Here is a 144,179-nt window from a genome sequence, read left to right as displayed (position 1 = left end):
TATTGAAATGCGCAGCAAAGCGCGCCGGGCCCGCTAGTATATGTATAAAATGTTATATAAAGGTAGTAAACATGGCGTGTAAAACTTACTTGTTGTTTCCTACTTTGAAGGATAAATGTATCTGAAAGCTTCTGACAAATAAACACGTGTTGATCACTGCTGTACTTGTGTCTATTAACTCAAATACCAAACAAATGATTTTACCTGGTAAAAAATTAATTTTTAAAATAGGGTATTGTTTAATTAACACCTTAAAATAAGAATAAGGAGAAATCTTATGATGTGAGCTGTTTCGGCTCCATTTCGCCTGCTCAGCTTAGGAGTTATTGTAGAAATATCAGATTTCAGCTACAATACACTTCTACCTCAGGATGGATGGAGATGGTAAGAAAATACCATTGCCTAAATGAGTACTCCGTTTTGCTAAACGTTCTGTTGGATGAATTTCTCGTAACATTTTCCAAGTTCGATAACCTTAAAGTTTATAGCAGTAATTCCCTTTGATAGAATGTATTTGTATTCGATGTTATTTCTAATCGATAGTTCGGTTCTCTGATTCGATTGTCGTGGTGGTCGCTTATTATACTGCAGCCCACTTCCTCTGCTGATAGACGCGATCTGTTATGTACTGATTATGTACAGCCGTGTAAGTGTATTTTATCCACAAAGTAAGAGCCAATTTGCATCTTAGAACCACTTAATATTTCAGAGTACTATATCGCCTTAAAAATTGGTACGTTTGGTAGATTTGGCAAGATAAAAATATCCAAGGTTTTTCAAAATCTTATTGTTTAGATTGGCCACTCAAATCATCATACACGCAAATAGTGTAATAAAGTCTGAAAACGGGTTTTTTAACAACACATTTAATCTTGTTATTCTGCGCGGACGCTAATTTATCTTTTAATAACCCGTCTGATGGTTGGTTTTAAGTTTGTAAAGCTAAAAATAACATCATCTGAGAAAAATATCGCTTGATATTTTTAACCCCTTCAATAACTTCTCATTTCAATGCCACCCAAAACCATCGATCAATTTCTGCTTTAATGAGAATTAACTCTGACGACGTCACACACACAAAACAGGTTTTTATGTATAAAATAACGCTAAATTACTCCTGACTCTCGGACTTAAGTTATGTTGAAACCATTGCAATCTATCGCAGTAAAAGAAATACACAACTTCCAAATAATTGGATATTTCTGTATTCCGTAATAGCTTTTCCCTATAGGAAGAACTCATCCTTCAATGAAACATATGCAAACTTTTCTAAGAAAATTACTGCTTGATTTTATCTTAGTAATTAAATTTTGATTCTAAAGATAAAGCGAAATAATTTAGATGCTAAAGATATGTGTACAAGTGTTAGATACTCGTATTTACACCTAGTAAATTAGTTGAAATAGTTGTCCAGTATTATTTCTTACTGCCACTAATTTTTAATTTTTATTCATCAAATTGCATTTTCTGGACCAATTACAACTAACTTTAGTAAATAAATTAATTACTATGGAAATGGAATGAAGAAATTATACTGTAGGCATGAGCAATTATTTTACTTTTTACATCCATTTAAAAATGACAGCCTTCACAAAATTGTAATCTAAATAAATTTAAAAATGACGAAAACTAATCAAACTCTGATAGGAATGCAAAAAGTAAAAAACAGAGGCCTGCACGCGTGGGCGTTCCTGTGAGTAATTTACATATCCCAGCTACTGTCCTCAAAGCTTGTCACCATTTAAAAAATCACAAATCACAAAATGTAACATATTCAAGTTTTAATCTTTTAAATTCTACGTAAGGGTATTTTCAAGAATACAATTGTGTTTTACTGTTTGAGTAAGATAATTTAGTTTTACTTAAAAAGCTGTTTATACGATTTTCATATTTTTTAAGTGGACAATTACTCGAAAATTTGTTTCTGCTTTGAGGTCGTTTGTGAATTCATTTCACACTTATTTTCAAATTAAGAAATTAAAATGACATAATATATTATTTATACTATTTTTTAAATGGGATTTTAAAATAAACACTTCTTATAATATTGGAAAAAAGTACCCACATATGCAATTCTGTGCGAGGGTACAGACTACCTTTAACCAACCTCAACCTATAAGAATGTAAAAAGTCGGATCTTTAGGTAGTTTTATAAGCCGTATTTTCTTTCTAATTTGTGTCATTTTTTTAGTTTCACCAGGACAAATTCAAGATAAATTGATTTTGACGAAAAAACCTACACCTGACACAAGATGCTGCAAATCGCATACAAAACACATCGAAACTGCTTGTAGCAAAATATCTATATTTGCTTAATAATAATCTAATTTAATGTTGTTGGTACGAGTGAAGTTATGTAATGTTATCAATTTGTGACTATTCGTTTGATTTTTTCTTCTTGTGTTTAAATGTTTCATTCCTATAGTGAACGTATATATTAAAATAATTTATCAGTATATCCCTTTTCAATCGTTATAAAAATACACTGATGAAACATTGATGATATCAGTGGTTTCCAAGGTACCTCGCTTATTATGCAAAAGTAGGGATAAAATACCAACTTTTTACGCTGTCAAATTCTCTAAAAACTTCTTCGAATCGTAGTTTTATGACTTTCCCAACAGCACTCGAGCTTCCGGCATGTTATGAAAAGAGCGGAAACGGATCTGCCATAAATTAAAAACTTCCGGACAGATGGCTAATCTTTCTTTTATTTAAAATTAATTCTAAGACGGTTTGCACAAAAGTGTGACCTCTCTCTTGCAATCAAACGTTTCTTCTCAAAGGGGCGTAATATATACAGTAATGAAAATGTAATTACAATTTAAATAAAACGTTGTATTGATGTAGGTTATACGGTATCGTGTATTGTAATACACTCTTGATAATAATGTTAACATTTATGCTTTTTCAATAGGCTTATGCAATGTATCCATCTGAACAGTTCCACCATTGATATCTAAAAACGGCTAAATTTATGGCGTAGTTTTTAGTGTTCTTTAAAAATGTGAATTTTTAAATTTCAATTATTTGCTGCCATTATTAAACAAGGTGGCCAGTTATTTTCTTTTTAAACTACACGTCTAAGAGATACTCTCTGTTGCAGTTTTATTGACTGGTTTCGACACGTTTAAAAGCACCATAGTAAAAATAATTTAAATCGTAAACCACTATAAAGGTAATGACATTATGAAAGAAAATTGTTATCCAAAGTAATTACAACCTTAGTGTAAATAATAAATCGAATATATTAATATAACATGGAATACTAAGGAGATCATAGCCTACAAACGTGCTAGGCTGTTAGATGTTTATTTTTATGCTGTTGTTGGCGATTTCTAATTTACCAAGGGGGTTTTACTGATTTTGGGCACGATACTAATTACTTACTTCATAATTAATAGCGTAATTCTCTTTATATTAGTTTACGTGTGAAATTATTTAAAACATAGTCCCTTTAACATGTAGAAACCTTTAAAAAAAAAAAACTTTAAAAAACTATAAGAAAATATATCATATGGTGTTCAAAAAGACATTTTGGAAAATAGCGGGCATAATGTTATAATTCAATATTTATGTTTTTAATTAACACTAAAAATTGGTAAAGTCCTTCATTTAAATATTCCAGTAAATTTTGTCGTTTTTGAGTGGCCGATGGTGGAAGTTAATAATAACCCAATACATTCAATATACCAAGACTTATCGAACTGTGCCTACCTCAGTCCTGAATCGCGGTTAAGCCAATTAACCACTTTCTTGGCTCTGCCTCCTAAGCCCAAACGCGGAAGGTCTTAGAAGAAAGTTCTTTATTAGCTTTGTCTTCTTAAAGGTGAGTCTGAGAACATTCATATGTTGTTGTGCAAGTCAAGCAACAATATATTTCTCTCGGAAAAACACACTCGCAGTTCACCTGTGATTGATCCACTTCAACCATGTCTCACTCTCTCTGCCTTCTCTCTCCCTCTCTCTCTCACTCACAGAGGGACTTACCCTCTCTCGTTTGCGTCTTTGAGTTGTTACAGAAACTCTTTATCTCTCTTCTCTCAACGCAGTATCCTCTTTTTATCCGTTTCCTGCCAGTTTTATTGTCAGAGAGACGCTTGTCACTAACGAAATTACTTTTCTTCCCTTTTCTTTTTCAATTGTGATCTTAGTGAATTAAATCTTCCGGCATCGTCCGGCCGACCTCTGCCTCGTACGCGGACTTCAAATTTATACAATGGAAGCGAAAAATGTCTTACAGGAATTATACAAATCTAAAGGATCAGTACTCTTTAGACATAATAGGTAGTTGTGATCACCTATAATATTCCTGTTCCTCAGAAACTAGTAGATACAACTCATCAATGTCCTTTCTACTTGAAAAATCAGACCATTTTACATTTATATTGGTTTTTAAATAGACATTTTGCCAGTTCGTAGGTATAATATAATATTTTTATATATTTCTTTAAATTACATTTTTATATTGGTTTTTTAGTTTTTGGATAATTATTTGATCTAAGATATATCTATACAGACAAAAAATTTAGTAGTTATCTTAATTCATTATTTTAAAAAGGAACTTTTATTTGAAAATCACACTTTTTGAAAACGGTAAAAAGAGAAAAACTAAATTTTATGTAAATAAATTTATTACAGCTTTAAATCATGTAATGCTTTTCCATAAAGTGATCAAATCCATCTTCCAACGTTCGTTTTATAAGTATTTTGAGCTTCCTTGCCCTTTTCTCCAGCTCATTTTGCACTATGCCAAAGAATATGTACTTCTTGTTTCTATATTGGCTGCTTCCAGAAATCTATTTACGGACGTGATATTGTAAAAAAATATAATCCAACCAAATATGGGTTATATGATCTTCACTGATAGTTAAAATTAGTACCGTTTTAGAAAATTAAAATTTATCACTTTCGTCACTCATATAATATTGTTTCGTCACTCATATACATTATGGTTTGCTATTCTCGACACAGCTGTAAACCTTAGGTGCAAGTCCTTTATTTGACGTAAAACTAGGTATGTTATCAAATTCCTTGACTTTTGTGAGATCATTACAATGTATTGTGCAGTCAATGGTTTACTATTCTCGACACAGCTATAAACCTTAGGTGCATGTCTTTTGTTTGACGTAAAACTTGGTATGTTATCAAATTCCTTGACTTTTGTGAGATCATTACAATATATTGTGCAGTCAATGGTTTACTATTCTCGATACAGCTATAAACCTTAGGTGCATGTCTTTTGTTTGACGTAAAACTTGGTATGTTATCAAATTCCTTAAGTTTTGTGAGATCATTACAATGTATTGTGCAGTCAATGGTTTGCTATTCTCGACACAGCTATAAACATCAGGTGCATGTCTTTTGTTTGACGTAAAACTTGGGCTGTTATCAAATTCCTTGACTTTTGTGAGATCATTAAAATATAATTGTGCAGTCAATGGTTTACTATTCTCGATACAGCTATAAACCTTAGGTGCATGTCTTTTGTTTGACGTAAAACTTGGTATGTTATCAAATTCCTTAACTTTTGTGAGATCATTACAATATATTGTGCAGTCGATGGTTTGCTATTCTCGACACAGCTATAAACCTTAAGTGCATGTCTATTGTTTGACGTAAAACTTGGTATGATATCAAATTCCTTGACTTTTGTGAGATCATTACAATGTATTGTGCAGTCAATGGTTTGCTATTCTCGACACAGCTATAAACCTTAAGTGCATGTCTATTGTTTGACGTAAAACTTGGTATGATATCAAATTCCTTGACTTTTGTGAGATCATTACAATGTATTGTGCAGTCGATGGTTTGCTAATCTCGGCACAGCTATAAACCTTAAGTGCATGTCCTTTTGTTTGACGTAAAACTTGGTATGTTATCAAATTTCTTGACTTTTGTGAGATCATTACAATGTATTGTGCAGTCAATGGTTTACTATTCTCGATACAGCTATAAACCTTAGGTGCATGTCTTTTGTTTGACGTAAAACTTGGTATGTTATCAAATTCCTTAACTTTTGTGAGATCATTACAATGTATTGTGCAGTCAATGGTTTGCTATTCTCGACACAGCTATAAACCTCAGGTGCATGTCTTTTGTTTGACGTAAAACTTGGGCTGTTATCAAATTCCTTAACTTTTGTGAGATCATTACAATGTATTGTGCAGTCAATGGTTTGCTATTCTCTACACAGCTACAAACCTCAGGTGCATGTCTTTTGTTTGATGTAAAACTTGGGCTGTTATCAAATTCCTTAACTTTTGTGAGATCATTACAATGTATTGTGCAGTCGATGGTTTGCTATTCTCGACACAGCTATAAACCTTAGGTGCAAGTCTTTTGTTTGACGTAAAACTTGGTATGTTATCAAATTTCTTGACTTTTGTGAGATCATTACAATGTATTGTGCAGTCAATGGTTTACTATTCTCGATACAGCTATAAACCTTAGGTGCATGTCTTTTGTTTGACGTAAAACTTGGTATGTTATCAAATTCCTTGACTTTTGTGAGATCATTACAATGTATTGTGCAGTCAATGGTTTGCTATTCTCGACACAGCTACAAACCTCAGGTGCATGTCTTTTGTTTGATGTAAAACTTGGGCTGTTATCAAATTCCTTAACTTTTGTGAGATCATTACAATGTATTTTGCAGTCGATGGTTTGCTAATCTCGACACAGCTATAAACCTTAGGTGCATGTCTTTTGTTTGACGTAAAACTTGGTATGTTATCAAATTCCTTGACTTTTGTGAGATCATTACAATATATTGTGCAGTCAATGGTTTACTATTCTCGATACAGCTATAAACCTTAGGTGCATGTCTTTTGTTTGACGTAAAACTTGGTATGTTATCAAATTCCTTAAGTTTTGTGAGATCATTACAATATATTGTGCAGTCAATGGTTTACTATTCTCGATACAGCTATAAACCTTAGGTGCATGTCTTTTGTTTGACGTAAAACTTGGTATGTTATCAAATTCCTTAACTTTTGTGAGATCATTACAATATATTGTGCAGTCGATGGTTTGCTATTCTCGACACAGCTATAAACCTTAAGTGCATGTATATTGTTTGACGTAAAACTTGGTATGATATCAAATTCCTTGACTTTTGTGAGATCATTACAATGTATTGTGCAGTCAATGGTTTGCTATTCTCGACACAGCTATAAACCTTACGTGCATGTCTATTGTTTGACGTAAAACATGGTATGATATCAAATTCCTTGACTTTTGTGAGATCATTACAATGTATTGTGCAGTCGATGGTTTGCTAATCTCGGCACAGCTATAAACCTTAGGTGCATGTCTTTTGTTTGACGTAAAACTTGGTATGATATCAAATTCCTTGACTTTTGTGAGATCATTACAATGTATTGTGCAGTCAATGGTTTGCTATTCTCGACACAGCTATAAACCTTAGGTGCAAGTCCTTTTGTTTGACGTAAAACTTGGTATGTTATCAAATTTCTTGACTTTTGTGAGATCATTACAATGTATTGTGCAGTCAATGGTTTACTATTCTCGATACAGCTATAAACCTTAGGTGCATGTCTTTTGTTTGACGTAAAACTTGGTATGTTATCATATTCCTTAACTTTTGTGAGATCATTACAATGTATTGTGCAGTCAATGGTTTGCTATTCTCGACACAGCTATAAACCTCAGGTGCATGTCTTTTGTTTGACGTAAAAACTTGGGCTGTTATCAAATTCCTTAACTTTTGTGAGATCATTACAATGTATTGTGCAGTCAATGGTTTGCTATTCTCGACACAGCTACAAACCTCAGGTGCATGTCTTTTGTTTGACGTAAAACTTGGGCTGTTTATCAAATTCCTTAACTTTTGTGAGATCATTACAATGTATTGTGCAGTCGATGGTTTGCTATTCTCGACACAGCTATAAACCTTAGGTGCAAGTCTTTTGTTTGACGTAAAACTTGGTATGTTATCAAATATTCCTTGACTTTTGTGAGATCATTACAATGTATTGTGCAGTCAATGGTTTACTATTCTCGATACAGCTATAAACCTTAGGTGCATGTCTTTTGTTTGACGTAAAACCTTGGTATGTTTATCAAATTCCTTGACTTTTGTGAGATCATTACAATGTATTGTGCAGTCGATGGTTTGCTATTCTCGACACAGCTATAAACCTTAGGTGCAAGTCTTTTGTTTGACGTAAAACTTGGTATGTTATCAAATTTCTTGACTTTTGTGAGATCATTACAATGTATTGTGCAGTCAATGGTTTACTATTCTCGATACAGCTATAAACCTTAGGTGCATGTCTTTTGTTTGACGTAAAACTTGGTATGTTATCAAATTCCTTGACTTTTGTGAGATCATTACAATGTATTGTGCAGTCAATGGTTTACTAATTCTCGATACAGCTATAAACCTTAGGGTGCATGTCTTTTGTTTGACGTAAAACTTGGTATGTTATCAAATTCCTTAACTTTTGTGAGATCATTACAATGTATTGTGCAGTCAATGGTTTGCTATTCTCGACACAGCTACAAACTTCAGGTGCATGTCTTTTGTTTGATGTAAAACTTGGGCTGTTATCAAATTCCTTAACTTTTGTGAGATCATTACAATGTATTGTGCAGTCGAATGGTTTGCTATTCTCGACACAGCTATAAAACCTTAGGTGCAAGTCTTTTGTTTGACGTAAAACTTGGTATGTTATCAAATTTCTTTGACTTTTTGTGAGATCATTACAATGTATTGTGCAGTCGATGGTTTGCTATTCTCGACACAGCTATAAACCTATCAGGTACATGCTTGATTTTTTGTCGTATAAACTTGTTCTGTTCTAAAATTTCTTAATTTTGCGAGTTTCATCGACATGTATTGATTTGTGCATGCTTCTCAACCGTATGTATTACATCTTTTATAACTGAAAAGGAAAATAGATTCCATTCATCGAAACGGAGTGTTCTATTCTTGTAACACAAAACTATTTGCAAATGTCCAAGATCTTGTTGTCCTTTCTAATTAAACCATTGTCAATATTAATTTTAAACATAGAAATGAAATTGTATTGCGTTTAAACACATTTCCGTCAGTGTGTATTGAGTTTTCGTGGTTGTTTAACTTTCTCTCTGCCCTATGACAATATTGCAGGAACAGAACGCTCCATGTGTGTGTGAGATGGTTGTGTATTTTTAATTTCCAACAAGCGTAAACCTCTGCTGGGTTTTTTTCCCCCGTGAACCCGCTGAAAGCCAAGCCACCCTCACAGTGTTATTGTTTGCCGCCATGCTGGATTTCCGCTACCCTTCTAAAAGCCTTCCTTGTGTCACTCATTGTTTAGAAATTTGTCCAACAGAGAAATGGAAATGAAAAAGAGCAAGTGACGTGATGGGGGAGGACAGAGGAACAATCCCCCTTTGTTCTCCTCATTACCTTGTGTTCCCCAAGCGAACAGTACTTCTCACCTTCATTACATTACCTTACTGTTTCATGTGTAATCTCGATATTTTCAGATGGATTGTTGTCTTCTGTGTAGAAGAAAGCCCAAGATAAGATTTTGTGGAATTCCTCGTTAAATCTGAGAATGTGATAACTGGTTTGGGATAAGCTCTATGAAAAATTTAAATACGGCCGACAGTAGTATCATACAAGATTGATCACAGTTTCAAAATTTGAAGTTTTTTCCCTTGATGATGAGCAGCGTATAGTTTTGTTTACATTTTGATGATGCTCAGTTTCCAAATAGCTCACAAAAATATATAGAATTTGTTACGTTATATTTAAGCCCATTTTTCTGTTTAGCCATATTCATTTCCATGGTCAACTGACCTCTGCGATGATGAGGAAACGATATAACGTGCTATAGTCATAGCCAGGATTTGAACCTCCACCTCTAACTCAGATTCAAAGTCCATGCCTTAGACCCAACGGCCACCATGACGAATAGTTTTTCACACGTTTCTAATATTATTTCGCTTACAAGTAAATGATAGTTTTATGAGTATGCATTACAGTTAGTACATAGTTTATTTTCACGTGTTTTATAATAATTACAAGCTAACCACGAGTTGAATAACAGGCTTCTTTGAGGTTGTATCAAAAGTTTTAAACTTATAGCCCATTTCTTTATTTAGATGTGCTTCGGACATATAGACAGGCGGACATACAATCGTGCACAAAAATTGTGCATCCCCTAGCAGATAAAACAGAAATTGTATCAGCCAAGTAATTTTCTGGCTGATAGGCTATATGTGTTACTATATCACATATTACGGTGTCATATAATTGTAACTCAGTTTGTCAGGTAGGGACCTGAATCACCATCGAACCCCATGATGGTCATCTGGAATTTGAAGCTTCATCAAACATGTTAAGGGGAGCACTTCGCCCTATCTTCGTAATGTTAACATAGGTACACTTATCTCAAGAACTACTTGAGGTATCTTCATAATTCTTTTTTTCATTTAAAGAGGGCTTCTAGGGGAACACGTGGAACCAAAAAAAAAATTTTTTTTGGCATATACCCTAAAAGTTATATATTTTTTGTTTTAACGCTTGTCAAAAACCTATATAAATATGTGTATATGTATGTATATAAATATTGAACTCAGTGGAAATGTTGATGTTTTTAGTGGTTCCACATATGTAAAACAGTGCTACAAACATACAAAAAAAATTTCATATTCCTACCATTTGTAGTTTTTGAGAAAAATGTACTTTTGTATTGAAAACCGCAACTTTCGGAAAAACACAAAAAACGGAAAAAATACTGCTTTATTACCTTTTTTTTCAGTACATTCCAGGTGCATAGGCTGGCTGATCTCCTTCCTGCTCCTCATATTCTATCCTCCAGACTTCTTTTTTAGTAAGTTTTTTTCTTCTGTCTAATTTTTTTCTCTATATCTTCTTGAGCTTTCTCTGCCTTCCAAATTCGCCGCCGGTCAAGCTTTTATCATTGCTGTAATAAAATGCTGCCCTGGTGACACTCCTATTTCTTGAAATACTTTTGCATTTGCCAATGTAGCCATCATTAAAAGCTGTAACAGCTTCATATATGCCAAATTTCAAAGTTTTAATCTCCACAAATGTTCTTTTAGGTATGTAGGTCCAAATGACATTGTTGAGGGACTCATTGGGATTTTGAGTTTTTCCCTTAGTACATTTGCCCAGTAGAGTTGGATTGGCTAGATCTTGAAAAATAGGTTTAATAAATGTCATTAGGTTTTCAGGCAAGTGAAAATGGCTGCCATGATCATAGTTTTCATTGGATTTTACGGTCTTTGCGGTACTTACACCAGGTTTCTTCATCATCTGGACATAGTCCATGTTGAGGCCTTTCATTAGAAGACATCACATGGAAAAACTCTGCCCAAATGGCTTTTTTCATGTCTTCAACAGAGTTTGTGTTGCGTCTAATTGCCAATCCGTAGTATTTTTGGAGCTGAATAATGGCAGAATCTGTTAGCTTGTTCTTGCCGCCAAGTCGTGAGCCGTCAGGGAGTGTTTTTTTAGTCTTAGCTTTTTAGATTTTTTAATCTCGATCCCATACCGTTTCTGGACATGGCCTATGCATTCTATCTTTGTTATGGCAGTATCACCATAGGGCTTGGAGCTTCGCATACACTGGAGTACGCCTTGCTGTCTCCATCACCAAGGTATTCAAGGTAACGAGCCTCATACAATGCCTGCGAGCGCTGAAAAATTGCGACTGCTCCAGCAACTTCCATGGCTCCACTAGAACCTTCAAAGTTTGCGATACAGCCATCACCATGCGTGTTTGTTTAGTCTATTAAGTGCATCTGCAATATTTAGATAAAATCTCGATGTCTAGGACCTTACCGGTTGATAAAGATGTCACTGATACCACTCCATTTAGTGAAAGGTGACCCCGCTTCTGCCATGAGCCATCAGCAGCTATAGCGAGGTCTCTGCAACCATCATTATCCGATACAGCTTCTTGCACAGCACTTTGCATTGACTTCTTACAACACTAACTCAGCAATTGAACCCAAGTAATGCTCATGTTCATGATATACTCAAAGGCGGAGGTGTAAGATTCATAAAAGCGCAAATTTTCCTCCGCAGCCACTCTACATTTGCCTATGTTACGCATAGCATAAACCAAACGAAAGATTTAGGTCATAAAATGTGTTAGGCCTAATCAGACTTTGCTATCAATTCTGATTAGTGTTAGGCCTGACTAATTCAGAGTTTGTCACAGTAATAGTGTTTTCACAATCAGAACAGCTGACTATAATTTTTGATGCTAGGCCTACAATGTGTTTTACTTTGTAAACAAGTTGGCCATGGCAATTTTTACAACACTGAAACGTTACTAAGAGCCTCATTCAACAATCCTATATTAACTATACAGTTTTCAGACTCATCATTTTCATTCAATTGGTACTGTTTCAAAAAAGGACTGACCCTTCTTAGAAGATGCACTTTGAGGTCTTGGGCCTACTCTCCACAAATTTGGAGTATTGGTTACCATAATCGATTGTTAACCTTGATCCTGAGAAACTAGGCCTAGGACTAGTTTGGAGGGTTATGTATTGATTTCCTTTGAAAACGCGTTTTTTCTTGACAATGCAGGCTCTTGAAACGTGGCATTATAAAAATTCACTACACTTATAACAAAAAAATACATCAGAAACTCTCAGCCACTAAAACCTCACAAAAACTACCCATAATCCATTTACCCGTAATTTTCAACTCTTCTAAAACTAGAAATGTTCAGTAAACCAAAACATGTATGCTACCTAGGTTATAAGCAATGGTTAGTAAAACAGTGATGTTTTGTTGGTTATGTGTAAGTTTGTTGACATAACAAACCTGTCCACTGCCAACCAAATTCATGAACATAGAGCTTGGCAACGAAGTAAGTACTAAATAACAGCACCATTCAAAGTGTGACTGCCTACAGGCCCGAAACTGCCTGGCAGGCCCTATTTAGGAAAAAAAATATTTATCCGAGGACACTTCTAGGTCATTCCATAAAAAAATTTAATACCACCATTTGGTTTATCGGGAAATTTCCATAACATAATAAAAAAAAAAAGTACAAAACCAACAATTCTTATCTCTATTTTTGTAATTTTTTTGAGAATTTTTTTTACGAAAGTGCTTCCCCTTGAAGTGCTGTTAGAGTAACATTTTGATCTTTCGAAATAAAAAAAAAATTTGTGTAAGAATATAGAAATGAAAACGTTACCAGTCCTTGGAATGATAAATACTTACTTTCGCCAACGCTCAACCAAAGGAGCACCAGGCTTTACCTGTTCTATTCCTTAGCAAGGTTCAAATTCGAGTGACATAAAATTTTGTAACAAGGATGCTCCGTCTGTGAATCCTGTGGCCACTACCAAATATGATATTCACGACTGGGGGGTGGGGGGGGGGGGGGGTGGGGGGGGGGGGGGGTGGGGGGGGGGGGGGGTGGGGGGGGGGGGGGGTGGGGGGGGGGGGGGGTGGGGGGGGGGGGGTAACCAACCAAACTACAATCTAGGTTCAAATAAACAAATTGTCCAAAGTGTTACGTGACACGCATAAGTCAGAAATTACAACAAACAGTGTGTTAACACCATGCACACCATCTAAAACATGCTTTTAATAAAATGAATACTAATTATAACTGATTTAAATATAATTTCAATAAACATTGAATCACAAAAAGTACTTGCTCCGCCGGGAGTCCACCCGGATCTCTCACTTGCCAGGTGAATGTGTGCTACCATTACACCACAGTGCGCTTACTTTTTCCGACTCAATTATTTTGTATTTGGCCATATCTGTCACATATGCGTTTTAAATAAGCAAACTAACATATGATCGGAAGACCAAATACCTGTCAAACAACTTTTATTTACATTAAATTGTATAAATGGCAATAGCCTTATTTAATTTCAATTAACATTGAATCACTAAAAGTACTTGCTCCGCCGGGAGTCGAACCCGGATCTCTCACTTGCCGGGTGAATGTGCTACCATTACACCACAGTGCGCTTACTTTTTATGATTCAATTAACATAGCTGTTTAATTTTAGTTATTTGATTATCTGTTTTTACTTCATGGTTGTCATTTTATTTAGAAGCCAACTCTAACATGTCTTTCTGGAAAGGATTTGACAGGCAGCTGATTTGACAGGCAGTTGATTTGACAGGCAGTTGATTTGACAGGCAGTTGATCTGAGGGTAGTTAAGAGAAAACCTATGAGTATTCTCGTATTCTGTTTGCTCTCAATAACCAACTGCTGACACAACTAAGAACTTGCCGTATGAAATGGCAAATGTTTAATCACAGCAGAAACAAGATGGCTTCAAATCAGGGAATAGTTGTGTTCCTTTTTTATTGGTTCATTCTAAATGAACTTCTTAAATCCATTCTTTCACTTTGCATTAATTTATCTGATCTATATTCTAAATAGAGATGGTAAATCAAATTAGAAATAGAAAGAATCATATGATTCTTTACGTTTCCGATATAGATTGTTTTTTCAGTTTAAAAAACCAAAATGGCTTTATTTCAAATGATGTTTGACTGAATGATTGGTCTATTAATTTAGAATATAAAACTTCCATTTATTTCCATTCAAGGAATGAAGGTCCTAATTTATTATGGTAGTTTTATCCCAAAATTTAATACCATCATTTACAGACCAACAATGATCAGCAATTCTTTACTTTTCTATTAGTCCTTCTCTCATGTGTTCTTTTATTCTAATAACTAATGGTATTTTTACTTTACTTTACTTTTTATTTTTATCTCACCTATGTATTCACTGTTACAACTACATTTTATACTGTAAATGTTTTTGGAATCCTGTGTGCCTTTTTTTTTTTCCTTATAAGACTTTATTTATAAAAGTGTTGTTTATAATAATCATAATAATAATAAATTCGTTTATTTGTCGTAAAACATGTTACATGCATTGACAAAGTCTAATTCAGCTACAGACTAAATAGCATTGTCTCTAAATAATATTTAATAAGTATAATACATAAATATTATATATATAACAATATAAGACATTAATTGTCTAGTTGAGAATTATACTAATTATATCATGAGTTTATCTTAAAACAATCATTAAAAGTCTACTTTGTTAATAGAAAAAAAACCATCAATATTATATAAAGGGTTTTTTAACAGCCATTCATAAAGTTTATTTTTATAAATTATTGCAATATGACTATTCAAAGATTTACTCAGTCGACAATATTCAATTAAAATGTTATTTCTGTTTCTTGTGTTATAATTATGAATTTGTGTATGGTTTATTAAGTCCTTTTTATTTAAAATGTAAACAGATAAGTCAAAGAAAATAAATGAACTATTGTAAGAATTCCTTAGTTAATGAAAACAGGTTTACAATGATCAAGGTACTCAGCTTTACCAAAAATTCTAACAGCTTTCTTTTGAAGCACCAGTAATTCCTGAACTCTAGCACTATTTCCCCACAGTATTAATCCATATCTGTAATTGACTGAAAGTGGCCAAAATATGCAGTCCGAACATAATTTTCACTTATGCAGCAAGATAGACGTCTCAATAAAAAAATAATTCTAGATAATTTAGTAGACAGAAAATCAATGTGAGGTCCCCATGAAAGATTATTATCAATATGAATTCCTAAAATTTTAATTACACTACTTGATTCAAGATTAAAACTATTTTCAGGAATTGATTTTTTAAAGTTAACAAAATGTTCTGAGTTTTAGTTTCATTCATTAAAAAACCGTATTCTTTAAACCAGTTTTACTTTCAAGTGTTTCTAATTTTGAATAGTGAAACTACTCTTTCAATAATCCCAGTGGGAATTTTTTTGGAATCTTGCGTGCCAATTTTTGAATTGTGAACCTAAACTTCTAATTTCCTCTAATAATCCCAGTAATTCTTTTGTTTTATTTTCACTTTTTAAAGTTTTTTCTAAGAGTTTTTATTCTTTTGAGTGCATGGAGGCTGGTATTTAATTTTCCACAAAGGTTGTCTACATGTGATGTCCAAGTGAGTTTACTGTCAATTATAACTTCGGAATACTTTGCTTTACTTTCTAGTTCAATGTCTGGTAGCCCTGGCAAGTCAGTGGTTTCTGTTTCCAAAATTTAATTGTTGAGTTTTTTTCTCATTAAGTACAAGAAAATTGTTTTGACAATACTGGTTAGCCATGATGTATGTAACAAAGAATGAAATTTCTAATATTTCTAATTTTCTGTTCATCAGAAAATAGGATTGCAGTGTTATCCTCAAGCAAAATTGCTTTCTCATATTCCTGAAGATATCTTGGTAGGTCATTGGTCAGCAAGATGAAAAGGATTGGTCCTAATACTAAGCTGAGCCTTGGGTTACTCCTTTATTGATGTATGGTATACCTTGACCTTGCTATTTGGATAGTGTTTTTTGGTGTTTGTTAATTTCAACTATTGTGTTCTTCCTGCCAGATAGTTTGAAAACGAATTTGAAGCTTTGCCTTTTAATCCCATGCTCTTCATTTTGTTTAACAGTAGAGAGTAGTCTAAAGTTTCAAACGCCTCACTGAAGTCTAAGAGAAACCCAGTGACAGGTACTCTTTCCTCCATCTTATTGATAATGTACTCAACAAGGCTAGTCAGGGCTGTCATTATTTACCTTCCCTTTAGGAAACCATGTTGTTGACTACTGAGAATGTTGTTATTAATAAGATGACTCATTTAATCTGTCAAGCATTGCCTTTTCAATTACTTTGGATATTGTAGATGAAAGGGATACGGGTCTATAGTTTTTTACTGAGTTTCTGAGTCCTTTTTTAAATTTTGCCAATTATTTTGGATGATTTTCAGGGTTTATGGGAAAATACCTTCCTTAAAGGATAGGTGATGATGTGTAAGAGCTGAACATCATAATTATATTTAAACTGTATTTGCCTTACCTAATTTCAGTGTTATCAAACGATATCTTCAATTTTTATTCAGACTTCACGTTTAGGAGTATTCAATATTTTAATATTTTACACTGATACATGAGGATATTTTGTAATCAGGTTTAAATTTTATAGATTATATACTCTCATAGTAAAACTCTTAGTGATACTAACAAAAATGTAGGCAAGAAAAACTCTTCTGGGGTCAAGATCACCTGTGTCATCAGCATCAAAACTTTGGGGGGGACGAATGAGGGGATCCGGGGGCACTTCCCCAAAACATATGGGGGTCCTTTCCCAGAAAATTTTGGAAAAATTGTGATCTTGAAATAACGTTTGAACACTAATTAAAACCCAAAATCTTACATTTCTATAAGCAGGTTTTTCACTGAAACAATTTGTTTTGGATCTGAAAACATGTCTAAACGTACAATTGATAACTTGTACTGTATACTTTTCTCTCTTTACAGTACATTATAACCACCCAAATTGACCCCTTGCATAAAGAAGGTATACTGGAGGTGTATGCAGTGTGGGTGGACTGCAGAGCTCTGAGCGGCGACAAGCACTGTGCTTGCTGGCAGTGACCGATCGGGCGGGCATCCGCGCCTTCTCTGTTATTTATGCACTTAAAAAAAAATAATACAATTTCTGTTAAATTTCTTATAAATCTAGGGGGAAGACAAAACTTATTTTTCATATATTGGGGGGATGCGTCCCCCATATCTCCAATGGCAGCGACGCCCGTGGACAAGATGACTGATATTTTCCAGTAGTGAACAGAAAGTACGGCAAGTGCAGTCAACCACTCATTCCCCATTTTGTTGTTTAAAAAGTTCTTGACCCATTTCAATGTTGAGAACGCTCTTTCAGCAGTACATGTTAAGAATACTGAAAATTTTGGGGGCCGGCCCCTTGAATCCCCTTGCTGGCTACATCCCTGTATAATACTTAAGTGGTTCAGAACACATTATAAATTTTTTTTATTTTTCTGTGTTACCATATTAAAAAGTCTGGCTATAATTTTATTTAAATTGCTTTAACTCAGATCTCCCGTTAATCCAAACAGATGTTGTGTGATCAAGTAAAATTAATAATTTTGAAGATTGTTTTGTGAAATATTAGTAAAATTTTTCTGTTATCGTACCAATTTTTGTTCACTAATGACAAGAAACTGAGGAACCCTCACACTGCTTCATGAGTGATAGATATACAGGAGGGTAATCATGAATCATGGGGAGTTGGGACCACATCCTTCTTAGATCTCGTTGTATGGCCATCATGAGGAGAGATATTGGGGTATCATCTCTGCTATAACGCCTTAAAAAAAGGAGGTTTTTTCTGTTGCAATATTGTTCTTTTAATTTTTAAATATTCTTATCATAAGACAGGTTCTTCTTACAACTGTGCATTAACATGTATGATCCAGTGTAATTGTGCACCTGATGAGACAATGAGAACACTTTTTCATCTGGATTACTCTAGATGGATGCTGGTTAAACCAGAGATAACTCTTTGGTAATCTAGTTGTCCGTGGTGTGGAAACAATCTAAAGAGTTTGTTTTGAACTTCTTCGTCATTGACTTTTTTGTATCTCTTCAGACTCAGCTTTACCTCAAAATTCCAGGAGTAAAGTCTGTGACAGTGTAGGTTAAATGGTGTTAAACTCAACATTCAAACTGAAGATGGTTCATCCAAGGTCTAACTGCATTCATGTCTTCTTAGGTTCTCCCAAAGAATAATAGACGATTTTTATAAATTTAAAAATAATCCCCTCTCACCTAATATAATGATAAGGGGGAGGACATCTAAAAAATGTTATAAAATATTATCTATTGTAATACCACAAACTATAGGTCATGAGACAAAACCCTGTATGACACTAAGAAAAATAATTTATAAGTTTTGTATCAGAAAAGAGTACTACTTCATTAGAGATAACAATTAAGTAATTAATAATAAGGTAAGGTAATTTCAGTTGGAATCTATATACTGGATAAAGTCAACTGGAATTTTTTTATTTTACCATTGTCTTGTTTTATCAAAATCATACAAGTGAATTGCCACAAGATGGTCACAAGTTACCGTTAAAACTTTTTAACCAAGCCAACAATTTTAAGGGTTAGTAAAATGTTTGTGAGGGAGAATTTAGAAATTTATCAAATGATTCTTGAATAATGTTAATGTATATCCTCGAGAAAACTTGAAAATTCCAAACCATTAACTAATCAGGGTGGGCATTATGGGACACCAAGTAGACATTCATATACAAGGTCTATTAAAAAATATCGCAACTTTTTTTGAAAATTATTTATTTATTCATCAATCACAACTTTGTGCTCTTCAAAGTAATCCCCATTAGATAAGAATACACTTGTGCCAACGTTTCTTTCAATCCTTGAAGCACTTCAAAAAGTCGTTTTTTGTGATCTCATTCAGCCCCTTCTTCGATGCCGTCTTTATTTCGTCAATCGTAGCATAGCGTCGTCCTTTCATGGGCCTCTTCAGTTTCAGGACAAGAAAAGTCACATTAGCAATGGTAATGCACTGCTGTTTTTGGTCGAAATTGAGCTGTTTTGGTAGGAATTTCGTAGTGACCTCTCTCATGAACAAATCATTGGTAAAATCTAATGGCATGAGCCAAACGATATGTTGAAGTCCTCAGAAAATTCTGTAATGATGATTCAACGATTGAATAATACCATTTTCTTCACTTCATCAATGTTTTCATCTGTTCTTGACATGGTCAGGCGTCCAGCAACGCTGTTCTTTGTTCATAATATTCTCCAGCTTTTCTGAAGAAACATAATGTACCTACCGAGAGAATGTTGCTTTTGAGAGAGAGAGAGAGAAAATTTCCTTTAATCAAAAACATAAATTGAGCTACTCCTTAAATGTAAACATCAACTGTGCACAAAAAGCGTCCCCACCCCCACATCAATATCTATAAAAATCTAAAACTAAGAAGCCTAATACTAAAACCAATATTTAAAACTTTGGTCCAAGCAAGCTTCTCCATAAGCCCACAATATACATTCGGACTGCAACCATGAACTTAATTTCATTTTTAAAAAACAAAATTTTATACAGATTTTTAATCCAATTTTTTTCAATTAGAGCACAAATTGAAGACAAGCCATGACACAATTGCAAACAAAATCAGCAGTCAACAATTAACTGTGAACATTCAAAATGGCCGAACTGGTTGGCATATTAATGTTCAGACCACATGTTTACTAACATAATGCCACAAAAAAATTAAAATAACAAATAGTTAATGTAACCCACGCACAATTAAAAAGTTCGCAATAATTTTTTGAACTGACCTCGTAGGTCCTTGCAGATGTTCCGGTTATGTCGTTGGTGGAAGGAACTCCCTTAGCTCATCCTTTCCACCTCTTTTGCTCCTAGCCCATTGATCAGGTGCTCTAAACTGCACCCTGAAATTCTCAGCAAAAAACTAATGATTTGAATCGTCTCTCACTGGAAGCAGTAATTCAACATGTTTGCACCAGTATATTCCCTATAGCGCAATATCACAATAGCGTGCATCACAATAGTTACACTCTGTCCCTGGATAGTCCCACCAACAGAGGGATCACAGATCTTATCCCGACTCTCACAACTCAAATTGTTAACGCATACATATTACATATATAAATCACATAAATCTAATAAAACTTAATGTAATATTCACTTCCAGTTGAAAAGTGTTATTTTTCATGTTTAGTTACTTTATTTTTTCATGCTGAAACCACTTTAATAGATTTTCATACAGGACTATTATCAATAGATTTATAGTAAACTTAATTAATAACTTATTATAATAATACGTAATCCATAAACCTGACAATATTTAGGTAAAGGAAATAGTCATAAAAGTAAAAATAATTGGATTTAATTCACATTAAAAAATATTAACTGAATGGATATTTTATTAATTACTTTTATCACATTTTACACTGAAATTAAGATATTATGAAACTATAATGAATAACCTTACCAAAATAATCGTCATCAACTATTAATACCTAATGAAATGCAATCATTAACTAATGCAACTTGAATACAAGTAATCTACATTTAAAATGTAAAATTTGTAGAATATCAACCAAGTTATTAAGAGATATTTCTAATTTACATATATTTACATAATCCCAAAAACAGAATACAATACTTAAACTTCAGAAGGTTCTTCATCCCAGAATAGTAGTCTGCCCGTCCTAACTAACCCATTGGTATTAGTTACTCTGTTCACCCACCTTCAGGCCATTGGTCTCTTCCTACCTAGATGTTAAAAAAATTGGAACCCAGCACTGAGGAAAGATGAATAGTTCCTTTTAAAGGTTGACTACTCCTGCCCAGTAGCGTAGCTAGAACTTGGCCTGGGGGGGAGGAGTAGGGTGGTACTGTTTGAACAGTACATCATGCTGGGAATGAATCTGAACAAATCTAAAATTAAATAAATTAGTAGATAGGTCTAATTCAAAGAAAATAAAATGTAAACTGGCCTTGGTTTCACAATGTTTGTTATTGACGATTGAAGATTTGAAAAGATAACAGGAATTCGGACATTTTCCCTCGGTACATGGGTACATAAAAGTATAACAAACGTTTCGAGGATTGGAATCTTTCCCTCTTCGTCAGGCCAGGGGTTTTTTTAATACGTACAAAAAAATAAAGAACAGAAAAGGAGTGATTTTTGCCTTTTCAATATTTCTTGAGCTCAACGACATTCTCAGGACTTGTATCCTGTGGAGTGACAATGCCTGGACTTGCACTAAGCAGTTTTTTTGGGTTTTGGTTGAACCCTTTTCTTTCCTTTCTTTTCTGTTCTTTATCTATTATGTTTCTTCTGTAATTATGAGGCCATCAGTTTACAAAGTTGTTTCTAGTGGGATGTTTGTAATTTTTTTTCTTTTCATGTATACCAAATTAATTTGAGAATATAGTGCTATCGGAATTTGTATTTAACTCTTTGTATGACATTCCAGAGCCAGCTGTATTGGTGGCCAATCTTCATTTTAATTTGCATAGTCCACAATATTAATCCTCAAACACCTAATTACGTTATTTACTTCTAATCACATCACAGAATTATGGGAAATTGAATTAATAAACATCCAAACATTTGCACTTTTCAATATTTTTATTAGGTTATTCAGAAAAGTATCTCAAACTTCTTACGTGTACTTCAATGTTTGAATATTAAAAGATTACAAACTTTAATAAACAAAATTACGTAGTTTTGGATGCATACTAATCAAATCTTTAATATGATAACTGCGTTAACTCTGGAAAACCAAAATTATGGCTGGTAAAGTTGTTTTTTTATGGTTTATAACACTGTTTATATGGGGTAAAACACAAGGTTTTCTCATTACAGCTAGGTCTTAAGACGCACCATAATTAAAAGGCCCATAAGAACAAACTTCAAGGCATTTTATGATCATATTTTTAGTTAAAGAATTTTGGGAGATCTGTCAATACGCATCTAACAGATTTTTACTGTAAAAAATATATATTTATAGGTTTATTCAGTAAAAAAATTATCAAACCCTTTTGTAACTTTATCAATTAAATAATTCAAAAAGCATACTATAATTTTACCAAATAAACTAAAAAGCATTTGGCATGCATATTCATTTGCATCCTTTAAAACATTAGACATCTTCCCAAAACGCTATGGTCAAAAATAAGAACATAAAAGGGCATCGAGAAAACATAATAACAAATAAGAGCAAGATGTTAAAGATTGTTCCCTAATGAAGAAAAACTCAATTTTTTTTTCTACAGCTAGCTCTAAATGAGAATCACATGCCAGTTTTATGAAACCATGAATTAGACAGACTGGTGTGTGCTGCACATTGCATTTCTTATAATTTAATCATTTGTATAACAATACTAACACTGAAAATTATTTACATTGGTGGGGGGGGGGGGGGGTGGGGGGGGGGGGGGGTGGGGGGGGGGGGGGGTGGGGGGGGGGGGGGGTGGGGGGGGGGGGGGGTGGGGGGGGGGGGGGGTAGCTAGATTCAGCAATTTTTGTGGTGTCAGTCAACATCTTTGGCTATCTGCACCACTCAGGTACAATACCATCATTCATAATATTTTCTCCATAAACACGGCACATTCTCCGATAGTTTTTCTGCTTTACTATTTCCTTCTGCTTACAGGAAAAGAATAACACTTTTAATTTACACTTGGTGGAAGAATCAATACAGGTGGGCGTGTTTATGCAACTACAGCTCACCGTAAACTAGTTACTTAAACACATAATAAAATGGACCAAATGTTGTAGTGGGAAGTATGTACGATCGACTATAGAATGAATCATCCATTATTCAAAATTACAAGAAAAAGTCAATATGAAAATATCTAAACTTTTATATTCTTATTTAACACATACATTTGTCAGTAGCAGAGTATTTGACAATGGGCCTACAACATGTCTCATCCTTCAGCTTTTCTCACCTACTTCTCATCAAAATTAGGGTATAATTCTGGAACAGTAGCAAAGCTAATGATAATTGTAAAAACTTCTCTCTTTCCTCTTATGCCACTACTTCAACAGTCTTATCAGCTCCCCCTCATAGAAATAGATCAATCTTAGTTTGATCAACCTTATTCTGATTCTTTTATCAGACTGTTTGAAACTTAGATTAAGGAAAATTTCAATGGAAAACTACTGACCATCATCATTGTCACACAAGATACTGTCACACAGATAGTAAATGGTTTCTCGTCATAAATCACGTGTCAATTATTGATATTCCTAATTGGCCTTAACCAAATTGGTTACACCCGCTATTAAAAGTTAGTTCAATGTCGTCATCTTGGAATTCAAAATTACAAAAAACTTCTTACAATCCAAAGTTTTTTTGTATTTTGTGAAAGATTCCATGCAGGCATAATATGTAGTCCTGTATCAAAACTAAGAAAATAAATGCACTGATTTGTAATAATCCATATATATATATATATATATATATATATATTATATATATATTTATATATATTATATATATATATTATGTACATTACATGAAAACGTAATGTATGCAAATAATTGTATTTCCCTTAATGACATCAAAGCCTAGTGGTGAGTTAGAACATAATTTAAAGTGATAAACTGTCACCAATTCAAACATCCTGACACGAAAAACCATTTATTTTTTATTACTGTGTGAGCAAGTGTTTGTCCTTTTATTTTCATGCACTGTTTGCTAATTTTCATTTAGTTTTTTCATCTCTATGTGTAAACCATGTGTGTATTTTTCAATTTTTCCACAATTTGTTCTGTCTGTCGATGTGTCAACAACTTTGTTAGTTTAGTTTCATTTACTTTTTTCTTTTTTTAGTTTTAAGTGTTCAATTTATTCATTATCTATAAATAAATTAAACTATACAAAGGAAACAAATAAAATGATCATATTTGGAAGTAATAGACAAAACAAGCGTAAGAGTAAGGTATTGGCAGCCATTTTGAAAATATCCTACCCGTGTATCCCTGTCTATTGTCTTTGTCTAACATGTTCACCTTTGTCCACAGATCCTTATTTTTTCTTCTGTTTCTTGAGTGTTTTATTTCACTTAAGGACAGTTTATTCTTAGTAAGTTTTACCATATTATGTTAAGCGTATTTAAGAGCTCCCAGCAGAGTAAAAATCACTTAGTATTAATGCATTAATATTACTTAGTATAATTGCATAACGTTGAGTGGTATTATTTGATGTTTATTCCAGGAACCACTGATACCTGTTTGTAGTAAACACTATGAAAGTAGTGTGAAGAGATTTAGTCTGTATTTTACCATTTGTGATTTTGTGTGACTTAAGATTTTAGAGTAGACTTAAGAGACGGTAAGAGCTATCCTTATATCATCAAAGGTGGTACTCTTCAGGTTAATACAGTATAAGGATGGCAATGTTCAACTGTTACTAGAGTGTGTATCACTGCTAGTGCAATACTTGAGCATCAGAACTAACACAAAGTGAGGTTATGTTGTCTTGACTCTTTGTAATAGGCTGAAATGTCTACTGTTCTACCTTTCAGCAACGTTTTAAACTGCACACAACATTAGTCCAATTTTATATTGTTTACTTGGCTGTATAAAGCTTTGGACATGGACTAAACCACTTAATTACTTTTGTCTCTGTAGAAAGTTGTCCATGCTTTGTCAGAATTTTCTCTACAGTCATCTCTGATTCCAATTAACAAAATATGATGTTGGTATTTTGATATGGTTATTTCTACAACTAAAACTAACAGCATTTAATTAGCATAATAATGTACAAGACTTGTTAAAATTTTTAATGATTATTACCTATCATATTAAAGCACTGTACATAAATAATGTGGTATGGTACAGGTAAAATGTTAATGGACAGATTTACATATAAATTCAGTAACTAATATTAATATACATTTTTATTGTTTGAAATGAAACAATTAAAAAGTTTGTAAACAAATATTACAAAATTAGTAAATTGAATAATTTAGTAACACAATTTATCACTTTCATCATGCAGAAATTCTTGTAAATGGAACATCTTCCAATTTTTATACAAAATTGTCTGCTATTGCAATTTGTCAAACACATAAGAACATTTGAAAAACATAGCTTGTAGGTTTCTTGTACTGCCAGGTAAATATAGAATAAACTGTAGCACCTTCAGCATGAAAATGAAGTTTTCAAAGAAAGTTTACTACATTTTACAAAAGTGATCACTCTTTAAAATTTACTTCTCGTTTGTCAAATTTTGTGTGTGCATTAGTATTTTTTCAGATCTTGTTCGTCTGAAGTGTCTTCATAGGCTGCATCGTTTATAATTTATTTTTAAACAAATAAAGTTGAGAGAATATTCAGAAAATTAAATTCTAACTAAAACATTTATTCTGTTGAAAAAGGAAAATTATCTATGAGTAATATTTAAAGTACGGTATATGGCATAAGTGAAGAAAATAAATGATGATTTTTCATAATACACGTTATACATTATGTGTATATGACATAATTATCATGGAAATATAATACAAGGCACACCGAGAAAGTTAAGTGTTCTGAGGATCTCACGGCCGGAGGGATGTTTTTTACATGTTGTCTACACTGCTGTGTAGCCTGACTCCTTCCCTCCACAATGAGACAGGTTCGAGGTCAGTACATTGAGAACTGTTGATTCGACAATACGTTTTGTGAAAAAAGTCAATTTAATCTTCTGCCAAGTACGAAATACACAGTGTCGTCCGTTATTTTGTTTGGACGGGAAAAACTCTGGTTGAGTTTTATATTGAGATAATTTATGCATATTGTGATAAAGCTATGAATAACATGAGTTTTTTTCAAGTGGTGTCACGAGTTTAAAACGGTTTTATGTCTGTGCATAATGATCAGAGGGGTGGAAGCACTACAGTTGTGACTGAAATTCTGGAAAATATTGAAAATGAGCTGTGTAAAGATCGCAGATTAACTGTGGATGAACTTTCTGTGATATTTCCCCAAATCTCCAGATCTATGCTACACGAAACCATCACAAAAAACCTCAGATATTAGAAATTTGTCCTCAAGGTGGTGTCTTAAAACAGCTGACAGACCAACTCAAGTTGAATCGAGTGGAAGTCCGCCAAGAGTTTTTGAGATGTTACAAAACTCCATGGACATAAATGTCTCTATTCATTTGGAATTGAGGAGGTTTTACTTCATTATAAACCTCAACCAGAGTTTTTCCCTTCCAAACGATATAACAGATGACACTACGTATTTCGCACCTGAAGTCTTGATTGGATTGACATTTTTTACGAAAATTATTGCTACATCAACAGTCCTCAACATAGTAACCTCGAACTGGTCTCATTGCGGATGGGATGAATAAGGCTACAGAGCAGTGTAGCCAACTTGTTGAACAAAATTCCTTTGGCCATGAGAACCTCAATACACACTTTCTGGGTATGCCTCGTATAAGGCTTTATATCAAGGTATTAGGTTGACCCACCTCTGATTTTTTCTATGTGCCCCTCATACACATTTAACCAACAATTCTTTCTTGAAAACCATCCCTCAGTGAGTTTCCCTAAAAATTAAAAATTATAATAATAAATTACTGACCATCTCTATGAACAAAATCTTAAATATGTTGCATTATGTGCATAAATGACTAACCATTTTAAGAACGTAATACTCGTCTTTTGCAGAGATTCTGAAATACCCATAGATTTGTAAATATAGTGTTTGAAGGGATTCATTCACCATACAGACATAAACACTGTGTTGTTCATAATAATGCTGGGTAGCGTGAATGTCTCAGCTTTTGAACGGTTAAGAATAAAAAAAATCTATTTAAAAGATATTTAATAAAATTAACACCTAAGGCCGTTTGTGACAGATATTAAAATTGCACCCTCTCCCCCAAATAGGGAGGTTGAGGGAAACAACAATTTTAAATGAAATGATCCAGCAAATGATACCACATATTAAACTTCTTAAATGAGATCAAACAACCAATTACATTAAGAGTTCTACTTTATTCAATATGGTAAGAATTTAAAGGTACAATTTTTAACTTAAATTGAACGGAGTCCACTTTGAAATCTTAAATGTTCACAATTATAATAACAAGATTTGTAAAATGTGAGTGACACAATGATGTTACTGTTAAGAAGTTTTACCCAAGGTAGTGTCCCATATTAAATTTTGATATCGTGATCAGAAATTGGTTTTCTTTACGACTTTAGGTTTCTTTACATTCAAATTATCAAGACATTTAATTTAAGGTATTACTATTACTGAATACTGTTTAGAGTTGTTCCTCACTCCTCATCTGTGGTAGACATCCTCTCATGATTTTATTACACATCCTCAAAAGTAATTTTAATTCTTTTACACCTGATGTCTAATATATCGGATGTCGGCAATCCTGCTAGAAATGCCAAAGTCTGATATATTGGACTCTGCCTTTTGTATTGTTACTGGCTACTGTTTTGTCCAAAGCCAAAAATATTCAGTATTTTTGTAATTTAAACGTAACGGATAGTGAAAAACGCACATTTGAAACACTTTGGATTTATATTTTAGTCGTCTTTAACTTCGTTCTTTATACCTCCTTAATTATTTTATTATAAATCTGGTCTCATTAAAACTTTTATTATTTTATGTAAAACATGAAAAAGCATTTAAATATGAGTAAATAAAAATTTAATTCAAAATAAAAACGATACAAAGTATTTTCATAAATGTATGTACAGAAGCAATTTTCCCCCTTGGTAATCTTGGTATTTTTAAAAAAGGCCGGCAGTAAAAGGATTCAATTTCTGAAATGTTCTAAGTTATGATTGGATCACGACTTTTAGGACACTTTAGGTATATCAGTAAGGAACTTTTCTATACAATTCTTCATTTATCACATCACATCACACATGTTGCAAAGCATCTCACCTATACAGGGGAAGAACTTGTTTAATCAAACATCAGGACACTGTAAACTTTCAGGTTGATTTCTCATAAAAACTCCATGAGGATACCCAATTGCATAGTGTTTTAGGATCCATGAGAAAATAGGATTTCATAAGCTATTTGTTTTGCAAAAATCCAAAAGTTTCATTTGACATTTTGTATATTTCTCTATGCTGTCATATCCAGACTGGTTAGAGCCAAGAAAAACATTTGTCAGCAGCTATATAACCCCATGTTTGTAGTGGAATGAATGTGAAATTGTTAAAGTTAAATATACGGTAACTCAGAACATTTTTGTTTACACTAACTTCACCTGGTGAAATGAGACATTCTTTTTTTAACCTTTTCATGAAAATTTTGAGAACAAGAGCAAATACGGTAACAGTAACAAGAACAATGAACTCTTTGCATTCCTATAAGTTAGTAAAATAAACTCTCATGAGATAAGATAGCTAACCATCTGAGTAGGAAATCCTTATGTGGCTTAGAACACGATGGTTAATTTTTAAACCTGTTATACCAGCCAAAAGTAGTCCCTCCTGAGGCAATATCATCTGTAAGTTTGCCTCCCAATTAGACAAATTTTATCCCAGAATTATGAGCTGACATTTGATTTTAACTTGAAGTACCAGATGGAGCGTTAGAAGTTTACAATTTTAACAGTCCACAAAATACTGATAACCACCTGATTGTGTCTTTCTGCAGCAACTTGGAAATGCCAATTTTGTCTAAAGTGTCAAAGATGGCAAAACAATCCCAGCTAACCTTGATGCGACCAGGACTTTGTCACGGGCTCTTGAAGAGAAGGGTGGTGTGAAATACCTCCTTTAAAAAGAGGTCCAGAAATTATTCTTCAACAATTTAAAATGCCACTTTAAAGCATTATTTTCATGATGTTAGAAATGTTTTTTTAACACTTTCAATGTGGTTCTATACTGGTAAAGATAAGAATTCTCATAAAACAACAAGTGCACTAGGGCATCTGTCGCTATCAACTTGTTAATTGTTCCCTGGTCATAATAATAAGATTAAACTGAAGCATCGTGAATAAATTCATAAACAACCAAGTAAAATACCAAACATATTATACGCATTAGCCATATTTTATAACATAAACACACTAACTGGTTTGAGTGAAAATAAATCACTTATATTTGTTTGTTATTTGCTGCTACAACCTTTGTTATAATACACTCATGAATTATGCACATTTTCATATCTTGTTAACAAATGTTAAAGCAAATGTTATGGTTTTCGTCAATTGTTAAATGTTAAAAATCTATCACAGAATACTCAAGGTGTATATGTTCTTCACACCATATGTGTGTATTATGGTGTGGGCTTTTACTAGATACACCAAAAATGTAATAATATTAATGCACTGATATGAATTATTGTAGGCTTGGGAAAGCCAATGGCCTTTGGATCTGAGTTAGAGATAGTGCAGGTTCAAATCCTGTCTGTGACCATTGCACTTTTTACTAATACCACAAACCTTTTACTGTATTGACTCTCCCCTTTATTCTGTTTGATAAGATCCTTGCACAGGCCAGTGGCTCATGAGGACAAGCAGAATAAGGATAAAGCTTAAAAGGAGGCCCTATCAAGACCTTAAACCTTGAAATTACAATATTTTCATCTAAAATATTGTTTTTTTATTTTTTATTTTTGGCAGATTTTTAAAGTTCAGTAACTCATTTTCATCTTAATCTTATATTTTTTTATTGGGGCTGTTACAATCCCCTGTGTGCACTTCTGTTGCTAATGAAAGGATGTCAAAAATTACAATTTATTCTTTCTTATTGTGATGTATTGATAAAAATAAAATTAATTACAGTCGGTTTAAAACAATATCTTATGCCGGAATAATTGTGAGCCATCAAATCTTGATTTTTATTCTGGATAATCAGATCTGAATGACTTCAGACACAAATAGACTTCAATTTGAGCTTCAACATGAGCTAGTTCAGTAACATCAATAAAAGTGTTTTTATGAAAATATGACAGTAAAATTGATCAAGGTAATCCTTATTTACTTCAAAATAAACCAGTTGAAACATACTTTAAAAGCTTGAAAACAAAGTTTAAAGTAATTTTTCCTGAATAGCTGGTTAATCGTACGTTGCAGTTTTTAGCCTGAACCCAGCTGGTCCGATCAATTGAATTGGCAAGTGAAAGTGCAATAAATTCAGTACAACCTCGTGTATCCAAACCTCATTTATCCTTTTAGAGCTTCATTGCACCAAGAAAATGGATCAGCTCACTCATCAAATCTTACTCAGCATGCAAGGACGTGTTCAATGTTTGCAGGATTTATGGCCGTCGCTATTCTCTAAGATTGCAAGTCACTCTCCACTGAAATGCAGCCATCTTTGAATTACCTAAGCCACTCTTTAATTTTAGTATTACTCATAGTCACATCATCAAAACCTTTGTTTATGATAGAGATTGTCTCTGAAACAGAATTACCAAATTTCTTGCAAAATTTAATGCAAACTCTGCTCAGAACTTCCAGTTATTTTCTGTTTTCTTAGGACAAGAAGCTTATAAATTGCACCTAGTCCTATAAGAACCTTAGCATTGCTTCCGGAGTGACAGAATATTCAGGATGGATGAGGTTAGGGAGTAGGGACCGCCGCCTCCTAACCTCCATGAGGAAGAATTAGGGCACTAATCTCAAAGTCATGTCTCCCCATAAGAAGGGGAGGCCATCTCTGAACCAGCCTCTCCAGTCAAAGCAGGCAGGGGTGGCACACCCTTGTTGAGGCTAGCAAGAACCTCTGACACTTAGGGAACGAACCACACCAACTCCAACTGTCATCTCCTGCAGTAGACTAGACCTATAGAATTGCCCTTGCACCTCAGAATCTTAACATTTGCGGTTAGCGATGTGCTGCTCCTGGTCATCCATAAGGTTGCCCAGATTTAAGTGACACATCGACTTTTGCTGTACTCAGTGGTAGGTTCAACTGGAAGGTATAAACCAGCCAGAAGCATTCTCTGCTGGATAAACTTCCAGTAATAGTGAAATACAATGCAAGTGCATGTAATGACAAATGAAACATAGCGTTATGATTCACTGACTAGGCAAAGTCCATAGAATGCTAGCTGAAGTTTCAGGAAGGGTTCCCATTTACCCCCAATATTTGGTCTGAAATGATCGGCCATGTTACAATTGACCAGCAAAGGAGGTTGGTTACTTTTTGAACAGACGTTTGCACAATTATAACACCAGATATTGTCTTATGCATAGGTGAAGTAAACTCCTTCAAATATTTTCGATTATGCAGACACTATGTAGATGAAATATTTTCATAGCCAGTCCACTTTTGGCTGGTATTGCTAAAAATGATGTTTGACGGAATAATCACTCTTGTATGTTGTTAATAATATATATACAATCTTAAATAGGAGCATAGGTCAATATGCACATCATTTTAAAGGGCTTATCTAGCAGAGTTTAATGCCGCAAACCGCACTCAAAAAGATTGATTCAGTACAAAATGGCGGCTGTTCAAAGGTTTTACTTGGTTACATTTTATTAGTAGCCATAACCCCAGTAAAGCAAAACTGCAACCAAACGAATACTGCAGCTAAATACTACATTATGCTTGTCAGTTGTGCAGTGTACAGGGTGTACATAAAGTCCTGCACGGGTATAATATTTTCTGAACGATAACAGATAAATAAACAAGATTTGGTACATCAATACTACACCTAAAAATCTACTTTTTGAAGGAACTATCAGTTTTCTGTAATATCATGGGGACGTCCCGCAAGGAGTCAGAAGGAAATCTTAAATAGGAGCATAGGTCAATATGGACATCATTTTAAAGGGCTTATCTAGCAGAGTTTAATGCCGCAAACCGCACTCAAAAAGATTGATCCAGTACAAAATGGCGGCTGTTCGAAGATTTTACTTGGTTACATTTTATTAGTAGCCATAACCCCAGTAAAGCAAAACTGCAACCAAACAAATACTGCAGCTAACTACTACATTATGCTTGTCAGTTGTACATAAGTGAATTATGACATTAGGTATCCTCAAGGGTTACAAATTTGGTCCTAATATATTGATAACAGGGAAAACCTGATAACAGTAACAATTAGAAATCTCTTATTTTTGGGTCGCAGTTAGGACTTTCCTATTAGCCAGTCTATTCATAGTAGGCTATTCTAGTTTTCTTGTTTTAGTAGTGCTGTCCATCCCATTTTATCAGTGCGCTTTAGTACAAAAGAGTTTGTCGTATTGCTTGTAGTTCTTCAACTACATTATGTCGCTTGACGAACGTGAACGTATAACACTTCTTATGATGGTTGGTTGGGGAAATAACAGACGATCACACGAGGAAGCATGCCATTTATTTAATGACTACTTTCACGAAAGGCAGCCAATTTCTAGAACAACTGTAGGGAGAACTGTTCAACACTTTATGGAAATAGGAAGTGTTTCCGATCGTCATAGGTCGCTGAGATTTCTAATTGTTACTGTTATCAGGTTTTCCCCATAATCAATATATTAGGACCAAATTTGTAACCCTTGAGGATGACTAATGTCATAATTCACTACTGTACAACTGACAAGCATAATGTAGTAGTTAGCTGCAGTATTTGTTTGGTTGCAGTTTTTGCTTTACTGGGGTTATGGCTACTAATAAAATGTAACCAAGTAAAATCTTTGAACAGCCGCCATTTTGTACTGGATCAATCTTTTTGAGTGCGGTTTGCGGCATTAAACTCTGCTAGATAAGCCCTTTAAAAATGATGTCCATATTGACCTATGCTCCTATTTAAGATTTCCTTCTGACTCCTTGCGGGACGTTCCCATGATATTACAGAAAACTGATAGTTCCATCAAAAAGTAGATTTTTTAGGTGTAGTATTGATGTACCAAATCTTGTTTATTTCTCTGTTATCGTTCAGAAAATATTATACCCGTGCAGGACTTTATGTACACCCTGTATATATATAGACATATCTATATTTTAAGAATAAAAGTGCATGTACATTAGTGTACATCTCAATTGTCAATGAATTTCTAAATACATTATGTAACATCTCAACTAGCAATGAGTTTGTAAATAAACTTAATGTCACAAAACTTATAAATAAGTCTTCAATCTCATATAAACTTAACCTCCAGAACTTAGGCAGACAGGTATTCCTGTACATCATAAAACTTCCTCTCAAATAAACGTTTTCTCAGCAGTTTACTAAAGCTCTTTAGATTCAGCCTTACACAGCACTTTTTTATATCAGATGGAAAGTTTGTTAAAGAAAAAAGGACTACTGAAATCAAGGGTTCTTTGGGAGAGAGTAAGGCGATGACTAGGATTTTCGCAAGTCACTACCGTGCCTAGTTGGATATCTGTGACTCTCTCAAACAAATGGGGTATTTTAAGGACCACTCATTGTCGTCAGTATTGATTTATAAATATTTAATTATTATAAATATTGAAGACAAGGTGAGAAGACAATCATTAACAGTTTTTGATTATATACCTGTTACTAAAAAATGTGTACAGACAAAATGTTCAGTGTGTCTGCTTAACTTTCTCTTGGTTTTGTCATACTGTAGGACTGATTTTCCATTTCAAAAGGTTCATATTTCTTATCCACTTCCCCATCCTACAATACTATTCACTTATTAAAATATATATTTTTACTTTTTAAAATACAGGGAAAAGTAAGATCGTTTGATGGATCATTTCAAACTTGATGAATAGTTTGTACAGCCGAAAGACGCTTGTGATCATATAGCAGATCCTTTGAAACCCAAGCAGTATATGAATTTTTGCACTGATTTCTAATTCTCTGTATAGTAAAATCTTATTTAATCTAACTAACTAGGGCCAGAAGTGATGTGAATAAACCAAAATCCAGATAAACCGGGAATATGGAAAACACAATAGATTATAGATTATAATGAATCTATTTGTACAATAATAATGAAACTCCCAATATACAGTCGCTCAGCCATTTAAGAAAAATTATTTCAACTTTATTTACACGCTTTTAAAGTTTGTTTCAACTGGTTTGGTTTTGTTTTAAAGTAAATAAGGACTACCTTTCTTAATTTTAAAGTTGGTATAATCACTAATGACCTTAACATAGCTGTTTAATTTTAGTTATTTGATTCTGTGTTTATACTTCACGGTTGTCATTTTATTTTTTTTAATGCTGTGTAATGTCGTAATGAACATAAGATGTAACTAATTTATCATTAAAAACTATTTATAATGGATAAAAATATTTCTTTTGTACTTTTATTTTTGTACATTAAAGTGATTATTTTATATACATTTCTTTTTTTATAGTAATTATCACGTAATTACCTTTTACCGTAAATATACATAATTCACTTTTAATTTATGTTAATCAATAGCTGATCTATAAATTTACAAAATAAAGAAACATTAAATTTACATTAAAACTAAGGGCAGTACAGAGCGAAACATTAAAAAATGTTAAAGTGTACAAAAAGGCCTTGGCGGCTTTAGTTAGTAACGGCCTCCTGATTGCTGGCGGTCATGGACCGGGCAACAGTCTTGAGGACTGGCATCCACAGGGTTAATGATCGGTAATTAAATTTGAGAAAGTTGTAATCCAGTTGTGTAAAATGGAATTTAGTTTACTTCACTGCAGGTGGGAGGTTTGGAGAGTATGAAATTTGTAGTATACAAGTGTCATCTTCCAGAAAAAATGTGAGAATAAAATATGTGAAAATCAAATTTTATCCATTTTTAACATTTTACAATCTAAAATTAAATGCATATGTGTAAAGTACAATCATTACGATAGTGTAACCTTCTCTGTCTACTATCAGCTGTTATTAACCTTATGTTATAAGATTCAGCAAAAAGGTTCGATACCTGAGATGTATTGGGCCATTTAAAGCAATGCTATTTAGGAGGGGGTGGGGATAGGGATGAAAGCAGTAGCATTCTGACAGTTTCCTTCGATTTCTAAGAATTTGTGAATTTATACATATTCTACTAATTAGTTATCGCTACAATCAAGTAAGTGAAGCTACACTGTTGTTGGGATTGCTTGATTGCTCTATTTCTAAAAGTTCTTTGGTTCAATAATGGCTAAAGCTCCTAATAGATGTGCCTGCCTGGTTTTTGACAAGTTACCATTTGCAATAATGGACTAGAAATTCTCTCTGACTTTCAATATCTTCATTGATAACAGAGCACTACAACATCTTTGGTAGTCTGGACAAGGGTGGTGTTAATTTCCCCCAGTAGGACCTGATCAATTGTTTTTGCCAGTTTGTAGAACTGTTGAAACTGTAAACTGGCTGGCCTCATGGGATACTTCTCGGTTGCGCAAAAAGCCTTTGGTGCTTAAGCGCATAGAATAAGCCGCCCCTTAGAGAAGAAGGACATATTAGTTTCCCATTCGAGTTGCGTAGAAATAATTAATTCCTTGTGGTTATCAAGCATTGCTATTTACAAAATGCATATGTGACAGGGTATGCACTTCACAAAATAATATTAAGTAATTAATATACACTTTTGAATTTTAAACGAGTCATTGGCTCAACCGCTCAGATGAGTCTTTGAATCCTGAGTCATGATTATAATTAATTTATAAAATTTCAAATTAACTGCTAGTAATAGCATGTATGGCAACAAGGAAGCAAGAAGGCAACATTTGGATGTCCAGTACTGGTTGCCAGGTCTCAGAGGCTGCCAGTTACGTTATATAGTGCAGCTATCAAACTTATGGTCGTAATATTATTCAGCATGCAGTGATTTTTTTTAAATCAACAACTATATTATTGTAGATCTGCAATCTGATCTCTTTCTAATTAACCTATCTCATAACTACAATCTAGGTTCAAATAAACAAATTGTCCAAAGTGTTATGTGACACGCATAAGTCAGAAATTACAACAAACCGTGTGTCAACTCCATGTACACTATCTAAAACATGCTCTTAATAAGACTACCACTAATTATAACTGAATTAAATATAAATAATACATATCACTATATAGTAGTCTCCATTCCAACCAATGGTGGATGAGGGCATAGGTCGGGTCTAAAATCTGAAAGTCGGTTAAAACAAAAATCATTAAAAACACCTCATGAAGGTAAAGTCACTGCAATATTTTAATTGATTATATAAAATGCAATATCACTAATTATATTTATAAACAAATGTGTTTCAGCAATAATTATTATTTACACATTACACATCATTCACTATTAGTACTACAACACAAAAAAAGCAATAATAAAACACTAACACTATTGTCCCATATCGCTAAGAAACTGAAGAGTAATCAGTCGTGTAGAGACATGTGGTGATTTATGTTTTTTAATAGTCCTTCCACACAATGGAAGCCAACTCTATCATGTCTTCCTGGAAAGGATTTGACGGGCGGTTGATCCGAGGGTAGTTAAGACGAAGCCTACTACTCTATTTTTTTCTCAATAACTAACCTCTGACAACTGAGAATTTACTATATCAAATGGCAAATATTTCATCACGGCAGAAACAAGATGGCTACAAATCTGGGAGAGTTAGTGAGCCTTTTTATTGGTTCATTATAAATGAACTTTTTAAAGCCATACTGTGACTTTGCATTAATTTATCTGATCTCTACTCTAAATAGAGAAGGCAAATCAAATTAGAAATAGAAATTAATCAAATGATTCTTTAGGTTTCCGTTTTAGATTGTTTTTCAGTTTAAGAGACCAAAAGGCCTTAATTTCAAATGAAGGTTGACTGAATATGAAGATTGGTGTATTAATTTAGAATATGAAACTTCCATTTAAAGGAATGAGGGTCCTAATGTATTATGGTAGCTTTATCCCAAAATTCATACCATCATTTACAGACCAGCAATGATCAGCAATTCTTTACTTTTCTATTAGTCCTTCTCTCATCCTTAGTGTTCTTTATTCTAATGACTAATAACCTTTTTGTATTGTCTATGTATTCACTGTTACAACACATTTTATACTGTAAATGTTTTTGGAATTCTGTGTGCCATCTTTTGGTTTTGTTCTTACAAGCCTTTATTTTATCAAAGTTTTGTTTTTTATGTGTTTCTAATTTTGAATTGTGAAACTACTCTTTACATTTTTTCTAATAATCCCAGCGTGAATGTTTTTGAAATCCTGTGTGCCATTTTTTGATATTTTGAACTAACAAGACTTAATTTTATAATAGAAGTGTTGTTTTTTAAGGTGGTTCTGATTTTGAGTTTTGAACCTACCCTTCTAATTTTCTCTGATAATCTCTGATGATTTGTTTGCACTTTCTTCACAAGTAGCAGTGATTATCCATTCTGTTCAAGATGCAATTCAACTTTCTTGATTTCCTCTTATAATCCATCTTTGTCTGAGTATAAAACCATTCCTCTAACGAATACCTTCACTTTCTTCTCTGACAGATGTGTACTTAAAAACAGTTTGAAGCTTATTTTGAACTTAAATGTCACAGACTACATTCGTATTGTAATTTTGAAAAACCTATTTTTCACTTAATTTTATCATAGCTTTCACAAAGACTCTTCTTCAGCTTGTAATGTTTGTTGTTAATCAAACTCACAAAACCAAACTAATTGACTGAGCTTAACCAAACCTAACACTCAGAGTGCTGGCAAATATTTCTTTTCTGTTTGTCTGTATGGCCATATGTTGAACTTGTCTTGATTTGATTGTTGATTGTCAAAACTATCAGCTTTGATTTTCACTGTAGTGTCTGAATAGAAATAATGACTTCAAATGAAGTTATTCCAAGGGATTTACTAAGGTCATAGGGCTTTTGACATTAAACAACCAACATATGGCTTTCAACATCAACACTTCAGCCCAATCAAACAAATATTGTGTTGTAATAAGAGCCTTTAAGTTTATTATGTATTAGCTCAAAAACTCAGAACTACTGACTTCAGATAAAAATTGTTGTCTCTGTTGTTAACTGACCTTTAGCAAGCCAATGAAGTGCATAGACATTATAAATTGCACAGAAATTATAAAATATAGAGTACTATTTTCAAATCCTATTAAACATTATACACATAACATCTATGTTCTGGCAAGACAAGAACTTATCCCTCTCTCCACCCTACAAATAACAACTGCTTGAACGATTTTGTCTCAACAGTTTTGAATCGTCTGACCAATCATCATCACATGTGCGAGGAAATCCTTGATCAGAGAACTGATGGGATTTCTATAAGCCTTCGTCCAACTAACACAGGTCAGATGAAAAAAACTTATATGTGAGGAATTCAGTAGGTCATCTGAAGACTGACTATGTTTGTTTAGTCGAGTTTTGGATGTGGCCAAACCTAACCTCAAAACATAACCCCAAATCTTCCGAATATGATTTTCTATAAAACCATAGTTCTTGCCAACAACTTCTTTTCTTCTTATTCTTTTCTCTTTTCACACACTAGTGAATGAATCGTATGATTTTACAAACTATTTCTTAACTTCTACTGAACTCACACTAATTTTTAAAAGCTATATAGTTGTTTTGTTGACCATTGTAATTTAATGACTAGTCGGAACAAGTGTGAGGAGCAATCACTCTCAGACCAAACTGAATTGATCAGTCAGCCGACTTCAATTGTCTGATAGTTCACTATGTGCTCCATGAACTCCAAATTCCAGGAGTCAAGCCTGTGACAATGTCAGACTTCAGATGCTGCACTGAGTATAAGGTTAGATGGTGCTAAATTCAAAATTCAAACTGAAGATGGTTCATCCAAGGTCTCACTGCATTCATGACTTCTTAGATTCTCTCCAAGGAATAATAGTTTTTTATAAATTTAAAAATAACCCCCTCTCACCTAAAATGATGATGAGTAAGGGGATAACTCAAAAATAAAAATAAAAATTATCCATTGTAATACCTCAAATTAAAGGTCTTGAGACAGAACCTAAGGCACAAAGAAAATAAATTTATAACTTTTGTATTTGAAATGAGTACTATTTGATTAAAGATAAAAATCTAATTTCAGTTGGAAGCTTTATACTGGATAAATTCAAGTAGGGATTTTTAATTTTACAATTATCTTCTTTTATCAAAATATTACTAGTGAATTGTCACAAGATGGTCACAAGTTACCGTTAAAACTTTTTAACTGCGCCAAAATTTTTAGGGGTTAGTAAAATTTTTGTGTGGGGAGAATTTAGAAATCCTTCAAACGATTCCCAAATAATGTTATTATATATCCATAGGAAAACTTGAAAATTCTAAACCATTAACTTATCAGGGTGGGCATTTTGGAGCACCAAGTAGACATTCATATACAAGGTCTAATCAAAATATGTCACCTTTTTTTTTTTTTTTATTATTTTACTTATTTATCAATCTTAATTTTGTCCCCTTCAAAGTAATCACCATTAGATATTATACACTTGTGCCAACGTTTCTTCCAATCCTCAAAGGACTTTAAAAAGTTGTTTTATGTGATCTTGTTCAGCTCCTTCATTGCCGTCTTTATCTTGTCAATTGTAGAGTAGCATCGTCCTTTCATGGGCTACTTCAGTTTCGGGAACAAGAAAAACTCACAGGGGGCCAGATCTTGTGTATACAGTGGCTGCGGCATCATTAGTGTGTTTGTTTTGGCCAAAAAAATTAGCACAAGTATCGTGTGTGAGCAGGAGCAATATCGTGTTGTAAAAGCCAATTTTTTTTTCTTCCATGAATCTGGGTGTTTCTGGCTGATTGCTTTGCGTACATTGCACATAACTTGCAGATAATATTCCTTATTGACAGTTCTACCCTGTGGCAAGAACTCATGATGCACCATGCCCCGAAAAAAACTGTAAGATAAACTCTCACATCCGACCGAATTTGGCGCACTTTTTTTTCGGTCTTGGCTCATGCGGCAGCTTCCATTAGGATGATTGAGCTATGAATTCTACGTCATAACCATAAGCCCATGATTCATTACTGGTTATGACCCTCTGGAGCAAATTTCTGTCATCACGGACAGAGTCCAACAGCTCATTACCAATGGTAATGCACTGCTGTTTTTGGTCGAAATTGAGGAATTTTGGTACGAACTTCGTGGCGACCTGTCTCATGCCCAAATCATTAGTAAAAATCGAGTGGCATGAGCGAATCGATATGTTTAAGTCCTCAGCAACTTCTCTAACGATGATTTGACGATTGGCCAATACTATTTTCTTCACTTCATCAATGTTTTCATATGTTCTTGAAGTGCTCATGCATACGGCATGCTGTTCATCGTTCACATCTTCTCGGCCCTCTGAGAACGTTTTGTACCACTGATAAACGTTGCTTCGGTCCAAGGTAGCTTCTCCAGAAGCTACAGTCAACATTTGATACAGATTCTTTGATCCATTTTTTCGAATAGGCGCAAATTAAAGACGAGCCCCAACATGTGCAAGCTAATCAGCTGTCAACAATTAACTGAACATTTAAAATGGCTGAACTTGTTGGCATACATCAGAGACATGTGTACCAACATATTTTAACAAACAAATAATAAAACTAAAATACGTACCCCGCAGAAATAAAATAGTCACAATGTTTTTTGAACAGACCTCATAGGTCTTGACAGGTGTCTTGCAGATATTCAGGTTTTGACGTTGGTGGAAGAAACTCCTTGGCTTAGCCTTTCCACTCGTTTGCTCCTAGCCCGTTGATCAGGTCTCTAAACTGCACCCTGAAACTCTCATACAAAATTTAATGAATTGAATTGTCAATCGTAAAGCAGAAATTCACAGTTTGCACCCGCATGGCCAATAGCACAAATCACAATAGCTACACTCTGTCCAAGACGGTTATCGCTGAGGGATCACAAATCTTACTACAACACTCACACTTAAATTGTTAAGGGATATAAAATATTTAATTTACATAAATTAAAAAAAAAAAAAACAATGTAATATTCACTTTTAGTTGAAAAATTATTTTCTATTATTATTTTTTAACCCTGAAATCACTTAATAGATTTTCTTACAGGACTATTATCAATAGATTTAAGTAAATTATTTAATATTTATTATAATAATACATAATCATAAACCTGACAATATTTAGGTAAAAGAAATAGTCATAAAGTAAAAATAATTGGATTTAATTCACATTTAAAAATATTAACTAAATGGATATTTATTAATTACTTTTATTATTTACACCAAATTAAGGGGGCAACGTACCCAAAAAATTGATTTTTTCTAAAAAAAAAATTTTATTTTTATTTTTTAGCTTCTAAAATGTTTGGAAACAATAATCAATTATAGGTTTTGCATTATCATTGCCAAAAGTGCGTTTTTAAAAAATAAAATCTATTAGCGTGTAGAGCTGATTTGATGATTAGTGACAAGCTTCATATCATATATATATATATACTATATTCATAATATATAATATAACTATTCATTACTAATGTTTTATTGCTGTATTCAGTATATTAGAATGTCATAGTTTCAGAACTAAGATCCCAGCTTTTTTATGTGTGGTAATCACTCAGTAGATCAGCTGTTGTCAGTGATCAGCTGTTAGTTCCAGTTACTTTACTCTAACCTCACTTTGTGAATGACATGTGTTTTTTGTGTTTTGTTGACCAATTTAGTGATTGGATTGACCAATTATTAGATTTGATTTAGTCATGAAGCAATCAACTAAAAAACAATACTAAGAAGAGTGTTGCAGTCAAAGAAAAGACTGAGCTTGAAGTATAAAAAATACCGTCAGGAAGTTAAATTGAAAAAGATGAAAAAGGAAGAAAAGATATTAAAAAAAGAAAGGTGTTACCTTTGGGGCTGGACTCTTTTGAGTGTAAAATATATTTACACTAAAACACAAAAACAATGATTATGTAAATAGTCTTACTTTTCATGGTATAGTAAACATATGAAGTTTTTTGCCTTTTCCCGTAAGTTTGTTTTTTTCCGTGTTTTTCAACACGTTTTACAATGTAACTTCTTTATTTATTGACCTAGAGACCTCATATTTTGTACATATGATCTTCAATACATAGTGCACAAAGTGTAGTATGGGATCAAGTATATTTTAAATCATACTCCTAATATGATTTTTTCCATTTATAGAAAATTATAATTTTTTGAAAAAATTAAAATAAAATGTAACTTACCTATTTTGATAACTACACAAAATTCCATACTACACTTTGTAAGGCTATTTATTTGCTTTAAAACAATATCAAAAAATTTGGAATAGGTGCAATACAAAAGCAGCTATGGTGTAAAACAAGAATTCTAATTTTCTTGAAAAACCCCCTCCCTTTCCCCTGAAGAGGGGTGGGAGGGGGTTAATAATATATTTTCTTTACACCCTGTCCTAGAGAGACACTTTAATGAACAAAAAGATTAATTAGTGGCAGAAATTAAAAAACATATGTTTTTAAGATATTATAAAACTATAATGAGGCTTGTTAAAAATTGTATCAACTATTATTAATATCTAATAAATGCATCATAAAGTGCAACTTCATATAATTAATCTACATTTAAAACGTAAAATTTGTAAATCTTGTAGAATATACCCAAGTTTTTAAGAGATATTTCTAATTACATACTCGTATATTATTTACGTAATCCCAAAAACAGAATGCATTACTCAATCTCCAGAAGGTTCTTCATCTAGGGTAGAAGTCAGCCCACCTAAACAACCCATGGTATTAGTTACTAGTTCGCCTAGGCTATTGGTCTCTTTATAACTATGAAAAAATGGACACAGCACTGAGGAAAAATTAACAGTCCCTTTCATGGAACTTCCTGTCCAGTGGCTTAACTAGAACTTGTCTTGAGGGAGGGGGGTGAATCTGATTGAACAGCATTCCACGCCAGGAATGAATAGGAATAATGCTGAATTTAAATAAATTAGATAGGCCTTATTCAAAGTAAAACAGTAACTGCTTTGTTTAATGTTTGTTGTTGACGATGGAAGATTTGAAGCGCTAAGAGGAATTAGAACATTGCCATCGTTACATGATACAAAAAGTATAACACATTTCGAGGATTGGAATCTATCCTCTTCATCAGGTGGGGGGGGGAGGGGTACTAATACATATGAAAATAAAGAATAGAAAAAAAGAAAAAAGAAGGCAAAAGTATCTCACTTTCACCTGTGCTGGTGTGACGTGTGATTGTGCTCTTCAATTCTCGTTCACTGACTTGTGCTCAGGACTTGCATCCTGTGCAGTGACAACGCTTGGACTGGACTCCAAGCAGCTTTTGGGTTTGTTTGAACCCTTTTCTTTCCTTTCTTTTTGTTCTTTATGTTTGTATGTTGTGTTTGTACGTCCCCACCTGACGAAGAGGATAGATTCCAATCCTCGAACGTTGTGTTATACCTTTTGAAACATATAGCAATGGCAAGTGTCCGAAATCTTGTTATCCATCTAACTGCTGTATTTCAAACTATTTAAATTTGCTATTATACGTGTATTTTTTAAATTTTTTAGGGCTTTTGGGGGTTTTATCCCCTTCATTACACTTATTTACATAATTTCCTGTCACTTGAACCTGTAGTAATTTTCACTGATGACATTTTTCCACTTTATCAAGGACATCATCACTTACAAAGTTTTTTCAGTGAGATGTTTGGAATTTTTTTTCTTTTCTGTATACCAAATTATTGGGAATATAATGTTGTAGATTTGTATTTAACTCTTTGTTTGACATTCAGAGCCAGCTATATTGATGGCCATCTTGATTTTAATCGCATAACAACAATATTAATCCTTAAACACTATGACGTTACTACTTTTAATGATAGAATTACGGGAAATTTAATGAATCCAAACACTTGCTTTTTTAAATATTTATATTAGTTATTCAGAAAAGTATCTTGACCTTCTAACGTACTTCATTGTTTGAATATTAAAACATTACAAACTTTAATAGAAAAATTACGTAATTTTTGATGCATTCTTCTTCTTCTTCTTCTATGGGGCGGCCTATTGCCATGCATTTTAGCCTCAAGGGCCTTTTGCACACCCCGGAAGCACACCATGAGGCCTACCAGTCTATATTTCAGCAGTTCCACAAACCGCCGAAAACAACCTACCAGGTCCTCCTGGGGAAATTTACCACCCTTGTCCAAACTACCAAAGATGGATGCATACTAATCATATCTTTAAAATATGACATCTGCCTTAACTTTGTAACCAAAATTGTGGCTGTAAAAGTGTTTATGGTTTAACATTGTTGTTATGGGGTAAAACGCAAGGTTGTCTCATTACAGCTAGGTCTTTAAGACCATTATAATTACAGCCCCATAAAAACAAACTTCAAGTATTTTATGATCTTAGTTTAGATATACAATTATAAGAGGTTTTTCAATAAGCATCTAACGCGTTTTAGTTTTTTAAAACATATTTATAGGTTATTCAGTCAAAAATATCAAACCCTTTTATACTTTATCACTTAAATATTCAAAAACAATACTGCATTTTACCAAATAAACTAAAAAGCGTTTGGATGCATATTCATTATACCTTTAACATGAGACATCATCTTCAATAACGCTATGATAAAAATCAAGAACGTAAAAGGGCTTGAGGTTTAAAATTATTTTAATGAAAAAAAAACCCAAAGTTGTTTCACTACAGCTGACTCTTAATGACAACATGCCAGTTTTTGAGACATGAACAGACATTTTTGTTTGTCCTGCAAATTGTATTTCTTATATTTTAATCATCTGTATAACAATACTAACAAGAAAGTTATTTAACATGCTTTACATAGTACACCTGTTTATTAGTATTTTATTTTATTCTTACAAGCTTGGTAACATGTATACTTTTGTCAGAAATTGAAAACGCTCCTAGGAGGGTGCCCTAAATTACATAGTGCCCCAGGGGCGATAAAGGGTTTATGGTAGTGTTACAAAGTGTTATTGGGGAGAGTGGGGTTTCAATGGAGCGCTACTTAACTATCAAACCTCAACAATTAATTGCTTGAAATCGTTCACAATATTCATCTGTTTCCTCCCCAAAGATTTAAAGTAAGCATTATATACTCTCACCCCATGAGAAAGGAAATGGAATGAAGCCTGAAGCCTCCATATAAATACCTCCTTAAATGGTAAAGCTGTTTGTTTAAATTGTTTATTAAAAACGTTTTGACAGAATAGGAATTTTTTATGTTTGAGCCAATCGGTAAAGTAAAAGTAAAACTAAAGTAAAGATATCTTATTTTACCAGGTGAAGTTAAGGCTAAGTTAAGCTCTCTCTAACACTTAACCTGGGGACCAATGGCTTAAAGGTGACAATAAAGATAACATTTAGTGAAACATTGTGGATAAAATTGTCTCTGTCATAAATCCAAATATGCAAATTGATAAGAGAGAATGACCAAGCAGTTCACCATGGTAAGAGACAGGAAGTGTGGTGTTTTTTTTCCATTGTGACATGTTCAGACAGGTGTGGGGTTACTGGTGCGACAAGCAAGCAGACTCCAAATCAGTTATGCATGTGCATTACAGTCAACTACACAGTACAGTGCAATGTACGCAAATTTCGAGATTCTGGGGTTCAAGAGTAATTCGATAGGTTTATTCTACTGCGGGTCCTTATAGGGTCTAAGCGCAAATTTATAAGCTTCTTATCCTAAGAGAACAACAAAATACAGTGAATGCCGTGTTGAGAGATGGTGTGCAGTGATTGTCTTGGTACATTTTGGTTGTATTTAGATCTAAAAAAGTAGACAGGGTAAAATATCAGGGTTTTAAAATAAAAAATGCATTGCCCAAAAAAAACAGCAAACCTTTTAAAACGATGATGTACAGTTGTGGAATATAGTTTTATATTAATAAAGCAGTTTTTACTTCAGAGTTTGAAATTATCTTTGTTATATTACAATTTTATTAGAATATAAATAGGGTGGGGGTGTTGGTGGCAGCTTTACGTTTTTGAGGGGAATTGACGTTACCGTTACAAGTTCGTTCCAGGGGGGGAGTTAGAAAAGTCCAATTTTAGCATTACGTAATTAAGGAACAATCCTGAGCATATGGAATATGAAAGAAATGAAATGCATTAGCTAACTAAAATTCATAGTGTTATTAAATGTTTTCCAAATTACACTAAATTCCTTCCAACTAGACCAAATCTGTTAAAATTTAAATCTAAAATTACAATACAGATAAAAATTATGTATTGTGCAAGATCCAAGGATAAAAGTTATTATGGAAGGCAGGGATCTTCCAACTTTCAAGATGAAATCCTTAGATGGCATTTAGGGCTTTAGTCGAAAAACTGTCTTGTAGTTTTATGATACTTTTTAATGATTTCGTACAATATAATGTAGAAATTCTATCATGTGTGATGTATCTGTAAATTACATACTTATTTTTTTGCTGCATTAACATCTCTTAGAAAGTCTGTGTTTTCAAATACTCCATAAAATATCCCAGTTTTTTTACCCGAAAGGAAAGGAACAAATTTGCAAAAGTTTTAAAGTCAATTCAGTAAATGACAGGCAATGATCAAATCAGCCAAATTTGATTCAAACTGAATAAGATTCCTGGCTGTTCTTGTTTATATGTATACCACTCTTAGGTTCATTAATTTCCAAGACTATAGTATGAGACATACCATTGCAAGCCTGGCTGTTTGGCTTTATTATTTATTAACAAGGTAGGAGTAATCCACACTGTGGTTTTTCTAGGTTGCGTGCAAAATTTCAATTCTATAGCTCATTTCATTCTCAAGATAAATAATTTATTACACATAATTTAGAAAAGAAAATTTTACATTCCTCTGGTAGAGAAGAAGAATTGTGCAGCCTACTGATTGATAGTCTTCAATGACCCTCAGCCAAATTCAATATGGATTAAGATTATTCAACATATAAATACATTAAAATAGAACATAATTAACAATTATTTTAACACTTTGGCTCCCAAGTGGCACAATGTTTAGTTATGGACTATTGGAGTCAGCACATGTTACAAGCGCAGGGAGTGAACATGTTATATATCAATACTTCTCTAACTACAGTATACAATGTTACACTTATACCGAAACCCTGGCTGAAAAATGTTTACCTAAACCTCTGGTCTCTGAGACCTCATTCAATAATTTTACTTCTATATCAAAATTGTACGCTAATAATACTAGTAAATTTACACTAATGGTGTTTAAAATGAAACCACAACATTCTGACAGTATATTGAGTATTTAATAGTTGTATAAAGTAATATTACATTGTAAAAGATTAAATGTAACCCTATATTTCAAAATCTTAAATGTATGTAAAAGAAAGTGTAAGTATACAAACATTTATACAAGTTTTTTGTAACAGCTTGCACACATTTTTTTCTACACTCAAGGCATATCTTCTTGTTACACTTAATGCACTTGTAGGCACTTGCAGAAGGGCACATTGAACAAGTCTTTCTCTTCTGAAGGCAGTCACTGGGGCCCTCTTCTCCTTGGATGTCTCTCTCTCTCTCTCTCTTGATGCTCACGTGGCAGGTCATCTCCCAAAGTCTTCTTTATGGCTTCTCTTACATCTCTTGGAAGACTCAGTGTAGCTAGTCTCTTCGGAAGGTGTGGAACAATCAGTCTGTACCCTAGTAGTCTCTGTAGCTCATGTACAAAATGAAGTAATTGACAGTCCCAATATTTAGCATTCTGTAGAAAATCACCAAGGGCTGTCGTCTGGCCTTTCTACCTGTGGTGAGTTTAGCATTTCATGTCCAGTAAGTCAATACCACATTTTGTGCTATTGTACTGATGGCGAGAGAAAAGAAGAGACCTGGATTCTGGCCTATATGAAAATTGCAGGCGCTACTAATAGTATGTTGCCGCGTCTTGTTTCGTAATTCCATTATTGTTTCACAGTTTTGATTGATTTGCGGCCTAATTGTTATGTTTTTTAAGATAATTTAAATGTCGGTACTGTTTTGATCAATTAAAATTGAGCAAAATTTATGTTTGTAATAAATTCTAATAATTAGGCTCTACAGTGGTTGTAAACAAACAATAATTAAAGGAATGAATTGCTGAAATTAAAGATTTTTTTTTATTGTTAAGATAACAATTAGTAATGTTCATATATGTATAATGTAAATTTAGTGCTTTTATGTATATAAAATTTAACATTTAAGATGAGTCACACTCTGCAGGAATGCCACATTACTGAAAACAAATAACTCGATTGCTCGGATAAACAATTCGCAGGTTGGCTGTGGGTCAAAGCGCCTGAAATTACCGCGCAGCAACACACTAGTACACAGCTGTGCGCCGGCACGGGCCAGGTCTCTTCTTTTCTCTCGCCACCAGTAGTAGCAGATCATTTCTGGCTTTCCCTTTTCCTCGTTGGTCTCAATGGTTTGGTGCATTGAAGATACTAGTATAACAGCTCTGTTCTCTTTTGGAACAAAGCTGAGAAGAGTCATATTTCCCCTAAAACCATAAAGGGAAGACATAACTGGTCTTTCAGGATGTAGGAACTCTTCAGGAAATGTTTTATTATTTTTTCTCGTGTTTCCAATGTAGGTCAGCTGGCTCTTTACAAGTTCATCTACAACTTCTATTGATCTAATTATCACCTGTGACATTTCTGTTGCTAGGAACAATAGGTTGAACTAGTGGAATCACAAACTGTGAAGGAATACTAAGTGTTTTTCTCTTTCACTGAGACCTAAATAGTCACTACCTTTACCAGTGTAAATGTAAGCATTTAGAACATAAGTTTTTGAGTCACACAATGACATGATTTTTAGTCCATATTTCTTTGGCTTCTGTGACATATGTACTCATAATCCACATCTTCTTCGGAACGGCACGAGTAGTTCATCAATAGTGGACATTTAATAAAGCTGAGTATACACTTTTGCTTTTGGAAATAAATGTTTAAAATATTTTAGAAATAGCAGCTGTCTCACTGTACGAGGGGGTACCCAAAAAAAACCGGAATTATTTTATAAAAATTATATATTATCAAATTTTTTACAATACGACCTTATCTCCTTCAAAATAATCTCCATTACAACTAATACACTTGTCCCAATGGTATTTCCATTGATCAAAACATTTTTTGTAGTCATCTTTAGAAATGGCTGCAAGCTCGAGCTTCGTTTTTTTCTTAACCTCTTCAACGCTGTCAAATCGTTGACCTTTCAAGCCTCTTTTCATGTGTGGAAATAAAAAAAAGTCGCATGGAGCGAGGTCAGGCGAGTAAGGTGCGTGGGGCAGCGGAACCATGGCGTTTTTTGGCTAAAAACTGCCTAACTGAGATGGTTGTGTGTACCGGTGCGTTGTCGTGGTGGAAGAACCAGTCTCCAGTCTGCCACAAATCGGGTCTTTTCTGGCGAACACTGTTGCGCAATCTTCTTAAAATCTCCAAATAAAATGTTTGTTTGACAGTCTGACCTGGAGGAACAAACTCAGAATGAACAATGCCTTTAGCATCAAAAAAGCAAATCAACATGGTTTTGATGATGTTTGATTTGACTTGCCGACATTTTTTTGGACGAGGTGAAGATGGCGACTTCCATTGGCTTGACTGTTGCTTCGTTTCTGGGTCATAACCATAGCACCATGACTCATCACCAGTAATTACCTTTTCCAGAAAATCGGGATCATTTTCGAGATGTTCTTTCAGAAGGCGGCAAGTTTCAACTCGATGTGCCTTTTGATGGTCAGTCAGAAGTCGAGGAACAAATTTGGCAGCAACCCTTTTCAGTCCTAAATCTCCTGTTAAAATTCGCTGAACCGAGCTCCAAGTTAACCCACTACTCTCTGATAGTTCCTCAATTGTCTGTCGACGGTCGGTGAGCACAAGTTCACGACTTTTCTCAACATTTTCGTCCGTTCGAGAGGTTGATGGACGTCCAGAACGAGGTTTGTCTTCAATCGACATGTTGCCATTTTTATATCGAGCGAACCACTCGTAGACCTGAGTTTTCCCCATAGCATCATCTTTGTAAGCTGTATTCAACATTAAAATAGTTTCTGCAGCATTTTTACCAAGTAAAAAACAAAATTTCACAACTGCACGTTGTTCACTTAAACTTGCCATGACAAAAAACGAAACAAGAACAAAACAGGGTTAGCGAAAACAGTCACTACGAACGAACGGAATGCACTAGGACAACGGAACTGGGGTCACTGAGCTTGCAATGGGTTGCGCGACACACGCCTAGCGGCAGGAATGTGTACTACACGCTGCCGGCTGCCAGCAATACAATTCCGATTACTTTTGGGTACCCCCTCGTATATAGGGTGGTTGAAAGGACCTTTCAAAATGAATAATAATGGTATTTGTTCATCATTGGATCTGAAAATGGAAAAAAATATATGCAAACCTATAAAGGCATTTATTTCTTCAACATCCGTATCCCTATTGTTGTTTCATTTGGTCTGGTGAGACAACTTTGATCTCACACTTGCTAGCTTTTTGTTGGTATTTGTTACTACTGTGTGTATTATAGTATCATCAAATAAAAGATTCCACACCTCTTCCTTTGTAAGCTGATTACCCAGAGTCCTTGCTCGTCCTTATATTCCTGGCAATGTTCTAATTATATTTCTAGCGCAAGTTCTGATATTTCTTGAAGGCTCTTTGCTATTCCATGCATTTAGGGCACTAAGTTGTGTTTGGATTGACCTTTCTAAATAGTAGCTATCCTGTTGATCGTTCACTTGCAATATATTCCCACTACAACTGGCCCATTCCCAAGAGCTTCTAGTAGATCATTATCCTGTTCCTCTTCTCCTGAACTTATTTTATAACATAATAATTTTTTTTTAATTATAACACTTCAGTATCAGAGAGAACAAAATCTGAGTCTGCATCTGAGTCATCAATTACACTACTGTCATCTTCGGAATCTTCTGAATGGTCACCATGAAGGAGACCGCGGATGTGATCACTAAAACTTGGATCACGTGAATCCAAGTTTTTTTTTGTCATCTATTTGAACGATCCATTGTAGTTTACCCACATACTAACCAAATGTTTCAAAAATCGAATAATGTATACAAGTACTTGGACAAATTTACATTTAGCAACAGGTAAATACCGGAACTGAATTATTGTAAAACAGTAATAACAAAAACAGGAAGTACACACAAACCGAAACCACTGGTATGTCAGATCTCTTATCAACACACACAGACCGAGGGGAATGAGGGAGAATGCCACGCTGAAAGTAAACAAAAAACTGCAAGCATGCAGAGGAGGGAGAGGGAGGACAGTACTGTTTAGGCAGACAGTGTCGCCACTATTGTTAAATGAAATTCCTTTGCGGTCTATGGGACCGGGATTTTGGTGATAGTGTTAAGGAAAGCTACATGCATTTTTAGTATAAAGAGCATTTTTACATTGTTGATAAATTCATAAATCATGATAATAATAATAATTATCAAAAAATTCTGAACACATTATGTTAAATATTATATGTGACAAGAAATTTAGTTACTTTTAATACTCGTATTCACTAAGAACCAATTGTAAAAGTCTTGCTTTAGCTATACAATAATAAATTTATCAAAAAAGCTCATCTATACATTTTGTACCACCTTAATAAATAAAATAAATCAATACAACTATAAATGATTTTGAAAATCCAACACATTCATAATGCAAAAGTTTTGTCTACAGAAGAAAAAATTATTGTATTATTCTTTCAATATCCAATATATTGATGGTTTTAAAAATGTATATTTTGTCAAATATATTTCCTATTCATGACTATCTTCATAGCTTTTCTAACAATATATTGCTATATGCAAGATACATGCTTAAGATATAGTTCTGATTTTGTTTAACAGGTAGTAGTAGTAGTGGAAGTATATTTAGCGAAAATGAAATATTTCTTCATGGGTTCTTCTCATTGGTGAGAGAGATGAGAGAGTGAGAGAGACCCCATAAAAGGCATTTGGAAGCCCTTTATCTTTTCTTGCTTTTCTGCTTTGTCTTTAAGGTTAAAAAAGTTTTAAATGTATTTGATATATGGACTACTTTAAATGTTATTTTGATCCATTAAAATATTATGTAGATAATGAATTATTACCTTTCATAGATGAAATAATAGAAAACCAATACTGAATAGATTAAAATTAGCCCTATATTTCTACAAATATTAAAGCACTTTTTTATTATGTACTTAATACAAATGTAAATAGGGAAAAAATAATTTGATATGTTTGTTTACTAACCACGGTCTACATGCTTAGCACTAAAGGAAACATGAATATGCTGAGATTAAAGATCAAGTGGACTCAGTTACACTTACCCGTGCATAGCAGTTAATAGAGGCTAGCATACTCTCGTACATTTCTCTTTATAGTTTTCCCTCCTAGGCCAGTTACCCCCTGCATCAAGAACTCAGCCAGGAAAAGTTTTGGAGAGGTTCCTATTTTGTTCCTTGAAAGGTTCTTGACCCATTTCTATCTTGGGAACAAGCTTTCAGCAGTACAGGTCAGTAATACTGAATTATTTAAATAATAATAATCATTTACTAAAAATTTAATTGAAAATTTGGGGGGAGCGGATCCCTTGGACAACCTCGCCTGCTACATGTTTGTCCTACGTCGCATGCGTTACTTCAACCAATGCTGTCACCTAATCTCAGCTGGGATTATTTGAAATGTACAGAAAGTAGTAGTGCACATCTACCATAATTTCTAGTAGGTTGTATATGTCTTTTAGGTTAAATACTTCTTATCGTTAGTGACCAAATCTATTTATTTAATTGACATATTCCCATACATTTATAAATACCCAACCTCACTTTTTGATTTTGACTGAAGCATGACTTCACCTTCTTCACCTGACCGCTCACCACAGGTCTGATCTTCAGCCAATCTCATTTTCAATTTTCAACAGTTGTGTCAACTGACACCAGTACAAAAGTGGTTAATGAAACAACATTCCATACTGAGGCAGCTTGTTCCATCAGGTTCCTTAGTTGGGCCAGCAATTGTGTTTTATACACTGAATGAGTCATAAATTGTCTCCTCGCAGAAATTAGTTGGTCTAAAGCTACCAACATTTGAGAGATTGATCATCGGATCACAACTGGCTTATCTGGCTTGGAATACCTCCTAAAATGGGAAGATTGGAAGTTGATAGGTCTTATAAAACTATATTATCAGAGCTTGCTTGTGCCTTATATACAGAGGGAATGTATTACTCGGATATTGAAGAAGACAGGATTTTTCCAGACATTTGCCATTGTTCAGTGAAACAAAAAATCAGTAACACTACGTTTCGGGATCTGCAATCTGATCTCTTCTTCAGGTAACCTAATACTTGTATCTTAAGTTAACTAAACACACTAATCATTTAATTTTGTTGCATAAATGTAAGGTTGAAAACCTTATGCCTATAGGGTTAACTCTAAAAACTCCTTTTCATAATAGGAAAGTTAATAACATTTGGTCTTCTGCTTCTAAATCTTTACTTAAAGAAAGAATTGCATATCATCATCGTGAAAGATGGAGTCACAATATGGTTTTAAGAAGTTTTATTTATTTGCAAAAATGAGTTATTTGCTAATGGCACAGTCTAGTATGGCAGTTATCACAAGACCAAGTTTAGCAACGTTGAGTATGGCTGCTGCTTGGTTGATAGTGGTTTGGAAGTCACCTTAAAAGCCTCTGGTTTCCAGGGTAAAAGTCTGAGAGAGTTTCTTAGTTTTAACTTCACGTGGTAAAATAAGAAATCTGTTACCTCTGTTTTCTTTGTCTTTTCTGTTGTTTTTCACAAATGCTTCTTGAAAGTGAGAGATTATTCTAGAGTGATCTCTAAGTATTGAGGACAATCAGTGTATTTGAACTGTATAACACCAAACCAGATGTTAAGGTTATAGTTATTCAGATGAAGTAGTTTATTCTTCTGTTTTGGAAAAGTTTGATTTAAACGTCCACATTGGAAAATAACTAATGATAACAACAAGATCAGATGTGAGTGTAGTTTTAAATATTTAGTTATCTCTGTGTATTGATGATTTGTTTAAGAGGATCAGAAGTAAATATTAAAAAGAATATGAGTAAAGACCAAACTATAAAATAGGCCATAATGAAAACTTCTCTCCTTAAATTCCTGGATAAACTTTAACTAATCAGTCACTCTACGGGGGACTCCTAAAGTGTACAAGAGAGCAAGGAATTAGGTCACACAGCTTCGCCAAAGTGCCTTTTCTCCATATCATTCTGTTAAGCTGCTGAGAGAATCACAAAGATAACTAGTGTAAATTGTTTTCATACTCATACATGTATATGCATTAAGGTGAAATTCAGAGTTGCAGGCAAGTCTAACAAAAAAATTGTAACAAACATTTAAGAGGTGTGATACATCTTCTTTCTTCGTCACTGAATAATGACAAATGTCCACAGAAACCCTGTTTCCTTCACAATCCTTCAGTTGTCAAGAACAAACTTAAAACAAACAATGAACTTAAGAGAGAGAGATAATGGGTAGTAGCTATCTACACTATCTGCTGGTTTACCATACTTCGAACAGTAATTATTGTAGATCTTTTAAAAGCTTTTCCAAAGAAGGTTTTAAAAATGAATACACCTTATGGCAAAATTCAGTCCTATAAAGATATCATGCCCCAAAACAGTGCCACCTATCCGAATATTGAAACATAAATGTAAAACTGCTTCAGCTAATAGCTTTGACAGTTGTGATTAAACCTTGGTCCACACACATTTCAGAAAATCAGTTTTAGACAAATTACACAAATACACAAACACGTACACAGAAATTTTTCATGTAGGCCTACATGAAAAGATTGAAAGCAGGAAATAAGCGTATACACGAGTGGTCAAAATAAAATTGACATTAACGCAATCACCACTCCTGGGTCAAGGAGACCACTATTCTCACTATCAGCTGTTATTGTTCTGGACCATGTAAAATGGAGTTAATAATATAAGAACTGAATTGAATTGGAGCATTTCATTTACTTCACTCTGATCCCTGATCGTCTTAGATCGTCTTTGTAAAGACATGAAGTCTTAATGATATGGATTTTGGTGTGAAGTAAGAAGTTATTTCAGTTAAAATGTTCAGTCTAGGGCCAAAGTATTACCTACTGAAATTTCTTTGATTGATTTTATCTGTAAGATATCAGCTTATCAGACAATTGAAGTGATGGTTTCAGTACTGTAAGGCAAAACTTCTTTAGACTGTATCGTATGGATCTGGATGTGTAGGAGACTTTATATAATGCATCTCCTGAAAAAACTAACCTGAAAAGTCTCCTCAAAAGTTACTAACCTGTATGACACTACTGGTCTTTCTTCAGGTACTTCTCTCTCTTGGTGCTATTGGGTGAGTTTAACAGAAGGGTTGTTTTATTTATATAGACAGAGGTGGTGAAATTGTTGTACACACATTATTAACCCCATTCATTGAACAAAACTTGAGAACAGTAATTAGAATCAGTCAATTTTTCAGTTACTTTTGGAAGGAATAAATCTCATCGTTTTCAAGCCTTCCAATAAAGTCCAGCCCAATTATGTTTATTGAAATTCCATCGGGATGTGAAAAAGATCTTACAAGTGGAATCTGTAATCCCATAGATATGAGCACAAATTTATACTGAAACATGAAAAATTTCCAAGAACTTTCCCCTTAACCAGTAATGTTTTTAGTGATTGATAAGGTAACAAAACCATAAATCTGGTGAATATCAAACACTGGCATCAGGTTGATAAAATTTACTGTTCACTTTTGCATCTAAAAGTTGTGTCTAACCTATTTTTTTTCAATGTACTCAGCTAAGACTACACAATTTATATTCTCAGGTATGCAGTCCCACTAGCTTTGACGGCTGTAGAAGTTCCCGACATATACACCAGGATAGAAAAGTGAGAAAAACAACTCACTATTGGGTGCTGTCACCTAAGTTTTTCACTTAACACCACGTTGAAACATTGCTTACACAATTAAATTCTTGAAGTACCTGTTTCGGTTTAACATCTACTGACTGAAAGTGGATCTCCACAGTGTGGCCAAAAATTTTATAAGATTTAATTGTGTAAGCAATGTTTCGGCAGAGTTCAAACCATAAATATTAGGTCTTTGACATGACAACAGCCGCACAACTCTAAGAACTAAAATGTTTGGGTTATATACATATTATAAATATTCTGTATTGTCATCATCATCATCATCATCATCGTTAGACGTTTCCGTTCTCACGGGTCGTCGTACACAGCCTCCTCCACTTTAGTCTATCGTTCCATGTCTCCTCTTCATCCACCTGATATTTTGGAAAGACATAGAGAGAAGGGTAGTCCCCTTCTCTCTATGTCTTTCCACACTTGGTCCTCCCATCTTCCTCTCGGTCTTCCTCTTGGTCTTCTTCCTCCTTCCTCCTTCTCCAGTGCTATTCTAGGCATTCTATTATCTCCCATCCTCTTCACATGCCCCATCCACTGTATTCTTCTTCCTTCCATTGTCTCTTGCAGTGAAACTACCTTCAATCTTTCTCTGGTTATTTCGTTCCTTATTCTATCTCTTCTTGTAGTCTTCTCTATCCCTCTTAAAAATCTCATTTCTGCAGCTTGCAATCTGCTTAAATCATTTTTAGTCCACGTCCATGTCTCTGCTCCATATAATAAAATTGGTTGGAAATAAGATTTATACATCAATACTTTTGATTCTTTCCCAATGTTCCAACTCCACACAATCTTCTTTACCATATTGAAAAACTTTCCACTCTTCCATATTCTGTTTCCTATCTCTTCTCTTATTGTGCCCCTATCTGTTATGATACTTCCTAAATAACAGAATTCCTTCACCTTTTCAAGTCTTTTTCCTTCAACTAACACGTCTTTGTTATTTCCATCCCTTCTCTCTACTTTCATTACTTTACATTTTTGTATGTTCATCTCTAAACCATATTTCTTCGCCACTTTTGCCCATTTGTTTAACTTTCGTTCTAACTCTTCTTCCCTATTTTCCCATATCATTATGTCATCCGCATATGCTATTGTCTTAAGTTCTTCTGCTCCTCTGTTTCCTTGTACTTCTAGAATAATTTCATCCATTATAATATTGAAAAGGAAAGGTGACAATATGCTTCCCTGCCTTACTCCTCTCTCTGTTTTAAAAGTATCTGTATATTTTTCTTCAATTCTTACCCTGTTTTTACATATGCCGTACAGGTTCTTTATTCTTTCTACTATTCCCTCACGCAATCCTCTCTTTCTCATACTCTCCCATATCCTTTCTCTCAGTACCTTATCATATTCTGTATTGTATCTTGAGATATATATAAAATCTGTTGACTGATTCTTTTATCGATCTTTAGTTATGACAATTGTATAGGCTTCTAAGAGGTTTCTTGTAATGCAAGTACATGATCTTATTATTCAGAACTTTACTGAGAAATTTACATTTTTTTCCTGCTCAGTACTTCAACATTACGGTGACAAACATTTAGTATTGGGCTTCATTCTATATATATATATTTTTTCCCCCCTTGATAAGACCCATGTGCTGCATATATGACGTAGCTGATCACAGACAAACAACGGAGGTCATTTACCAAGAATTGCTGTTTAGTTAAAGCATCTGGAGGCATGTACGGAAATGTACTGAAATTTTACATAACATTCTTAGGGTCGCTGGTTAACATATAGGGCTATTCTTATTTCGAAAATCCCTCCGTACTACGCCCCACTGGTCTCTAAAGTTGTGAAAAATCCCATCATGATCTCTAAAGTTCATTAGCAAACAAATGTTATTAATTAGAAGAGTCCGTTAAGTGTAATCAACTATTTATGTTTAATTAATTTAACTAATATTATAAATTTGTTTACATTTATTTATAGTCTTGAAAGCAAAAGAGTAAGCTTGATCAAAACAAAACTTCTTATTTCAATTTTTTCTGGAATCCCTGTTTAGCGCAGAGTAAAAAACATCTAGATCAAAAAATATAAGTTTTAAGAAAACTGTACTTTTAACTTTACATTTTAGCAAATATTAAGTATGCAGTGCTTGGTCAATACTGTAATGCAGATATCAAATACACAGTTACTATCTAAAGATTTTAAAAATTTCAAGACATAAAACCCATTTTAGTTGACTTTTGACAGAAGTAGGCTTCCTGACCTGAGTAATGGCATCAGAAATAGAATTTGCTTGAACCAGAAGTGCCCATACACGTGCAAAGCTCTAGGAAATTGTAGTTATTAATAAAGAAATAATTAACTGAGTTTCACTGAACTTTAAAATCGAAGATGTCTCACTGAAGTTATTGTTCAAGACAAATCAACTGAATTTGTTGATGCTGAACTAGGTCAATTCAGAGTCGGCTTTAGGCAGGTACAACCTGTTCAGCCACACCTGGCCCTAAACTTAAGGGGATCGGCACCAAAAAAACGTATTTAAGTTTGCCAGATGAGTTATAACATTTTAGTGGAGGGATTTTTAGTGTAATAGCGTTGTTAGTTTGTAGCCTATTTAAGCACAGCTACACAAAACACAGTAATCAGGTGTTGTTTGTCTGTCGCAACATCAACACATGGACTGATGTACTGTACTGTTTTCTTGTTTCATTCATGTGTTCTTTTCATTTTTCATTTACGTTATATATAGATGGTCCTAATTATTGTGGGTAGAAGAGAGAAGGTGCAAGATGGGCGCCAAATTGATGGGCCTGCAGTAAAGGTTTCCACCTTGCCAAGGGATAAGCTAAAGCCATTTGACTGCCTGGCAGAACACACAGTAAAGTAAACAATTTCAGCAAGACTTGTATTTCCGCCTATGTAGTTTCTTTGCTTGAAACTGCAAGTCAAGCACAGCTGTGTATTAGGAGTCAATGGCCCCGTGGTTTAAGAAGTCAGACTTTGCATCTGAGATAGAGAGAGTGCAGGTTTGAATCATATTGAGAGCAGGTTCAAATCTTATCTGTAACTATAGAATTTTTTTCAGTGCCATCGATCTTGTACTTTATAAACTCTCCCCATCATTTTCTTTAATAAAATCATTGGTCAGCTCAGTAAGCCATAATGTTAGACTAAGGTTCAAAAACAGATCAGCATTTTCTTTTTTTTAAAAAGCTATTGGATTCAGGTAAGAAAAGAAAATTTATTTACTGCATTTGTTATTCCTTTTTTAACAGAATCTTAGGTTTCCACCTGTTTAGTTTCTTTGCTTAAAACTGCAAATCAAGCAGAGCCATGAAAAAGCTTTACTTTTGTTTTATTAGTATACCTACCTGTAATGATGCATATTAACCAGTTTACAAATGTAGTTATTTTGCTATTTTATGTAAATCTCAAAGTTATATTTGAAACGTACATAATATTTCTGTGCATAATATAACAGTATTGCTGGCTTCTCATATATACTAGGTGCTATTACATTCTTTTTTCATATTTATGTATATGATACATGAATACAGATGTGCTTTTTCACAAAAACCACTATTCCATTGAGATTGTTCCATTAAAAATTTGATTTTGATTTTTCACCTACACAACAAATAATATAATAATTAATTATCTGTACCATGATATAAAATATACTTATCCATACAATTTGTAGTGTAACAAAATAGACTTCTTCGGCCAAAGGAAAAGATACTTCATGGAGCTAATAAGAGTAATGTAGGGGAAAAATGTTTATCAATACTGCTAATCTTTAATTAATTTCTTAAGAAAAATTAGATAATAATAGGTGCCATTACATTCTTTTTTTGTTATTTTTATATTTAGTAAATGTATAGCATAAGAAATTATATATTCTTTGTTATGTTAGTATGCCTCTAATATGTGATATTGTATATATTTTGATGTCACACAAGGAGGAAGGGTAGTATATGATCCAAGTAAGCATTGTTTGGAATAAATTATTGTTTATCACAGTTTTTACTGTGCTGGAGCTCTTAAAAAAACTAGTATATAAAATATATTTCAAATTCTGCTGTATAGTTTCTTCTGTAAAATTTGTTTATGAAGTAGTTCGGATAGAAAGTTAATAGACAATCCATTGATATTGGTAATTTTTATTGTTTAAATATTTTAAAATTAAGATGTTAGATCAAACACAGAAAATAATCTTCAGTATTTAAAAATGAAGCTCACTTCTTTTGACTAGCTTTAAAAAAACACAAATCAAGTACAACAGTAATTAGTGTTTTTATACATTTAAATTTAGAGTTATGATACAAAATTTATGTATTGATGTGTAATAATGCTATACGTCTGAATTATTGAAGAAAAGTTATCTATAATTTATTATACGAAAACATAATACAATGCCATCCAAAATAAATAGTGCCTAAGAAGCCCAACCATTTTATGATCTATCTTAAGAAATTACTTGACAAAATATTGTATTTACATTTTATCTCTTACAGGTTTGCTAGGAAAATTGGGTTAAACTTTTATCTTTAACAGACACTAGGAAAAATGGATCATTGATGTATTTGATTTGCAGCAAAATTCGAGCTCACAATTTTCATTCAGTATTACTATTTTGGTTCATTATGCTAAATAAATCATCATACCAGATAATATCAAGTAGCCCACAAAGAACGTGCTGGAAAACATTTATACCCATTTGCTGCATTTCAACTTGATATTGACTGTATTGTGTTGAAAGCTTACAAACCACCAGGGCAGATATTTTAAGATTTTCAGGACAGATTTAGTTCAAAATATTACAGTTCTTTTTTAATATAATCTGGATCTTTACAAAATTAAAAACCCCAAACAATAAATATCATTTAAACCTTTTTTATACGTTGTATAGGCATATTATTGTTTAAAAACATTACCAACGATTTAATTTAGTTAAAAAAAGTTATCTATAGTTTATTATACGAAAACATAATACAATGTCATTCAAAATAAATAGTGCCTAACAAGTCAGACCATTTTATGTTCTATCTTAAGAAATTACTTGACAAAATATTATATTTACATTTTATCTCTTACAGGTTTGCTAGGAAAATTGGGTTAAAACTTTTATCTTTAACAGACACTAGGAAAAATGGATCATTGATGTATTTGATATGCAGCAAAATTCGAGCTCACAATTTTCATTCAGTATTACTATTTTGGTTCATTATGCTAAATAAATCATCATAACAGATAATATCAAGTAGCCTGCAAAGAACGTGTTGGAAAACATTTATATCCATTTGCTGCATTTCAACTTGATATTGACTGTATTGTGTTGAAAGTTTACAAACCACCAGGACAAATATTTTAAGGTTTCCAGGACAGATGTAGTTCAAAATATTACAATTCTTTTTTAATATAATCTGGATCTTTACAAAATTAAAAACCCCAAACAATAAATGTCATTAAACCTTTTTTGTATGTTGTATAGGCATATTATTGTTTAAAAACATTACCAACGATTTAATTTAGTTTTCTGCACTTTATGGGTTTTATATTTTCAGGCAATGTGGGAATTTATAATTTTAAAATGTTTAGTTTTTATTTATCCACTTTTAGGAGAACATACACAATAAAAAGAATATTATTACCTCAAAACAGACTCTAAAAAGTTTAATAAATTATACTTCAATCCTATGACTATATTTTCATAATCGAATATATATATATATATATACATGTTTTACTCATCAATTTCAAGAAAAACTAATTTTTTTATTGTAAATGTATTATAATTACTTCATAAGTTGGCTTATTATGGCTTTAGTGGAGTAAACGTGAATCTATTTAAATCATTTTATGAAAATCATCACCATGTTGTGTTTGTAGGTAGAGAAAAATCAGATATAGCCTATATCAAACATGGGGTACATCCGGGTTCTGTGTTGGGGCCGTTGTTATTTACTTTGATGGTTAATGATCTACCGTTAGTTTGAAGCAGTCACACAAATACTTAATGCCAACAACACAACTTTTTGCAATAGTAGTTATGATTTTCAAACTCTTCAACGTCTGACTCACAAACTCTGTTGATGGTTTCAACTTTGTTCAGGGGAAATGGGTTCTTAATGAATGATAGTAAAACCCAAGAGATATGATTTAGCTTCAGAGATTTCCCGGAACAAGTTAGTGTAGAAAGCATCAAGTGTTTGGGTGTCTATATCGATCAAAAACTTCTTGAAAATCTCATGTAGTACGTATACATTTCAGCTAAACTGTCTCCAGTTATATTTTTACTCTAAAGTTTAAAAAACTGTGTACCAAATAACTACCAAAGATCTGCTTATTTTGCTTCCTTTCAAAGCATAATCACTTATAGTATTTTATTCTGGAGAAACAGTAATTAATGTAATATAATATTGTAAAGCTCTTAAAAGCATTACAATGTTTAACTTGATATTTGTTATGTATAACTATTTTCAAAGATTAACTTATCCACCCACCAATTACGACAGGACGTCCACAATTATATACAAGGAATAAAAATTGTATTGATACACCTTTTTGTAGACTGTCAAAATTTAAAAAAAGTTATGAGGTACTGAGTTATGAGGTGTGAAAATGTACAAGAAACTCCCTTCATTTCTGGTAGCAGAACTATCTATAGCTTTGTTCAAGAATAAGTTATATGGGCTTTGGTTAATTTACTATTTTATTCTATTCAGGAATTCTTTGAATCCAAGTATCTGTCAATGTATTCTTTATAAAATGTTATTTCAAAGTTAGTTATACATTGACCTGTTGCTATAGTTACCATAGTGGCCTAAATCTGTTGTCTTGTTTTTTGGAGTTATTTTGGACTTTCTGAATTTTATTTTATTCTGACTTTGTCTTAAGTTATTTGTATAATTTAATTTAGTGAACTTGACATTGTCTGTTGCTTAATTGTAAAAGCTCAGTAACAATAAAATTCCTTTCACCGTTAATTAACATTGGTTTTCTGGTGTTGAGTTTTTAGTTAGAACTACCTCACTATTTTAGTAACTTAAGGAAATATTTAAATTTTTATAATTGTTTTTAATATTTTGGGTACTGATGCAGTAAATAATAATAGTTTCAGAATGAGCTTCATTTTTAATTATACTGTAGATTATTACAGAGCGTGTGTATAATATAGAGCGGTTTACAAGTGTTCCATTGTTATTGGTTTGATCGATGCATGATTGTGACTTGTCCACATGTACTTTGACAGGCGAGTATCTGTTATGAGAGGTCAGGTGTTGTCTCCGCAAGGACTCGGCATCGTGGGTATCCGAGTGTCTGTTGACCGTGACTCTCGGTTCGGCTTCACCCTTACAAGAGCAGGAGGCTGGTGAGTTATCTTTCCTTTGTTGTTTTACTTGCATCTATCATTGTTTTGTAATAGGCTCTCATATTGTAGGTTAAGTTTATTTAACAGGTTGTGTGTTGATTGTGGTGTAATAGGTCTTTAACTGGATCAGTGGCGTAACTAATATGGACATGAGGGGGATAAAACCCCCCAAAAGCTGTAAAAAATTTTAATATTCCATATAACAGTAGTTCAACTCATTTAAAATGCAGCAGTTAAATGTTTTACTGAGAATTAGTCCTATGTAATTTATTTCAATTTAGATTTATTTTATACTCCCTGGAGTGGTGTACTCTTTATTGAGATTCATCCCCCTCCAATGTCACGTCCTAGTTACGCCACTGAGTTGAGTTAGTTATTTTTTAAATTTCAAAGCACCGTTCGTTAAAACTACTATCCGAAAAACAGAAAAGACATAAAAATTTATTCATTGCTCCACAAACATTTATAGATATTTAAAGCAGACAAATTTTGTAACAAAAACAAGGAAAAAGTGGCTGATGATTGAGTGTAATTTTTTACTATATACATAAATGTATATGAATTAAAACTTCAAAAAATGATATATTTTTTGCGATTTATGACTTAAAGAAATGAAACTCTGTGATTTGGTAAACTCTTTATGTTTTTATTAATAAAAATATAATTTCTCTACTTTTCAGTCATCTTTCATATACACGCTATGAAAATTTATTCAGTGGACTTTTGTGGGGTTGATAACAAAATACCTGTGAATAATAATTTATATGTCTACAAATAGATAACAAAATATCTGTAATAATAATTTATATGTCTACAAATAGAGTTATTATAAATACAGTAATAGTTTTTGTTTTGGAAAGATATCTTAAAAGGCAGTGCCGAAAACTTTTGTTAATTAACCCCAATTCTACTACCTTAACACATAGGTTACGAAAAGCTATACCAAGTCACTGTTCAACTGTAGCTAACCTAAAATGTAGTGACATCAGTAAAATTCTTGTGAATATTTATGGAAATAATGTTTTGTTTTATATTTACAGTTGAAAAATTAACAAAGTATTTACATTAGGCATTGCACTAAAATATAAGTTGTTAATGTTTGTAGCTCTCACCAAATCTGGCATTAAATTAATTTAATTTTAATTTGGCGTTATGTATGTCGTATCATGGCAGCTGTATAATCAAACCCATATGTATTTAAACAGTGTTTTCACAATTCAGTTTATTTATCTGATGGAATAATTAAAACTGTACAATGAGAAAATATTCATTTATATAATAATACTATTTTTTGGGAAAACAAAAATCAACTTTGTGTTGGAGCCCAGTTTTGAGTTCCCCTTGCCTCACTTGTTTAAGTTCGTGTATAGATAATGTAGAGAATAGATAAAGACATTTAGAAGGAAAATATGGTCTATTTATCTGAATGTTGTGTAATATTTGAATATTCAAAACATTTTGTTGTGATATAAAAACTCATGTTGATTCTAAAAATACTACCATAGACAAGTACAAATCGTATTCTTATTATATTCTTGGAAAAGAGTTATTACAAAAAAAGTAAATACAATTTAATCAGTTACTTGCAGATAGGTTTAAATTAGGAAACACACAGGAAAGTCAGTGCACGTGATGTTTTATTTTCACGTTATTAAAACACCCATCGATTAAACAGAACTCAAACCATTAATATAACCTCAAAATTAAAAATATTAATATGAACAAATTAATTTTAAAGAATGAATTATAATAATTTGATTGTACTCCTGGTAGGTTTGACGTTTTGGTGAACGGAGGTGGGGCCGTGACACTGCAGTTCCAAAGGAGTCCATTCCAGCCTCTGACTCGCACTCTGTTTGTGCCTTGGAACCAGATCGTGGTGTTACCACCCATCACGATGCAGCTGGGAGACGATGCAGACAACTTCAGGGGTTCTGGCGCACATCCTGCTCTTGCTCTTGGTATTTTGTTTTTGAATTCACAATTCTATTCCTTAACCACTCAAAAATACAGTTATTTAATTAAACAAATGAAAAGATTCATGTAATTTAAATAGAAAAAAAACGTGTTGAGTGAATTCAGTAACCTTTCCATTTCTGGCCATACAACCACCTATATCAAATCATGTTTTATTTTATTTTACATTATAAGAATTGTGTTTCCTCTTTATTTTATACACACAATGTGTGATATTTTGTTTCGTAGTGTCAGCCAGGTGATGAAGAAATTTGTTATTATACTCAACATCACAAAAAATGTTGTTGATGATGTTGGGTCACTTTATTTATTAATCCAGACAAAAGTAATATTTTGTATTAATATGTGTATTCAGTGAGAAACAATTGTAACAGTAAACACAGTCAAGTACATCGCTGAGCATGTTGTTGATGTAGGTTCAGAGTGCCTGCACAAGCCAAGATACAAACCGACTGCGCTACAATGCAAATGTAGCAAGAGATACGTGAATTATGTTGCTTCAGCAAAGCATTGTAACTCTGCAGCGGTCTGAAATGTACCATTAGATTTCATTAGAAGATCCGCGATGTATTTCAAAAATTTAGTTCAATATACGTTACTCTGGTGTGAAATGGCTTTTGGAGATGATTTGTATCGTATATCAAGATTCCATTTATTATTGTTTTTATATTTTTCACGTGACAAGTAATTAGTATTTAATTTATACCTAAGGAGAAATAAGTAATATTACTATATAATTATTTTAATGACTAAACAAACTTTTCTTGTGTAGCCTTATACATGAGATGATATTAAGGAACTATGGACATAAACATGACATGTGATTAATTTATTAACGAAATTCAACAGATGTATGAGAGATATGATTACTGCTCTTTGTGTTGTGGGTGTAAAACCCAGTTCCATTGCAACATTTTGCTTACTTCCGCGAAGAACTACTGCTATGCAAAGTTTCTTACCAATAAAAATGCTCTATGCATGTTCAAGGAGCCCCAAGTCTGATGACAGCCCTCCACACAGCCAGACCTTGCATGGACCACGACAACACAGTCCTAGTACCGGTAGTGCTCTCTACGTGGATGCCAGAGAAAGTGGGAGGACTCGCAGGAAAAAGTCTTGTGCTTGCGGAAACTCAGGTTAATTTTCCAATAATTATACAGCAATATTTATAAATATGTTAAGAAATAATTAAGTGATGTTTAAACCAAATCTGCATTTAATTTGATCATAGATCATGTAGAATTCTACATGTGCATAAAAATCTGTGAAGAGAAACAGATTAGCTCTTGGCACAAAAAATGTTTTTGCTCTTCCTTATGGCTTTTTACATTTCTTGCTTTTTTTATGCTTATAAAATGGAGTTTTCCAAACAGCAATTTTTAACTTTGTAGTACTTTTTCTAATACCCTTCTGTGATTTTGTTTCTCTCCCTATGACCCCCAATCTCTTCCTTTCTCACTTCTACTGATCTAACCCCTCCCTTAACTAGTTCAGACATGGCTTTCATTTATTTACCTAAACAGCTAATTTCATATGAATACAGGTTTGTTCTCTGTATTTCTCTGTCTATATATTTTCAATTTAAATAAGGTTAGATTTTCCATGTTTTATTTTATATGTCTTTCTAGGATTTTTTCTAAATGGCCACTTTTTGGGCTCTATAATTTTAAATATCTTTGCTCTTGTAATTGCTAGTTTATTCATAGTACTTTTTGAAGACTCCTGTAACTTCTTTCAACTAATCTGAGCTGAACTTCATTTAAAGAGCGGTTTGATTTTAATGTATTGATTTTATCACTGACATCAGATGTTGCAAGAGAGTATCAGGATCCCAGGATCTGGGCTGCACCTGATGTACCGCAGCAGTTTGGCATCAGGATATCTGTCTCGAGTCGTGATGCGCTTGACTCATTCAGCCATACCTCCGTCCTTGGTCCGTGTACACGTCCGGGTCGAGATAGAAGGCTCAGTGCACACCAAGACGTATGAGGCCGATCCTAACCTTACCCACACGTTTGCCTGGAATAAGAGGAACGTCTACAAGCAAAAGGTACGAGGATATACATAAACGTTCTTAATACACTACTCCACTTTCTGGTTATACACATGTTTTATTTTAAACATACCCATTTAACCCTTGCAGTGCCAGACTTTTTTTGGAATACTTAAAGTACCATCAAAAGTGCCAAGGATATTTTTATTTTAAACATACAAATTTAAACTTTACAGTGCCAGCTAACAAATTTTGTTGGAATACTTAAAGTATCAACGTCAAAAGTGCCAAGGATATTTTTACAGATGTTATACAAAAATTCAATGCCATTTTTGGCAATTCGACACAATTATTAAAAAGTGTCATAACCCTGTTATTTATTGGCAAAATTTTATAATTCTTGTTGTTTTGTACACAATGTGTATATTAACACTGTATTTACTAAAGAGTGTTTTTAATTGTCATGTTTGACACTCAAAGAAGTGTTAAAAACCCACACTCAATGAAACCAAGCAATCAAACTGAAAGAACACTTTATTTTCTGTTATATAACACTAAATATTATAGCATTTTGTAACCTGTTATTAACAACTGGTCACTTTGATGGTCAAATTTTGTTATTGCTACTGATTGATCAGATGTGTCTGTGGACTACATAACATATTTAACAGAAAAACGTTTACTTTTAAATGGAATTAATTTAAAATACATGTAAAAGTATAAAACAGTCGGGTAACCGGATGTTGGGATTAAGAGGGTTAATATAATTCATAATAAAAGTAATGCATTTGGTATTTTAGGTTTACGGAGTAGCACAAGCAAAGATATCAGTCGGCTACGAACACGCAACGTGTCCAAACATTGTGTGGGAAACACAGACTGCGATGTTGCAAGGATTTGATGTTGATATATCTGATGTTGGTGGTTGGAGCTTGGACATCCATCATCATTACAACTTCCACGAAGGTTAGTTATTTAACAAGTAAACTAGTACTAAAACTAAACAAAACCAGTCCTGAATTTCTATGACCTTTTAATTTTTAAATATGTGAATTTGAATAATCAAAATTTTATCCCAGTAATATTTTCTGCTTGTATGCTATTGTTCATGTTTCATAAAATAAATTCTTGAGGTTAGTGTTGTGTGGTGTTAATTTGAAGTTTAAAACACATTAACAGCACACGATACTTTGTGTTTGGCAGGAATTCTGCAGAAAGGCGATGGATCAACTTTGCACCTGAAACAGTTTCCCCGCGCACAGTTCGTGTGGTGATGGGTACAGGTCTGCAACGCCCCCTGGTGTGTAAGGACTGCGATGGCCCAGCTAAGGATGCTCGACTGCTGACTCCAGTAGCTCTTACCTCTGGACCTGATGGCTCCCTCTACGTCGGAGACTTTCAACCTGGTACGCCGCCTCACGCCACAAGGCAGTGTCTACACAGTGCTGCAGCTCAGGTGGGTTGACTCAACTTATTAAAATTAATTTAAGTCAGAGGTAATGTATAGAATACAGATATTTTTGTAACTGTGAACTGCTTTAGAACACAACTAAATAAAAACTATCATTTTAAAAATCTAAATAAAAATTTTGCAACTGATTGTAACAAGCAAATATTTCCTCTGTGCAAACATTCGTTGACAATACTTTCTGACTGATGATGCAAACTAAAACAGTTTGATGTGCTACAGCTGTTTCGATGCATTTCACTAAACATTGCATCATAACTTAACACCAAACAGTTTAAAGCATTCTGGTGGCATGTTATTGAACTAAAATGAATATACAGTGTGTTTATTGGAAAACTTCAAATTTGTATTAAAAAACGTATTTCCCAAGTATCAAAATTCTGTAAACAGGAGTGTATAGAACAACAAACAAAGGGATAATTTTGTTACTGGGGTGTAATTGGGAGACAAAAAAAAATATTTTCAAAATGGGGATGCTGACCCCCCTGCCCCCCCCTACCCAAAAGGCAAACTTTTGAAATGGCAACTAATACCTTGTGACAACTTGAATTGAAGCTCATAAAAAATGCCTATAATTTGGTTAAAAAAAATTGAAGTCAGCTAAGCCGTTTGTATTAGCAGCCAATAATGTAATTTTCTTACACAATTATTAGTCAACAAACTACTGTACTACTGCTAATAACAACAAAATTACTCACTGAATCTGTTTGTAAATCCTTTTTAAACTTGAAATAAAATGCTCAAATTGTTGTTCAAGCAAAAAAATAACCTATTTTCAAATTCTTGCCTAACCTTACTTAGGCTATAAGTCCTTTTCAATACAAATTTAAAGTTTTCAAATTAACATCCTGTATACTTTATTATGAATACCATAATGTAGTATATTCTATTAAAAAATTTTCAAATCAATCAGTACATACATAGATTAACAAAGTCTAAACTAAGATTCAATGTGGTTATAATGTTTTCATACACAGTTATAACTCACATAGTTTAATTTTTAACTGTTTTAATTGTAACCTTTTTTATCACTGTAAAAACTGTATTTTCAACTTTTTCTATTTCCTGTTGATAAATCTCGTATTTTACTGTTATGAATTCTTGTTTTCTCTCTCTATAATTTGGTAAGAATATGAATTGAATCTTGACACTATTCTTGTACTATATGTATATATGCCAAATGAATAAAGCTGTTTTTGAATTGAAATGAATTGAAATCTGCCCATAGAGTAATGTGATAATATGACTATGGTGTGATCAACCATAGTGCCCTATAAAGGTACCAGTAGGATAATGTGAGTTTAATATGCTAAATAAGTATTAATAGGGTGACTAGAGAAGTTCAGTATGCTCCAGATAGTCTGCTTTGTCAAGGGTAAAATATTATACAATTATAGAAAAATAAGTATTTTTATTTTTACACAAAAACATCTAGATTGACTAAGAATGATGGGGAATTGTTACAGTGCCACACAAGTGTCATACCATATTATCTAAGCCTGTCTCCTGCCGATGGCCGACTCTACATCTCGGACCCGGAGCGTCACCAGATCCTGCGGGTGTTGAACCCTGGACTCTGTGTCAGACCCAACCATCAACTGGGAGCCGGCTGTAGGCTCCGGTGAACGCTGCATCCCCGGTGATGAAACCAGCTGTGGTGATGAGGGTCCAGCCATCTCTGCCAAGCTGGCACACCCCCCTAAAGGTAAAAATCAGCTGATCTATGTTTTTTTTGTTTGCTCACTCCTTTTAGTAATATCCCAATGGTTTTATAATAAACTGAGGTATTAAAACTTATACCAACAAATCATTTTGCTTTATTATTCCAGTGTCACAAATGTATCGGTACATAATTACAAACACAATAAATATGGTAAAAGATTAATAAATTTGACCTTCTTGATCTTCTGATAAGTTTAATCATGTTTTGCTACGATTTAATTAAGATATGAGTTTATTTTCTTTTGTCAACTATGTGTTTACAACCTAGAATTAAAACAGTTACTTTTACCATCTGTACTATTAATGTTTGATGTTTTATCTATATTGTTATGTCATAACACCTGTCGTGATAGAGAACTTCATTTTTCTTAACACAAAGAAGGAAAAAAGGAAAGAAATATGTGTTTTCTGGAAGCTCTAAGTCAGGTAGAATTGTTTTTAATATTTTGGCCACAAGGTATTAACAAAATATAAAAGGCCCAATCCCGGTTCCTGATTTTTTTCCACTACTTTGTTTCTGGGCCATTTATTATTGGCCTTTGGTGAGTTTTCAGTGGTTGGTCAGTCAGTGCAGACCTATTTTTAGAATTGGTTTTTAGAATCCACTTGCACTAATAAAGATTTCATTATTAATTATAAAGGAATAGTCCAAGCTTTTTGAATGAGGTGATGTCTAAAATGAGTCAGTTTTCCTGTGTAGCTTTATTTCTGATTACCTTTCAGGTTTGGCAATGGCAGCCGATAAGACAATGTACTTTGCCGATGGAACCAACATCCGATCAGTGGACCCAGACGGTATCATACATACATTGATAGGCCACCACCGCCACCTCAATGTATGGCAACCTATACCTTGCCAAGGTGCCATACCAGCTCAACAGGTAACTTATATATAAATTATGTTTTACAATTTAAGGTTTTAAGAATTCACCGTTATAGGTTAAAATAAATGTTAACTCACGTAATGTTCAACGTGCAGGCTCAGCTGCAGTGGCCCACAGGCTTGTCTCTGAGCCCCCTTGATGGCAGTCTCCACTTCATAGACGACCGACTCGTGCTGAAACTGACAGCTGATATGAAGGTCAAGGTCGTGGCTGGCACCCCTCTCCACTGCCACACCCACAAGGAGGACAAGAAGCAACCGGCTGTGAGGCTGGAGAACCACCACAAGAATCAGGTCTGCACAATTGTTTAAAATGGTTTTTAGCTGAAAATACAATCAAAATTACTGTAATAGGGCATAAAATGATTTAGATAAAATGGTAGATCTAGATCTCCTTATAAGTTAAATAATCTTTAACCCTAGAAGTGGCTCATTTACATAATTTTATATTAGGGTACGTAAGTTTTGAAATAGTTTTTTTTTTCGGAGGGGTTGTGAAAAATGCATTACTGCATGAACGCTTGGCCTTACCTTAACCAAGCAAACAAATGGTGGGCTCTCCAACAGGTTTTTCTGTGTGGGCAGAACCAACTCAGTCTTTTCAGTCACTAGTCTTAACCCATGTTCTCGTAGCCATGAGCTCACGCATAACTTTACCGACTGTGAATCTTCTGTGCTACGAGCATCAATGACTGCAGCGATGTCATCTGCATATTCCACCAGGAAAGCCTCCGAAGGCATCTGCAAACGCAAAATTCCATCGTAGGAAACGTTCCACAAGTCGGGACCCAAGATGGAACCTTGAGCAGCCCCGCTAGTGACCTCCCTCCTGTGTTCACCATCTGATGTCATAAAGACCAACTACCAATCTGTCAGGTAGTTTTGCACCATCCTGAGCAGATGCTCTGGGATCCTGAAATGTTTCTCCAAGGCCTCCAGTATGTCAATCCATCTTGCCGAATTAAAAGTATTCTTGATGTCCAGAGAAGCCAACATTACTATCTCCCACGATTAGTATTCCTCTGCCGTGCCACCTAAAATGCACTTAACACTTCCTTGATGGCACCAATGGTTGACTTCCCCCACCTGAAGCCATACTGCCATGCGGAGAGGTCGCCAGCCTCCTGAATGGCCTTGTCAAATGTGGCCTGAGGAGTTTCTCCAACTACTTCCCTGCAACATCGAACATACAGAGAGGCTTGTACGCTGATAAGGAGCTTTGATCCTCCTTGCCTTTGCTCACCAAGACTAGATTCTGTTTTTTCCACATTTTTTGGAAAACACCCTCCTCCAAGCAGTGGCTGTACATCCTTAGGAACACTTCCAGGCACATCTCCACAGTCACCTTCAGCACTTGCCATCCAGCCCTGGAGCCTTCTTGTTTCAAAGTGTTCTTGCAGCTTGCTTTAATTCTTCTCCTGTGGTCACTCTGTCCTCCAGTATGTGGCTTTTCTCCCTTGTGGCATTGACTTCTTGGGCATGGAGGCATCGCAGACCCTCCGTAATAAGGCCATAGTTGCCTCCACCAAGTCCTCGGCTGTGTCTGCCCCATCCAGTACCTCATTCTTATCTGTCTCGAGTACCTCTGAAAGCACTTCTTTATTCATTTTTCTCACATTCCAACTCTGATGAATAGAAGTTGAAATGTAGCGTTTCACATGTATAGTTCGTTCATGAATGTTCACACTTTAATTTTGTTTCAGAATTCGGATGATGACAGTTCTACCACTCTAGGACAAGTGCTGGCCTTGGCATTTAGTCCAAGCGGACAGTTGTTCATTGCAGACAGTGATTCCCGGAAAGTGAATGCAATTCGTGTGGTGGACCCTGCTGGTAGAATGGCGGACTTTGCCGGAAGAGGTCATTTCTTTGACAAACGGTAATTGCCCTCAAAAACACATTTCCTAAAAAAGTTATATTTTATTTGCAACTTTGTGGTCTTTATTGTTCTGGATACATTTGTGGAAGCTATTAACCTGATTTTGCAGATAATTATGTTAGCATTTATTTCAACTATTGTCAACATCAACTTTGTCCACAGGGACTGTGATTGCATGGCTAATAACAGTTCAGGCACTATTCCGTGCCAGTGCTGGACCGAGTCCAGTGTCAACTCTCGGGAGACTCTCATGTCAACTACGGCTCGCTTCACCTCCATCTCCGCCATTGCTGTGTCTCCAGATGGTGTGGTCAACATTGCTGACCAGGTACACACCATTTATTTACTGATTAATTAATTTAATTTATACCATAATTGTAGATTTCAATAGAATTTGAAAATGTGTATGGATACTATATTCTTTGCAGTGTTCTATCAACATTATTTATGAGGCAAGTTTTACCAGGAACAGGGAATTACACCACTGTTTTATACTTTAACACCAGGAACGTGTACCTATAAGGCCAACTCCTAAGATTCCCTTTCTGTGCGTATAAATTTTATATTATCCATTTAACCCTTTGTGTATAGCAAAAACTCGGCATAATACTGGCCTGGGTCAAACGGATTTTTATAAAAACATGTTTTTCTGATACATTTTGATGTAAAACTAAGTACGATAGTGAATTTGTATCAAATAATTTTATACATATAAAATAAATTAGTAAATTGGTCCGGTTTTGCTCTAACTTTTTGGATATATCCTGAAACATTAAGAACAAATTCTTTAGTCAATATATCAGATCAATATATGAACAGATAAAGTAACTAAAAGTGTTGTTATTAAATTTAAGAACAGTTTTTCTCTGTATCATTTTTATACCTATTGATAATTTAGGGTTTTTAAGTGAATTTGATCAGTATTAAGTTACTCTCTAATTAAAAGTCCTAAGTACTTATGTTACAAGCAATCATTTTAGAATGTTTAAAACTGATAACTTTAAAAAAAAACCCATAAATTTTGTAAAAAGAAAGGTTGTTTGCAGGGAAATCTCCATATCTTGGCTCTGGAACACTACTTGGCCACTCATGATGAGAACGGAGAGTTTCGTATTCCTTACACACCAACCGGTGAGGAGTACATATTTAACCGGTACGGACAGCACATCGCCACCCGAGACATCACCACCGGCAAGTCACGCTACACCTTCCTCTACAGCAAGAACACCAGCTTCGGCAAACTGTCCACAGTCACTGACAGTGCGGGCAACAAGATCCTGTTCCTGCGGGATTACAGCAATGTTGTAAGTCTACAAGGAAAAAAGATTAAGAATATTTTTCCAGATTATGCTTAACTTTCATAACTTAATGTTCTTGTGAAATAATCAAAAGATAAACAGAAAATATGCTTGATCCAAAAAATGTTTTTTTATTTAACTTGTGTAGTAACTTATTTGGTGCCAACAGTTAACTGTAGTTTATGACAATTTCTTAAACCAGATAATATGACTTTTTTAATTTGAAATATAATGGTTCGTTAATATTATGAGATAAATAAACAAAACAAATATTCTTATAGCAGTAACTTAAAAAATTAACAATTCAAAAATTTAATTTTTTCCCCCAAATACAAAGTGACGCAACTTGAAATGATATTATTTTTAGATATTTCATAGGAACATGTATCCAGTCAATTCGTAAAGTCTGTTGTTAACACGATAGGGTACATGTTGCTATGCATTTGCTTATTGCGATTTTATTGTTTGCCTGTCTTGGAGATTTGTTAAATTTGATTCTGCACTTACAAAAATACCTCCAGACTTTTGTTTACCCGTTCGAGCGCACAATTGCTTAATTTTTAGGTAAATTAGTTTTTAAGATACCACTTTGGGGTACACGGAGAAAAATGAGAAAACATATCAAATGGTTCTATGTCATTATTATTGAAAAATTCAATAATACAAAATAAAAAAGTCAGAGAAAAAGCCATCAACATGAACATGTTAAATAACATTTTACTATATATTTCAAATGTTTACTCTTTTGGCTCAAAAGTTACAATTTTTCATATTAAAAAGTGCTTTTATAATTAATTAAATAATTTAAGGACAAACTGATATAATTAACCTTAATTTTTTATAATTTACTTCCTAAAAAGTAACAACAAATTTGCTAGAAGAAGACCCTTTTAGATCGTAAAAACAAATTTTATATTATTCATAACAACAATATTGCTGATCATAAAATAAATTTGCTTTTATAGTCATTGCACTTATATGTTGACCATCTATCCAATGTCAGTTCTACTTTTAGCCTAATTACGCAGTTTATTAAATTTTTTGATAATATTTATTTTTGAATTTTAAAATCATCACATTTACTTTAATGCACTCCAATTTAAAAGTTGATTATCATTTTCCAAATTGCTTTAAAGACCAATATTAACACGTTTATTAATTAACGATCTGTACAATTGTGTACCAGGTGAGTGCGATAGAGAACACGCAGGACCACAAGTGCGAGCTAAACATCTCTGGAGTTGGGTTCCTGACCAAGTTCTCGGAGAAGGGGCGCTCAGAAGTGGTGCTGGATTACGACTCCAACACTGGACTGCTGACCAGTCGTGCTGACTTGATGGCTGGGGTATGTTAATGTCACTGCTATGGGCGTATATAAAGGGGGGGCTGAGGAGGCTTAAGCCCCTTCCTGGGACTTTTGAAAGACAAACATTAAAGTTCCACACAGTAGTTTGTTTTAAACTGGAACACATTTAAGAGGACTAAAAGATCATTAATTTCTCGGGGAAGATTCCCGAGCCCCTTTTTTTGAGGGTGCTTTATACCTTCTAAACCAACCAGTGTGTCGACCTCTCAGAAATAATTTTCTATTTATGACTCACTGCACCATACCGTACATCATGTACAGAGTGGACTGAGAAGAAAGGTTAACAAATAAATACTTTTGAGCATTCGTAAGTTTTAAAAACTAAAACTACACTTCATCACGACAATGTTTTGTTTATTAAAGTAAGTCTTTGAATATTAACTTTATATACAGTTGCTATTGCCTCAAGAGCCGGCTGATGTAGAATGTCCTTGAGTTTTCCCCATAAGAACGATGTTAAACCTCATGCAGTTTACGCACTTCATTTTTTATGGGAGATGTTTCATTTTAAAGATATAATTAACATGCATTGGAACGCATTTTAGTATTTTCATGATATAGTACAACAAAGTTTGTGAATTTTTCAAAACAATCCATAAAAATATTTGTTTTAAATAAGAAGTGGTCTAATGCGTAGTAACTATATCTTTAAAATGAGACATATAATTCTGTGACTAAAAATGAGGGTGTAAAATTGCACGAGTTTTAACAGTGTTCTTATGGGAAAAAGGTCCAGGTCATATCACTACAGCTGACACATGAGGAGCTAAGTTATGAATAAGTTAGCTAAGTCCATAACTCAATGTGTCCTTGAGAGAACTCCTTGAGTGATGAGATTCACTAAGGCTCAGCAGAATCCTATGGATGGATATGCAACATAATCAAACTAATCTTACCTACATAGAAATGAAGCTTAGTACAAAATACTAGGTCCATAATACATTTTCTTCTTGAGATCAAGTGGAAAGTTAAGCCTCACTAATGCTCTTTAATACACAGACCTCCATATTGCCTTCATAAAAAATTTCAAGTCTATATCTCAACAACTAGTTTTCAAGGTATATTGTAGACAGACAAAACAGAAGTGTTATTTTTCTAGAACCAGCCTCTGCCTAATGTTAGTTTTACAAAAATTTCCCGTTAATTGATCGGTTTGGTTTTCTAGGGTGGATCAACATTCTTGTACCAATACGACAGCCTTGGCCGAGTTTCCCATGTAGTGCTTACCAACTGGTGAGAGTATAAACCTGGCTTCTCGGCTGACAGCTGACGATGAGCTGGAGGTCCAGATCTCATCCCCGGTCCAAGCCTCTGTCAACATGGACTCTTCAGTCCATGTCACCACCATTAAGATGGAGGGCCACAGTCATAAGAGGATGACCATTAGAGATGGTTTGTAACAAAATATTACCATAATAAGTTTTCATTAGTGTGAATCTTGTTAATCTAAAAGTCTGGTGAGTTTGGACATGCCTGAAATATACAAAAATTTATAGTATACTAGCAGTTACCCTTGGCTTCACTCGCATATTCGAAGCCCATACCTTTCTTAGTGAAAGTAAATATGTAGCAACAAAAACCAACTCCATCAAAAAACTTCTTCCGCCTCTTTTAATTTACTTTCTGTGTACATTTTTCAAGTGCCATAGCGATAGTTTGTTTTTTTTTGTCCTGATAAAGAAAATAAATAACATACGTACGACTGAAAGGTTACTGCAGTCCAAACAGTCAGGTACAAACCGATTAAATTCACTTCCGCTCTAATTTATTTACGGTTTAATAGTTGAGTTTATGTTGTTGCAATGACCAAGATAATAAACACATATGTGGGTTTTGAATCCAAATTAGATTTATAAGCGTTTTAATTGCGGTCTGCAATGTTTCTGGTGCTATAAGTAATATTGATTTTTTACCCTGATCAAGAAAAAATGTGCATTTGCCATCTCTTTGCCTTTTCTTTAACTACAGTAAGTAGACAACCGGTTTCAGTACCCTTATGTGCAAAACATTTATGGCTTTGTTCAACAAGGTTGGTTTTAAAAATACTGTTTCAATATAATTTGTAATGCATTAGATGGTTTATTCGTCATTGGTGCAATCTAAAATAAAAATTAGATGGTAGCTTTGTCTTTGTAATCTGCATAGTACAACTGATTTAATTTTTCTATTTTTCTAAAATTTGAATGTAAACAAATGTTTCTGCCACTTTGCTGAAAGTGACAACAGCTGTTTATGGTCAGTTAACTATGGATAATGTTTCTCACCATTTAAACCTTCCCTGGACTTCCACAAATTCAAGACCAAAATTATCCTAATCAGTCCAGCTGTTCTCGAGTTTAATTCATTTATATATATAGATTAATATATAATTTTCGTTATCTAAATCCAGTATGTTTAAATCGCAATTGGCAGGTCTTTCGGGTCTGTCGGAGGCTGTTAGTTACCGCAATGGAACATTCCTGCTGCGGCAACACTCGGGCAGCTGGACGCTGGTGGCTGCCGAGGCCACTCATCCGTTGCTGGAGTTGTCACTACCTGTGGAGGCAGAGATGTTCCCACTGTGGAGCCGCCAGACCACAGCTCGTGGTCCCATCGTCAACAACATGGCCTGGAGCTACGCGCTGGTTGGCGACGCAGGCACGAGCCAACAGACAATACATCGCCAGCTCTGGGTCAGTATTAGAATAATATATACACACAAGTTCTCCCTGAATTCGTTTTGCAACTGGATACGGAAAAGTCTACATTACTTTACGCCATAAAGTATTTTATTCAACCTGAAATTTTAAGAAATGCTTTAGTATTTATCATTTATTATGTTACTGTATAAGTAGTTTATTTTTTCACGTAGATCTAGAAACGCTAATGCGATTGCTCACGTACCAACAACCTAAGCCTAGAAGAGTGAAGTTTACATAGGCTAAGTTTAGTCAAGTTATATAAGTTTCTTTCTAATGTTGGATAAAATCTATTAACGCATAAAATCCAACATAAAAGTGTATTTTAAGTACACAAATTCATTTAATATTTAATTTCATATTATAGGTGAACAATTCCAAAGTGCTGGGGGTGATGTACGAGCAGATGGCTGGCAGAGAGACGATACTCGACTGTGAGAAGGAATCTTTACTGAAAGTCAGTTTTGACGCTGCCGGACTGCCACTGTCTTGGCAGCCAGGCGGTTCACCTTTGCCTGTCAACATCACCTACGACAGGTCTGTAAATGTACAGTTACAAAAAATTGTTTTAAACTGTCTCATTTGTGATGCGCTTGACTCATTCAGCCATACCTCCATCCTTGGTCCGTGTACACGTCCGGGTCGAGATAGAAGGCTCAGTGCACACCAAGACGTATGAGGCCGATCCTAACCTTACCCACACGTTTGCCTGGAATAAGAGGAACGTCTACAAGCAAAAGGTACGAGGATATATATAAACGTTCTTAATACACTACTCCACTTTCTGGTTATACACATGTTTTATTTTAAACACCCATTTAACCCTTGCAGTGCCAGACTTTTTTTGGAATACTTAAAGTACCATCAAAAGTGCCAAGGATATTTTTATTTTAAACATACAAATTTAAACTTTACAGTGCCAGCTAACAAATTTTGTTGGAATACTTAAAGTATCAAAGTCAAAAGTGCCAAGGATATTTTTACATATGTTATACAAAAATGGCATGCCATTTTCGGCAATTCGACACAATTATTAAAAAGTGTCATAACCCTGTTATTTATTGGCCAAAATTTATAATTCTTGTTGTTTTGTACACTAAAGAATGTTTTTAATTGTCATGTTTGACACTCAAAGAGTGTTTAAAAACCCACACTCAATGAAACCAAGCAATCAAACTGAAAGAACACTTTATTTTCTGTTATACAGTAACACTAAATATTATAGCATTTTGTCAGTCGCGTAGTGAGGATTTTGGCGCCATGGAGCGACTCAGTTCCTGGCGCCCCTTCCTCAACTTTTTTACCTACATGATCAATCAGTGCCGACAGTTCACCTCACTACCGTAACAAACGTTTCTTGGCCATCACTTCATCAGCAATGTAAGGCGTCTTTGACCAAACATAATTTTTTTTATAATAACTTACAGTCTACTATTCTTTATAAAGTTTTGTTCCTTGTAAAAGACCTAGTTTACGTGTATAGCAATATGTATTTAAATCTCAATTCAATTCCATAGGATTTGGAATGAAAGTACAAATGTCAATATATTTAATAAATATGTATTTAAAACCCTAGTTTAAATTTGAGTACATTATCTAAAACGTGAACATAGTAGTTAAGTAGTTACAAAACCAACTCGCATATTACTATCTTAACTAATCTTCTTTCGTGACTTCATGCTAGCAAACTGTGTTATTGTGTCGTCCAAGTTGATGTGCCTGGCTCTGCTACGCTCTATAGATATGGTTGCTAAGGCACTCAGACGTTCTTGGGACATGGTGCTGCGAAGATAGTTCTTTATCAGTTTAAGTTTTGAAAATGATCTCTCTGCACTTGCAGTTGTAATAGGTAGTGTCAAAAAAATCAAACAAGCATTCACAACATCTGGAAAGCTGGAAACCAACTTGAGCATGCAATATTAAAGTATCTGCAAGATCCCTTATACTTTTGAGTTTTTCCACGTGACTTAAAAAACAAGTTTTTAGCCTTACAAGCTGTGGACCTAAGTTAAGGGAGACGTCATCTTGGTAGTTTAATATCAAAATTTTGCTTGATTCTAAGATTTCTTCATCACTTGCTCCAACTAAAAAAGAAGGCTTCAGACATTGGAAACTACTAGTAATGTGAGTAACAGCCTCAAAACGCTCTGTCAGCTGTGTTGTGATTATGTCAAGGCTACGGTTGAACACCTCAACCCGGAAACGTTTCTCATTGTCTTTAATAGAGTCATCAATTTGCACTTCATCAAACATTCTTGTCTTCTTTTTTGTTCTTGAGTCAATGAAATGTGGTACAACTTTCCATTGCAAACAAAGCTTAGTTGCATCTGCTTTAACTGTTTGTCACTTATTCCTAAGTTTGTTAATTTTTGTTTTGAGATTTAAGAGCATTTTTGTTGCGTGTTCCAAGTCTTCTTCGGTACTTTGGAGTTTTTTAGAAATTATGTCCATAGTTTCAAGCAACACACTTTCAATAACTATCAATATTACTGTAGGAAACTGCTCAAAATATTTCAAAAGTGATTTAGCTTGGTTTACTTTTTCTTGGTCTTTACCTTCTAACGTTAGGAAAGTCAGTACTTTCATTATGTCAAAATAACCACATCGAAGAGCGTCGACGGCTTGATTTCTTGAAGTCCACCTTGTTGGACACACTTTCTTTAAGGTTTTTTGTAACAGAGCCGACTTAATCAACAGTGCCCATCTTGATATAGTTTTAAAAAATACATAAAGACTTTGAACATTATCAAAAAAGGTTCTGATTTCAGGAATGTTTGATACTGAATCGTTGATTACCAAGTTAAGGGCATGAGCACAACAGTGAATATACTTAGCTGCAGGATTTTTTTTGTTTTATTCTTGCTTGAAGGCCTGAATATATACCACTCATATTAGCGGCTCCATCGTAGCCTTGCCCTCGAACTTTAGATATATCTGAATACTTTTCTATGATATTGAAAACAACATTTGATAAGTATTCTGATTTCTGGCTTTCCACTTCCAAAAAGCCCCCGAACGCTTCTTCTATGACTAGTTGTACTGGCCTGTCGCCTTCGTCAGTTTTTATCTTTATATAACGAAACACTGTACTCAGCTGGTCGGTTTTCGCTATATCTTGAGTTGTATCAAAGATAATAGACACATAGGGGCTTTTTTCATTTCTTCCTTGATTTTTTTTTTTATATCTTTGGAAATCAGGTTGATCAGCTCAATTTGAATCTGAGGACTAAGGTAGTTAACACTACGTTTTGGTAACTTAATTAAATCTGCAAGGACCTGGTCATATCTTGCTAGCATATGTATTATCTCAAGGAAATTTCCTTTCGATTTAGTTGCATCTTCATCGTCATTACACAATCTGTGCTCTCTCAGTGGTAAGTCGTTTGTAGCTAAAGTAATAATGACGTCCACCACTCGCCTTAAAACTTGTCTCCAGTAATCAGTGGCTTTTTTAATCTCCTCCAGATTCTCACTATCAACTGTTAGGCCTAACTGCCAGCGATAGTATATTTCACACACAATTGCATGACTTTGCGAATCTTCTTCGTGGTCTTTTATGTTTCGACCTAAATGTGCCCAATCAGACGTACCTTTCGAAAATCCCACATCAGTATAGGCCATATTGAAAAGCCAGCATGGCTGACAATAGCAAACATTGAGGATGTTTGAATAGCATAACCAATTACGTTTTATTCTCAATTGGGTTTCTTTATTCTTTTGAAAATACCATTTCTCATCAAATCCCCTATTTTTATTTCTCCCTTCTGATTCTTTTGGAAATGGCCCTTTAGGCTGATGAGGGCCTAATTTTATTATTTGCCGGTTTTGTTCGGCTGTAAGAGTGTTTTCAAAATTAACCTTACCAGAAGAACTTATAACACCTGTTACATTTTCTTTAAGGTTCAACTCGCAATCGGTACCTTCAGCTTTAACTAGGCCTACCTTAGAAAAAGGTTCCTGAAGAAGGACGTGGTCTTCTGCATCTTCAGGTAAGCCTACAGGTGTTTGCTCCAAGTCCTCATCGCTTGTAGGTACTTGTGAGCTACAAGTGGGTTCTTTGTCCCTCGAAAAGTAGGTAGATAACTTCTTTACTTTCTTAAGTTCAAGATTTTCTGCGTGACTTTTCTCTAACCTTCGTTTCCGATACTCAGCACCACTTAGTTTTTTTGACATTATATACCAAAGGTAATAAATCAACAACACACAAATCACATCACAACAAAATAAATAATATAATCAATACTTTGCACTAACGCTAAATCTGCAATCACTACGCAAAGGTAAATTGAAGTAAGTCAATCACTCGTTGGGTCCTTACGGACGCCTTTTGTCTCAGCCAAGGTCAATGACAGACTGACTGACACAAAGACACTGCGCGGCCGTGATGCGCGTGGAAAGGGCTGCTTCCCGCCATTTTATCGTCCGCCCGCCCCCGCCCCCCTGTCGCCCGCCCTGGAGCGGTCGCTCCACTCGCTCCTCTGTCGCTACGCCACTGCATTTTGTAACCTGTTATTAACAACTGGTCACTTTGATGGTCAACTTTTGTTTTTGCTACTGATTGATCAGATGTGTCTGTGGACTACATAACATATTTAACAGAAAAACGTTTACTTTTAAATGGAATTAATTAAAAATACATGTAAAAGAATAAAACAGTCCGGGTAACCGGACGTTGGGACTGAGAGGGTTAATATAATTCATAATAAAAGTAATGCATTTGGTATTTTAGGTTTACGGAGTAGCACAAGCAAAGATATCAGTCGGCTACGAACACGCAACGTGTCCAAACATTGTGTGGGAAACACAGACTGCGAGCGATGTTGCAAGGATTTGATGTCGATATATCTGATGTTGGTGGTTGGAGCTTGGACATCCATCATCATTACAACTTCCACGAAGGTTAGTTATTTAACGAGTAAACTAGTACTAAAACTAAACAAAACCAGTCCTGAATTTCTATGACGTTCAATTTTTGAATACGTGAATTTGAATAATCAAAATTTTATCCCCAGTAATATTTCTGCTTGTATGCTATTGTTCATGTTTCATAAAATAAAGTCTTGAGTAGTGTTGTTTGGTGTTAATTGAAGTTTAACACATTAATAGCACATGATACTTTGTGTTTTGGCAGGAATTCTGCAGAAAGGTGATGGATCAACTTTGCATCTGAAACAGTTCCCGCGCACAGTTCGCGTGGTGATGGGTACAGGTCTGCAGCGCCCCCTGGTTTGCAAGGACTGTGATGGCCCAGCTAAGGATGCCCGACTGCTGACTCCTGTAGCTCTCACATCCGGACCTGATGGCTCCCTCTACGTCGGAGACTTCAATCTGGTACGCCGCCTCACGCCTCAAGGCAGTGTCTACACAGTGCTGCAGCTCAGGTGGGTTAACTCAACTTATTAAAATTAATTTATTCAGACGTAATGTATAACATACAGATGTTTTTGGAACTGTGAACTACTTTACAGAACACAACTAAACAGAAGTAATTTTTTAGTTTTTTAATTTGTTCTATCTAAAATCAAATTTTGTAGCCAATTGCATGAAACAAATGTTTCTACTGTGCGAACATCCGTTGACAATACTTCTGACTGATAATGCAAACTAAAACTTGAGTTAGGTGAGCTATCAGCTGTTTTGATGTATTTCACTAAACATTTGCATCATATTTTTTCTATTATTTCACAAAAGAAAACTCACAATTATCCAATAATTCACACCTGATGATGGCATCTTCGATGTCGAAAGGCCTCGTGAAAAATACACAAATTATTGGATAATTGTGAGTTTTCTTTTGTGAAATAATAATAGAAAATTTATATTCCAATAAGAAGAGCTCCTCCTCCTTCATTTGCATCATAATTTAACACTAAACAGTTTGATGCTTTCTGATGGCATTTTGTTGAACTAAAATTAATATCATACTTTATTAGGGAGATATTGTAATATAGGATATTCTACTTTCAATTTTTTCAAATCAATCGGTACATACATAGATCAACAAAGTCTACTAAGATTCGATGTGGGTTATACTGTTTTCATGCACCTTTATAACTCTAGAGTAATTTGATCATTATGACTAAAGGCAGTTAATAAACATAGTGTCATACAAAGTTACCAGTAGGATAATGTGAGTTAATGTGCTAAATAAGTATTATAGATAGAGTAACTAGAGAAGTTCAGTATGCTCCAGATAGTCTGCTTGTCAAGGGTAAAATGTTATACAATTAAGAAACATAAGTATTGTTACACAAAAACCATCTAGATTGACTAAGAATGATGGGGAATTGTTACAGTGCCACACAAGTGTCATACCAGTATTATCTAAGCCTGTCTCCTGCCGATGGCCGACTCTACATCTCGGACCCTGAGCGTCACCAGATCCTGCGGGTGTTGAACCTGGACTCTGTGTCAGACCCAACCATCAACTGGGAGCCGGCTGTAGGCTCCGGTGAACGCTGTATCCCTGGTGATGAAACCAGCTGCGGTGACGAAGGTCCAGCCATCTCTGCCAAGCTGGCACACCCTAAAGGTAAAAATCAGCTGATCTACGTTTTTCGTTTGAAACTCCTTTTAATAATATCCCAATGGTTTGATAATAAACTGAGGTATTAAAACTTTATACCAACAAATCATTTTGCTTTATTATTCCAGTGTCACAAATGTATCGGTACATAATTACAAACACAATAAATATGTAAAAGATTAATAAATTTGACCTTCTTGATCTTCTGATAAGTTTAATCATGTTTGCTATGATTTAATTAAGATATGAGTTTATTTTCTTTTGTCAACTATGTGTTTACAACCTAGAATTAAAACAGTTACTTTTACCATCTGTACTATTAATGTTTGATTTTGTATGTATATTTTTGTGTAATAGCACCTGTCGTGATAGAGAACTTCATTTTTCTTAACACAAAGAAGGAAAAAAGGAAAGAAGAAAAAGAAATGTGTTTTCTGGAAGCTCTAAGTTGGGTAGAATTGTTTTTAATATTTTGGCCACAACGTTATCAAAAAATATAAAAGGCCCAATCCCCGGTTCCTGATTTTTCGCCACTTTGTTTCTGCCATAACATTGGCCTTTGGTTAGTTTTCAGTGATTGGTCATTCAGTGCAGACCTAACAGTAGAGTTAGTTTTTAGAATCCACTTGCACTAATAAAGATTTCATTATTAATTAAGAAGGAATAGTCCAAAGTTTTTGAATGAGAGTGTTTAAAATGAGTCAGTTTTCCTGTGTAGCTTTATTTCTGATTACCTTTTCAGGTTTGGCAATGGCAGCTGATAAGACAATGTACTTTGCCGATGGAACCAACATCCGATCAGTGGACCCAGACGGTATCATACATACATTGATAGGTCACCATCGCCACCTCAATGTATGGCAACCTATACCTTGCCAAGGTGCCATACCAGCTCAACAGGTAACTTATATATAAATTATGTTTTACAATTTAATGTTTTAAGAATTCACCATTATAGGTTAAATTAAATGTTAAATCACATAATGTTCGACGTGCAGGCTCAGCTGCAGTGGCCCACAGGCTTGTCTCTGAGCCCCCTTGATGGCAGTCTCCACTTCATAGATGACCGGCTCGTGCTGAAACTGACAGCTGACATGAAGGTCAAGGTCGTGGCTGGCACCCCTCTCCACTGCCACACCCACAAGGAGGACAAGAAGCAACCGGCTGTGAGGCTGGAAAACCACCACAAGAATCAGGTCTGCACAATTGTTTAAAAGGGTTTTAGCTGAAAATACAATCACAATTACTGTAATAGGGCATAAAATGATTTAGATAAAATGGTAGATCTAGATCTCCTTATAAGTTAAATAATCTTTAACCCTAGAAATGGCATGCTCATTTACATAATTTTATATTAGGGTACGTAAGTTTTGAAATAGTTTTTTTTGGAGGGGTTGTGAAAAATGCATTACTGCATGAACGCTTGGCCTTACCTTAACCATGCAAACAAATGGTGGGCTCTCCAACAGGTTTTTTTTCCGTGTGAGCAGAACCAACTCAGTCTTTTCAGTCACTAGTCTTAACCCATGTTCTCGTAGCCATGAGCTCACACGTAGCTCTACCATGTTCAGCACCGACTGTGAATCTTCTGTGCTACGAGCATCAATGACTGCAGCGATGTCATCTGCATATTTCACCAGGAAAGCCTCCGAAGGCATATGCAAACGCAAAATTCCATTGTAGGAAACGTTCCACAAGTCGGACCCAAGATGGAACCTTGAGCAGCCCCGCTTGTGACCTCCCTCCTGTGTTCACCATCTGATGTCATAAAGACCAGCTGCCGATCTGTCAGATAGTTTTGCACCATCCTGAGCAGATACTCTGGGATCCTGAAATGTTTCTCCAAGGCTTCCAGGATGTCAATCCATCTTGCCGAATTACAAGCATTCTTGCTGTCCAGAGAAGCCAACAGTACGATTTCCCTGGAGCGTTGTGCTACCTGAAATGCACTTAACACTTCCTTGATGGCACGAATGGTTTACTTCCCCAATCTGAAGCCAGTCTGCCGTGCGGAGAGGTCACAAGCCTCCTTAATGCCCTTGTCAGACGTCATTTGAGGAGTTTCTCCAACAGCTTTACTGCAACATCGAACATACAGAGAGGCCTGTACGTTGATTGGGTGCTTCGATCCCTCTTGCCTTTGCTGACCAAGAGTAGACGCTGTGTTTTCCAGATTTTTGGAAAAACGCTTTCCTCCAAGCTGCGGCTGTACATAATCAGTAGCACTTCCAGGCACATCTCCATAGCCACCTTCAGCAATTCAGATGGAATATGCCATCTGGCCCTGGAGCCTTTTTGTTTCGAAGTGTTCTTTCAGCTTGCTTTAATTCTTCTTCTGTGGTAATGCTGTCCACTAGTTTGCGGCTTTTCTCCCTTGTGGCATTGACTTCTTGGGCATGGAGGCGTCACAGGCCCTCCATAATAAAACCATAGTTGCCTCCATCAGGTTCTCGGCTGTGCCTGCCCTATCCAGTACCTCATTCTTACCTGTCTCGAGTACCTCTGGAAGCACTTCTTCATTCACTTTTCTCACATTACAACTCTGATGAATAGAAGTTGAAATGTAGTGTTTCACATGTATAGTTCATTCATGAATGTTCACACTTTAATTTTGTTTCAGAATTCGGATGATGACAGTTCTACCACTCTGGGACAAGTGCTGGCCTTGGCATTTAGTCCAAGCGGACAGTTGTTCATTGCAGACAGTGATTCCCGGAAAGTGAATGCGATTCGTGTGGTGGACCCTGCTGGTAGAATGGCAGACTTTGCCGGAAGAGGTCATTTCTTCGACAAACGGTAATTGCCCTCAAAAACACATTTCCTAAAAAAGTTTTATTTTATTTGCAACTTTGTGGTCTTTATTGTTCTGGATACATTTGTGGAAGCTATTAACCTGATTTTGCAGATAATTATGTTAGCATTTATTTCAACTATTGTCAACATCAACTTTGTCCACAGGGACTGTGATTGCATGGCTAATAACAGTTCAGGCACTATTCCGTGCCAGTGCTGGACCGAGTCCAGTGTCAACTCTCGGGAGACTCTCATGTCAACTACAGCTCGCTTCACCTCCATCTCCGCCATTGCTGTGTCTCCAGATGGTGTGGTCAACATTGCTGACCAGGTACACACCATTTATTTACTGATTAATTAATTTAATTTATACGCACATTGATACATTTTGATGTAAAACTAAGTACGATAGTGAATTTGTATCAAACAATTTTATACATATAAAATAAATTGGTAAATTGGTCCGGTTTTGCTCTAATTTTGTGGATATATCCTGAAACATTAAGAACAAATTCTTTAGTCAATATATCAGATCAATATATGAACAGATAAAGTAACTAAAAGTGCTGTTATTAAATTTAAGAACAGTTTTTCTCTGTATCATTTTATACCTATTGATAATTTAGGGTTCTCAAGTGAATTTGATCAGTATTAAGTTACTCTCTAATTAAAAGTCCTAAGTACATATGTTACAAGCAATCATTTTAGGATAACTTTAAAAAACCCATACATTTTGTAAAAAGAAAGGTTGTTTGCAGGGAAATCTCCATATCTTGGCTCTGGAACACTACTTGGCCACTCATGATGAGAACGGAGAGTTTCGTATTCCCTACACACCAACCGGTGAGGAGTACATATTTAACCGGTACGGACAGCACATCGCCACCCGAGACATCACCACCGGCAAGTCACGCTACACCTTCCTCTACAGCAAGAACACCAGCTTCGGCAAACTGTCCACAGTCACTGACAGTGCGGGCAACAAGATCCTGTTCCTGCGCGACTACAGTAATGTTGTAAGTCTGCTAGGAGGAAAAGATTAAAACACAATAAAATTAATGCTTGGGCTTTTACAATTGGTTAAATTAGCATATTTTTCTGCCCATAATTTTCATAACTTAATTTTTATGTTTTTTCTAAATAACCAAAAGACAAAAACAGAAAAATGCTTGATCAAAATTATTAGTGTTTTACTATTCAACTTGTTTAGTAACTTATTTGGCACCAACAGTTAATTGTAATTTATGAAAATTTCTTAATCCAAATAATATGAGGTTTCTTTTAATTTTAACCCTCTGGACCCCAAGCGGTCGATTTTTGGACGTCTGATAAGTATGCTAAAATGACCAAACGGTCAATTTCTGGACGTTCGTGAATCACGCTAAAAGGACCAGGCGGTCGATTTCTGGACGCCGGAATTTCGGTATTTTTAATAAGTAATATAATAATGTATAATAATATACTTTAAACGATATACACTTTATTAAAAGTATTAAGGATATTAAAAATATTGTTTTGAATGAACTACAAAATATTACACAGCAGCAATACAATAAGCGCTGTCAGCTGATCACTGCAGACTGCTAGTGGCTCGCCTCGCCGCCGCGGCCAGACGCCAGCTGTCTAGATGTTTACGTTCTGTCCGTTTGTTGTTCTGTGTTTTCGATGTAGTAATGTTTGCTTTCGTACGAATTATTTTTTGACTGAATTGTGATGAAAATGGCTTATGAGAACTTGAGAACAAGTGAACTTGATAGGGAAATAGATAGGGAGCTAGATTCGTCTGATTCTTCAATTCCATTTGATGACGACTCGGACGCAGATCCCACCTATAACCCTACTCTACAACCTTCATGATCTGGTCAAAAGTACAAGCAATCAAGAAAAAAAATCAAGATTTGCAGTTGGTGCAAAGAGGGCTGTCATTCTCTTTGCTTTGGCAAACGTGTGTAAATAGTGCTCCGAGTGAAAATTGCGAACTTTGGGATTATACCGACCACACCCAGACGTGAATCGTTATTTGACATTTTGTTTCTACTGCTTACTAGATTAGCGTAGAACAATATTTCGTCAATATAAAACAGGAATTGTCTTATCGCAAACCCCTCCCCATCCTTAGACAGAGGTCAAAGTCGAGCGGTCTATTAGATAACGTGACTGCAGTCTCGCCGACCGTTCAGCTGGTATGCCGCAACCCGGAAACCGGTGCTAATACTCAACAGGTTGAGCGAATGTGGAGTTCAGCTAAATGACGTAATAAAAAACAAAAGGAACAGCACAACACCATCTTGACTAATACCTAGCTGAATACATGTGGCGGTCGGCAGTTGCGGCTGAAGGCGGAAATTCACTACACTCACTCATCCTTGATATTGCTGCATTCTGGGCTTCACAGAAAACCCATTAAGAATTGATAATCATTGTAAGTTTGTAACTTCGTAATTAAAGAGTTTTTTTTTTTTCGTTCTATAATGTTTGTTTCTATAAATTTATATTTTTGTGTTCCTCATACTGGTGTGGTCGGTACAATCCCAAAGTACCGAGAAAACTTTTTGTACATAGTGTATATATTTTTTTACTTTACGCCATTGTAAACAGTACATTTTATTGACTTATGCCTATTTTGATCTTCACTATATTGTAAAATAAAATAAGAATTTGTATAACTTAAGTTATTTTTATATTTTCGATGCTATACTGATATTTCCGAATAACATTTTTATTGCTTTTGTAGCAAAATGATAAATTTCGTTTAATTGTATTATTTGTATTTCAAATAAGTTAAAAATTGGTACACATTTAGAAAGCAATATTCTCTGTAAAATAAATTGGTTTCCCACGGTTAAAAACTCTTTGGTTTTTTCAGTAAAACACTGTAAACTAAAAAATTACTAAATAATTTTGTTATATTATTTTTATTTTTTTATAAATGCAAAAAAAGAGGGTCACATAAGACGATTTGGAGTTTTATATACTTAGGCTGATTTACAATGTACATTTTGACACCAAATACATAGTCATATGCCAATAAATACATTTGTTATGATTTTTCTCTTGAACCACTTCAAAAAAGCATGACTGACAACTGAACAGTTTTGGGAGCTAGTCCACACAGCAGGTATTACAGTATTGGGCAACATCTATTTTAGGGTCCGGTCCTTAAAGGGTTAAATATAATGGTGTGTTAATATTATGAGATAAATAAACAAAACAAATATTCTTGTAGCATTACCTTCAAAAATGAGCACATTCCTAAATTTGTTTCCCCCAAATACAAAGTGACGCAACTTGAAATGATATTATTTTTAGATATTTCATAGCAACATGTACCCAGTCGCTTCGTAAAGTCCGTTGTTAACACGATGGGGTACATGTTGCTATGCATTTCCTTATTGCGATTTTATTGTTTGCCTGTCTTGGAGATTTGTTAAATTTGATTCCACACTTAAATAAATACCTCAGACTGTTGTTTACCCATTCGGTCGCACAATTGCTTAATTTTTAGGTAAATTAGTTTTTAAGATACCACTTGGGGTATACGGAGAAAAATTATAAAACATATCAAATGGTTTTTGTCATTATTATTGAAAAATTCAATAATACAAAATAAAAAAGTCAGAGAAAAAGCCATCAACATGAACATGTTAAATAACATTTTACTATATATTTCAAATGTTTACTCTTTTGGCTCAAAAGTTACATTTTTCATTTTAAAAAGTGCTTTTATAATTAAGTTAAATAATTTAAGGACAAACTGATATAATTAACCTTAATTTTTTATTATTTACTTCCTAAAAAGGAACAAGAAATTTGCTAGAAGAAGACCATTTTAGATCTTAAAAACAAATTTTATATTATTCATAACAACAATAACTATTATTGCTGGTCATAAAATAAATTTGCTTTTGTAGTCATTACTTATATGGTGGCCGTCTATCCAATGCCAGTTCTACTTTTAGCTTAGTTACACAGTTTATTAAATTTTTTGATACTATTTATTTTTGCATTTTAAAATCATCGCATTTATTTAATAAATTCCAATTTAAAAGTTGATTATCATTTTACAATTTGCTATAAAGACCAATATTAACACGTTTATTAATTTACAATCTGTACAATTGTGTACCAGGTGAGTGCGATAGAGAACACGCAGGACCACAAGTGCGAGCTGAACATCTCTGGAGTGGGGTTCCTGACCAAGTTCTCGGAGAAGGGGCGCTCAGAAGTGGTGCTGGATTACGACTCCAACACTGGACTGCTGACCAGTCGTGCTGACTTGATGGCTGGGGTATGTTAATGTCACTGCTATGGGCGTATATAAAGGGGGGGGGGCTGAGGAGGCTTAAGCCCCTTCCTGGGACTTTTGAAAGACAAACATTAAAATTCCACACAGTAGTTTGTTTAAAACTAGAACACATTTATGAGGTCTAGAAGCTCATTAATTTCTCGGGGAAGATTCTGAGCCCCTATTTTAGGAGGGTATTTTATACTTCCTAAACCAACCAGGATGTCATTCCCTCCAAAATAATTTTCTATTTATGACTTACTGCACCATACCGTACATCATGTACAGAGTGGACTGAGAAGAAAGGTTAACAAATAAATACTTTTGAGCATTCGTAAGTTTTAAAAACTAAAACTACACTTCATCACTACAATGTTTTGTTTATTAAAGTAAGTCTTTGAATATTAACTTTATATACAGTTGCTATTGCCTCAAGAGCCGGCTGATGTAGAATGTCCTTGAGTTTTCCCCATAAGAATGATGTTAAACCTCATGCAGTTTACGCACTTCATTTTTTATGGGAGATGTTTCATTTTAAAGATATAATTAACATGCATTGGAACGCATTTTAGTATTTTCATGATATAGTACAACAAAGTTTGTGAATTTTTCAAAACAATCCATAAAAATATTTGTTTTAAATAAGAAGTGTTCAAATGCATAGTAACTATATCTTTAAAATGAGACATATAATTCTGTGACTAAAAATGAGGGTGTAAAATGGCATGAGTTTTAACATTGTTCTTATAGGAAAAAGGTCCAGGTCATATTACTACAGCTGACACATGAGGAGCTAAGTTATGAATAAGTCCATAAGTTAGCTAAGTCCATAACTCAATTTGTCCTTGAGAGAACCCTTGAGTGATGAGATTCACTAAGGCTCAGCAGAATCCTATGGCTGGATATGCAACATAATCAAACTAATCTTACCTACATAGAAATGAAGCTTAGTACAAAATACTAGGTCCATAATACATTTTCTTCTCGAGATCAAGTGGAAAGTTAAGCCTCACTAATGCTCTTTAATAATACACAGACCTCCATATTGCCTTCATAAAAAATTTCAAGTCTATATCTCAACAACTAGTTTTCAAGGTATCTTGTATACAGACAAACAGAAGTGTTATTTTACCAGCCTCTGCCTATTTTTCCAGCCCCCCGAATGATAGGCCAGCTAATTATTTAATGTCTATAATGTTAGTTTTACAAAATTTCCGTTAATTGATCGGTTTGGTTTTCTAGGGTGGATCAACATTCTTGTACCAATACGACAGCCTTGGCCGAGTTTCCCATGTAGTGTTACCAACTGGTGAGAGTATAAACCTGGCTTCTCGGCTGACAGCTGATGATGAGCTGGAGGTCCAGATCTCATCCCCGGTCCAAGCCTCTGTCAACATGGACTCTTCAGTCCATGTCACCACCATTAAGATGGAGGGCCACAGTCATAAGAGGATGACCATTAGAGATGGTTTGTAACAAAATATTACCATAATAAGTTTTCATTAGTGTGAATCTTGTCAATCTAAAAGTCTGGTGAGTTTGGATTCTTCAGTAAAAAATCACAAGATTTTTCATGCCTGAAATATACAAAAATTTATAGTATACTAGCAGTTACCTGTGGCTTCACTTGCATATTCAAAGGCCATACCTTTCTTAGTGAAAGTAAATATGTAGCAACAAAAACCAACTCCATCAAAAAACTTCTTCCACCTCTTTTAATTTACTTTCTGTGTACATTTTTCAAGTGCCATAGCAATAGTTTTTTTTCCTGATAAAGAAAATACATAACATACGTACGACTGAAAGGTTACTGCAGTCCAAACAGTCAGATACAAACGATTAAATTCACTTCCGCTCTAATTTATTTACGTTTTAATAGTTGAGTTTATGTTGTTGCAATGACCAAGATAATAAACACATGTGTGGGTTTTGGAATCCAAATTAGATTTATAAGCGTTTAATTGCGGTCTGCAATATTTCTGGTGCTATCAGTAATATTGATTTTTTACCCTGATCAAGAAAAAATGTGCATTTGCCATCTCTTTGCCTTTTCTTTAACTACAGTAAGTAGACAACCGGTTTCAGTACCCTTATGTGCAAAACATTTATGGCTTTTTTCATCAAGGTTGGTTTTAAAAATACTGTTTCAATATAATTTGTAATGCATTAGATGGTTTATTCGTCACTGGTGCAATCTAAAATAAAAATTACATGGTAGCTTTGTCTTTGTAATCTGCATAGTACAACTGATTTAGTTTTTCAATTTTTCTAAAATTTGAATGTAAACAAATGTTTCTGCCACTTTGCTGAAAGTGACAACAGCTGTTTATGGTCAGTTAATTTTGGATAATGTTTCTCACCGTTTAAACCTTCCCTGGACTTCCACAAATAATTCAAGACCAAAATTTATTATCTTAATTGGTCCAGCCGTTCTCGAGTTTTACTGTGGCTAACAAACTCTAATTCATTTATATATATATATAAATTTAATATATAATTTTCGTTATCTAAATCCAGTATGTTTAAATCGCAATTGGCAGGTCTTTCGGGTCTGTCGGAGGCTGTCAGTTACCGCAATGGAACGTTCCTGCTGCGGCAACACTCGGGCAGCTGGACGCTGGTGGCTGCCGAGGCCACCCATCCGTTGCTGGAGTTGTCACTACCTGTGGAGGCAGAGATGTTCCCACTGTGGAGCCGCCAGACCACAGCTCGTGGTTCCATCGTCAACAACATGGCCTGGAGCTACGCGCTGGTGGGCGACGCAGGCACGAGCCAACAGACAATACATCGCCAGCTCTGGGTTAGTATTAGAATAATATATACACACAAGTTCTCCCTGAATTCGTTTTGCAACTGGATACGGAAAAGTCTACATTAATTTACGCCATAAAGTATTTTATTCAACCTGAAATTTTAAGAAATGCTTTAGTATTTATCATTTATCATGTTACTGTATAAGTAGTTTATTTTTTCACGTAGATCTAGAAACGCTAATGCGATTGCTCACGTACCAACGCCTAAGCCTAAAAGAGTGAAGTTAACATAGGCTAAGTTTAGTCAAGTTATATAAGTTTCTTTCTAATGTTGGATAAATCTATTAACGGATGAAATCCAACATAAAAGTGTATTTTAAGTACACATTTTTTTTATCGTTTTTCAATTCTTCAATGTTTTCTCATTTAATATTTACTTTCATATTATAGGTGAATAATTCCAAAGTGCTGGGGGTGATGTACGAGCAGATGGCTGGCAGAGAGACAATACTCGACTGCGAGAAGGAATCTCTACTGAAAGTCAGTTTTGACGCTGCCGGACTGCCACTGTCTTGGCAGCCAGGCGGTTCTCCTTTGCCTGTCAACATCACCTACGACAGGTCTGTACATGTACAGTTACAAAAAATTGTTTAAACTGTCTCATTTCTAACTGTATACAAGTTAACGCATTGAACCCTAGACCTGTAACAATGGACTCAGTATACTGGCCGTTTTATGTAATTTTTTTTTAAATTTTGAAAATTATGAAGAGATTGTTTAAACCTAATATATTATATATCAAATTAAAGAGGAGAACATGGAATTTTTAAAAATATACCGTACCTGTTTATGTAAAGAATAAAATTTGAAAAATTGTAACACTGTATAAACGTTTTATTTTTCAATCACCTAATGTTCTAAAAATGTGTTTTTGATATAAAACTAACATAAAAAAGAGAGAATTCATGTTAGTGCATGTAAACTAAAATTATACAATGCAAACATGCAAATTAATTCCATTGAACATGAGTGAGAAATGGACACAATAGGCTTAGTCATAGTTAGCTTGTGTGTGATACAGTCTGAAGCACTGAGATCCAGATCATAAATTTGGTCCAAGATTTTTCCAAACTGAATCACAGATGATCTTTTATTTTTATTACAAATAGGATTATCTTCCTTCGAACCATCCTTCAGAATCTGACAGGATATTACGTATCATACGCACCGTTTCATTGTCTAAATGGTACTCATTTTACACAATGAACTAGAAAAATATACAATAAAAACTTGTATCACTATGAAAACTATCAGGAATAAACCAAACTATCTCTAAACCAACATTTACCACATCGCTTTATTCAATAATAGTGGAACTTTGTTCGCAAACACACTCCAGACAACAGCAAAGCTCGCGTCACTATGTCAGTCAGTCGGTTACGTAACTAAGCAACTAGTTCAAAATACTTTTTTTACAGCTGCACAACTGTTAGTTGTCATACAAATACGTATAAATATAAACAATATAACGTAGGAAATGGTCTGAAAGAACTAAACCCGATTTTTTACCGAATACCTAAACGTATCGAATTAAATACCAGTGCTTGAGTACAGGTCGGGCTGTATACAACGGCGTGCATGCTATTCAATGTGGTAATATACCTACAGATCTGCTAAGCAAAGTATAATCTATGTCAACAGGTTTAACAGACTGGAGAGCTGGACCTGGGGAGTACAGTCTGAACATTACAGTTACGACAGACATGGGCTTCTGGAAGAGATCAAGACTAAACAAGATGGCAGCGTGATTTTCTCTTACAATGACGGCAATATGGTATGTTACGTTGAGTCATCCTTAGTGAATAGAATCGAGAAACTAATGTATTACAAATTGATGATATTCTGGTATGAGTCTTTGAAGCATATATATAAAATTTCAAACATAACAAAATGTTAACACACAATATTAAAGTAAAGTTTAGTACAAGATATTGATTTTTACAAAAGAAGTTCATTCATTATGTGTAAGAATGGTTTGATTTTTTTGTTTAACCCTTTGAGTGCCACAGCGTCGCTAATTTTGACGGTACGAAAAGTGCATAAAGTGCCAGCGTCGCCAATTTTGACGTTTCGTATTTCGATAATATTTTATATAGTACAAGATTATTTTGGCCAAATAATCAGACGGCTGTATTCAATAGGTTCCAAACTATCAATAAATACGAGTTTTATGTTGTTTCTCTACTATTGTATCTGTGAAACATATGTTGTTTGGGTACTTATCAAGAAGCCACTATTTTTGGACGAGTTTTCCTTATCGGGGACAAAATAAATTACAGTATTAAAAACAACTGACTTTATTTAACCTATTTTGGAATTTACAAGTTATTACGACAATCAATTAAATAAAAAACTATAAGAACAACATTTCATTATTCGTAAATGTCAGGCCATTCGTGTGTCTATTTGGAGACGATTTGGAGATAGGAAGTATGACTCATCGAGTATTTTTCGATTCATTATGGAAGAAGGAACGTATAATGAAGTTTACTTTGATCTCGATAAGGAAAACTCGTCCAAAAATAGTGGGCTGTGATAAGTACCTGTACGATGATTCTGTCTTCCAGTCACGCGACGTAGCGGACGAGTACCGTGTTGCGTAACGGCCTTTCTTGTTGTTTATGTGCCGATAACCAAGCATTTGAGTAAATACAAAATAAAATAGTAACTTATACAGTATTTTACTGTATTTATTTACAAAAGTAATGTATGATTTGAGTTGTGTTCAAGCGAAAAACGTGAATTTTCAGTGTAAATATTATTAGGGTTATTATTTAGTAAATGTAAACTTTTATGTAAATATGTTAGCAAGTATTTGTTTCTAAATTTACTAATCATATTTATTTGTGTTGTATTAATGTTTTATTAGATTTATTGGGAAAACTACATCATTACTAAGTAATTTCTAAACTCTGACAAATGAAGTACAGTTAATAAAATTTCGTTACCGGGCAGCATTTTGTTAATACATATAATGCCATGTTTTTAAAATTCTAGAATAAGATATTACCCATGGGTTTTATTTAGAATCATATGGCCTTTATCATGGTGTAAATAAAAAAAAAATCTTAAAAATAACGTATACACACAAATTAGGTCGAAACTTAACTTTTTATACTAAAGTAAAAAACTTTTTTTATAAATACTGAAATTTTTATATTTTTATAAATCAAATTTTATTTGTAACGATATGTATCATATTCTGCATTTAATAAGAAAAAAAACAACAACAAAATTATGGAAATCTGTTTGGTAGTTATTTTACAACAGCTTTTTTCCCAAAAGCTTACAAATATGCGAAAAACAGCGTGGCACTTTATGCATATGCCTTCGGAAAATACCCGTGGCACTCAAAGGGTTAAAGTTTGTTATTGACGATGGAAATTTTGAAATGTATTAGGATTTTGGACATTTGCCATCATTATATGTTGCAAAAATGTATTGCACTACATTTCGAGGATTGAAATCAACAATCTTCCTCAAGTGTAAAAACCTTAATACATAAAACCTACAAAGCACAGCAATGGAAACCATTAAAAAAGAAAAGAAAAATGGTATCATACCCAGCAGTAGCTTGAAGATCAGGCAGGAGTAAATAAACCCAGGCGTTGTCACTACACAGAAGTCAACAGCACCATCACACATCAAACCTTGCAAGCGAAAGTGGAACAGTAACAAGAAAATCAATATCGGTATTTCCTGTGGTGTCATGCCATATCATCTGAAACAATGGGACAAGAGGGCAATGGATAGGAGGGGGGACTTTTTGTAACATATAACGATGGCAAGGTTTGATTTTGTCAGAGTAAAAACTCCTTTTAACCTGTTTTTTATGTGTGTCTCTTGATTCCATTGTGATTAAAGTTGTAAATTAATCATTAGGCGTGATGCCACTTTTTTCATATCTGTAAAACATTTCTCTGTTCCAGCTTAGTCACATAACGCTTGCAAGTGGACGTAAGTTCACGCTGCTTTACGATGACCTTGGTGGTCTCCGACATGTAACGCTGCCATCAGGAACCAGACACTCTTTCTCCGCTCAGCCCTCCATTGGATTCCTGCGCTACACTTACACTCCGCCAGGCTCTACCCGTGCATACTTGCAGCACTACACGCACAGCGGCCGGCTGCTGCAGACAGTCTACCCAGGCGACGGTGCGAGGGTGCTCTACCGTTATCACAACTCGGAGCAGCTCGCTGAGGTTAGTGCTATAAGTGAGGATGTTCAGGGTTCAGAATTCCGTGAAATGCCTAAGTCTCAAGTTCAAATAACCTTTATTTATCAATAGTTCCATATTCAAGTACATTGTTCTCTTGTAGAAAGATATTTTTTTTCATAAAGGACAAAAACAAAGTAGGTATTATTGTTCTGATTGTACAAAGAAGCGTGAAAAGGGCAGTCATTATTACAATAATCGGAAAATAAAATTCAAATTTGAATGCTTACAATATTTATAGCCTGATATATAAGTACAATAAACATCTCATAATTTGACAGTGCTGACCAAAAGTAAAGAAATAGACTCCCAAATCACCTATTTACTGGTATCGAGTATTTGGTATAATGTAAATTAAAGTTTTGCAATACACTAAAATATTTATTATGTTAATTTGTTATGTTGTGTATTTGGATACTACCATTGATTAAGAAAGTTCACATTTTGTGTGAAATACACACTGTGTGCATTTAAAATTATAGTTCCATCACATACTTCAACTACAGGCAAAATTAATTAACTTAATATCCAAACTTGAATTAGTTTTTATGTAATGTATATTCACTCAATTGAGTTGATAAAATTTTTAATTATGCTAGGATCTAAGGGTTTAAGTTATAGAGACCACTCTCAAATCCATCAAATCTTCAACTGTAGATATACGAATAGGAAAGAGCTTATGAATGTATCCAATCATTAAAGTTAATTTAACTATTGCCAATTTTTAGATCAGGATGGTAAATTGAAATTATTAACATAAATAAGGTATCCAAATTGATTTCAAATAATCAGAACCTTTTGTAACCAATTTTGTCTATACGATTTCACTTGGCTTCTGATATATTATATCTTATACATTGTGTGGCCTATTAATAATTGAAACTGCCTATCAAATGTTGCCAATAGTTGAATTGCTTTCATTATATGGAAGAGTAGCTTCTGCTGATATGATTTTATCACTCTAGTATCTGCCCAGTTTTAAGGTGCCTACTTATGTTCCTCACAGGTTGTTCATGGTGACGGAGTAACACAGATAAAACACGTGCCCAACACCAAACTGCCGAGCCAGATCCTGCACTCAGAGAAGGATTTCGAGTACCGGTGGGACTACCAGTACAGTGGCGGACTGCTGATGGAGGAGCGACTGGACTACAGTCCCAAGACCGGACTCAGCAATGCCAAGTTCACGTACCAGTACGACGACAACTTCCGCGTGGTATCAGTGCAGGGCAGGATAGGTGGGCAGAGTCTGTTGGACCACGTGCTGAAGTACAGCCCCAGAACCGGGGCAAAGCAGCAGCTCGGCCAGTTCACTGTGAGTACAGAGCTGTACAACTGGTATGAACCATAGATTCAGCTTTGTGTTTAACTCTAAACTTCTTGAAAATTTACAACTTATCTAAGGGACTTTTGTTCATCAATACTATACTTTAGTGCACCAAAACTTGAGACCAATATTTAACTATAACTACACACATAAATAACTGAAAATTTCAAATTATCTTATTCTTAAATAAAATACAAAATTTAAAAAAAATCAGATAAGTTAAACTATATTTAAAAAAAATTTAATCATAAAATATTAACACTTCCTAAACAGTTTCTTTAACATGTTTCAAGATTCCAAAATCATTAAACCCTTCATGGTTTTTTGGTGTAATATTACATTCATAGCGATCCATAAAAGTGTGATACTGATGTAATACAATGCATTGTTATATTGCTCCTGTTTTATTCTGTTGTCTGTCACAATATTGCGCAAGAAGCATTTCTATGAGAACCACACTTCGCGTTAGTAGTTCTAGTGTTTTCTACTAGATGTCAGTACTTCCATAACCATGTCACTTTTACTTGGATTTAAATGGCAGTATTTAAACTTTCGGTTCTATAAATGACTGAGATTGAAATTAAATTTATAAATAATTTGCAATTTAATTCAACCTCAAGTAATATGTTAATTCAATCATTATAGGTTGATCTGTTATTTTTAATTATTTTAATTGTTAAAGTCATTTTATTTGCAGGATAAAAATACAATCAGTTTCAAGTATGTCTCTAGTATCAAAATGATATAAACTCGTTTCCATATTTTAAGCTTCGTCTCCACCAAATGCACAAGTATTTTAATACATTTATAAGAATACACTAAAGCAGCTACAGTGACACTATCACTCAGATAAAAAAAATTCTGACAATGTTTACTATGTTATGATCTGCAAATAGAGAATTATTAATTTAGTTACTTATTTGGCCGATAGATTGCAGCACTTTCCAACTACAACTGGATAAGGATTGAATTTTATAACCACAATACAGTGGGCTACACATAGTGGCGTGACAAGCTAAACCGCAAAACAGTGAGGGTCACTAGGTGTGGCCCGCCGATCAGAGAGAGGGTGTGGTCATAAATCAACAACCTGACCGACCTCATGCAGAGAACAACCATGGATGGCCACCATTGTGGCCAGGAGATTTGAGAGAGCTACATGAATTTAATGCCAATCCAAAAGGGTTAATATTGTTTAATATAGCTGGAATAGCATTTATAACAATATCCACTCCCAGAGCTCACTCAAGTAGAATATACTGCAGCTCAAATTTACATATACACCATGCTGTAAGAGTGACAAACGTAAATTATTTGTAGTGCTAAATGAACAACTAATTTATAAGAACCATTGTTATTCAATTTTTAAAATCATTTACTCATCTACATTTATAACATTAATTATTTAGAAGTGCAGTAGGTGGTATGGTTTGGAAAAATATAAATACTTGATGTTTGTTTCAGGTTTCTTGGCCGCAACCAAATGAAACTTCCCTGTTTGATGGAACAGCAGTCTTTAACAGAATAACAAACGCATACTTCCAAATTGCTGAGATCTCGGTTACAATTCATCGAATGGAAGTCTTCAGGATGGAGTTTGCGTACGATTCCAGAAAGTGAGTTAAAACTAGTTATCATTGAGTTTTCCAACATGTTTATCTACTAGAATTTCGGTATTTAAATTGGATATACAAAGTGTGTTGTTTTTTTAAGTTAGTACTGTTTTGATATATTAAAAAAGTAAACGTTTTGTAAACATTTTATTTTTAAATGAAAGCCCACATTTTTATCTACTTTTCTACATAATTTCTATAAATATTGAAGTACTTGTCCATACTTTACTTTGTCCATATCAATCGTTACCACATTCACTGTTATTAAATTTGGTAATCTGTCTCATGTTGTGCATTACGAGGCACCGGCAACTTATATGATGCATTATATCTGTGCAGTTTGAGTTACTGGTGGCTCATGATGATGGTTAACTTTGGCATATAATAGTTTATTAGTGTAAGTGCTGCTCTAGTTGAAATTGGCAGAAGTACCAGATTGTGGTCTAGTAGCAAGCACCATACTACACCAAAAGTATTTATTTTTTACTGTCATGAGTCAACCATGGTTGTGCTGCAAAGTTTTTATATTCAATTAGACCAATACTGACATTAAATCTAAAAAATATGACAAATGTAAAGATCTACCCTGTAACTTGAAAACTTATGCAATAGTGTAACAGACAATGACAGCAGCTGATATTGGCACGAACAAGGGAAACAACTGAGCACGTTTGAGTCATTGGTGACTCACTGCATACACACAAAAAAACTGTGTAAGCAATATACTTCATGTGTAGTATGAGGTATCCGTGACTCATACTTAATAATACTCTTTGTTGTAATAATTATTAAATATACTTTTCTCGACTTCAAACCCCAATTAAATCAGAAATCTATTACAGTTTGATGAAATCCAGTAGGGTTCACAACTGTGTACTACAAAAGTGTACTACGAGTCACCAGTGCCTGTGACTCACACAGCAGTGGACATGTTAATATTATACTTTTTCCATTTCAGTCGCATCAGCCAGACAAGGACTTACACTCGGAACGTGGGCGTGTGAACATGTACACCAATATCAAGAACCTGACATGGGATGCTGATGGACAGCTGGCAGCAGTTGAGGCCCAAGAACCTTGGGGCTTCAAGTACGACGACAACGGGAACATGCTCTCACTCACGTACAGGTTTGTGTTGACGCAATGAAATCACAAGATTAAAAAACTATAATTATGTTCTTATTGTATTGATCACTTTTAGTTTCAAATCACTTCAAAGGCCTTATTGATTATGTCATGGTTCTAGGGGCAACACAATCCCGATGGAATACAACGTAATGGATCGTATCGTCAAGTTCGGTGAGGGCCTGTACAGGTACGACAACAGAGGGCTGGTGGTACAGAACGCGAGAGAAGAGAAGTTCCACTACAACGCCAAAGGGTTATTGGTAATGCTATTTATAATTTTTGTACATACAAAAATAGTCATTTAATCTCAACATATATGTGGTACCACCGTATTTCAGTACAGAGCAAATTCTTAACTGAAATTAAGTGTTAAAAATTAATCTAATCTGAAAGTATCAGGCTCAAGCTCAATGGCAATACGCAATTAAGAAATAAAATACTTTTTACACTCGATACAGAATTATTTATACATTTTCTAAACAATCTCTTAATTTTGTTTTTAGACCAGAGCAACAAAAAGGGGACGTTTTGACGTGCGTTATTACTACGATCATCTGGATAGACTGGCTACAAGAAAAGATAACTATGGAAATGTTACTCAGTTCTTTTACACGAATCATCAGCGACCTAATGAGGTAAGGAGAGATGATTATTTATTTATTTTATGAATTGTAAATCATTTTAAATGATCATCTCTTAAAAAAATTAATTTTATTTTAAAAATAAATAAAAATTCATTTTATTTAAAAATAAATAAAAATTCATTTTATTTAAAAATAAATAAAAATTCATTTTATTTTAAAATAAATAAAAATTCATTTTATTTAAAAATAAATAAAAATTGTGTATTTTAGAATATTTGTTAAAAGCAGTATAGTTTTAAAATATCTTCACATACTTTAAGGTTTTGTTAGAGAGTTCTACAGAAATTCTCCATTAAATTCATATTTTTATATGATTGTATGAAGTTTAATATGAGGAATGCATGTTATCTAAGGCAATAACCATACTACAAGCTTGGGCACAGCGTACTAAAGCCCCATCTTAACCACAATATTGGCAATGATTACTACTAGTTACCTTATTGGCAAAATGTTTTCCTTTCCCTCCGTTAAATATACAGAAACAAACTGGGATATTTTCCCACTTTTTTTAGTAGTTTACAGCTCTGAAAATTTCAAGTGGTGAATTAGTTTTAAAAAAATCCGTATTATCAAAATGATCAAGATGATGATTTTTGAAGTGAATACTTCTTTTGGTTATGGATGTATGTTTTGCATGGGGAAAAACTTTAATTTCGCATCACGAAACGTCACGCATAATTCATAGCTGCTAGGGGTGGAACTACCACAACGTTTTGGAATTTCTCTTTCCATTCAGAGGCTATCCAGGCGTGCTAGTAAGAGGTTACATTCACTCCTTGTTGAAGTCATTATTTCTATTGGCGGACTATGGATGTATGTTTTCAACATGCTTTCAAAGTAGAATGACAGCTTTACCGAAACGTAAACAAACATATAAACATCTGATCTGATCTAACAGAAGTTGACTTTAATGAAAAATCTGTTAGGAGAGGTTTAAAGGAAATTATAAACCACAATAACATACAACATTATATATCATAAGGAACGTAACGTAATGCTTCTCTAATCTAGTAGTATTTAAAATGATTTCTAGTAGTATTATTTATTCACGTAAATGTTGTCCAAAATATCGCGTGAATCTATCCCTGCTTCTGCAGACTTTCCTTGGCTAAGGAAGTTTTCAGATTAGCCCCAATTTAAAAGCTGTCAAATTTTTAAAAATCTATTCATAATTTAATTAGTAGCTATGTAATACACTAAAACACTTCCAACGCCAAATAATTGTTGCAAAAAAGACTAGAATATATAGTAAAATACTTTTTGTGTTACAGGTGTCACAGATATACAGCCCAAGAGACAGTAAGCTGATGACACTGGTTTATGACGACAGAGGTCACTTGATATTCGCTCAGGTTTACCGACACAAGTATTACATAGCCACGGATCAGTGTGGCACTCCCATCATGGTGTTCAACCAGTACGGTGAGGGTATCCGAGAAATAATGAGATCACCATACGGCCATATTGTCTACGATTCCAACCCCTACCTTTACCTTCCAGTCGACTTCTGCGGAGGCTTGCTGGACCAGGTGATTAAAATAATGATTGTTCTATATGATAGAGTAATTAATTCAGGTTAAACTGTACAATACATGGAAAATCAATTAGTTCATGTTTATGTCTATTGAGTATTGGTTATTGAAGGATAATCAGGTCAAAACAACATTAAATCTTGCCAGCTACCTTATTATTTATGGTAGTTCAGAAGCTTACTTTAATGTGCAGATTAGTTGTTATGAACAGTATCTTAGTTTATTTAGTTTTAAATCACTCATTCATGTTGAGGAAAATACAAAATGATGCTTTGCAATAACTATGCAGTTTAACGAACATAGAGATATATTAATTAGAGTAATTCTACTCATAAATTTATGGAACAAATTTGGTAAAAATATTACGCCCTCCCAAATTACATGGTTGGCCATTCACCATTATACAACACATTGTTATCTATGCAGAAATGAAGTTTCATGCAAAATTTAAAGTCTACGGATAGAATATTCCTCAGGATATTGTGCCACATGATGAATTCACATTTTTGTTCATTAATGTAGCAGTGTTGTAGTTTTGTAGCAGTGTTCAAAAAACAAAAGTTCCAGTGAGGTAGGGAGGGTTCTGCAACACAAGAATACACTTAAATCAAATCTTGTTTCCGACTATGAACACTGCTTTTCCACTATTATTTTTTGTTTTACTCTTCGAATAAAAAGTGTCACATGTTAAAATCTCACTTTTGATATTTTCTTGTTGGTGTCATGATTACCCATAAGTGCAATGAAAAAATATTCACTAAAGCTCAGCTAAATCCAATGGAAGTGAAAAGCACAAGCACCATCATTGAACTCAGTTCAGGCCCGTGCTGGGTACGTCGAAAGGGCGGGGGACAGGGGTGGTGAGGGCGCCAACCAACTGGGACACCGGGAGGTCTGGGGGGTATGGAAAACCCCCCAGGTTGGTGGGGGGTCTGGGGGTTCCTCCCGGGAATTTTTGAAAAAATAAACACCTAAAAACGTGTTTTTAAGCTACATCAAGCACATTTTTCTTCAAGCAGTAACGAAGAAAATTTACACTTTAGCAAAGACCTGTTCATTGTAAAAATATTACAAATAATGCACACAAATCAAAGATACAAAAAAATTTAATAAACCACTTAAATCTGCGTTTTTTACCGTATTTGACACTTACAAATTGTAATGAACGAACATTGCTTATTTTTGTGCATTACCAATTTAAAAAATAAGAATGAAATCAATAAATTTGAACGTATATACCTCGAAAAAGGAAAAGAAATAAATGGTAGTTAGTTGCAAACACTTTGAACTAATTAAGTTGTTTATGTTTTCAAGCATCTCCTCTTTCCTACCCTCCCCCAACACGACTGCGTTATAGAATCGCCCACTGCCACTGCGCAAATGTGTAGACCCGCTCAGTCAGCAATTCGGCAAGGCTTACATGTTACATTTTAACTCAAACGAGTTTCCATCATTTGTATTATAGTGTCTACAACACAGTTATAGACAGTTATCCCGAAAGAAGTATCTTCAGGAGAAGAGGCAACACTTTCATCACTACATTTTTCACCGGCCATTTTTTTCACTATCCTTGACCTTGACTTTTTGAATGTAGTTTCCATCATCAAATCTTTCAGATCCTCAAATTCTGAGGACGCCTCGATCTTCTCATTGAATTTCCTAACGAATGTGTGTACTGCTTCTAGAGTTTCATAAAACCTATTTCGCAGGTCTTTCAGTCTTTCAGTTGCTGACTCTATTAGCCTCCAGGCTTGAGCAAAGTCAAGATTCTTCGTTTGGAGGTAGTCTGATAACGGTGTAGTAACTTTAAATATTTGCAGGAAGGTCATTGCAATAACTGTTGTTTCAAACTCTACAAACTTACTAAGAAGTCCTGTTGCACTACTCCTGACTGTAGTGTTAAATTCAGGGGACAAGGAAATCTTCTGTAACGCTACGGTCAGTTCATGGAATACATGTTTGGCTTGATGTGAAGGGTCAAGTGGGGTGCTTGTTGTCCAATTATCAATCCTGCCAAATATCTTAGTGGTAGCATCACTCTTACTCCGCCAACGTGTAGCACAAATAGCGCCGAGTTTAAAAACAGGATTTTCTGCTGAATAAAACTGTTGTCTCTTTAATTATTCCTTTAAAAATACTTGTGCCTCTTGGAGCAAACCAAAAAATGTGATCGTTGAAGGAAGTATTTGTGCTGTATCATTAAGAACTAGGTTTAAAACATGAGCGTAGCACCAAGTGTGTATATGTTTCGGAATTCTCTCTGACAATTTCGCAGTTAAGCCACTCATATTTGACGCCCCATCAAAAGCATTAGCTATACAATTTTCCACTGGGATTCCGACATTTTTCAATGTATTTTCTAAAGAATCCATCAGAGCATCGGCTTTAGTTGATGATACACATTGTAAAGCTATCAGTCTTTCCTGCACTTGGCCTCCGTTTACGAACCGAACAACGTATGAACATTGATCATTTCCTGATATGTCTATTGTAGTGTCCATTAAAATGGAGAAGTTTACCGCTTCCTTCACTTGAGCTGATATACATATTACTTACAATTTCATCACAAAGAATTTTAACAATTTTAATCAATGTTGTATTGCTGAGAAATGTCACGTGGTTACCTCTTCCGACTACCTTTTTCTTCTCTCCTGTTTCCTTTTCCTTTTTAGCTCTTTTCTTGAATGATTTTTGGCTTTTTCGTCTAGTTTCAAGAGGGCGCCGGTTTACCTTTAAGGCGAGGGCGCAGGGGAACACATCCCCCTGTCCCCCCGGGCCAGTACCGGCCTGACTCAGTTGTGCTTGTATAGAAATGAAGATTCATGCAAAAGTTTAAGCTTATAGGTCATTTTGTTTTTGAGACATTGTGTGAACAGACCGACTGAAATGAAATGTTTCCAGCCTCTTTAGTGATAGGCTTCATTGAACCTCATCCAAGAAATAATATTACATCATTCTAAAAGCTAAAAATCTTTTAGTTTAGATACATTTTTCACCAATTGATATTTGTTTTTATCAGCTGTTATTGTTTAGTAACTTTCAGCACCTCTGATATGAGCTGGACATGTAAAGTTTATCTCAATTACGGTTGCCATATTATTCGTATCACTGACTCCCAAAACTTACTTGAATACTTGAATACTTGTGATCTACGTCGCTGACCGACACTTGTCAGATAGACTGCGTCATTAATACACACAGTGTACAATAAATAGATAATTAAAACATGTAAAAATACATTACAAAATATTTACAAGATGGCGTACGACGTGAAAGTTAAAAAAGTGGCTCATGATTTAGTTCTTCCAGGGAGTACAGAGGCCTCTCAAGCAAACGATCCTTTAACACCTTTTTAAAATCTCTCATTTCCAGTACTCGCACATTCTGCGGCAAAGTGTTAAAAATCTTGATTGCAGACTGTGGGTAGGCCTTTTGAGTGCCACTGAGACGACAGCGGGGCATGTCGAGGTCCTGAGCTCGGCGGGTGTTATATTTATGCACGTTGTCTCTGGTCACAAAATCAGCCAAGTTCTCCCTAAGAAGCACCAGGGTGTTGAGGATGTACTGGCTGTATACGGTGAGAACGCCGAGTTCCATAAAAAGGGGCCGGCAGTGTTCGCGCGGGGCCGATGATGTTAAGATTCTTAAGGCCTTTTTCTGCAGCAGCAATACATCCCGAACAGCCGGGGAATGTCCCCACAGCACAATGCCATACATCAGGTGACTATGAAAAAGGGCATGATACACAGTCAAAAGATAAGGTCTGGTTATCAAAGCCCTTAGCTTCCTCAGGAGGCAAATGACTCGAGAGAGTTTGGTACATACCTTTGATAAGTGGTCGTTCCAACTTAACTTAGAGTCCAGCCAGAACCCCAACAGCTTTACCGCCTCCTGGAAGGGGACCCCAGTCTTCAGAGTGCAAAGCAGCGTCTGGGTTTTTTCTTCATTTATCTTAAGTCTATTACAGTTGAACCAATCTTTAGCCTCCTCTAGTAGGTAACTGGCTTCCAAACGTAGTTGGGTGATGTCGCTCCCTCTGCTCATCAGGGTCGTGTCGTCTGCAAATAACAAAGTTTGGTCGTTCATATGCAGGTCATTGATCATGATGGTGAACAAAAACGGCCCCGAGAACAGATCCCTGTGGAAACACCATGCAGGATACTTTTAGTGTTTGAAGAAGCCCCCATAAGTGACACTAGCTGTTTACGATTGGACAAGTAATTGCAGACGCTGCTTAGCACTGTGCCCCCTATCCCGTATTTTCGTAACTTTGCTGACAAAATTTCGTGGGAAACTACGTCAAACGCTTTACTTAGATCACATAGACCAAGTAAAACGGAATCTCTGTCCTCAAAAGCTTCAGTAATCCTATCAACTAGGCTAAGCATGGCTGTTGTTGTTGAGCGTCCCCTTCTAAACCCATGTTGAGCGTCAAGTAGCAATTTGTTCTGCTCAAAGTACTCCATAAGTTGGGTTTTCATTATGGTTTCAAACACCTTGGAAAAGATAGGCACCAAGGAGATCGGACGAAAGTTAGATGGCAGCATGGGATCGCCCTTTTTAAAGACTGGTACTGTTCGAGAGGTTTTCAGAATCTCTGGAAATATCCCATTTCTGAGGCATGCATTAACAGTTAAAGTAAGAGGCCCTACAATCTCATTTATTACAGATTTCAAAATAAATGTAGACAACCCATGAACATCCTGGCTCCTTGAGTCCTTAAATCCCCTAACCATGCTTAGTACTTCAATGGTACTCACCTCCTTCCACTTAATAAGCCTCAGTCCTGGTATAGGGTCCATCATTGTTGCAACAGGGTCTGTCTGCACATCAGGCAAGCTTGAAATGATGTTATCAGCTACATTGGCAAAATAATTATTGAACTCATCAGGAGTCGCCATAGTCATGGGGACAGGACCAGATTTCCTGTGACTGTTTACTATTTCCCAAGCAGACTTGCATGGATTGGAAGATTGTAAGATGTGGTTAGTATTACTGTTCTTTTTAGCCTCCTTGACCATCCAACTGTACTCCCTTTTCCTTTCACAGTACATTTTGTAATAAACATCCTTAAGAGCCAGGTTACCAGCACTCTTATGATAGTCATGAAGAAGCAAAACAGATGCACGCATTTTAGCAATTTCAGGGGTGTACCATTGTTTAACCTTGGGTCCTCTGTTTGGAGTAAGATGGTTTAGGCTCATTATGCTTATGCTTGAAAAACTTTACAGGAAACAAAGAGTCGAATTTGTCCTTAAATGTCAGAAAAAAAGATTCAAAATTAGCAGCAGGGTCAATAGGTGTTTTGCTTAATTTCCACTGGGCATTCATTAATTCCCTACGTAGCAAGGACAGGTTATTTGAATTTATAACTCTCTTTTCAATCCTGTAATTAGCAAGCCAAGAATTGGTGCAGGGTCTTACCATGTCTGTTGAAATCGTCAGCACCACAGCTCCATGGTCAGCTACGAGGGGATTGACCACTTCAGTTTCTGTGTTCCACGAGTCAGCGTTAGTGGCCGCAGCGTCCAAACAAGCAGCCCCACGGTGTGGGCACACGAGATGTTATATAGAGACCGTAGCTACGCAGAAGGTTTGAGAATGCGGCCTCTTCTCTAGAGGGTGGTCTCCAAGTGTATATTGAAGTCGCCACAGAGAACTATATTCTTAACTTTAAGTTTGGACAAGTAGTTTAAGCACAAATCAAGCAGGTCAATAAAATGCTCAAAGTCCCCAGATGGAGATCTGTACACTGATACAAGAATGGTGGACACATTAGACATCTCTACAGCTGTCAATTCCAAAACCATTTCAACACAATAAGCATCAAGATTAATTTGTTTGCAGTTTAATTTACTAGAGGAAAAAATGGCTACACCTCCGTTTTTATGATTACTACGGCAGTAGATGTTGGTAAGGCCTAGGTTTACCCAAGGTCTGGTAACAACAACTTTCCTCATAAGTTAACCAATGTTCGGATAAACATAGTACTTCACAATTTACTTCTTGAATAAACAGAGTTATTAGATCACACTTATTTTTAATACACTGAACATTTAGGCTGGCAATTTTTAGTTTACTAGTAGGCCTACATTGTCTATTTACATCAGAACTAGGCCTAGGCCCTAAAAGTTTGTTAACATGTCTTGGGTCGTTAATTGTAAGATTTAAGTCCTTAAGCGGCTCCTCTGCCATGGGCCTAATCCTAAAAAATTTTCACCAGAGGCTGGGAGTGTACTATCAAGCCTATTTCGAGTTGGCCTACCTCTACGAAAACTGTAGTTACAAACCAAAAGACCCTCGGGCCAGATGTCAGGTTTTCAACAGTTTGTCCTTGTCTTCAAATGGGATACTTATTTTGTATGAGACCTGTATCCCGGGAACTTCGTTTTCACCTCTTCACAATCAACTTCACCAGTACAATATTGTTTGACGTGTTCAGTAATTTCACTCGATGTAACTTTCATTCCTAGACGGGACACAAACAAAACGGCTTTCTTGCCGCCGGTGTAATGGTGGCGGAGTGATTTTTGGACGTACCAACAATGACCTCACTTGATGATTTTATTCTTTCAGGTTTCATTTTATTTTTCATTCCTGACTACAGTTCGAGTTATATTTCGTTGGTTGCGCCTTGTCTGTACAGTTTTCCATTTATTTAACATTTTCGGACGACATGTTAGATTTGGAACTACTTTTCCATGACCGTTTCGTCCTCAATAGGTTTGACATAGCCACCGGTTTGATCCATGATTTCATGTTCGTCCATTACATCAATGACGTCACTGCTACTACAATTCGGTGATAACGCAGAAGACAATGTCCTAGGCCTATTTGAAACATTTTCAATTTTAGAAACTCTGGCATTTAATTTTTAACAAATTTTCACTTATAGTTGTCAATTCATCGAGTACAATAGATAGACTTGCCTTCCCATCCTCTTCGCTATTTTGCAACAGGTTGATCAGACTTGTTCTCTATCATCTTCTTAACCTCAATACGGCATGGTTTCGCAGTACCACACGATATTTTTTTATGGATACTTCTAAGATTTGCAAAATCCTTTGCTGATAATCCGACACACGCTGTATGATACCACTTTTTGCAAAAAGCATAGCACCCCACTGAGTTTTGCCGGTCCGTAACGGGTTTATCACACACAGTACAAATTTGAGCCACTTTTGTCGTCGGCGCCATCTTGATTCCTCAAACTGTTACATGTTGCAGGTTACGTCGCTCGTACACATGTCTGGAGGAAAGGTCTACGATCCTCTGATCGGACAGTGGATGTCGCCCATGTGGAATGATATCCTGAACAGAGTCACCAACCCACGGTTGTTACATTTGTATCGCTTCAACGGTAATGATCCGATCAATGTTGGGAACGCTCCAAAACATCTTGCAGGTGAGTTTTTGCGCTGAAATACTCATTTAACGTGTTCACAACGATGTGTACCCCATTTGGGTAAACACAATCGTTCACAACTGCCCTTGTACTTTTGTAAGGAACATTGTGCACCCGGTGAGGTGCACGTTGATATGAATTTCCTAATTAGTGTTTTTATTGTTAGCCTGTCTTTGTAATTTGTAAAATATGAGCTCTTGCTTAAAAAAATAGCCTATCGAGCGCACAATTGCTTATGTTTTAGGTACTCCTTAGGGGTACGCGGAAAAAATTTTTAAAACATTGAAATAAGTTCTGTATGCAAATTTGCAAACCTTTTCTTGTTATACAAAGTGGTTTAACATAAAAAACTATTACAGATCTTTGGAATTATTATTGAAAAATTGTACGGCATATAAAAAGTCCTCAAATTAGCTGTCTTTGTCAACGTGTTAAGCCTGATAGGACGATGAAAATTTGTGTAATTTTTTAAGCTACATACTTTTTTTGAGGGGTGTACTGAAGAAGACGAAAGTGAAAAAGGAAAAATTCAAACATATTATATTTATGTGTCTTTTACGTGTATTTACTCGTTAAATTTAGTGTTTAAAATACAAACTTATAATTTTTTATCTTATTATTCCAAATAAAACTGTCTAAAATATAATACTCTTTAATAATTTGAGTGGATATAAACTTTACTAAAACGATTTTACTGTGCTTTATTTAATTTTTTTGTAATGTTTTGTACATAATTAGTCGACTATAAAACTAAGCATTTTACTTTAATTTTTATTGTTGTAATGTTTTGTATACAATTTGTTGACTATAAACGCAAATAATAATTTTCTCATGAAAACATAATTTTTCAACTTATTACTTTATTTTCTGTAGAGTACAAAATTGTGTGTTTATTGGTTTGGAAAATAAGAATAAAAAAACACAATCACACAAAAAAATGCACGTACATCATCATCATTACGATGACACAGCTGGAGTTACGTGATGCAACATCTGTTACACAATGTTAAAAAGAAATAGATGACATATAGTGACCAAATAAATTTGTAAAGAAAGGTTATAGAATGTACATTAGTAGTCTTTATATCTGGTGAATGTCACTGACACAGACCCTTTACCCGTAGATGAGGAGCATTGGTTGTCTCGGCTGGGCTATGATCTGTCGAGCATGGCGCCCCAGCTCTCCCAGAAACTAGTTTCCCCCATGACAAACAAGTTCCGAGTGGAGTCCGGCTTCTTCTCTCAGCTGTCGCAGAAGACGATGTCTCGTGGTCTTTCCTCTCTCAGCCTGCCAGAAGCCAGAATGAGGCTAGACCCTCTGAATCCCTCTGTCTTCGGAACAACTGTTGAAGAGGATTCTATTAAGTGAGTAATCAATCTAATCGTAACCCCCTTTGAACAGACTTTGATTAAATTTCTGGTGTTATGTGTACCTTGAATAAGTTGTTAACAGTTGCATTTTTCTCTAATTTGTGCCTGAAGGCCTCCAATTGGAGACAGCATTACCCGGAGTGAATGTGGTGTATCTTCGATCGGACATGTTAGCCCTGAATGTGTAAAGTTTGTTTCAACTGGTTTAGTTTTGTTTTAAAATAAATATGGATTACATTATTCATGTTAAAGTTGATATCACTCAATGACTTTGACACAGCTATTTAGTCCCAGTTATTTTACTTTCCTGTTACACTTCACAATTGTTATAAGAATTTCTTGTCAAATGACAAGTTTTATATAAGTTTGGTTATGTTCTTTAGTTTTGTAATGAATATAAGATGTAACCAATTAATCAGTTAAAAATAATGTCTTTAAACATAAAGCTCTTCACTTCCGTCAGTAATCTTCCATATTCATATCATAACACTTTCATATCCTTATCTTCAGCGTATCCTTATTTTCTGCGAGCTGATTACAAGATATCCCCAAATGCTACCTTAAATACAAAGTACAAATCCTTGTGGAATGAATAGCAAGATTTTTTGTCTTCAAGAAAAGTACCTTACCTGCGACTTTTTATAACCCATACATAACCTGCTAAGTAAGGGTTATTCTGAGAAGTATGGTTACTCAGTTGAAAGAATCCATTCTTTTGGTCATGAATGAAATTTTTAGAAAAAATTTGGTGCATACAATTTAATACTAATTCACATTTACAACAAATATCGCAATGCTCTGAAACTAAAAATAGGAACATACTGAAATTCTTACTCACATTTTATTTTCTAACCCTATGTTTCAAGATCTCCAATATAACTTTTTCACATGTTGAGGAATACGTCTGAAAAAGATTACGAATAAGTTTAAAAAGAGTACTTATTTACATGTTGCATCCCTATTTCTGGTGATTGGCCAACTGTATGAAATTTGGCCAACTTGGATGAGTGGAGATACTATTGGGCTCAGGACTTCATGAGTGAGAGAGCTTACTCAGTAGGAGGGTAGAATTTGACAAGCGTGGGTGGTTAGAGAAAGGATCAAATTGAAAAATTTACACTTCAAAGAGCAAGCAAAAAAATTTAAAAGAGATTGGATGATTGGCTTTGGTTTCTGGTGTAGATTTGTACCTTATCTTACTATATTCTATCTCTGTACAATCTGCCAAGTATCGTAGTATTTGTTTAACCGCCAGTATTTTTATGACTGTGATTGTACCTACATATTTAATAACCAATACAACTATTTAGAATCCTGTAACACAAACCTCAATGTGTTACAGTGGGTTGTCTCTGGAGCACACCCAGAACTGGGTGTTGCAGCCCGGATCCTCCTCCGAGCCTCCATTCGGTCGAGGGATTCTGGTCTCCCGACAAGCAGGCAACCGTGCTGTCATCTATAGTGTTCCTACAGCCAACTCTATCTACCGGGACGTTATCACCTCGGTGTTCAACAACACGTTCCTGTTGCCATTCACTCTGGTAGCACACGGTGTCCTGCAGGATGCGTTCCATTTCGTAAAAGAGGACGCATGGCGAGCGCAGGAAGACAGGGCACAACTCAAACGATTCGGTTCGCAGTTCAACACGACATTCCACGAGAAGGAAGGCGAGGCTGGCTCCGGAAAGGTAAACAAACTAGTTGGATATTCTTAAATTTGTTTATTTTTGACACTTAAAACTAATAAGAATTACATCTTATTTAAAATTATCTTTTTTTAATCTGAAACTTTATCTCAGTGTAAAAGTTTAAACCTTTGCACTCGAAAGGCCAGCCACACTGGCTACTCTAAGGTTGCAGACAGCTCGAGTTAGTTTTGCCGTAGTTTGTCCTCGCAACTCGTATGGCCAGTACAGATGGTCACGCTACTTTCATTGGTAGCTCAGTGGCCATATTTGTTGTTTGCCTCTACAGATCGGAATTATTTTTCAATATCCTCCGCGTTATTTGCGTACCAGTAGTAATTTAAAATGTTTAAAGAAGAAATAAAAAATAATTTATTTTTAATGAATATTTCTAATACAAAACTAAACATACATTTGGGAAATTTAACTCTTATATGAATATTGTTAATAAAGATATGCAAATAAAATGTCATGAACAATATGTTTAATCAAATTGTTAAATTAAATGTACTGAAATATCTATGTACTTGAATGTAATTATTTCAGAGCTAAAACAAGCATTTCCATTCGTCTCTTTTAGTTTGATTATTATAAAATAGAACATTTCTCTCACATAGCAATGCCTGATATAATAAAAACCCATTTTTAAAATATGGTTTTTCAAGTCCTTTCAGTGGTACAATGAGTTTTCTCTAGAATTGTTCCTTTTCTGTTAACGGTTTGTTTTATGCAAGCAATTCCACCTGAGTTCAGGATTGTATTCTTAATTTAAATACCAAATCTAATGACTTATAAAACTGTAACATAAACAATGCCATGAAAAATTGCTTTTTATTGTCATAATATTTTGTCTTTTCACTGCTCTATATTCAGTAACAAAAATGTTTTATGAAATCAAATGAATTGCGTTTTACATTGCAAAATAATTATGGTTTTACACAGATGAAGGGACAACCTGTTCATGTAATTTGTTGACAGGTGCTGGACGTGAGAATACACCGTCCCAATGCTGTGATCAACCTGCGTTATGGTACGACGCTAACACGCGAGCGCCAGAGGCTGCTGCACCACTGTAAGACAGCTGCGCTGCGCAAGGCATGGCACCGTGAGCGTGACGCGCTCAGAAACAATGTCCCGGCTGCTTGGGACTGGACCCAGCAGGAGGCCGACGAGATCCTGAAACTGGGGGCAGCCAGCGGATACGAGGGAGAGTATATCCGAGACGTCGAGAGGTATCCGGAGCTGGCCGAGGATCCGTACAACATCAAATTTGTAAAGAAAGCACAAAACCGGCGATAGTACACAGGGTAGAGTCTAACACGGCATTAGACAATAGTGGAAGCAAAATATAATTTGAAGGTGCTAAATACTCCTGTCTGATACTCTAGATTATTTACGTTCTTACACGAAACATCCTAGATGTATTGTCACTTCAGAAAAACCTAACAGTATTTTTGTTTTTTTTAACTTTAATTTGGTATTGATATTTTTAGATCCTAGCTTCCACTTTTGGAGATGATTCTAATCTGAGACGTGACAGAATGTCCAATGATGAGTTTAGCACTGGTTTTCATTCATTTCATCGGTTATTTTACCCGGGATTAAGTCAGCATAATACCTAACGGAGCGTGAAAATTCGTAAATAATATTTGTAAATAGCGATTAATTATTTTATATGAGTGCTAGTCCAATCCACACCATAATGTTGTTCTTTGTTACCTACGTGTACATATGAAAAAGATATCTTTTGATCGTCTAGCCTTATCTATATCTAGAAGACACGAATGATACTTATTGGTCAAAGTATTTTTCTGAAACAAATAATTTTGTAAGAGTTGTTTCAGCTGTGGAGGATCCCTCTGAATGGTGCTGAATTGTTTTGATTTCACTGTTGTCTAAAGGCCTGTTTAGAGTTAAGCTAGATCGGTAAGTCTGTATATTGGAAACTATGTTAGTTGAGACGATACTTTGTATATCAGCCTTTCGTACTTGGACTACTTACATCGGTATAACGCAACAACTGGAATCATTTTAAGATTGAAATATTTGTATCATTTAAGAAGTAAAAGGGAGCGTTGACACTATGTGCTTGAAACTGAAATTTATTTTCATGACACGTCTCGTAAGTGTATATATTGCCAAAATCGAGTGCTATGGAGTTATTCTTGAAATCGAAGTATATTTTTATCGTCATTGCCTAGAAAACATTAGTATGTCTTAGGGTATACAATTTATTTTACGTCGCTAAGCACATGTCCATCTGTGGGCATAATGTATTATATATGGTGCATGATATGTTTTGTGTTATAATTTTATATAAATGCTTGACCAATATTTTTATCCGTTGTTGGTGTTAGTAGAGCATGTACAATCCGTCGTCGTGAGCAACTCTCATTCCAGTTGTTGCAAAGTATATGTTTTCTACTAAATTTACTCAATTCATGATATAAAATTATACTCAAGTGATTACTTGTCGAAACTTTGTGAGCGTGTGAATGGGAGAAAAATTTAATGTTTTATACAGAGTGATGATTTTTTAGAGCTTATGTATATAAAAGTATTAATATTAAAAGAGAATTAATTGTAAAAATAGAATATTTTGTCAGGCCTATGTTGAATGAGTGTGAGCATCCTTATGAGTGAGTGAGACAGAAACTGGGTTATTTGAGTAATGTTTCTGTTTATATGTAACAAGACTTAGAATATATATATATACATGTTATATGTTAACCTTGACCCCTAAAATGGTTTAGAATGTTGACAGCTTTATAAAAGTTTTGATCCTTTGACTTACGATTTAAAACATCTTTATTTATAATTTTAAGACCCCTTAGTTCCTATTGAAAATAAAATTGCTTTGTAACTTAAAATTGTTTAGTACCGATACTCAAAATAAAATAATTTTAAATCTTCTTCAATACCTACTGGTTTTTTTATATATTGTAATTTTGGTATCCGATTATTGTTATTGTATTATATTTGTATATGTATTCTATTGTAAATGTTTTAGGCTATAACCAATAACTGGGTACTATTTTTGTTTTACTTGAAAAATATTCGTGTTTTAATCTTTACCAAACTTCCGTTATTTTATCCGTTTAAAATTTGTTTTCATTTGAATAAAGACTGATACTTTAAGGTTATTAAGGTTTGCATTTGTTTTTCTGAACACTCCAATATTAAACTAACATTATTTAAATACATTTCACTAAGTAAAAATCAAAGTTTTACTCTATAAAACTAGATGGATCTACTAAACACTAATGATTTTTATTTCATAAAAATTCTTGATAACCTTCAATTGCAACATCTATATCTGTAATTTTATCTAAAAATAATGTTCACGTAATCAGACTTTTCACAGGCGTTAACTAAATGACAGGTTACATGTGGATGATCCAGTCAATTATTGTGTATTTTGTACATAGTGCTCATAATTAAAAAAAAAAACAAACTAAATTTATTTGGTGTGATAAGCCTAGAAGTTTTATGAATTCAAACAGCAACAGTGTGAAAACACGATGGAGGTAGCAAGAGGGATCGTACTTAGGAGGGAACGTTAGTTATCTGCCAGCCGCGTGTCTAAGGTTCGGCTTTTAACACAGGGCAAAAGTTCAAAACTGGGTAATAAATAGGAGCTCATCTCAAATCCATAAATTTTTCACTTCAGAAACTCAGATTTTAGTGTCTCAGTGCTAATGAATTGTTAAAATTCCAATTATATATTGATGCTAATGGTAGTCTATACAGTATCGGATATAAAAACCACAAGTTTTTATTTTGAAAAACCATACAAGGAAACAAAACGTAATGGCTGGAGAAAGTTAGAGATACCCAAGGACAGAGGCCGATCATGTTTTATACACGATGGCTTGCAAATAGCTTCTGGTTCTGGACTGGAAGTCTTTAGCCAGGCATAATACACACTGAGGCTCCAGGAAAATATAATAAAGCAAAAATTCATATTCTCTCAGACGACCAGCAGCACTTAAGTGACTACGAGTTTGATTCAAGGCTGGTGTTTAGTTGTCACCAAATGCTAAAGGAACTGGAAAAAACATGACCAGGTAGAGCTGGTGTGGATACCAGACCATGAAGGCATCAGAGGAAATGAGGAGTCAGACTCACTGGCAAGAAAGGGGGCAGGATCCATACTGGAGAGGTCCAGAACCTCGCGTTAGTTTCTTTAGTTATAGAAAAGGGTTCATAAAGGTATGGGGAAGAGAAGTTAAACTTTTAAAGTGGCATAACTCTCAATGATTAAGAATGTCAAAGCTATTCACAGATCCGCTACGGGGAGGTAACGAAATGGTTTTATCTTTACCAAAAGACTTCTGATGGGAATTTAACAGGCCATGGACCTTTCCAAAAACACCTTAGGAGACTAGGACTGAGTGACTCAGTAGTCTGTAGATTCTGCAATGAGGATGAGGAGTCAGCAGACTATCTCTGCCTGGACTGTCTAGCCATCTCAAAATGTCGATAGGTGGGTAGGAAAAGCTTTTCCTGAGCCCTGTGATATGAGAGAGGTAGAATAGAATAGAAACACTTCTTTATTGAGGCAAAATTAGGACCTCACACATGGTCCTTTCTTACATTTAACCTCTTAAACAAAAATAATTTTAATGATGAAAAAAAGGCTTATCTAACTAAACTTTACTAACATAATATTCCATCAAAGAGTAGCCCCGCCGCCTGCTTTGATCATCCTCCAGTCCAGGTATCTTTGTCTCAGCTCCGCCACAAACCGTTCCCGGCTCTCTCAATTGAGAGTAAACACAACAAAATGAACAAATGATTATGGAACAAATTTTTAAGGAAGTTCCATAATCTACAAGCAGTGACGGTGAAGGATCAGTTATAGGTTGTGGTTCTGTGTATCGGAATTCTGAAAGTGGACCCCAGAAAGCTAGCAGAGTTCTGTTATAACTTGCAGCTTGATTGATGGGAATTAATAGTTATGGGAGCTCAAAAGACCTCAGGTCGCAATGCATTGGGCTTGATAGCCATACCTCAACAGAAATAAATGCTAATGGTTTATCATTTGTGTTCGATATAGATTTTCTTATAAAAATATATCTATACTGAATATAAGTTATAAAAGAATAGTATTATCAGATAATAATATTTTTAACAATTCATTAGCTTTGATGCACTAAAATCTAAGTTTCTGAAGTGGAAAATTTAAGGATTTGAAGTGAGTTCCTATTTATAACCTCATTTTAAACTTTATTCCAATGTTAAATGTAGAGCCTCAGATACTTGGGTAGCACCTAGTGTACCATCCTAACAGCTTTGAAGCCTGGTATCAAAAATATACATTTTGAATGGTTAGAAACATTTATTTAGGCTTACAAAGTGTGGCTAAAGGTGGACTAAGGTTTGAAAAACATCTGTTTATTAGAATCCAGGGTCGTTCTATTATACACGTCAAAATGTTGTCTCAGTGCCGACATTGTAAATTTTCACTATTCGCTGCTTTACCAGAATTTATTTTTGGTAATAATGTTTATAATATACATCAATATTCGTTCCTAAGGTTTGACAAACTCAAACCTCCATTTCTTGCAAAGATTTTTTGATGCACGGAACAAACCAATTCACATGGAGGTGAAATGGATTCATTATCTAAAACAGAAAAAATCCTGTGCAAAAAAGTTTTGAAAGAAAAGTCATTGTTTCAGTGAAGACTTAATGAATGACCTTTGGACTGCTTTTCTCACACCAATTCATGCATGGCTATTCAAGTCTGTTAATAAATGGTGGGAAACACTAATGTTGCATAAGATGCACAAGTTTGTTCACAGCACATCGGTTAACAATACGTAAAATAATAAAATTATGAAAATTTATCATATAAAAATTGATTGCTTGTGACTTATAGCATGTTCACACCTTAGCATTGATAATTCAAAGAAAGCGATAACTTTTCAAAGGTCTTATTGAGTAAAAACCAATAAGAGGAAAATGTGAAATTTCTAGGATATCTTTAAACTGTAATAATTATTAGCACAGTTGTGGTTCATTATTTATTAACTGTGGTAAATTTGAATTAGTTTCCTGCTTTCAAAAAACTTAACTATTTGATATATTAACAATTAACCACGTGACAGTATATGGTTTTAATAATTGCTTACTTAATTGGGCACTAGCTAATACAGTGAGCATTGGGAATCAAGTTAAAACTTGCCAGCTTTATTTTAAACCTGTTGACAACCTGAGAGGTCTGCTGTGTCTCACAGTTCAAGTGTTTGAAGGTTATGTTCTTTTTTGGATTACTTTATTCGTCTGTCAACACTGTGGCAGTTCAATAGTAAAAGTAACGTTTTTGCATTTGCAAGTCATTTGGTGATAAAAATCACAGGTTCTAAGTCACACTCAAGATGGTTGGTAATGAAATTTAAATTAAATTCGTATTTATACCTTTTATTTTAGTACTCCTTTTTCAATTCATTTGACTTACTTTTATGTTGGAAAATTTCTGCCTTTTACGTTGAACTCCTTCATTCTTTGACATTTCAAGGAATTGATCTCCGGTACGGATTCTGTGTGTTTTGCAACTCTGAACTTTCAAAATACCATAATTGATGTCAGATGTTTCCTAGTGTCATCTCAAGTACCCCTATATTTGATGTCATGGAGCCTGAAATACTTGTCATTTTTCCATAAACGTTTGATCCTTTTTGATTTCCACCCCTTTCCGTGCTATTGTATCCAAGCACGTCCCGGATTAGTGTCCGAGTGGCCGTAAACCGTGGACACGGACATGCCTGGGTGTGATGGGGAAGGGGCACAGCGAGTGAGTGAGTGGGCGATTGATATGTTCCAACAGATAGATTCCCCTCAGTCAGATCCTAGGTACATAATGACTGAACAGTTTTTTGGGGGGGGGGGGGGGTGGGGGGGGGGGGGGGTGGGGGGGGGGGGGGGTGGGGGGGGGGGGGGGTGGGGGGGGGGGGGGGTGGGGGGGGGGGGGGGTGGGGAAGCACGATAAAGTCTTTTGTTCATATAGTGACCTGTTTTTCAACAGTCTTTAATATTGTGCTTTGTTCAAATTTGTAAAAGAAACATTTTCAATGAAGCGGATTATTTTTAATTTTGATTGTAAAACAAGGAAAATAACAAGAACAAAAATCAGATGTAATTACTTTCTGGAAGAAATAAATATCTTTTTTTCTTCATACCTACTAATATTCCAATGGCGTAGTGTAGCTTGTTACAGTGGTTAATCGCAAGATAACCGTATCAAGCAACGCCGAAGCGTGGCTGCTACTTGGATGGATGAGCCGCTGAGCGATCCTAATCCTTGCAATGCAGCCCACCTGCACGCGGCCATTGGTGGTGTGTTATCGGAAGTCAACCTTTTAAGCCGTTTGGTCCCCAGGTTAAGGTGTTAGAGAGGGCTTCTTAGCCCCAACCGTTCGCCTGGTAAAATAAAAACTTCTTACTTTTACTATAATAAATAGCGTGATAACAAGTAGTAGATAGGGACAGAGCGGGCCTCCTCGGATAATATCAAAGTACCCTTTCTGTTTTACATAATAGGCGGTAAAAAAAATCATCAGAACTAATATTTTTCAGGGCCCCTTCCCCCCTCTCCTGGTCCAGTAGATTCGGCCCAGTGGTTCGCGGATCTGTGAATGCACTGTACAGCCGCTGTTGTGAATGAGGCCGGTATCGGGAGTGGGCGAAGTTGGACCGAGATGTAACTCTTGCTCTCCCGTATATGGAAGTTGGTCTCTCCGGAGTGTTGTGGACCTCTCATTGTCCTTCCTATAGTCCCTTCATCATACCTCTACTATTCCCAAGCAATTTAGAGTTGGTGCGCTCTATACGGCAGAATGTGTAGTCCGTGCTAGATCCATCCTGTCGACTTGTTCAAAGGGGTTTAAACTGACACTATTACTTTGAAATATGTACATTCTCATTAAGATTATGCGATGAATTTCGCTTACGTAATTTTTTAATATTTTTACTATTACTGTTATATTTAATTGTGTTTATTTTTTTAAAGTCTCAGGCCTTCACAATAACCTAATATCAGAAAATAATTTAAACAACCTAAGAAGAATTTGAATAAAACCTTCAAAGACATTTTTAACAATTTTATAATCACACACCTGAAAAAAATGTTGGACATACAAATGGAGATTTTTACAGAATGTATAAGAATTTTGGTTACAAGAAATGACATGCTTGAATGATAAAAATAGCCTTTTTAAATAAATACAAGTTTAAATTAGGCTACGTTGTTATTTAGTGAAATATTACTTGTGTTGTGTACAAAAAAACGTTTTTATACACATACTTTAAAAGTCATTTTAATTCAGCAGTTTTAGAAAATTATTCACTTAGGAAATGATTTTGACAATTAATTCCAAATTTTGTAAAAGTTATATAATATTGTAATAAAATAGTAAATTATATAAATTTAATTTTTCATAAATAAAACTAATTCCCGTTCAGCGAACTTTTATATATAGTACACTCATTAAATGTTAAGATCCTTATCTTCAACATGTGTTGTTTTTATTTTGCCTGATTGAAAAAAATATTCATTCCCAAGTAATTTGAATGCTCACGGAATAATCCAAATATTTTTCTGGTTTTTCCTCATATTCAGAAAATGTTTCTTAAAGGCGGAGATTAATTGTTTTCATTTGAAAAATTTGAAAAGTCAATAATACATCAAATCTACTGTATCTTAAGGTGAATGTTCACAAACCAAATGTCATAAATTATGTTTAAAATGTAAATTTAGTTGTATGTTTTAAATTGTGTGTAGTTACACCTGTTTTTATGTAACCATTACGATGTTATTATAATGTATGCGTTAAACAATATTGTAGCTAAAAACAAATTATTTCAATGGTTATTTAAAGTTGTAATAACTTTACTTGAACGCGTGGATAAATTACAGTAGGCCACATTTTTTGTATTAATTTTTAATTAATTTTAATTAATTTTTATTAATATTTTTTTATGATTGGTTCTTTTGCACCAAGTTAGCACATCGTTATTATAATTATAATTTGGTTTTAAAAGAGAACCATACTAATTGGTTTGAGAATTAGCGAAATATGTCACTCAAACGGGCTGGGAAAATCTAAACTCTGTGTCTGTCTTATCTACAGAGAGAAAGAACTGACTGAGCTACGGATTTGACATGTTACATGAAGCAACGTTCAGTTCATGCATGTCACTCCATGGGATTTGTCAACGAGATAATCGCAGCATAAATACATTCGTAGACAAACTGAGTACAAATCATATGATAGTTCAAGAAGCGACAGTAAACACATGCAGCTTAAACGTATGCGACCTACAATAATATTTTTAACTCCGCGAAGCTAGTTATGCCACACCTGTGGAGGTGTATTCATATCTTAGATCAATTAAAAATACCTGAAACTCACAAGGTGTGAATTTACATGGAAATCCAGTTGTTAAATATCTTTGGTACACGGTCCACCAAAGCTGGGATGACTAATGAGCTACACGATGCTAATATTATATGTGAGCTAACCCCAAATTATCTGACAACCGACATTTGAAAAACGACAACCAAATCTGCTTACGTGACAGAGGCCGGGGGATCTATTCCGGTCGCTGACCAGAAAACATCGGAGTCAATCGCCACACCTTTATTTTAAAGGTCACCTCCTATGCGCTAAACTCAAATAAATACTTTTTGAGCCCAAATCTAGTAATTTTTGACAAAACTGCCGTGTTTAAACCTCAAAATACTGCAGATCTGGTCGAAAGTTTTCCATGTGATTTGATTCATTTCCATTGATTTATCTATTAAAATCCAGCATCGTAATTGAGTTTACGCGATGTTAAAAAAATCACAATATATTTTTTTTTTTTTAATAAATTTTGTAGGCAACCACTGAACTGTATTTTTTATTTTGGTTTCAGTTATCTACACTTACTAAGTGGTGACGTTTGGATATTGGCGGAGTCTCTCTCTGTCATACTAAGCGGCGACTTTTGGATATTGGCGGAGTCTCTCTCTGTCATACTAATGGTGACGTTTTGGTATTGGCGGAGTCTCTGTCATACTAAGTGGTGACGTTTGAATATATTGGCGGGATCTCTGTAATAACTAAGTGGTGACGTTTGGATATTGGCCGGAGTCTCTCTTCTGTCATACTTAAGTGGTGACGTTTGGATATTGGCGGAAGGTCTCTGTCATACTAAGTGGTGACGTTTGAATATATTGGCGGGATCTCTGTAATACTAAGTGGTGACGTTTGGATATTGGCGAGTCTCTCTCTGTCATACTAAGTGGTGACGTTTGGATATTGGCGGAGTCTCTGTCATACTAAGTGGTGACGTTTGGATATTGGCGGAGTCTCTCTCTGTCATACTAAGTGGTGACGTTTGGATAGTGGCGGAGTCTCTGTCATACTAAGTTGGTGACGTTTGGATATTAGCGGAGTCTCTGTCATACTAATGTGGTGGACGTTTGGGTATTGGCGGAGTCTCTGTCATACTAAGTGGTGACGTTTGGGTATTGACGGAGTCTCTGTCATACTAAGTGGTAACGTTTGGGTATTGGCGGAGTCTCTGTCATACTAAAGCGGTGACGTTTGGATATTGGCGGGAGTCTCTGTCATACTAAGTGGTGACGTTTGCGTAGTGGCGGAGTCTCTGTCATACTAAGTGGTGACGTTTTGGATAGTGCTGGGGTCTCTCCCATACTAAGTGGTAAAGTTGGGATAGTTGCGGAGTCTCTCCCATACTAAGTGGAAAGGTTTTTGGAAAGTGGAGGAGTCTCTGTCATACTAAGTGGTGGTAATGTTTTGATAGTGGCGTAGCCTGGATAGAGTATTGATTTACAGTAACTTTAACTGTTTGGTAATTGATATAATTGTGTGTTCAAAGAGGCAAGTTTCAAGACGAATGGCTTTTCCTTCGGATTGGTGAAGGTGAGAATTAGTTGACTCAGGAAGATCTGAATAGCTAAGGAATGAACGTATTTTTATATTTATATACGGATGAGATTTCGAGAGTGGTAGCTAGTGGATTAGTTTTTTGGATGAAAGAAGGTTTTAAGGCTGGAATTTTATTGCTTTATAAGTTTCAGCAATGTGGGGAGACTGGTATCAAGAGTAGCGTCAAGGTATTTTATAAGCGGGGGATAATTGAGATGCTACTTAGAGTTATTGATGATGAAATCATCTCAACCAGATTCTTGCCGCGGAAGTTCAAATACCACAACTGGGTGTTAAATGTGCTGGGCGGATGGCCCCACAGTTTGCGGTAGTTGATGCAGAGCGTTATAATGGCCTGGAGGCGCTGGTTGACTGGAATGTGCCTGGACACTAGCCAGGATACTGTGTCGTCCGCAAACAGGGCAAAACGATTGATGGTGTCACCTGGACTAAAGGTATGTTTGATGAAACATGTCTAAGACAAATGTGTAAAGTATAGAGTTGATCGTGGGGCCCCTAGAACACTTCAAAATGCAGGATGAAAGAAGAGAGATATTCACTTCTGGACGACTAGAAACGGTTTTTGATCCTGGATACCTGAAGGAGTTTGGCTCAGAAGTTATTGTGCCAAATTGTGCCAAAGGTGTTTTGCACATCCGTAAATGCTATGTGGGTGTGACAGGAAGATTTGAATTGCAGATAGCTGCATGCTCCGGAATGTAACCGGTCTGGAGTCAGCTTGGGATGCTAGGATTTAATTGAGCTTATCGAGTAATTAACATCGCCTTATCTTTTATTGACATGGAGGAGTTGACCAAGACTTTTGAAGGTTTTGCATTTTTTAATGAGTCTGATCATTATGTATATGTCAGAGTGTTCTTGTAGTCTTTAAAGAATTGTAGAATCATGGTGATTGGACAGCTCTTCATGTTTTGTGTCTGGAAAGATACATAAATTGGAGTGAGGCATCGAAGAAGAAACGCGACAAAGATATGTGGGTTCAGTTCGGGGGTAACTTTGATCATCTCTTAGGGCCAATAGGAATGGCCAATTGGTGGTTCAGAACTGTGTACTTTATTTTTTCAGACTTCACAAAGTCATTTGACAAGTAAACATATTGTCTACCCTAGCCAGGAATTGATTCACTCATGCTGAGCACTGATTTGTAATTTTATTCCAAATTCAAAAATTACACTTTCAATAGTCCAGAAGAAGAAGTTAGGTTTATTTTGTGACAGCTGAATTTTAATAATTTATTAAAATCTTATCAATTTTATCAATAATTTATTTCTCATGAGATTTAAATACAGACGATATCTCAAAAACAATCTGAGATATAATAACATAGTTTATAACAAAAAGTCCATTCCAATACTTTATTATTTTTTTCTCTATGTCCATGAACAAAAGAGTTATGAATTTGGTTAAGCTTCACAGGCCGCCATATTAGGACAAAGTGGTGCACCAATTTGGCCAAAGAACTTAGTCGAGATACGATATATATTGTATTTATTTTGTAATTTTTAAAGTGCAAGCGTACTTTTAAAGTGGTCGTGTTCGATGATTTTCTGACGGATTTCGTTGAAAAAACAAACCGTTGGAATTTCAATGAAATTGGTCAAATAGTCGGTGAATAGTACATTTCTTTTTAACTGTACGGGTTTTTTTAGTTATTTGACTTTAAATGTTTTCAACAGACGGCTTTTGTTAAAATTAAAGAAAATAACACAATAACCTTTTTAAATGTGTTCCTCTTATCTATTCAAACCTATGTGCTTAATTAGGATTCCTTAGCTTAAATAGTTCTAGAAAATTAATATTAATTTTTGTAATACAAAATGGCGGCCAGCGGCTAAACGACACATTTTTCGACATATATATTTACAGAACATTTTTTACTTAGACTGAAGAATACTAGTATCATCCACAGAAGTTTGTGACACCTTTTGTGAACACCCTGTATGTATATATGGACTTACATGGACGTATATACCACGTTATTGCTCAGGTCAAGACAAACATATTTCACCATATAAACATGAGTCTGGAATGCTTAGTTTCCCATGTGTCTGTATGTGTTTTTTATAAAAACAATTAGTAACTTAAAATGTCATACATTAAATTATATGAAATTTGACTCACATGTATACGATAATAAGACCAGTTACTGACAATAATATAATGAAATTATATTTAGTTTTTTCAAAATAGCGGCCATTACAATTTTAAACTTTGAATATCTTAAAAACTAGCATTATTTCTCACAAATTGTAAGAATAACAGTTTTTAGAGGTTTTATTCACAAATATAATGACACTAAAATTATTTAAATCGAATAATAAATAACTGATTTAGAGCAGATTTACTGTGACCAAGACATGCTTCACATTGAGAGGTGTCGTTTATTCAGTTTTTGTATTTTTGGCTATTCGCTGAAAACCTCAATGTGGGCCATGTCTTGTCACAGTAAATTTGCTCTAAATCAGTTCTTTATTATTCGATTTGAAAAAGTTTTTGCTTTCATTAGATTTGTGATAAAATCCTCTAAAAACCTGTTATTCTTGCAATTCTTTATAAAAATGCTAGTTTTTAAGATATTCTTAAGAGAGTTTCTTAAGATATTAAGAGATACATTTTAAAAGTTTGAATGACCGCCATATTGAAAAAACTACAGATAATTTCGTATCATACGTTTTTAGTAACTGGTCTTGTTATCATATACATTTGAGTCAAATTTGGTATAATTTAATTGTTTTTTATTATTTAAAAAAAAACATACATTTTCGTCTTGTAAAAAAGACTACTTTACTTTATACAAAAAGCAGATGGGAAACTAAGCATCGGAGACCCATGTACGTATAATACGGTTGAAATATGTTTGTCTTGACCTGAGCAATAACGTGGTATACCTTTGCCCAGAGTTATGGGACACCCTGTTTACATATTTGTTTATCCACGCCATAAGATGTCACTAGTGAAATCGCAACAAACACTTCATCAAACCGCTGGGGCTGTAAAATCCCCTGCTTTAATCCGAACAAAATTGAGTTTTATTTTATGGTTTTATATAAGAAAGCTTTAAACTTACTATGGGTGTTGCACATTTTACACACGACAGTAGTAACAAATAAATATGTAAATTAATTAAAAAATGTCCAAGTAACATTCTATCCAACACGTTAACATTTTCGGCTGTTAAAATGTTGATTATTGTTTCTTAAAAAGTTGCACTTTACTTGAGTATAACTGTTAAGAAACAACAATCAACATTTCATTTACTTAGCCTATTTTATTACTCACCGAAATAATCTCAATTCATTTTACTTTTTCCTATTTAGTAAATATAAGTATATAGACAAAATTAACGAACAGTTCTGCTTTCTCTGTTCTATAATTGTATAGCAGTCAACAAAACTCTTTTACTTGGCAGTTTTATATGAACCCCTGTAAGCAAACCTTATACAGCAGATATACGCGTATTCCCTTTAATTGTATTAGTTACACAGAAAATAATTCATAGACTTTAATCGTTTCCATTCAAATGTTCACTACCTGACCTCTCACTCCTCAGATGGCAGTCCAAGCGCTCGCTTAGGCTGAGCCTCAGTTTATTGCATTGTTTGATTTATCTCTTGTTTAACTAAAACAATTAAAGGTATTACTCATATGCTTATTGTTATTTTTAACCTCTTTCAAAAATATGTGACCAGCAATTCTAAGGGAATAAGCGTATGTCACAACGCTCTGGCATGATTTGTTTATTTTAACATAATATTTTAATTGTGTGTCAGGTTAGTTATTTACCAGAAGAAGAGATTAGATTGCAGTTCTCGAAACGTTGTGTTACTGATATTTTGTATCACTGAACAATGCCGGAAAACTCCTGTTACATTCGGAATAAGATGGAATTATTCTTATTGGACCAAATACAATATCGATTTAATCCTTTATCTGAGTGTACGCTTACAAAAAAATATATTGCACCATATCCCCAAAATTTAAATTATTGATGTGTCCACGAATACTTTTTCATTTTTCATTAATGTTTTTAACCGTTATTTTTTATTGCTTCGAATAATTGTGTATTTTGTAATACTTTATTTTCTTCCAAAATTATTTCCCATTCCTTCAGAATATTCTTTTAGTAAGTGGATCAAAGTTATTTGTGCCATATTTATTTTGTCTGTGAGGAACGTAATTATTGATATAATAAAAGTAATCCACCTTTTTACAAAGGCCGTCAGATTTAGTGATAACTACTTTAAACTCCAGAGATTAATTTTAGATCGTAGTTAGGTATTTACAAAATTCTCAAAAACAAAAAATCAACATTTTAGCTCAATCAATCCGAAATCAAGCTTTAAAGACCAGTGACTAAATATGTCCGTGTTGATATAAGTAAAGTCTAGGACTTGGTAAACCCTTGACTCCTGAATCGTTTTGCCATAAGTCCGGCGATATTTAGTTAAATCATACAGTCTCGTAAGACCCTAACTGGCGAGTCCATTGTCTCGAGTTCTGGACCTAAAACCGATTATAACTCCAAGAGCAGAGCTTAATCTCTGGTTGCTAAACCCCTTCCTTAAGCGTCAATATTTTACATAAGCAACTAAAGTGTTTTTTGTTTCTCTTAAGAAAACAAGAAGCTTATAAATTGCACTTAGTCCTATAAGAACCTTAGCGCTGCTTCCAGAGTGACAGGATATTCAGGATGAGTAAGGAGGTTAGAGGATAGGGGCCGCCTCCTTTCGAGATCCATGAGGAAGAATTAGGGCACTAATCTCAAAGTCATGTCTCTTCCGGGAGAAGGGGAGGTCAGCTCTGAACCAGCCTCTCCAGTCAAAGCAGGCAGGGGTAGCACAACTTTGTTGAGCCTAGCAAGAATCTCTGAGGTAAGGAAAAAACCCCACCAACTCCAACAGTCATCTCCTGCAGTAGACTAGACCTATCGAATCTACCCTTGCACCCTAGAATCTCGAAATTTTCAGTTAATGATGTGCCGCTCCTGGACATCCATAAGGTTGCCCAGATTTATTTAAGTGACACATTGGTTTTTGGTGCTGTGCCCAGTGGTAGGTTCAACTGGAACGTATCAACCAGCCAGAAGTGATCCCTGATGGGTGAAAATGTATTTAGAGATTTTGTTCTGCCAGTAATCGAGAAGGCAGCGAGATTGACCAGAGAGTCCATTCTAGTGACGTCATGTTTTCGCAGTAGCGGAACCGGACGCAGTTAACTGCGTCCTCTACTGACATAACGAACGTCCATTTCACCACAAAAGTTGCTATCTGTGTCAAAAACACCGCTTGCTTCCTGCCTAACGAGCGATCTAGAAGTGTCCACGTTGCATTTGAATTTGTTTATAATTACAACTACACTGAGTGTTCACAAAAGGATGTCACAAACTTCTGTGGGTGATAGTATTCTTTATTTCAAGCAACAAATGTCCTATTAATATAGGTCAACAAATGTGTCATTTCGCCGCTAGCAGCCATTTTGTATTTTATATAGACAAATAATATATTATCTAGAACTATTTCAGCTAAGGAAACCAAATTTGGCACAAGTTTGAATATATAAGAAAAAAACACAAGAAAATAATTGTCTTATTTTCTTTAATATTAACGAAATAGCGTCGATTGAAAATATTTGAAGACAAATAAAAAAAAACTTCGTATAGTTATAAAAAATGTATTAGACACCAAATAATTCAACTATGTCATTACAGTTCCAGCGGTACTTATTTCAATGAAATCTGTCAGTGCATAAGCGAACAAGGCCACTTTAAGTTCCGCTTGCACAAGCCGGAGAGCAACAAACTTTTGTCTTTTCATAGGAAACAGCTGTTTTACATAAATTAAAACAATTTTAAAAGATACCAACTATTTTTCAAATTTGTATAAAAATTCCAGTGGTACTTATTTCAACGAAACCGCCAACGCATAGGCTCGACATCTTTAAGGTACGCTTGCGCAGGCCAGAAGTAACGGCTTTTTTGTTATTTGTTATTAAATATTTTCAATAGACGCCATTTTGTTACTAAAACTATTATTTTCTTTTATCTTTCCCTTTATGTATTCATCCCTATGTGCCAACTTTGGCTTCAACTAGTTCTATAGATATTAATTTTTTAATACAAAATGGTGGCCAGAGGCTAAAGGCCACGTTTCCGACCTAAATTTATACGACATTTTTTACTTGAATTGAAGAATACTATCACCCACAGAAGTTTACGAACACCCTGTATAATAGAATGATAATATTTCAACGTTACGAACAAGTTATGTTTTGCTTCGCAAGTTTAGTGTGGTCTCCAGATGCAGGACATTTATCGAAAGATTTATACGATATGTGTACAGGAACAGCATTTAAATTTTAATACGGGATATAAAGTACAAAGAGGAGAGTATAAATGTCCATTTAAGGCAATGCCAAACTACATGTAACGCACTTACCTTTTTAAACAGCGTCTGTTGTACAGACCCGACAAGACAGTTCTGCTTAAAAATTTTGTCGTTTTCTAATTCTTTGTAAAATAACTCTTGAAATAAAGGTCCGGAAATTTGAACCTTGGTACATAAGTTCATGGGAGAAATCTATTGCTTTTGGGTCCAAAACGTCAAAGTGCACAAAAACCCTTCGATTCTCCAATGTAGGTATCGGGTTTGTTTCTTGACGGTAGAGCTCTGTTAAGACAACAAACAGGGGCTAAACTCTTATTTCAACTTCTGAGTCCACGTCCGTCAGAAAAGATCCAAAGAAAAAACTCGGTTCCCCGCCCTGCTTTTTGATCGTGTCTAAAACATTGTAGTGCACTTAAAATTGTCAATTGTACATATCTGGCAAGACCTCTGCATTCAGATTACACTGAGAGGCTGTTGGGATAGCAGACCGAGCTCTTCTTTTTTGGTCTAGTTGTCTCTGATGTCGAAACGGTGTAAAGAGTTCATTTTGAACGTCGACTTTATTATCCCTTCAGAGGACGTGGACTCCTTTGAAAAAATCGTAGTGCACCCAATTGTGTACCTGATGAGAGAGACAGAAGAACTCTTCTCCATCTAGATTGCATTTTTTGTGGTCTATATTTCTCTGATGTTGAAACGGCGCTAAAGTTCGTTTTTGAGCTCCTTCGTCGCCGACTTTTTTGGATCTTTTCAGACGGACGTTGACTCCAGATTCCAGGAGTCAAGTCTGCGACAGAGTCAGATTTCAGACGCTGCACAGAGTAGAAGGTGAAATGTAGCTGAACTCAACATTCGTATTGAACCAATCTTTCCCACCATAGCTACCTTATGTGTAGTAAACAGTGGGTATATTTTACTTGAAACCACGTTACGCATTTTAGAATTCCGAGACATTAACAACATAGAAGGTACTCAGATTTTAGAGAAATTCAAGTTATTTTGCAACTGTGCCATATATGGATGTTTGGTTAGATATGCGTTTTACTGACTACATTTGGCGGCCGTACTTCGTGTATTAAAATAGTTTAGAATTATAATAATTAGCTTTATTGCTGTAAAACGCTGAACCAAGCCCGCGATACCACCTCACAACATGTCTTGTCTTGCTCGTCGGAGTACGTTAGACGTAAACAATGTCACGTCCACTTCTAGCGCATGCGCGCATACCAAACCCGGTGATGCACGAAATTCCGGGAACTTCCGGCAAAGCGTCCTTTAGCGGCCGAGGAATTTTAATATCCTGTGGGAGCAGGAGCGAGAGAGAGATTCGGTTCACGGGTCATATATTTCCAAGTACGGATGACGAAATATTAGACGTGAGCGTTGTTTATCAATGAAGTAGAGAGAGAGGGAGAAGCCGCGCCTCTTCCCCTCCCCTCCCCCCGCACACCCGCCGCACGCGCGCTAGTCAGATCAGTCTATACTCTCAACTTGGTTAAATATAACTTCGGTTAGGGACGCCGTTTTGATCCAAATATGGTGTAATCTCATGTTTCGACGTTAGTTGCGCCGCGACGTCCTGCCGCAGACGCTCGCCCCGCCGCCCATAGTACGGCACCTTGTCTGTGCCATAGTACGGCACCTTGTACTGTGTCATAGTGTGACTCTTTATGGAAAATATATTCTTCAACTTACCCACAGATACCAAGGTTAGTCTAGAAACTATTTTAAAATGTAATGTAATTTAAAGGAATAATTTAGGTCATCAAGGCATTGCCGTTTTGTAGTCAGCTTCTTCGAGTTTGTTTACTTGTGTTGTCCCTTATTATCCGGAAGTAGTGTTTTTATTATTTTCGATTTATGCTCAAACGTTAAAAGCTTCAAGTGGCGCTTTAAGAATCACTAAATTTTAATTATTTTAAATAAATATTTTGCAAAAATTAATAACAATTGTTTATAACCGTAGTGGTTTCCGAAACTGATTTTATTTCCAATAATATAAATTTTAACTGAGATTTACACTTCCGTACTACACCAAAAGTATGTAATTAATTTTAAATATATCAGCGTATTAAATTACCGTAAACGTAGTCGTAAATAAATTTAATTTATTACTAAAAACAATGCACTTTTCAAAACTAAATAAACAGTATTTTCAAAAGTTGTTTAAAATTTAAAACTATTAATCACTAAACACGCGAATAGTTTCAACATTGTAAAATCGTGCTGAAATTTCTGTCTGAAACGTAATTATTCTGACATGTTTACAAATTTTGTAAGTTGTGAACCAATCACTAACTTCCCTATTCCTAGAGAAAGGACCAATGCTACTAAGTAAACATACCCTAATCAGTGTGTTACTAATTATGGCTGACAATGTTTAGGATATTATATTACTAACTTAGTAAATAATTGAGCGATGGACTGATAGCCTAAGATTTTCAATTAGTATTCTATATAATATATATATATATATATATATATATATATATATATATATATATATATATATATAATTAATATATTATATATATATATATATTATATTATTATATATTAATTGAATATATATATATATATAATATATTCAATTAGTATATTATTTCATAGTATTCTGTATTTTATTTTGGTCGTAATAGAAAAATTACATAATTAAAAAAATATATTTTAGTTCTCTCCTAATTTTTAATTAGGTACAATCATGGTTTTCCAACTATTATGTATTTTGACACATTATTAGACGTTGTTAGCCCTTTTAATACAGCCCTTCAGTGACTGACAGTTCTATTTTGCCCTTCAGGGAATGAACCGTATCATTAAATAAATTTATAAAAAAGCGAACCAAAGAAATTCGTTATGAACTTTCTTAGACATGTAGCTTATATGTTTATCGGCTTACATATATATTTACAGGCCCAAAACTTCACCCACCGAGCACAAAAAGGGCAGAATTATGGGATTAAAGAAAGTTAGATATTACTTTCACAATAATTCAGCTCTCCCTTCTCCTCTCACTCGCAAGTTGGCGCAACTTGGAGACACTTGACACTGAAAGTCAACCGAAATAGCCTTCTGTATTTTTCACCACTTTCCCATTACGATATATCAAGCATTTATTTCATTGGCTTTATTACCCACTCTTGAACTCTATAAAGTGTGGGAGTTGTCATTATTTGCCGCGACTTAGCGATAATTACACGTTCTGGATCCAAAAATACTAAAGCGTCCATAGGTGTTTTCGAAATTCAATCGAGAACTGTTATCAGATAGTGTGACTATGTTTTTGTAGAAGAAGCTCCGTGTTGCTTTAAAATTCTGACATTATATGTGATGGTTTGCATTAATTAATATGGAGCAGAAGTTTTGGATGACTTGGTGGTAGGGGGGTTACTGGGGTAGGGTGACCCTATGATCAGCCCCTATAGGGTTTGAAGATAAGGCCGTATGTACACAAAAGATAATTTGTTAAATTTACAAGTTTTGCTGTAGAAAAATTTATTCTGCAAAGAAAATATTGATTATAAAAATTAATAATCTCCAGGTATATTTATTAAAAATAAAATGTTCTTAAGTCATAGTTTATTCAAACACAAGTCACCGCCTTAAGCTTTATTTAATGTATATACTGAAAAAAATTCACAATTTAATTTCTAATCGTTCTTATTTGGGCATGGTTTCAAAATTGTTTTAACTCCTACTTATTTAAATGCTCCTCATGAAATGATAAATTAAGTTGTTCCACGTTTTATGTTTTCAGCAAATTTATTTTAAAAGAAATAAGGCAGAATTAAAAACAATATTTCAAAAAAAACATCTATTGCATCATCCATCATTGCAAATCATGGTTTTCATTACTATTTATTGGATACTCTTCATCCCTAATAAATATGAAAATATCTATATCAGTTATTAAATTTTGGAATTTAATTAAAATCTGTGCATTTTTAAATGCAATAAATATATATAAAATTTCTATATATATATATATATTTAAACATTCTAAAAGTAATGTCCGTCACCTCTTCCTTTTGTAGGTCTTAACTTTGATTCCGGATATTTGTAGGAAAGTTCAAGTCGTGTACTAATGTCAGCATACCCTTTCTCGCAGCAAAACTTTTATACTTATGGTCCGTCAGGTATTACATAACAAAAAAAACCTTTTAAAATTTTCTGCAAAGTGGAATACATTTATTGCTCCGAAGAAAATACAATTTTAATCAAAATTGTTGATGGCGTAAGATTCCCCTTTTGTTCCCATTTAACAGATATAATTTGTAACCAATGTTATAGTAGGTACGTTATGTCAACGGTAATATACAACAGCGATAGCATTTTCTTAACTTTTGCCTAGACCATTCCAAATAGCATTGAAAGTACCCAAGCGACAGAATCGAACTTAAGACCCTTAAGTAAAAGACGCTGACCACTGAGCCACCCCTGTGGGGAACAGAGAAAGGCTGCAGACAGATAATCAGGCGGGGAAGTTGTCCCCTTTCTCGTGCAGCTTTGGAAACAAGTTTATCGCAATTGTTGTAGATCGGTTTTGCGTCGTAGCTATTACGCGCTCAGATCATGCGGATTTATTGTTTCTTGTTCATCACAATAATTGTTGTGGATCGGGCTTGTAGGCTTTTACGCGCTCAGAACATGTGCATTTAGTGTGTCTAGGGGTTTTGTGATTGTGGCAGAGGGGGGGGGGGGGTTTAGTGGTGTTGTTAAGTCGATCGCTTTATGTTTATTGTTGGTCATGGGGGGGGGGGGGTTGTCTGCGGGTCCATTGTTTACGGCGGGGCCCTCCAGAAGTGGCCGTGGACGTGGAATCTTCCACGGTGTTGGGCCATTTCCTGGCACGTTGGGCTGCAGTTTTCAGCTGTTATGCCCCGGTCTCCTGACGTACTCCTGGACGGCTGTGGGACGCGGATAGCTTCGTTCCTGACAAACCATGGAGAGCTCGTGAGGAGACAAAGTGTCTTGCTTTGGAAGAATTCCAACAGTCTTTTATGTGAAGGTACTCGGCAGGAGAGGCATTCATGAGGAAGCGTATGATGGCCTTGTGCGGGGAATGGGGAATGTTGCCGTGCTGACTGGGGAACATAAATCTACAAGAAGACTGATACAACGGAACTTGGATAGTACGAAGCCCAAAGGTCCCCAAAAAATATCCAAGATGTGATATAAGAATGTCAAGGAGACGGAAAGAAAATATGTAAAATTTTCAATTAATAATGTTATATAATGTTATTTTTAATTAATCAAGGTTAACTGTATATCTCAAACAAACTGAATGGAAACCGTACATTAGTTTCTAACCGTGGTAAAAATTAATCCGATAACATCCTTATTACTTCTCCAAATCTGCGTGCTTCACAGCAAGTAGGGAGTGACGTTGCACTTTTTTTTGGAAGATACTCTAACACAAGATTAGATTCCCAGTTTGAAGTTGTGAAGATTTAAGTGCTGTCAATGTTTTTAAAATAAGGAAGTGAAACTGGTAAAAACCAATTGAGGTAATGTGGCTTTTTCAATAGTTAAAAGTAGGTACCGTACTTGAATTCGAGAATTGAACCTGTGGAATTTTGGTTAAACGGCCCATCATTCCTTGGTTACGGTGAAGGCTAATTTTCTACATATATAATTGAAGGGTAAAATACTATCTAATACATAGTAATACAAAATAAGAATAAATTTAGTATATTTAAAAATTCCAATAAAATCCAAATCGCGGTACACCGTAATAGCATTTTCACCCGTCTCGAATATTGTGGTATCAATGGCTGATCCAAATTAACGTTCCAATAACCTTGAACAATTTCTTCAAAAAGCATTTAATAAAAAAATCATGACAGTAAAAAATAAGTAAATGTAACTTCTGGTAAGGCTACTTACATACTAAATATAAAATATAATTTGAGGATTTGTTGTCTACTCTTATGATCGACGTTTTCTTAAAAGTTTCAAGATAGTTGAAAGAATCTATATCTTACCAAAATGTTGCCCTACTCATCTGCCGTTTAGAGGAAACACTTGAAATAAATCACGTTATTTGTTGTTTTAGTTTGTACGTTTTTGTTACACATTTAGGCTACTCATATAAACTAGAAAGTTGCTGGCAGATATTTCATGGAGGTTAATTCTGAAAATATAAGTTAAAATTATCTGAAATAAAAAGACTTTGAATTTAGTTTTTAAGCTCATGTACATTTGAAGAATCACACTTAATATTTAGTGTCCATATAGTATTCATAGGTTTCTTTAAAATACTAGACTATTGTGTTTTCTACATTTTTTATAAAGATAATCAGAGCAGGTTGATGAACCAATATTCTCAGACTTTGGTTCCATAAAGAATACAAATAGATATTTTGTAAACACTGCAATATATTATTTTCTCTAAAAAAAACACACACAATTCTCTCGTAATTTGATGACATCTTGGATATCGAAATGCCTTTTGTACAAAATTAAACATTATTGGAGAATTGTGTGTGAATTTCTTTTAAAGAAAATGTATTTCCCCCCCCCCCCAATAAGAGGAGCTCCTCTTTCAATGTGGTATGTCACTGAAGTATATGTATACCTAGACGATTTTTTTCCAATAGAAAACTGGTCGTTCAAAAACGTGAATAATGATAGCGATTAAATTGTTTATTCATTTTATAAACTAAACAAATATTATTAATATTTAAATAACATTGTTTAGAAGTAAGTATGCAACGATAGTTTTTATTTTATCATCACTTAGTTTTGTAAATTTTATATAAAACCACTGTAAAATTTGAATCCTTTTAAAAGGAAACTTTAAAGCAAAGCCTCTATATTTTTCAAAACATATGTCTACTTTTTGTTGATTCGTAGATATTTTTTTCGCAGAAGAGTTAGTTGTTACATGCTTCCAGCATATATTCACATGATGATGGTCAACACTGAATAATTTAATGAATGAATTTAATCTTGTAAGGTGTAATAGAATAATAAATACGAGCTATCTTTATCTTAAAACCGTACTTTTTATCCGGCAAAGCAGGTCCAAAGTACGTTGACAGTGAGAAAAATTGTGCAACAAAACATGAAATGTGGCAGCTGTTTTCCTTGTATGAATAATTATTGCGTACTAAAAAAGATTATATTAGTTTTACACGTGAGTGTTATAAAACTGTAATATTGCAAATAATAAATTATGTTAAACGCAATTTACACATTCATTCACACATTTGTGGAAGGTTATGTCGTCACTTTACGCATATGTGTTTATATGAAATAGTTACGCACATAAATAGAGCGTAAACTATTTTTTACTGCCTGCATTTTCCGATGTAGTGTTCTAAAAGTACAAAAGCTAGGCGGGCACATTTTTTAAAAATTTTCTCAGAAATTATCTTAGAAGATTTACTAAAATGATTTAGTGACGAGGGTTTAAATTCTAATTTTGCTGCACTTATTACTTTCGTTCATAACAGATTAATAGAATCTACTGGTTGTCACAAATAAATTGAAAAACATCACTTCAACTTGTGCGATACACTTATTTTTAATTATTACGAAAAATATGCACGACATCTCAACTTACTGACACACAAATTTTCTATACAATTTAATATAAAAATAATATTTTGTACAACTATAATATTAAATGAAACATTATAGTTCATTCAGTTTCTCATTCACAGGGTTCATTCATTCCACGCACTGCTTCGCCATTGCGGAAATTGAGCGCGTACTTTTCCACGAGATACCGAATGCGATACCGAGTGGTCGGTTTTTATTTAAATAACCGAATGAGGAACAGTTGCTCAAACTGTAAATCGATTGTTGAGCTATAGTACTGATCTGTTAATAGAATGTGTTTTCTCATATTTTGACCAGGAATTTCAGGAAATCGAGAAAAAACAACATTTGCAGACTCAAACCTAACTCGAAAAAAAATTAGATTAACTGGTGCTATTCGACTAAAAAGTGTTTGCGATGAGAGTCTAAAAAAGTACTCGTGTAATGGGTGAGTGAACATTTCCTGGAGAAATGTTGCGACAGCAGGACGCTCTCCAGTTTAGATACGATACTGTACGACCTTTCTCCGATATGTCGGTAATCCATGTCGAGTAAAAGTGCTGACCGAGCACAGGCTAATCTGTGGATTACAATACCTTCGCCAGCGTGTTAGAGCTAAATAGCAACAGATACTATTTCCTGAATCGATATGTGTTACGATGAACTAAAACTATTATCATTGTGTCGACGGTAACATATGTTCGAATGAAGTATACCTTACATTTTGTTGGATTTGGTTGGTTTTAGATTTTTGCCGCCTTCTCCTCAATATATTAGAACAAAAGTACAATAGGAACGCGATTATTTCGAACAAAAATTATATTAGGAACGCGATTATTCGAACAAACGTACACTAGGAACGCGATTATTCGAACAAAAATACAGTAGCCTTAATTAGACACGAGATATAATTACTCGAAGCTAAAAGTACACATCAGGAACGCGATTATCCGGACAAAATGGGGGGGGTGGGGGGGGGGGGGGGTGGGGGGGGGGGGGGGTGGGGGGGGGGGGGGGTGGGGGGGGGGGGGGGTGGGGGGGGGGGGGGGTGGGGGGGGGGGTCATAAAATAAATTAGGCTACAGTTAACTCCCGATTATCCAAGGCTGGTTAACCTTTAAGACGATCAACAAGGTTTCCATAACAGCAAAAAATACAAATAAACTTAATTATTACTGGGCTGCAAAATTTGAGACGTTGTAATCGTCTTATAAACGTACCTATGTAATAAGACGTGAAATTATAAATGTTACTGACGTTACTGTGTATCTAAATCTAAACTAAAAACATATGAGGAGTAGGATGGTTAAAAATTAAAAAAAACAACACATAAATTCGGTTTGCTACTGCTACTGAACGTCGTTTTAAGTTTCAATTAATCAAGTTTATCCTATTAAATCAGAGAGAACGACGGCTCATCGCTCAACTCTTTTGTGGTTGTTCACATGCTTGTATGCAGTATGCACGTTAGCACGTAGAAAATATTATTCAATGAACGACATAGTTTGGTATTGTTTCGTGGTTGGCTCGTTGGCTGATATATTGGTTGTTATGACAACCAACTTGAGGCGACGCATCGCATCACTAGTTGCGCAGTTTACGAGAGGGAATGGGGAGTGAGGACAGGATAAACAGAGAGAGAAACAGGAAGTAAACCCCCAATATGTTGGCAAGACAGGTAAACAATAGAGATCGCTGGTGAACGTCTTAAAAAACTTGACCTTGGAAATCTGAGTGAGAGCGCAGCAAGCGATACAGTATCCGAAAATAGCTCAATGACTCATCACATCCCCTCACGTGTCCTGTGATTGCACCTGTCGGTTTTTGATTAGTTTAGCCCAGTTTGAGATACATTACTACTTTAAACGCAGCGTTTGATAATTTACATTCCGTATTTATTTTAGCAAACTGCTCGGTTTAGGCCTAGTAATCAATACTAATTTTTAATTGTCTAATAGTGTTTATGATCAATTTGATACATTTTTAAATTTGTATTTTGATATTTAGGTTCTAAAATTCTATTTCAAATATTATTTTATGATCTGCCCACATCAATTTATTATTCTTGACTAATCCAAAGATATTTATTTTTAGGTCCATTCACAGTATTTTATCATCATTTCGCATAAAAAACACCGTTATATCTCAAAATGGACACTTACAAAACATAAATCTGGTGCTCAAAAACGTAAAGAAAGGCAAAAGAAAAATTGAAAGTTCAAATAAAGGATCCAGGACATTATTTTGACGTTGGAATCAAAGTAGACGTAGCTACAACTAGTTCTAAAACAGCGGCCCTAACGACCCTGGCGCCGCCAGGGAGAAACTTTGCGAAGTTTCTCACAGTTTTCATGAACAGCCCTAATACTGAAGACAGCGAAGATCTTGAAAGCTGTAGGCCTAATGCTGATGAAGGAGAAACAATGGTAGATAGCTTTACCTCAGAACCTGATCCTAAAGATGATAATTGTTTTGGAAGATCACAATCGTGACATTCTAAATGCTAATGTAGATTCGGGGTTAGGAACTATAATTACCAGTTCAGATTTGGGACTTCTGAAAAACAAGGTGGTGACTGACAGTGTGATTGAGACTTTAGTGAAAATGGGTCCATCTTTGATGCCGTCAGATCTGCCAAGTGATGGAAAAAGAGCGTTTCCAAAAACGGTTCTTTTTTCAAAAAGGCCGAACGGAGAGAGCGTCAGAAGAGATTGGCTTGTATGGAGTGAGACTGCTGAGTCCTTATTTTGTTTTCCATGTAGACTTTTCAATAATAATAGTGGGGGTGAAAAACACGATTCAAATAAGTCAGTTTTTGTTAAGTAAACGATGGATGGAAAAAAGGAATATGGATGGCGGAAGCTTTACAACAAGCTACCTTTGCATGAAACCAGCGCTTCCCACAAAAATTGCTACATCCAATGGAGAGAGTTAGAAAGGAGGCTAAGTGATGGATCAGACATACATTCTCAACTCGACTCAGAACTGGCTTCAAGAACCAAATATTGGAGGGATATATTTCAAAGATTGCTCTCCGTGGTCATGTTCCTTGGAGAGCGAGGATTAGCTCTCAGAGGGACCTCTGAAAAAATTGGGGATCCCAACAATGGAAACTTTCTGGGTCTGATAGAGCTGTTAGCGGAATATGACCCTTTACTAAGAGAACATATTGCAAAAGTAAAAAAGGCCCAAGAAG

At 34.8% G+C, this 144,179-nt stretch overlaps 4 protein-coding genes across 4 annotated transcripts; 2 read left to right on the top strand and 2 right to left on the bottom strand.

The window, feature by feature from the left end:
• Window positions 1–40,203: 40,203 nt before the first annotated feature.
• Window positions 40,204–40,650, bottom strand: LOC124363744 (protein GVQW3-like). Its single transcript, XM_046819006.1, has one exon. It carries the CDS (start codon window positions 40,648–40,650, stop codon window positions 40,204–40,206), a length of 447 nt encoding a protein of 148 aa, XP_046674962.1.
• Window positions 40,651–63,321: 22,671 nt separating this feature from the next.
• LOC124363215 (teneurin-a-like) lies at window positions 63,322–120,847 on the top strand. Its single transcript, XM_046818378.1, is given in 29 exon segments — window positions 63,322–63,492; window positions 65,266–65,453; window positions 66,457–66,605; window positions 67,277–67,519; window positions 68,263–68,428; window positions 83,888–84,137; window positions 85,053–85,288; window positions 86,025–86,182; window positions 86,281–86,478; window positions 87,903–88,078; window positions 88,241–88,406; window positions 88,834–89,091; window positions 92,205–92,363; window positions 93,603–93,828; window positions 94,901–95,160; window positions 95,564–95,733; window positions 96,815–96,947; window positions 99,103–99,375; window positions 100,397–100,705; window positions 102,182–102,333; window positions 103,289–103,328; window positions 103,331–103,458; window positions 103,577–103,718; window positions 103,962–104,093; window positions 105,374–105,631; window positions 112,862–113,039; window positions 114,164–114,404; window positions 115,753–116,098; window positions 117,074–120,847. Coding segments are annotated over 29 exon segments (5,790 nt in total). The 5' UTR covers window positions 63,322–63,358; the 3' UTR covers window positions 117,395–120,847.
• LOC124363217 lies at window positions 71,710–76,030 on the top strand. Its single transcript, XM_046818381.1, has 5 exons — window positions 71,710–71,829; window positions 73,239–73,414; window positions 73,577–73,742; window positions 74,461–74,718; window positions 75,899–76,030. Exons 2-5 carry the CDS (start codon window positions 73,342–73,344, stop codon window positions 75,900–75,902), a joined length of 501 nt encoding a protein of 166 aa, XP_046674337.1. The 5' UTR covers window positions 71,710–71,829; window positions 73,239–73,341; the 3' UTR covers window positions 75,903–76,030.
• On the bottom strand, window positions 108,779–111,176 carry LOC124363216. Its single transcript, XM_046818380.1, has 2 exons — window positions 111,059–111,176; window positions 108,779–109,692 (listed from the first exon to the last, which is right to left on the bottom strand). The coding sequence occupies exon 2, from the start codon at window positions 109,676–109,678 to the stop codon at window positions 108,911–108,913; it is 768 nt and encodes a 255-aa protein (XP_046674336.1). The 5' UTR covers window positions 109,679–109,692; window positions 111,059–111,176; the 3' UTR covers window positions 108,779–108,910.
• Window positions 120,848–144,179: the final 23,332 nt, after the last annotated feature.

The sequence above is a fragment of the Homalodisca vitripennis genome, chromosome 5, assembly GCF_021130785.1.
Source record: "Homalodisca vitripennis isolate AUS2020 chromosome 5, UT_GWSS_2.1, whole genome shotgun sequence".
Lineage (NCBI taxonomy): Eukaryota > Metazoa > Arthropoda > Insecta > Hemiptera > Cicadellidae > Homalodisca > Homalodisca vitripennis.
The sequence above is the reverse complement of the archived record's forward strand: the minus strand, read 5'-3'. Positions and strand labels throughout refer to the sequence as shown.

Coding starts and splice junctions, on each gene's coding strand:
- LOC124363744 (XM_046819006.1), bottom strand. CDS start 40,650: ATGTTGACTGTAGCTTCTGGAGAAGCTACCTTGGACCGAAGCAACGTT.
- LOC124363217 (XM_046818381.1), top strand. CDS start 73,342: ATGCAATTCGTGTGGTGGACCCTGCTGGTAGAATGGCGGACTTTGCCG. Junction 73,415..73,576: donor GGTCATTTCTTTGACAAACG/GTAATTGCCCTC, acceptor CTTTGTCCACAG/GGACTGTGATTGCATGGCTA. Junction 73,743..74,460: donor TGGTCAACATTGCTGACCAG/GTACACACCATT, acceptor GGTTGTTTGCAG/GGAAATCTCCATATCTTGGC.
- LOC124363216 (XM_046818380.1), bottom strand. CDS start 109,678: ATGAGCAGAGGGAGCGACATCACCCAACTACGTTTGGAAGCCAGTTAC.